The sequence below is a fragment of the Culicoides brevitarsis genome, chromosome 1 (assembly GCF_036172545.1).
Source record: "Culicoides brevitarsis isolate CSIRO-B50_1 chromosome 1, AGI_CSIRO_Cbre_v1, whole genome shotgun sequence".
Classification (NCBI taxonomy): domain Eukaryota; kingdom Metazoa; phylum Arthropoda; class Insecta; order Diptera; family Ceratopogonidae; genus Culicoides; species Culicoides brevitarsis.
Genome location: NC_087085.1, coordinates 20,270,516 through 20,414,694, shown reverse-complemented (window position 1 = coordinate 20,414,694; position 144,179 = coordinate 20,270,516). Strand labels below are relative to the sequence as shown.

General features: G+C 30.4%; 13 protein-coding genes across 17 annotated transcripts; 1 reads left to right on the top strand and 12 right to left on the bottom strand.

Moving 5' to 3' along the window:
- Positions 1-2,859: 2,859 nt before the first annotated feature.
- LOC134837425 (ovochymase-like) lies at positions 2,860-3,609 on the bottom strand. The gene has a single exon (XM_063852800.1). The coding sequence runs from the start codon at positions 3,607-3,609 to the stop codon at positions 2,860-2,862; it is 750 nt and encodes a 249-aa protein (XP_063708870.1).
- Positions 3,610-12,319: 8,710 nt separating this feature from the next.
- LOC134838502 (probable fatty acid-binding protein) lies at positions 12,320-12,826 on the bottom strand. Its single transcript, XM_063854046.1, has one exon. The coding sequence runs from the start codon at positions 12,778-12,780 to the stop codon at positions 12,373-12,375; it is 408 nt and encodes a 135-aa protein (XP_063710116.1). The 5' UTR covers positions 12,781-12,826; the 3' UTR covers positions 12,320-12,372.
- A 1,676-nt stretch (positions 12,827-14,502) lies between these two features.
- Positions 14,503-15,009, bottom strand: LOC134838489 (probable fatty acid-binding protein). Its single transcript, XM_063854031.1, has one exon. It carries the CDS (start codon positions 14,968-14,970, stop codon positions 14,563-14,565), a length of 408 nt encoding a protein of 135 aa, XP_063710101.1. The 5' UTR covers positions 14,971-15,009; the 3' UTR covers positions 14,503-14,562.
- Positions 15,010-21,601: 6,592 nt separating this feature from the next.
- Positions 21,602-28,359, bottom strand: LOC134837423 (protein takeout). The gene is made up of 4 exons (XM_063852798.1): positions 28,275-28,359; positions 23,894-23,986; positions 23,392-23,726; positions 21,602-21,844 (listed from the first exon to the last, which is right to left on the bottom strand). Exons 1-4 carry the CDS (start codon positions 28,357-28,359, stop codon positions 21,602-21,604), a joined length of 756 nt encoding a protein of 251 aa, XP_063708868.1.
- A 2,115-nt stretch (positions 28,360-30,474) lies between these two features.
- On the bottom strand, positions 30,475-32,251 carry LOC134827230 (protein takeout-like). The gene is made up of 4 exons (XM_063839813.1): positions 32,109-32,251; positions 31,809-32,049; positions 31,181-31,314; positions 30,475-31,117 (listed from the first exon to the last, which is right to left on the bottom strand). The coding sequence occupies exons 1-4, from the start codon at positions 32,182-32,184 to the stop codon at positions 30,816-30,818; spliced, it is 753 nt and encodes a 250-aa protein (XP_063695883.1). The 5' UTR covers positions 32,185-32,251; the 3' UTR covers positions 30,475-30,815.
- A 14,457-nt stretch (positions 32,252-46,708) lies between these two features.
- LOC134838169 (dehydrogenase/reductase SDR family member on chromosome X) lies at positions 46,709-50,119 on the bottom strand. Of its 2 annotated transcripts, none has more exons than XM_063853641.1 (7): positions 50,039-50,119; positions 49,154-49,334; positions 48,959-49,066; positions 48,727-48,897; positions 47,489-47,696; positions 47,162-47,360; positions 46,709-47,044 (listed from the first exon to the last, which is right to left on the bottom strand). In XM_063853641.1, exons 2-7 carry the CDS (start codon positions 49,332-49,334, stop codon positions 46,853-46,855), a joined length of 1,059 nt encoding a protein of 352 aa, XP_063709711.1. In that variant the 5' UTR covers positions 50,039-50,119; the 3' UTR covers positions 46,709-46,852. The 2 variants fall into 2 exon arrangements, with proteins under 2 accessions (XP_063709711.1, XP_063709712.1); XM_063853642.1 differs by lacking the exon at positions 50,039-50,119 and adding an exon at positions 49,813-49,832.
- A 1,937-nt stretch (positions 50,120-52,056) lies between these two features.
- On the bottom strand, positions 52,057-102,969 carry LOC134837422 (protein commissureless 2 homolog). The gene is made up of 2 exons (XM_063852796.1): positions 102,669-102,969; positions 52,057-52,772 (listed from the first exon to the last, which is right to left on the bottom strand). The coding sequence occupies exons 1-2, from the start codon at positions 102,967-102,969 to the stop codon at positions 52,150-52,152; spliced, it is 924 nt and encodes a 307-aa protein (XP_063708866.1). The 3' UTR covers positions 52,057-52,149.
- LOC134828040 (nucleosome assembly protein 1-like 1) lies at positions 75,989-77,113 on the bottom strand. Its single transcript, XM_063840986.1, has 3 exons — positions 76,724-77,113; positions 76,303-76,572; positions 75,989-76,177 (listed from the first exon to the last, which is right to left on the bottom strand). Exons 1-3 carry the CDS (start codon positions 77,111-77,113, stop codon positions 75,989-75,991), a joined length of 849 nt encoding a protein of 282 aa, XP_063697056.1.
- A 416-nt stretch (positions 102,970-103,385) lies between the features above and the next one.
- On the bottom strand, positions 103,386-108,567 carry LOC134837421 (spermine oxidase-like). Its single transcript, XM_063852795.1, has 3 exons — positions 108,522-108,567; positions 105,253-106,540; positions 103,386-104,793 (listed from the first exon to the last, which is right to left on the bottom strand). Exons 1-3 carry the CDS (start codon positions 108,565-108,567, stop codon positions 104,499-104,501), a joined length of 1,629 nt encoding a protein of 542 aa, XP_063708865.1. The 3' UTR covers positions 103,386-104,498.
- A 12,201-nt stretch (positions 108,568-120,768) lies between these two features.
- Positions 120,769-124,347, bottom strand: LOC134838297 (calcium channel flower-like). Of its 4 annotated transcripts, XR_010162351.1 has the most exons (8): positions 124,233-124,347; positions 123,539-123,659; positions 123,152-123,359; positions 122,001-122,108; positions 121,560-121,798; positions 121,379-121,490; positions 121,015-121,070; positions 120,769-120,942 (listed from the first exon to the last, which is right to left on the bottom strand). XR_010162351.1 is itself a non-coding variant. In XM_063853815.1 (6 exons), exons 1-6 carry the CDS (start codon positions 124,233-124,235, stop codon positions 120,914-120,916), a joined length of 525 nt encoding a protein of 174 aa, XP_063709885.1. In that variant the 5' UTR covers positions 124,236-124,347; the 3' UTR covers positions 120,769-120,913. The 4 variants fall into 4 exon arrangements, 2 of the variants coding, with proteins under 2 accessions (XP_063709885.1, XP_063709870.1); XR_010162350.1 differs by having other exon boundaries at positions 121,379-121,798; XM_063853815.1 differs by lacking the exons at positions 121,379-121,490; positions 121,560-121,798.
- Positions 124,348-124,467: 120 nt separating this feature from the next.
- LOC134827320 (transcription initiation factor TFIID subunit 5) lies at positions 124,468-126,655 on the top strand. The gene is made up of 2 exons (XM_063839921.1): positions 124,468-124,606; positions 124,664-126,655. Exons 1-2 carry the CDS (start codon positions 124,544-124,546, stop codon positions 126,554-126,556), a joined length of 1,956 nt encoding a protein of 651 aa, XP_063695991.1. The 5' UTR covers positions 124,468-124,543; the 3' UTR covers positions 126,557-126,655.
- An 885-nt stretch (positions 126,656-127,540) lies between these two features.
- On the bottom strand, positions 127,541-135,016 carry LOC134837420 (proteoglycan 4-like). Its single transcript, XM_063852794.1, has 6 exons — positions 132,476-135,016; positions 131,711-132,421; positions 130,725-131,075; positions 130,461-130,668; positions 128,195-128,317; positions 127,541-128,125 (listed from the first exon to the last, which is right to left on the bottom strand). The coding sequence occupies exons 1-6, from the start codon at positions 135,014-135,016 to the stop codon at positions 127,563-127,565; spliced, it is 4,497 nt and encodes a 1,498-aa protein (XP_063708864.1). The 3' UTR covers positions 127,541-127,562.
- A 2,648-nt stretch (positions 135,017-137,664) lies between these two features.
- LOC134827226 (facilitated trehalose transporter Tret1-like) lies at positions 137,665-141,916 on the bottom strand. The gene is made up of 6 exons (XM_063839808.1): positions 141,643-141,916; positions 140,399-140,534; positions 139,984-140,343; positions 139,451-139,931; positions 138,144-138,330; positions 137,665-138,090 (listed from the first exon to the last, which is right to left on the bottom strand). The coding sequence occupies exons 1-6, from the start codon at positions 141,724-141,726 to the stop codon at positions 137,788-137,790; spliced, it is 1,551 nt and encodes a 516-aa protein (XP_063695878.1). The 5' UTR covers positions 141,727-141,916; the 3' UTR covers positions 137,665-137,787.
- Positions 141,917-144,179: the final 2,263 nt, after the last annotated feature.

The window sequence follows — 144,179 nt, the reverse complement described above, 5'->3', positions numbered from 1 at the left end:
AAAAAAAAATTATAATTTTCTTCTTGGTTTTGTGAATCTTATAAATTAAGTAAAACAATTTGAATGAAAAGTCAGGCTGAAGTGAATGTAACTAAATTTTCTGTCCGCAGTTTTAAAGCTACGAGTTTTTTCGACCAAAGCTATAAAACAAATATATTAAGTTAAATAACACTGACACACATGAAAACCACTAGGTCAAAGTATCTCGACAATTCTAGCTTCATTTACTTAATTTAGACTTAATTTACACGACTATACTTAAGTTACATACATAATTTTATAAACTTTTAAATAGACATAGCGATTTTCCCGATTTTTTGAAAAGTCGGGAATCGGGATCGGGATTTTTCAAAAAGTCGGGATCCCGGTCGATTGAATAACACGTTCACTATTTGCCACTTTTTAATAGTTACATACATAATTTTATAAACTTTTTGATCAATTGTATTTTTTCTGGACTCAAAATATAGTCAAATAAGCCTTTTGTGGTTCGATTTTCAGATTTTTTCTAATAACAATAAAGAAATAACCGATTATCTGACAATAACTCTATTTACTGATTATGAAATTATTTACATGAAAAACGCTTAAATAATGTTATTTATTATTAATAAGATATCCTCTATTCTAATAATTTAAAGAAAGTACCAATCTAATAGAAAGAATAGATTTTGAAATTTAAGTATATTTTTATTAAAATCAATTTTATAAGAAAACTTTTTTACTTTTTCAAATTTTGAGTCGAAAATGCTTTCTCAAAATTTTCATCATACTTTTTAGTTTAAAGAAAAATAAATGTATCCAAGCTTACAAAACTAACAATTAAGACTTTAAAATTGGCTTCGTTTTACGACGTTTGAAAAACTTTTTAAAAGAAGAACATTTTAAGAATATAAAAAAAAACACAAAAATTAAAAATAGTATTTGTAGAGCCAAAAATATTTGAAGCATCAATCCAGAAGTAAGCTAAAATTTCTTCCCTTTCGATTCCCGATCCCGACTCATTTTTTGTCGGGAAATCGGGATCGGGAAATAGGCCATTCCCGCCGGGATTTCCCGTCGGGAATTCCCGTACCGCTATGTCTACTTTTAAAGGGACTCTACAAAGGCGCAGATTTTAACAATAAAGGATATCACAATATCTAGCTGATTATTAAACAAGGTACATAGAGTGACTCGGAACGAGCGTGGGTCTCGAATAAATTCCACTGGGTTATTAAAATTTGTTGTTAGACTTAGTGCAAAACGGTTAGAATTGATAGCTAATGGCAAAAAACCGGAAGAGCTTTCAACTGTTCAATTTTTTTTGGCTTCTTTCGAATTTTTCGCTATTTTTTTTAGGTCCGTCGATCTTGTATGAAAATTTTTGAATTATTTATTCGATTTTATAAAAACTCGATATGATGCTCCTTTTTTCATAAAATTTTCTCAGCTTTTCAATTAACTTACTTAAATTTTTTTACTCAACGATTTTAGACTCCATAAGTTACATTTTTTAATATTTTTTCCAAGCGCGCTTCATGTGTCGTTAGCTTCCTCTTGATCGAGGCACTTAATTATAGCGAATTTCGTTCTTTTGTTTGCAAACTAGCAGCAGTCGAAAATCCAGCTCTCACACGACCTGCAGAAGATGGCTAACGTTTGCCGCGCTACAATGGATAATCTGGGACCTCTGAAAAAAAACAATGATTATTTAAAAATTATGAAAAAACTCCTTTTGTTGACGAAACATTATGAAAGCTGAACAAGATGTCTCTCATATTGTCGTTTAAAAAATCTTGAACAATAAAAAAAAATAAAAAAAATAGTTATAAAAATAATAATTAAAATTAAATTAAATCAGTTACAATTAAATTGAATAACTTACTATGAATAAATGTTTTTTAGACTGCCTGTTTTCTGACAATCCCAAAAATTTGTAAGAGATACTTCTAACTTCTTCTAAACTTCAAATGCAAATTGTCTCGGACTCAGACGTGCTAGAAATCTATGTGAAGCCATTTTGGAAACGTATAAGAACCCAGTTTAATAATCAGTTAGAACACATTGATGTTCTGGTTTTCGTGTGTGTCAGTGTAATTAATTTTATTTAAGCTCTAAGTTTTCTCAGTATGATTTCTAAATTCTTGACAAATTGCAAATTTTTCTCATTCAACATTTTTATCCCATAAACATTTTGAAATTAATAAAAATTATTTTTATATTTGTTAGGAACTTTTATTTTGTTCTAGGCATCAAAAATTTCAAAATTTAATTAAAACAAAAGTCTAAATCTCACAATTTTCATTAAAAAACATTTCTCAAGTTTGATGATGGCTACAAAAAAAAAATTAAAACACCCTAAAATTGAATTTTTACACATATTTTTGACCTTTATTAACTATTTTCTTTGACATCAAGTTAAAAAATAATTATTTATTTAAAAAAAATGTTGTTAAATGTATCACTTTTGAATGATTCTTCAGTCCACATTTTCAAAATACAACATTTTCATACATTTTCTCTGTTTTAAATGCATTTTTTGAAGCAACTCCTACACCAGTTGACAAAAATTCAACAAATAAATAATATTTTCCTGCTGAACAAGCAAATTTTTTCCTCCTTCCTCTCCAAATATAACGTTTGAATCAAAGTTTTATTATGTGCCGTTCTCTAATAAATGGAATTAAGCCATATATCATCATCAACATCACAAGTTTCTGCCTGCATTCGCAACTCTTCTAACACACACACAGATCTAATCTAAACACTTTATTATTTTTGTGTCAAATAACTTTAAATAAATTTTGTGCACTGCTTTTCCTCTTCTGCCTACTGGTGACTCCATTTCATTTTATTAAAAATACACATGTATAGTGCTTATTTGGGAGTTTTTGCGACGAGCGTCGAAGTTTGCGTCATATTCACAATTTGTGGTTCGTTAATTCTGATTATTTTTGAAATCCATCCAATGTGCGCGGCAATGCGAGTATTTGTGGCCGGGTATCTAATGTTGCATGAATCGGTTTTTGATGAGATTGCGACGAGGTGTGATGATTTAAGGCCTACAATAGCGTTTCCTGGTGTCTCGATGCATTTTGATGTTGCGATCGATGTGAAATACGTACACAATTGGCGTCCCGTAATTCCTTGAGAAGTATGTAAGGCACAAATTTCGCGTTGTAACGTAATAAGAGGTCTTCTAATGACTCCGAATTTCCACGAAAATCCATTTTTGGCGAGAAATCCCCATCCGAGCATCACTAATTCCTCGTAATCCGATGTGCAATCACTTTCTAGCGCGATGGGATGCACACCTGCAGTGAAAAGTATTGGTGCCCGTGCTTGAAATAACGCCAAATTGCTGTTATCTCGTTGCTCGTGTCCATAAAATTCCGGATGTATAAACACATCATTAATATCGTATCCACCGCCGCCGATAAATAGATTTTCCGTGCCCACAATCGCCATAATATCGGCAGGTAATTGATGATCCGCAACAATCGCCGCAACGCATTCAGCCACGGAGATTATGAAATAGTGTGAAATGAGGCTCCCACTGCAAAAATGGCGATTTGTCTGTTTGAGACGTAGCGACACGAGCCACGGCGGCACGTCATCGTAAAACATTTGATGACCGAATAATGTGGGAATAAAAATTAATTGCAGCACGTGTCCAAAGAGCTTCATGTCCAAAGCAACACTGAAGAAGCGTGAGGTGAAAGAATGCGTTTACAGAATGAAATCGAAAGAAGTCAATGAACGCGCGCGTGTATCGGTATTTTTTGTTGTTCTTGTACTTTTATGACTTTTGTTCAATCAAAAAAAAAACTTGAGACTTGTTAAGAAGAAACTTGAGCAAACCACAATCATCTTTTGAGAAAAAAAATACTTTCTTTTGTCGGCGTCTATGCCCTGGATCAAAATTCTTCATTCTCTCATGGAATGTCTTTGAATATAATTTTCTTCTTTCGAAACAAAAAGAAAGACGAAGAAAACAAAAATGAAAATTCAAGAGACCAAAAAGTTTCAGTAGGAGTCTTTTGTTCGTACAAGTACCTCATTCACTTGTGGAAAAGTACACAAGTTCAATCATATTCAATAAAATAGGTCAAAGCTATCATCATCGTATCCCATAATATGCCCCCTCGTCGTGCTCTTTCATGAATTTTCTTGTCTTGTGCCATGCATCTTTTATTAATTCGAATAAAACACACAAACTGACCACAGAAGAAGTTTAATATAATGTTCCCGTTTCTACTCCCTCGGTATGCTTTGCTCATCATATATTTGCAACTTGGGTGCATCAACTTTTTTGATATGAGAAATAACATTAAAACAACATTACTTTGGTGAAATTTTCAATCTAAAACCCACATTTTTGTGAGTCAAAGGAAAGATGCTCATTGTTAGTTTCCATTTAAATGGTTTTAAAGATCGAGAATTTTGTGATAAATTCTGAATTTAATTTAACTAATTTTATTTATTTATTATTTTTTATTAATTTATTTATTTTTTGTTTTATTTTATATTTTTTTAAAATTCCAGTTTGATTTTTTTTTATTTGTCAAAAAGATAATTTTTATTAATTCTGTTTTTACAAAAATTTATTTTTATTGGAAAAATTTTATTTTTCTTTGTCAAAGTTCAAAAAAAAATTATAAATTTCGAGCTCCGATTAATCAAAAACTTTTAAAACGTTTGAGAATTTTTTTATTATTTTTTTATTCTCAGAATTTTCGAAAAATTGGCTAAAAAATACTTGAGGATTGAGAATTTGCAAACTCTTTTAAAACAAATCGAGCCAATAGTCTAGACCGATTTCTCTGTTTGTATAAAGATAATTTTGATTGCGCTTCTACTCGATGCATAAAATTGGAATCAATATAAATTTTCATTGAAAACATTAATTTTTCATTAAAAATCTCTACAGAAAGCCCCAACATTTTATTATTACAATGCAATTTATTATGCCAAAAATGAATTCGTTTGTTAATAAACTAGTTTAATTGTGAGACTGGATTACTATCCTGATGCCATTATATTCATGTTGTAACTAAATTTTAATTTTATCCTCTTTCTACTTTTGTCTGAAGCTCATTATGTGAATAATTTTGTTGTCCCAACAATAATAATAACAATTTCATAATAAAATAATAATAATAATGGAAAAGTTATTCAAAAAAACTATTTTTGTACTTTTTTACGTCGGTTTGTTGCGTTTATTCAAAGAATTTTAACTCCACACGAAATGGAATTTTAAAAGTTTCACTGTCCATCCGTTAAAATTCAATACAAAAATATCATTTCCACGTATTTTTTTAATGAAAATTTAATCAAAAGTTTTCCCAGAAATGAATAAATATAAAAAGCGATTCTATGAAATTGCGTAATTTCGTCAAATTTCTGTGGCATTATTTGCACATCGCTCTGCATACACAATTATTTTAATTTAACCATGTTCAAAATTATAATTTGTTACAAAAGTCCACTACAAAAGGGTAGTTTGTGGAAGTTTGCAGGGTTTATTGTACATTTTATTCTCTTTCCACACACACCACAAAGTTAAACAATTTCTTTTTTCCATGGCAAAAGTTTCTTTGTACATTAAAAGTTTGTTTGTTGGTCGGTAATAATTTGGATAAACAATGAGGAGAAACTTGATTCTCTTTATTTTTTTTGTTTCGTTTTTCTGTGAGCAGCATAAATATTTTAAGCAATTAACTCTCTTCAGGAAGTAAAAAATTTATTATTTCCCAAATTCCAGAGCAGATTTCGATCGATCTTAAATTTACCATGAAATTATGTAAATACTTCGATAATTATAGCACAACAATATTTTGGTGCAGTTGTATGAATTTAGCTCATAATAAACATTAATTAGTTTTGACAAAGCCATAAAGGTTGTACATTTGATGCCAACAGCAAGATTTTGAATATAGTAGTACTATTATAATAATAAAATCATTCGTTGTTATTGTCGACGTCGTTGCTGGTAATAATTTTCTGGGTTAAAGATGAAGGGTATTCCCAAATTGGTAATCATATTTTCCGTATAATGATGGCAATATTTCACATTCATGCTCCGTAAGCTGCCCACAAAAGGTGAATATTTGATAGTTTTTGGAGCTTTCCTGTGATGTGGTTTTAACGAGTGTCGTAACTCAATTGATTCCGGAGCTAATGCTAGTTTAATTAGGATAAATTGGAAAGCAAGTGATATCCTTTATTCCAATTTATCGCTCCAAGTACACACAACGTTTAACATCATCACCCTGTCTGTCGTTCCGTCGGTGGCATGTCATTCATTATAACACATTCACACAAAAGGAAGACGAAATTTGTCTTAACTTCACTTTCAGTAGATAAACATTAATTATTCATTGATATCATAATTTATATTTCATTCACTTGTAACGCACACGCACACAACGTCATCAACATCTTCACAACTCGGCGGTTTAAAAGTAGTTTAATTCATACTTGGCTTACATGGCGTTTCTTGGAACTCTTATTCGTTTTAATGACTCAAAATATCCCTGTTAGCAGAAAAGCAGGTTACATTTTGACACCCCATTTAATGTAACCGAATGTAACCCCAATGACTATGAAAACTCAATCAATTAATTCAACAATCGCTTAATTCCTTCAAAATTATCCAGAATATCTCCAGTACGTCTATCTTCTTTTCTTTCTGCCACAAAAGTGATATCTCTTCCCTGTAACCGACGACAGGTAACAGCTTCTTGTCTTCCCTCTTGCGTCTCGGCGACCAAAACTTTCCTCGTAAGCCTCCATTTCGCGTTGTCGATCAACCAAATGGTGATTTTGTCCCACTCTTCTGCCTGCGGGAGAACATTGCGAACATTTTCGTGTCCATTAGGATCTGACAATCGCAGTCGATCGACTAAATACTGAACTTCGACGTTCCTGAAGTCGGTAAATGTATCTCTCCGACACGAAGGTTCATTAATTTTATTTAATATAAAATATATAACGCAAAACTCACCTACTTTCATTCCACAGGACATCATCATCACCCAAACAACCATATTATTACACTGAAAACAAATTTAGCAGAAGACAAACACAAGTTATGAAAATGAAATGATGCTGATAAGGAACGATCATCAAGAAGAATCTTTAAAGTTGTTCATTTGCTATTCACAGTTGAAAGAGGAGAAATATTAATTCTGTTAAAACAAATGTCTTACCTGTCATGTCGAATTTCCTTTCATGCAAATGTACACCGACACAGTCGAGGAGAGTGTATCAAAGCAATGCCTCAACGATGGCCAATAAATGCCTCCTGACCTGATTTCAAGTTTTACGATGAAAAGTTAATAGGTATTTTATCGTCACATTTCATCTGAGGAGAGAACAGTATGATGCGTCTTGAGTTGCTTTTAATAATAAATGAAAGTAAATATCATGTTTCATTAAGTTTAATATACCGAGATCGTATCGGGCCGTAAATAAATAAACAAACATGTTGTTGATTCATTTTTTTTTCTCTCTCATGTATAAAATAAAATTTAATTAAAAGTAGCTCATATGCAGCGGTGTTGCAAACTCAGAAGAGATTTTATGTGATAACGAAGAGGAAAAAATAACAATCGTTATTTTGTGATCAAAGAGAATATTTGCTGCCTATTAGGAGGTACTTATTTGTTTGCTTAACGAGCTCACGTGTTATGAACGCATATGAGCCTTTTTCTAGTGGGTGTGTGTGAATTGCATCGTGACATCATGTCCCTTGTTTTTTGGACAAAAATAACGATTTTTCAAGAGATATTTGTCTGTTTTGTATTTTGTATACAAAATGACCTCCGACAGTTGTTGTTGTTGACAAAGATTGATTACTAATGGGAGCCCATTTTTTCTGTTGCTATGTTGTTATTTTTATTTATTTTTGAGGCGGTGAAATATGTTTTTTTCTATTTTTTTATGAAGATCAGTTTTTGACATTTTTGAAAAGTAATTTTAATTTTTTTCCCTTTTATAAATTTTAAATTTAAAAAAAATATCTTAAAGCTTAACTTGGGATTTATAATTAAAATTTTTTTATTAATTAATTTAATTTTTTTTTTATTTTGATAAGAAAATCTCTCTTTACTATGCTTTATTTTCCCATAATAATATAATGTTTAAATTAAAAAAAATTTAATTTAAACTGGGGTAGCTGTTTTTGATAAGAAAATAAAAAACTTAAAAAAATTTTTAAGATAAAAAAAATTGTTCAAAGTATTAAAAAAAATGAAAAATGGACTTACCTGGTAGATTGTTTATTTTTTTCCAAATTATCGATGATTCGTTTTTCTTTCCCATGAAATTTTACTCCAAAATTTATCATCTTATTTTCTTAGCAACGAGACAGTCAGACATCTCATCACCAGTTTATCGATTGAAACCGGAGCCAATATGGCGTCAAAGTCAGCTGCGTTCCTTCACACATGGCAATAACACAAAAAAATATGTAAATAGGACATTTCCCGAGAAAAAGGAGACATCAACATCTTTTCCAGTTCACATATTTTCCATTCTTCATGCAAAAAATAAAAACTAAACGAATTAGACATGAGGGACAGACAAACGAGACAAAAAATCGAGGCCATCGGAAATTGTTTACTTTTCACTTGTATCGTCGCCAATAATAATTTGTTTTTGTCAACAGCAGTAACGAGCGACCACAAAAGAGCATGTAATCGATATCCAATTTGTCGAATTGTTCTAAGACATTGTCGTCGTTTTTGCAACATCATCTCCGTCGTCGTTAATGTCGCCTCCTCCGTCGTTTTGCAATTTGGTTGTAAAATTCGATGGGTAGCCATACATCAATAGCTTGACAAATTAGTTTGGTTGTTAGCCCACAAGCGGATGCCAAACCAGTTGAAAATTACCATAAACATTATTTTACATCATGTCGATTTATTTTGGACGAAACCCCTTTCTTGTTATCGGTTCTTTCATAGCGAAGAGCTTTTATCTCTCTTCTTTCATCTGGCTGAGAATGATGATCCCGATGATAGTCAAAATATTTCAAAATTTATTGTTAATTATCGACTGTGACAAGTTTTCGTCTGGTAGCTACGTGCCAAGTGACCTCAAATTAATTACATCATCAACAAAACCGAATCATCAATAATAAGTGGAAATTTGCATGACATGCAAAATTATTGTGTGTCTGTGTAAGGACTTTTGTGCTGAGCCAAGCTTAACCGTAAGAGACGGCATAAAATTTGTCATGTTGGGAATAAATGTAAAACATTTCCCTTTCTCCCATAAACATTTTCGTATACATCTAGATTTATCTTACTCAATCACGTCGTCTGCTGCTTGCTACTTTTGCCTCTCTGTTGTTGATGTTGATGTTGTTGTTGTTGTGGGAAAATTTAATACAATAATCAATATGCAGATGATTTTGTGTTTGATAGTGTGCCGAAGTAAGGTGACAAGTATATTTGTAACACACAGAAAAGATTACGGTTGAACACTGGAAATTTATTCTAAAGTGGTTTGGCTGTATCGGATCATAATAATAATAATAGTTAAGGTGTTATTGTTAGAAATTGAAAAGCAATGAACTGAACGTTTGAGTTCGAGACATGTCAGTTGTCACGTTTAACAGCTCTTTTTGGGGTTTGTTGTGACTCAATTTGTCACTTTTGAGGGGTTTTAATATCAAAATATTGGAGATTAAACATAACAAAGTTTTCAAAAATTGTTAATTTGTTAAAAATTTAATTAATGATGAAATATTTTTTATAAAGATTTCTGTTCATCAACAAAAACATTAATTCGTGATTTTTAAGAAAATATGCACTGGGTCGAAATATAAAAATGAGCCATGGGAAGAACAAAAAAGTTTTGCATTAGTAAGAAAAATTAAAGTAGAACAATTTTTTAACTATATTGGTTAAAATCTAAGAGTTTCTAGAATTTTTTTCCAATTAAAAAATGTGCACTGGGCCAAACACTCAAAACGTGCTTTAAGGTTTTATGTGAATTAAAAAATGTGGATTAGAAAAATATCAAAGTATGTAGAGCAGTATTTATTTCAAACTACGTTGATTAGGTCTTATGAGCTTCAAGTTTTATTTAAAAAAAAATTAAAAAATGTGCACTGGGTCGAAAATTGAAAATTCAGAATGAAAAGAATTTCTAAATGTCTATTGGGTAAAATTTAAAATTTAACAAAATTTTAAATCATTTTTGTGATAAGTCTTTATAGAGTAAAGAATACTTGCCATTTGAAAGCTGAGAAATGTGCATTGGGACATATGACGTGAAATTCAAATTGAAATTCAACACTCGTTTCAAATTTTGAGGTTCCATTGAATTCATTTCTAGAGAAATCCCCAACTGATAAATTCCAATTGAAATTGACAATTTCCTCAAATTTCAATTCAATCTAACAAGAACAATAAATTCCAAGAGTTTCTAGTGTCACACGTGCATTTGCCCCTTTAAGCTATCAACACCAATCTCTCATCCACTATGACGAAAATTTGTTTTGATTCTATCTTATCATCGATGATATCCCATTGTTTGTCTACTTAATTCAACTATTCTCGTCTTTCTTCTTCATTTTCGCATCGTCTTTTTTCGTTTCTATCTGGTAAAATCCGAAAAATATCTTAACTTGCGAAAAATATATTGACACATTCTGGTTAAATTATATCTGTCGTTCTGCCGAGCTTGTTAAATTTTGCCGAAGGATACAGAAGGATTTAGAGCTGCGTGCTACACATGAAAAGGGATCACGTTGTCATCAAATTTAACAAGATGAAACATCATCATCGGCGTTGTTGTTGTTGATGCCTCTTCTTCTGGTTGCTGCCGTATTTTTGTTATCGTCGGCAATCACTCATAAAATTTTGGGCACATTTTGGGTGTGCCAAAAAAATAACCCTTTCTTTCGATTAGTTTTGCATCGAGTTTAAAAGAGATGAGGAAAAAAATCCTTGCAGCAAACTGTAACTGTGTAAATTTGGGGGACCTTTTTTTCTTCTTCTTCTCCTTTTTTTTTGGCAAAACAACAATATTTTTCCTGTTTAGAATATTTATCTAAGCACATACGGTCAACATTTATTAATGTTGCGTTAATATTATTTCGTTTTCCGTTCTTTTTTTACAACTTTCTTTTTGAATATGCGTTTTTCGGCAGTTTGTCCGAACTTTTAAAAAAATATTGACAATTATAAAAAAAAACACAAATTAACTAAATAAAATTAAATAAATTTAAAATAATAAAAAATTTAAAATAATAAATAAATTTAATTTAATTTTAGGAAGGTAATTTATGATTTTTTAAATTTTTCTTCCTCTAATAATATTTATTAAAAATTATTAATTAAATTAAATTTAAATTTTTTTTTAGAATGTCAATTTTGATAAAAATTTCTATTTTTGCTAAATTCTTATTTTTTTTTATTAAAAAAAAAATAAGAAATGACAAAAAAGAATTCCATTTTTTTTTTTTCGTTAAAACTTAAAATATGTATGACAAAAATGTAAGAAAAAATGAGTAATTTGAACTTGTTAAAATTGAATAATAAATTGAAAAAACTGAAAAATATTATTAAAACTTAAAAATTTATAATTTTTTATAAAAATTATTTATAAAAATAGTTAATTTATTTAAAAAAAAAAAATTATGAATTAAAAATCAAAATTTTTCTAAAAAATTTCAGTAAACATGAAATTGTTCGTATAAAACGAACCAAAATGCGGTCAAGTTTATTTTTCACGACTTCATATTTATCCCATTTCCCAAGCCATCGTCGTCGCATTTTCACACATGCAAGCTATTTTTGAAACGAGGATCGAAAGAAGAGGAAAAAATAAAATAAATTGCGTCATAAGTACTCGTAACGTAATATAAATAAAATTTTAAGAGGCATTCCTCGACAAAAGCTCGCACACTACACGGGAAAGGAAGAGGATGTTCATTATTTGTTTTTATTCAATGGTCCGGAAAACATAAATTATCGAGCTTACAGAATGATGCCTCAATCCTTGGGTGTATGTGTGTGCTTGGGTATCATTTACAGACTCTTTCTCTTTTTCGCTCGGTGTCTTTCCTCGTATATTGAACTATAATAATATTAAGATTATTTTGCTGTTATTTATGGTTTTTGATATCATTAGTTTTGCTCGGATGCCAAGAATAATGTATTAACAAGGGATTGGTCCGTTACTTGCCTGCCTGCTTTTCTGTTTTGTAAAACCAGAGCAAAAAAAAATATTAAATTAATAGACGGAGCAGTGCATTATGATAGCCCAATAAATAAGAAATTGGGTAAGAAGAAGAAAATTTTAACAAACGAAAATTGGGGTTTTGATAAATTTTATTAGAAAACCTCAAAAATACGCCGTAAAAATTAACAAAATTTATTCTTTTACAACTTTGTACCAACGAGTACAAACAATGTCCTTGATTGTCATCGTGGCGACCATTTCGTCTTCTTTGAACTCACGAACAATCGTGGTGGGTTTCTCGCCTTTTTGTTCGTGAATCAAACGATTGTCGCCATCAAAAGTACAGACTGACTTGACTTCACGTCCATCGACGGTTGTTTCGTCGAATTCCTTGCCAGGAGTGAAAGTAATGGTGGTATCCTTGAAGGTGCTCGTGGTGTTCAAGGTGAAGGTTCCGTTGTCGTTCTTCACGAGCTCCACAGTTGGGTAAGTAACGTTTCCGATCTTACGGGTGAAGTATCCAACTCCGAGAGCGTACATGTAATCTTCAAAGTTCTCGGAACGGTCGAGTTTGTATTTCTTTCCTTGCCAAAGAGCCATTTTTTGATTGTTTTTGTTTTGTTTTTTTTTTGTTAGAACTTTACAGTTTGACAACTTTCGATGATTTGATTGAAATTTCGTGAGGTATTTAAATGAAATACTGATGCGTTATCATCTGTATGCGACACATTCACGCGTTCATCGTACATAAATGAACATTTTAATCTCAAATCGTATTCAAATTGAGTATTTTTGTGATAAAAATGTGGTCATTTTGAATAAAAACACAAACAAAGAGTTCAAGGCTGCATGAAGACACAAAGATGACATGAATCGACATTGTCTCTTATGTTGATGACTGTCAATGCGAGTACATGAAAAACCGCATCCGCTGCATTTTATCTCTGTACCGATTCACCGCAGTTATCTAGGGTGATATGAATACATTGTTGTTCGATGGATTTTTTTCCTTTGATTGACAGGCGGTTATGAGATAAAAATCGGTAAAAATGATGAAAAATGTATGCAATCGACATTACAAAAATTGGAAATAAAGACAATAGATGGCGCGGATTAGAAATTATGAAAAGTTTACGGAATAAAGATTTCGAAAATTGTGGTTTTGGAAAAAGATTTTAGTAAAAAAAAGTAAAAAAAAATATTATTTGGTAATTCGATTACAAAGTTTAAAAATAATCAATTTAAAAAATTACAAAAAAAATATATTAAAAAAAAATAAAAATATTGGAAAAATATATAAAAAAAATTGAGAAAAATAAATTATTTTTCTTAAGATTTATTTGATATTTTTTTCTGTTATTTCTCAATTTTTACCTAAATTTATAAAAATATGCAATCAACACTGCAAAAAATTTAAACTTTAAAAAAGTGTGAATTTAAGTTGTAAGAAGTCATAATAAAAAACGACTAAAGGGTCAAAAACTGAGCAATAAATAATCATTAGATAATCTAAAAACGATAAACTTCCTCCCTTCCGTTACAAAAATGACCAAAAAGCAACATTTCGGCCATCAGGTGTTTCCTTACCTTTTTAATTTACTTCTAAAAATAATTTCTTACATTATTTATTTTTCAAGTGTTTTTACGTTTTCTTGCTAAGACGACGCAGAAAAAACCCCAGTAACTTTATGATAAATGTTTTAAATATTTTATTGCCACATATTCTTTTTATCACCCCGAAAAGGCATTTAAAACGCTATAAATCACCCAAAAGATGTGGTTTATTGTAAAAGTTCACTCGCTAACGCGGGTCACTCTCTCTCTCTCGACCGAATTCCATTTTAAATCGAGATGTTCGCATATCCTCTCAAAACATTTGCCAGAGCCTGTTAAAACTTTTTTTTTATTGTTTCGAACATTTGCACAGACAGCCAATAATTTACGGCGCGCTTTGAATGGTGTTGAGATAGAAAAAAAAAGAAACATTAGCGTTATAAAAGATTACCATAAAATGTCATGTTATGTCAGTTATTTCCACGAGCAAAGCCACATAAATCGCGAGCGCTACGGTTTTTATTGTACTTCACTTTTACATAATTTAAGCATTTTGCCAGAAGGTCGCCTAGATACAAATAATGTTCGTAACTGTCAAGTATTTGGAAATTTTTATACGTTTTTTTTTATATCCACCAAATTTATGATGGATCTGTCTTTTTTCCATCCATCGCACTTTTCATTACCTCAGGGAAGTGTGGCAAGAATGCGAATGAAGGACCGATGGATGTAAAGATAAATAAACACGTAAAAAAGTACATTGGTTAAATTTTTATTGAAATTCGTTCAAAATAAAAATTATACACAGATGAGATGAGATCAAAATTTTTACTCGGGAACAACTTTGTACCAACGAGTACAGATAATGTCTTTGATTGTCATCGTGGCAACCATTTCGTCTTCTTTGAACTCACGAACGATCGTGGTGGGTTTCTCGCCTTTTTGTTCGTGAATCAAACGATTGTCGCCATCGAAAGTGCAGACAGACTTGACTTCACGTCCATCGACTGTTGTTTCGTCGAATTCCTTGCCAGGAGTGAAAGTGATCGTGGTATCCTTGAAGGTGCTCGTGGTGTTCAAGGTGAAGGTTCCGTTGTCGTTCTTCACGAGCTCCACAGTTGGGTAAGTAACGTTTCCGATCTTACGGGTGAAGTATCCGACGCCAAGAGCGTACATGTAGTCTTCGAAGTTCTCGGAACGGTCGAGTTTGTATTTCTTTCCTTGCCAGACAGCCATTTTTTGAGATTTTTTTAGTTTGTTTTGTTTTGTTTGTTAGAACAGTTGAACAAGTTGTGATGCATTGAACGGATTTTGAGCCGATATTTATACGGAATTGATCGTCGTTATCGAAAAATCGTTGTGGTTTCAAAATTTCTAAAACTTTTATTTTCATCTATTAATCCACATAATATTACCAAAGAAAAGATAAAAGTCATTTTTGATTGAATTAGAATATCTTTTGTTTAAAAATTGATTTTTCAGCTTCTATATTTTTGTTTTTTAATGAATCTAGCATTTTTTTCTTCCCATCACTATAGATTTCTTTGTTTTATCAAAAAAAAAAATGGCATGAGATTTTTCGATGGTTTTGTGTTAGTTAGACCTAAACAAGTTAAAAAAACCCTAAATTTTAAATTCAAGAATGAGCTTCAGTGTTTTTATGCATTTTTAGTGAGATTGGGTTTGTCAAAGAGATACTCAAAAATCCCCGAATCGCTAAAAAAATGTTTAAAATCTCAAAAGCTCATTCTAGAATTTTGAATTTAGGTTTTTTTGATTACTATTAGGTTTAACTAACTCAGAACCATAAAAATACAATACAATACAATATTTTATTTAAACAGGACTAAAATTTATACAATAATGACATTAATTAAAGGGACTTGATTACTAAATAATCATAACATCTTATAAATAGAACTTAATAAATAGTAGACTTTTTCTTATTTGACGACATTAATTTCATTATTGGACAGACTAACAACTACTTAAACACTAATATCACAGCTACAGAACCATAAAAAAAACCCATACAAATTTTAAAAATTTGAGAACTTCTTCTTCTTCATTTGCCTCATTTACAATTTAACGGTTCTAAAATTAAAAAGTATCCTAAAATATTAAGCTTATCGCTAAAAATAGGGTCGGCGTAATTAATCTTGGTAGGATCTCAATTTTCTTCTGTATAGGCCTCTGTCGTAAATTTCCTCGTTTGTGATGCCATATTTTCGTTGTTTATCTTTCATTTGTCGCATCCAGGTGTTCGGATTAAATTTTTAAATTTTCTCCTGGATCCGCCCTTGTGTAACGACAGATTTTTCATTTAAAAATTAAGTGACTATTATTAATTTTTGGCACTCGTGATGGAACTCATAACACTAGCTTAAAAGCCCAGTAAAACTTTCAATTTTGAATATGAAATTGATATGAAAAAATATTAATATGATATATGCAGTTTGCAAAAATTACACAAAAACATTTAACCTGAAATTCAGAAATTTCTAATTGAAATTAATATGCAGCTTTAACAAAATCTATCCTTCTGAAAAATTTTGTGCAGTTTTTAGATCCGTTAAATCGTAGAGAATTCTTCCTGGTCTTCTTATATCGTGTTTAGAAAATTTTGTCCTCTTTGTAAATATGAGTTTCTGAATTGAATATTTGAACTTTACTTACCTCCGTTTGTTTGGATACCGCAACAAATCCCTCGAATAATACATTCTACATCTAAAAGCCGCGTTTTCCCATTGAGAGCCATCATCAAACGAAACTGCCAACAAAAAGCCTGAATAGAAGAGGATATAAATGAAAATGGATTTAAGCTTGACAAAAGGTGCTAAAAGCTGTTTGCAATTTTTTTTGTTTATTTTTATGTTTTTTTTTTTTTGTACACACTGATTTTCATGGAAAACCCTAGAAGAATAAACTTTTTCGTGCGGTGCCTTTGTGCACTATTTCATTCATTCCGAGCACATTCATTTTTGTATTTAATACTTTTAATCTGTTTTTCGTTGTTTTTTTCCTGTTCAGCACGTAATTTTTATTATATTGTGGTCGTCTGCGCGAGGACAACAACACTGAACGGAACACGTAGAAAACTGTTGGAAATGTTTGGGAAAAACTTTTCCTTCTGCTGGCTTTCAAGTTTTCACAACATACAACAACGCAACGCACCGCGGAAGAAGAGACGGGAAAAAAATAATAAATAAATAAAATATTGTACGAGCCAATAAATTGTTATGAGTGTCCACAGACAACTAACGTCACTAACTGCCGCAATTCAGAAGAGCGCAGCAAAGCGAGGCAGGCTTATTAGAAGAGCCGGCAAGAAAAAAATTGTATGTTCGGAGACATGACAATTTTTTTTAGCTAAATGTTGAATATGGTCGATGTAATAAATCTGTCAGAATGGATTTTGTTTTTAAAAATGAATTTTACACCGGGGACGATTTTTTTGTAAGTCCTTTTTTAGTTGTTTTTTTTTCTAGAATTGTATTCGAAAAATAAAGCGGAGGGTGTTTTATGTACAACAAAGCCTTCAACAAACACAGAAAAAGAACAAAATGACTCGTCTCCATTTCCAGCAATAATAATAGGTGTCTTGTGAATTATTATATTTTTTTTTGTTAACATCAGGAAATGCAGGAAATTGTAAAAACACAAAAAAATGCAAAATATTAACAGAACCCGTTTTAAAAAAAATGTTGAAGATAAGTTAGACGACGGCACAGAAGACACTTGACAGCTATCATGTAAGACGACGTAAGTATGTATCTTCTTGATATTTATATTTATTTACTTAGTCCCTATTCCCAGATTATAGTAGCAAAACGTCGACATTTGTTGTTTTTATTTGTTTGTCTGAAAGTTTCATTTTTTTTTTTTGTATAACGGGGCAATAAAAATAATAGGCTTTTCATCATCATCATCATCGTTTGCGGTATGAAACGGTAGGTTTATAAATAGAACGCGTGAGTGTCAGTAAGTGGAAAATGATTAACCAAATTATTTGTTATTGTTATGAGGTTTTTGTTTTTTCGGTTTTATATTTAGATGCGAGTTTATGGAAGAGGCGATAAATGATGAATGAGTTGCAGAGGCGTAATAACATTAAAAACGTAGGTTAAAATCCTTAAAAGTAATTTTTATTATTATCTCTTGTACTGATTCTAAGAAAAAATAAAAAAAGAAAGATAAAATTAAAAAAAATAATAAAATGAATTAAATAATTTCTTAGAATTTTCGTCAAATGAAAAATTTTAATAATTTTATTTTATAATAAGAAGAACCTGTGTTGACTTCAAAGATTCAGCTACTTTACGATCGGTATTCTCCGCTCATGTACGCTCCTATGTTGAATATGCATCACCTGTTTGGATTCCATACTTGCAATCCTATTCAAGATGTATCGAAAGAGTGCAGCGCAGATTTACCAGGTATGCTTTAGGGAAGACAGTGAATCAAGATCTAATGCCCGAATATGAAACCCGATGCTCTGAACTTGGACTGCAACAACTAGTCATAAGGAGGAAAGTTGCCAGCATGATGACTGCATATGATATCCTGTCGGGCAGATTGAATAATGACTATCTGAAGAATCTGTTTCAGCTGAAGATGAACAGAGAGTCGGCACGCAACACTGAAACCTTCGTCGTTTCTTTTAGGAGAACGAATTACGGGCAACATGAGCCGGTGGCCTGAACAAAATAATTAACTTTTTCTGATTAACAGTTTCACTGGACCTAGAGGGCAATTTTAGTTTTGGAGTCTCGAGGAGCAGATTTAAAGAAATGGCGACTGAACTGGCAACATCTGACGATTGGGCAGATGGCGGAGGTAAGGGGAAAAAATTAATTTGGCTGGCCCAATCGCTGGTGAATTTTTGTTCTTCTTGTATCTTTTTATGTCTTATGTGATGTCATCTGTAACTCAAATCGCATCACCAAACTGGGCCAAAAAAGTAGAACTCCTGAACTCCGAGAATATATTGTACTACCATTTGTCATTTTTGTGATAAAACCAATACGAGAACTTTCCAAAAAATAATTTTGTGGTCGAACTTCAAATGATTTACATTTTTATTGATTTTGAAAACGTAAAAACCAAAAATTTGACCTGAATATTAGAAAAATAAATGACAGTTGGGGTTTTAGATAATCTTATCATATTACCAAAATTACAAAACAAAAGAAAATCAATAAAAATTCAAAAATGAAATTACAAACAAGAATGTCGAAAAAAAGCTATGTACAAAACTATGCTAAGATAAAAACAAATATTGAAGCAAATTCGATATAAAATCACGTAAATTCCTAAGCAAAGTTTTTTCACAATACAATTGCACATAAAATGAACATTAAATCGCTTTAAAAGCATTGACAGATAATTGAATTTTATCTCCAAGAGATAAAAGGTTTAACGTAGACATATGCTATACAAAAAGAAAACTCACTTGAGTAGGTCAGTTTGATAGCATCTCTATTAGATCCCATGTACGCAAATAATGAGGATATCGCTTAAAATCCATTTGATTTTAGATACAACGTCCTCTTTATTTGCATTTTCTCGGAATTTTCTACATATTTGTTTGCCTTTCTTCTCAGACACAAAAGCAGATAAAATCATATTATTTTGTACGATGCGATACACCTGAGATGCCGCTGTTAACTTCATCTTTGCATCTCCTCTCAATTTCACATCAAATAGTCTACGGATAATTCAATAATCAGCTAACATAACAAGAGAGCGAAGCATTCATTCCGATGCGAGGAAAGTTTTCCTCTTCTTGCCAAATCGCATTGCATTACCGTATGTTTATGCATGAATTCTCAAATATTCTTTTCTCTAACAATGTTATCTTGGCAACACAATAAAAAATTCTAGTATTCTCGTGAGCAATGAAAAGGACTTTTTTTAGAGAGCTGCTTTTTTGCAAAATTACTTGCCAACCTCCTACACAATGAGCATTTATTGTATTCATCGCAACAATAACAAGCTTTAGTTTGCCTCTTATAACACCTTTGAAATAAAAATGTTACTGCTCTTTCGTTCATTTTCTCTATTGTTTTGTAAGTTTTTTTTTGTGTCTCTCCTTTTTTTCAACAATTTTCGAATATATAATAACACACCTCCATCCACTCTTTGAGTAGAGTTAAATTTAGTTGAAAAGTTTAAAATTTTCATCAATGACAGAGAAAAAAACTTTTCTTGTGCAGACAAAAGCTGTCTAAGTCATTCCAATTCGCACACAAGCTACAGGGGTAACTTACAGGTACAAATTACTCACAAAAGTTTTGATTTTGTACGAAATTGAATTTTACAAAATGAAAGTTTGAGAGTGACATGTTGACCAGCAAAGTCCAATTTGGGTTAGGAAAAAATATCAAAAAAGTTTGCTTGACATTTTACTCAGAAGCAGATTCAGTTGTTGTCCACAAAAAATGCAAATTTGTTTCAAAGTTAGTTGAACTTCAATTATTATAATCCTAAATTCAGGCAAAATTGTATCCAGCTCATAAACATGACCGCTGATAAGATTCATAAAGGATATAAAAAAAGTTGTTCATTGTAAAAAAAATATTATGCTTTATAAAATGAAAATTTTGCGATTTACTGCTGCTGAATTAATAAATTTGCTGAAGTGCTGAATTAATAAATTCGCTGAAGTGCTGAATTTGCTGAAATCGATAAATTTGCTGAACTGCTTAGTTATAAATTTGCAGAAATAAATTTGCTGAATTTAGAAATTCGCTGAATTAATAATTTTGCTGAATTTAGAAATTCGCTGAATTGATAAATCTGCTGAATTGATAAATCTGCTGAATTGGTAAATTCCTGAAAAGGTGAATTAATAAATTATTAATTTTCTAAAATTAAAAATTTGCTGACAAGTTAAATCTGTAAAGTGATGAATTGACAGATTTGTGAAATCCTGAATTGAAATTTTTTTACTTATTTTGATTTTCGAAACTTTAATTTTCCACAATTTATGATATTATAAAATAAAATAAAGAAACGAGAGACAAAACAAATGTGTGGAAGTTAACAAAAAAAGATTCTTTTGTATTTTTTATTTCATTTGTGCCCGAAATAAAAAGTACATTTTTTAGACTGAAATATGAAAACACCGAGCAGGAGGCAACTAGAAGACCCGAGAAATATATATTTCATCTCGTTATTGTTATATATTTTTTTTGTATGTTCACAGATGGCAAACAATGAATGGACTGTAAATAATACAATTTTTCTTTCACTTTGCCGCACATAAGGTCGGTTTGTGGCACAGCTCGTGCACATTAAACAAGATTAAAAGTTGAATTGAAAATTATTCCATTGTCGCAGAATATCAAATGATGCCTCATTTCTTCGTTTTGTCAATGATGAGACATTACTTAACACCATCATCCGTTGCGGAGGAGGACAATCGTCGAAAATTTTAATGACATTTTCATATTTTTCGGCAAGATAAAGTTTTAATGGGAAGTAACAAAAATAAATTGAGAATGAGCAAATTCTTTTGTAATTAAGCAGCACTTAATCTGCTTACGTTGACTTGAATGACTTCCTGTTCAAATTAATATCGTTAATACGAAAATGGGATTTTTTTTACATTTATTGACTTTATTTCTCACTTAATCATCTCCTAATACTTCTTACGTAACTTAATAACTATTGATTAAAACTTTTACATTTAATTCGAAACACAAAGAGATTTTTTGTCCTTGTACCTTGTGCTCTCTTTGATAATTTTTATAAATATTGCAAATAATCCGTGCCTTTCTTCTTATTATATTAATTAATAAAGCTACAATATAACATAACAACTCTTAAAAAAATAATTAACAAAAACTAATCACGGTGTCGCATATCACAACAACCACAACTTCAATGGCATTTTGTTGAATAATTTGTTCCAAAGTACGGTGAAAATTGCCTCGAGTCCGTGTTCCAAGTCGGTTTTCAGTTCGGCCAATACGTCGTGCGCGTTCTGATTCAAAAACATATTCAGCGAGGCAGAGAGTACCTTGTTGCCGTTGAACAAATTGTCCAAATGAATTCGTAGGCCACCAACAATGAATGTCACTCGCATTTCATCGATGTGAATTGCTTCCTGTTGAATAAATTTTGGAGGCGAAAATTAAAATAAATCAATACAATTTTGCATTGTTTCGCTGTGGAGTGAAAATAGATAAATTTTAAAACTTTTGAGATTAAAAATTTTTTCTAAGTTCTAAAATTTCATCTAAAGTTGAAAGCTCCTAACACTAAAAAGTATATCATAAGTCTTTAAAATTTTATAATTGCATTTTTTTATATTTTTTCAGGCTAAAATGGAAAAACATATAAAAATGAGCCACAAATAAGGATCTCAAACAGACACAATTCTATTAGGCATAAAAGAGTAGACTATTATAACGAAATGACTGTGATAAGTGATGTTAATGAAAGTGATAAAATTGAAAAGTTTAACAGAAAAGACAAAATAATAATATGAAGTGGTGATTAAAAAAGTATAAAAATGGTGATAAAAATTAGATACAATTATGAATCAAATTAATTAAAATAAGCCAAATAATCTTGCAATATCATCAAAAACGATGGAAAATTGTATGCAACGTATTTTCATAGAAAAATATCAAAGAACGTAAATTATTTTTTTTTTGGAACGACTTTAGATTGCTTATTAGGAAAATTTTGTAGAAAAAAAATCAAATCAAATTAGTCAACAATTGATTGTCCAACATTCGAACGAACAACACAAAAAGTCCAGTCAAAAGAAAATTTAAACATAAAAATTAATTAGAAGAAATCCAACTAAACAAAAATCCACTGCAGAAGGAGCTACGAAACGATTGATTATATTCTTTGGGACTATCACCTGCTGATATGCGACCTGGCATCCGAACTACAACAAACAGGAATCGACAAAAATACCCCCATACGTGACATTTTAGGATGAAGGAAGTTCGATGCCCTCCCGATAATCGCCAACTTTTTGAAGGTGAATCGGAAAATATATAAATGTCGTCCCTAAAAATTTTATTTGACCCTGTATCCCCTAAGCGATAGGTCAAATTGATTTTTTGAAAAAAAATAATCCAACTAAAGTTTCTCAAACTAGGAGCTCGTCTTTAACAAATTTAAACGCTCTGGAAGACTCTAAAAAAGATACCAAGTGAAAGCTTTGCAATTTTTTCTTAAAACTTCAAAATTCATCCATTTTGAATCAACAGCGTTCCACTGTTCGTATTCCAAAATATTTTGACTGCATGTGTGTATTAATGTAAATATCAATTAAAATATGTGTATTTTCCTGTGGTAATGGTCATTTATAATTCACACATGCAATTTCATTAAATATTGAAAGAGAGAAAAAGCAAATTTCGGAATAGATTTTAAGCTGAAATTTGCCAAAATCAAAAGATGAACATTTTCATAAGCGTCTTTCTCTTCAATTAAAAGCTTAAAAGTTATTTACAATAAAATGTTTGTTGAAAAATAATTTCCTAACTAAAAATTGAAAAATTTAACGCATTTAAGAAATCTCTAACTACTCAATAATTAACGCAAGAAATGCACATTCAAATCATGTTAAATAACTAATGTCACTAATCGAAATTGCTGTCGCTTGTACTAAATTATGCAACGAATTCTCACCTCTGGTAAATTTTGCAAAGTAAATTTCGTAACGACTCGCGTCTTGACATTCTTGAGTGTCATCGCGACATCACCACTTCCCACAATGGGCAAGAGCAGGATTTGTCCCTTGAGATTGTACTGTGCATTGATCCGCAATCGTGGAATGTCCAAATCGAATTCCAGCACTTTCTTCTCCATATCTAGGTTGGCACGACGTACTGTGGTATTCGATGGTCCATGTACGATCAAATTTTGAAAACCACCTTGCAAGTTGAGGCTACCGGAACCACGAGATACACTTACTTTATCGATGTGCAGTGGCTCGAAATGCGGCACACCAATCTCGGGAATGCCTAAATTAGAAATAATTAATTATTGTGTTCTAATGGGAGGAAAGAAGGAAGTCAAGCGTGAGTTAATTTAATTTACTAAGCAACTCTCTCTGAGATGACACGCAATTTTGTGACATTTATTCATGTTACTCGATAAATTAATTAATAACGACGCGATGGTAATTTACCTTTCGCCAAGTAAGGGAACGTATGTTCGAACAGTTTCTTGAAGCAATTGTCCGCATTCGGGTCCATACGGTTGCACGTTAGAAGCCATTCAGCTGGAAAAGAAAATTAGAGAAAAAAATCCAAAGTTTAGTATACACGAGACGCATGGGAACGGAGGTAATAAAGTCATGTGAAAACAATATGCTCGCATCACAGTTAATCAAGCGAAAAGGGAAAGATTTATGTAATTAATTAAGCAGAAGAATATTATTATCCGGCACGCACGACGAGTTATGATTAACGTGTCGTGTGAGCAACATTTTGTCTACGATTTCACTGGAACGCAGTCACTGGAAACAATCAATCATCTACAAATGTCTCGTTGGCTTGTACGTTTTGTAGGAGGCAGAGTGAATGAATAAGTTTCGGACTTATTTGATATTTATGGCGGAGGTTAATGATGTTAAAAGAGGCAAATTTCTCACATTATGTGGTGGAGATGGAGGTGTCTGGTAAGTATCTTTTTTTCTTTAATGTTTTTAAAGTTTCAGAGTTTCACACCGAGGAGGTTCACCTCTTGCCAGATTATCTGAAAGTTAACATGTCACATGTCGGCGAAGTTCAGCCTTACTCATTGAGGAGCAATAACCAACTACGATCATCACAAAATCTTCAAATAAATTCAGTTTTTTACATAGAAGCATCACTTTTCAACGAATTGACTAAAAACTGTGATACTAGTGTATTGACATTGACTCAATTTAAAAAGAAAGCCAAAGACTATGTGATTAAAAACGTTAAAATGAAGTAAAATAGCCCTAAAACATAATCAATGAATCGAAAATTCGAATCGAAACTCATCAAAGACGTCTAAAGAAAATTGCCTGCTAAATGTTTTGAACTTTTTAACATAATGTATGCGAAGTCACACGAAAGATATTCATCTCACTTACGTGAGAACATTGAGATTAATATAACATGTTTCTCTTTAGGTATCTTATCCGTAAAACTTTGTGACCTCTGCGACGAAACTAAAATAAAAACTAATTAACTGCGTTAAATTTTTCAATTTTTAGTTAGGAAACTAACGTCATTTTATTTTATTTAATTTCTTAAACATCGCATGAGAAAAATAACAAACAGTTTACTCAAGATCAACAAACTTGCGTAAATTGACAAAAATATCGCAAAACAACATTGTCAACAAACATTCCTTTTTTTGTTTTTGAACCATCACCTGTTCCAATCACATGATGACAATGACCTTTATGTATCCATTCTACATAACTGTCCTTGTCTGTTTCTCAAGAAAAAATTCCATTCGAAAGTCAATGTCAAGAAATATTCTCTTCACTCAAAAATTCATTAAATTTTTTTACGTCATTACTTCGTCGTACTGAGCGCAAAATTCATAAAGTAATAATTTCTCCTTTTTGAAGGTATTTCATCTCTTAAAAATTTACATAAAATTCCATGATGCATCGAAGGTTGTAACAATAAAATATTCAGCAACTGACCTTCATTTATATCTTTTCTTCATTGTTAACTTTTTAATTTTTTCTTTGTAACGATAGTCATAATAATAAGAAGAATGTTGGTGCACAGTTTGCTAAATTGCATTTTTTGTGGTCTCAGCAATTTGTTTAACATAAAAAACGAAGCAAAATTTAAATTTTGTTGAAATTCTTCTAGAAGTAAATATTAAGAGCGGTTCATTGAAGCAAAAAATGTTTTTTTTTATTTAAAAATTTTTTTGCTCGTTTATTATGAGACTTTAACTGCAATGAACCTGTCGCCCCGATGAAAAATTATACGAGAATTACAAAAATCTGCGCAATTAAACATAAAAATTTCAGGGACATAAATGATGATGCTGGTTAAGGTAATGAATGAATGTAATTTTTCTCGTTGTTGTGTCCTGTTCCGTTGTTATTTTTTTAAATTTATCTCGCCCACGTTGCAGTGCAGCATAAATTTAAATGGGTGTCAGTGGTGAATTTTATTGTTTGGCCAGGTGTTGATATGACTTTTGCATTGTGCGAACGCCTGGTTTCGCGTCAAATTAAATCCAATTTACGCACGTACCTCCGCGAAGGATGTAAACATCGTTCGTACTTCAAAGTAATTTCATGCGAATTTCCTCTTTTTTCGCTCCCCATGCTCCAATTCATGTGTGTGTGTGTAACAATTTTTTACTTTATCATCCATCATCATTTATGCATGCACGCACTCCTTACAACTTTTTAACTCGGCTTCTTTATTATGATCGTACACGTTCATTGTATATATCTAATTACATCATCATCTTGTTCACCGCATGAATAAGTTTTAATTTGTTTTATATGTTCGCGCGCGTCTCACACCTTTTCGCTGCGCCGTGGATGGCGGGCGTAGTACTTGACATGACACGAAAAAGGCAGAGGAACCGACAGTTTTGAGAGAGGAAATCAACAAAAAAAACCGCCTTTTCATTACACGAAACGGATTATGTGATGATGATGATTATTATTTTTATTTTTTTTTTGTGTGTGCGAAAGAAAGTATTTATGAAAATATTTTTTGGAATAAGATGTTGTTTGTTATTGATGCTGCTGATTAAAATTAAATTGAGCAAAAGTGAGATGGCAGAAATTAGGGAACAACAAAAAATAATTGTTGTCGTTATGGAAATTAATGGAAATTTTGTTGGTGACTCATGTTGTTGTCAAGATATTTTTTTACAAAAGATTTAAAGAAATGTTAATTTTAATCTTATGGAAAAATATTTTCAAGGAATTTCAAATATTTTACGGATAGAAATTCTTTAGATGATTTTTGCAACTTTGAATTTTTTTTAAAAATAAGTTGTGAACCAATTATTTATTAAAATAAATAATTTTTAAATTAATTTTTTTTATGATTTTAAAAAAAATATTTTTCACAAAAAAATACTGAAAGAAATTAAAAATTTTAATAAAAAATTTTCTAAAATTTTATTTCTTCGATTTAAAAAAAAATATTTCTTCCATCTTCTAATTTTCTTAGAAAAATTCATTCAAAACATTTCTCGAGAATCAATTCAACCAACAATTTTTACCTTGTTTGTCAATATCACGCAATCTTCACCTTTCGACCTTTTACTTTTTCCTTCCAAGACAAGAAAAACCAACAAGTCCCCTATTAACTAGTCTTCTTTATACACTTTTCCAACACAAACAACACCAATCTTGATATCATTTTTCTCGTGCTCCGGTGAACCTTTTGCTACAACTCTATTTAGGCCTTTAATATTATAAATAACCTTTTGTTGAACTTCAAAGCATCCTCACATAAATATTTTCTTGCACTGAACATACACAACATTTTTTTTTTGCTATGTTCGAGAATCTTCACTTTTTTCCACTTTTATTTTCTTTTTTATGTGGGTGAAGTACAAACAACAACAACAACAACAAACAAGTGCATCTCCTTCACATGAGGGAAAAAAGGAACCTTAGCAACCATCTCTATTTATTATTTTTTATACACGAAGGTTTAGATTTAACTCGCTCGCAACATAACTTCACAACATATTTACGTTTAATGTCAGCTATTAAACATGTGATGCTGCTGGAAAAAAAAGAAAAATGAGGTTGGTGCGATTGGGAAATGTGTTTTAGTTTCCAGTTATTTTTTTAATTTTCAATATTTTCAGGTTTTTGAAGGAAAATTAGTGAAAAAAGTAAAAAAAAAAATATCAGTACAAAAATTTTGATTTTTTTTAATTTTTTCAAGTTAATTGTGAAAACTTATTATTTTTTAAAACTTATTAAAAGTTTTTATCAGTCGTGAAAAAGTGCGGAAACCTGGGACCCTCGTTTCCGAGAAATTTACAAAAATCATAGAGAAATTTCAAATTCTTAAGAAAAAAAAATTGGGAAAATTTACAATATAAAAATTAAATCAGATTCTTAAAAAATTTATAAAATTGACTTCATTTAAGTTTTTTTTTTGATTACTTTGGGGTAAAAAATTGAAAAACTAATTTTAGGAAATGAGTTTGGATCCTGGGAAAAAAATAAAACTAACGTTGAATGAAAAAAATATTAAATTTAATTTTTTTAAATTCCTATGGAGAAATTTTTTCAAACTATTAAATGACTTACAAAATCTTGTACAATTCATAAAAAAAATATTTCAAAATTTTTTAAAAAAATTTAAATAATTAAAAAATTTTAAATTCTTATAAATTTTTTATCCATTAAAATTTCTACAATTTTTGAACCAAAGATTGATATTGGTTGATTTAAGTATTTTTTGTTTTTTTTTTTTTTTTTTTTTTTTAAAAAATTAAAATTTCATAAATCTAAGTTTTCATCCTTTTTGTAACATGAAACACTTTTCCCCATTGCCTCAACCTCAAAAGAAAAATATTTTTCTTACGTCTTTCCTGCAGCTGTGGTGCATCTTTATTACATAACGCAACATTTGCAACGGCGAGAAACGAAAGAAGATATTTTGTAATCATCTTGAGCGTATATGTTGATGATGTTGTGCGACTTCAATTGACAAACAAACTGATTAACTGATAAATAAATTTCTCAATTCCTATATTTTTCTCTATTAATAACGAGTCGTTCAATTACTTCGTCGTCGTTGTGTAATTTACATAAGTAATTTTTTTTTTCCTTTTTTTTATCCAATTATTTTTCTTTCCCAATAAACTCGTGCGCGCGACTTGTGCAACGACGATAAAAACTTATTTCAATATTTTTCTTAGAATTTTCTCGTCTCGCGATAATTAAAAGCAAATTTCATTAAAGTTTTAACGCACTTTTGACGTTGTTGCATAAGAAAATAAAAAACGAGTCGCACACGAGATAGAGAGAGAAATAACTCGCAATAATAATTTTTGCTGCTTGCGCCAGCGACCGACTTAACACTGCAAGATCTCGTTTAATACTGACCATTACTTGCGTCAAAAATTCACATATATGGTCGCAACATAAACGCAGCTCATTTCGCGCGGATGATAACCTGAAACCGAAAAAAAAACTCGAATTGGCATTACATTCCATGTTTACTTTTTTTTGTACGCGCGCGACTTAAGTAACCGAATAATGAAAACATGAAGGAAAAAAAATGATGTGTTGATGTCGGTTATTAGTCATCCGCACGGCACAACAACATTCACCGGTAAGTACACTCAATCTTGGCAATCACTCTGCTGCGTACTCTGTGATGTTTTTGCCATTTTCAGTGAAAGTGTTACAAAATCTCGAAACATGTGAGCACGAAAATATCAACAAGTGTCTTGACACTGGACGTGGACGTGCAACGACAGGTAAACATTGTACGTACGACGTTGTGAGATATTAAATAACATCTTACATCATTTGAGTGTTTTTTTTTTGCTGCATACACGATAACATATGATCGGAGTCGCGTGAATGAAGTTTGCATGCGAGGCGAGTGCAATTATACGCGTGCGAAACACATATTTATGTTAAGTGAGCTTTTAAGTCGTTTAACGTTGGCGAGGAGTGGGGAGGAACTTATTCAGCGTTTAGATGAGTTTAAATTTTGACTTCGAATCGGTTGTTGGGGTGAATGAAACTTTTAGGATGGAACAAATTTTGTTATTTTTTCAAGTTTTTAAAATTTTTATTTGGAAAAATTCTAAAATTTCTTAAAATTTGAAAATATTTTTATCTAATTTCGAATTCGTAAAAATATAAAAATTTAAAAAATTACAAAATTTTAAATAATACAATTTTTTTTTAAATTGTGTGAATTATAGTTTAAAATATTTAAAGAATTGAAAATTAAATGAAATAATTTTCAAAGTTTAATAAATTTTAAAAGCTCTTTAAATAAAAATTTTTGAAACACGAAAAATTAATAAAATTAAAAATAAAATCAAATTTCTTTAATTCATGAAAAATTAGTTCATATTCCTTCCTATTTTCAAATACTTCGACCAAAAAAATAATGAAAGTTTCCTCAAAAGTTAGTTTAATTATGAAACTAAGAAATAATTCCATTAAAGTTTAAATGAAAAAAATTTTAAATTTTTTTATTGCCAAATAATTGTTTCCAAAAAAATGTTCTGAAATTTCTAATATTTTCAAAAAAAAAATTTTCTTTTAAAAGAAGTTTGGTGAATTTAAAAATTTTTTTTAGAAAATTTTAAAATCAAAATGGATTTTACCTCGGATTTTACAAAATAATTTAATATTATTCAAAAATTTCCAAAATTCAAAAAAATCTGTAAATTAAAAAAAATCATAAAAAAATCTTTTTGACTCTCTTTTAAAATATCTTTTAAATAAAAAAAAATCATGAAAATTTTTATTTAAAAATATCAAAAAATAATTTAAAAAAATAAAACTTTCCAATTAAAATTTTAAATTATATTTAAATTTTTTTCTACATTTTTTAAGATTTTTTATTTTTAATGACTTTCTTTAAGTTATTTTTCCAAAATTAAAATTAAAGTAACCACAAGTAAGACAAAAATCGTAAAATTACCTCAATTTTTCATCTAAAAAAAGAACAAATAAATCCAAAGAAACACATTTTCTCTCTCAGTATAGTATACAATTCCATTTATTTTTTCATAATTTCTTTTTTTTCTCACATTTATTTAACTTAACTTCACAGTATTTTATCATAATTATCATATCATACACTAAAAAAAGTTCCTAAATTTACATAGAAAAAGTTTCTTCACTTAAATTTATTTGCTTGGCAATAAAATATTTCATATACAAAATAATAATAAGAAAAAAGGGTCTTTCTAATTTTAATTTAAGCTTCTTTGTAACGAAAAAAAAAACTTTCCCCTTCCGCATTTTTTCGACCGTTTTCCTCAGAACAACAAAAAAATAATATTAAATTTCCTCAAAAAATAAAATTAAAAACCCAGGAAGGAAGCACTTCTTAAAAAGTAAGGTAATTAAAGTAAAATGTCACACGCGGGATCTACGGGAACAGCACCGATTCCGGGTACTTTGACATAATCTTCGAACCGACTTTCTTGAAATGCTTCGAGAGGGCCTTCTCGATGAGCGGAATGATTTCTTTGCTCAGAACGTCAAAGTTGCGGTTGATGGTTTCGTTGACGACATCGCCCAAGACACGATCGCCCCCAAAGAGGTTGTCAAGTTGGATTTTGCCGTTCTTGATGCGGATTTTGATGTCGATTTTCTTCGGGACCATGTACGTTTGGCCATCGGAGCCTGTGATGCGTTCGTTGCGGACACGGACTTGAGCTTGAGCGTTGCCTATTTGGAGGAAATTTCGATAGAAATTGATTTGGGAATAAAAAAAAATTTAAGGTTACTTACTGAAATTGCCGCTAAAGTGCCCACTGCCTTTCACGGGGATCAAGAGAATTCTTCCGTCGATGTCGTATGTTCCTTCGGCAGCAAGTTGAGGTAATTCAAGATCGAAATTATATTTTTTGCCATATTCGACGACACTGTAAAAATAAGAATTTGTTAAAAAATTAATCGAAAAATTTGTTTTTAATAATTTTCAGTGTCACAATTTTTGACTTGATTTAAACTATTTTTTTTGAATTTTTAATGAAAATAAATTATTTAAATTAATTTAATTATTGAAATAAATTATTTCCATTTAATTTTAAAAAAAATTATTTAAAAAAAAATTTATTTTATTTTTAAAAATTTAAAATAAATTAAAATGACAAAAAATTATTATGAAGAATAAAACTAATTATTTAAAAAAATTAAAATAAATTAAACAAATAAAAAATATTAAAAATTAAATAAAATGACGAAAAATTATTTTAAATAAAATAAATTTAATTTTTAAATAAGAAATATTAAAAATTAAATTAAAATGACGAAAAATAATTTTAAAAAATTTAAAAAAAAATTATTTTATCAAAAATTAATAAATTTGTCATCAAAAAAATATTTTATATAAAAAAATAATTAAAAAAATTCTTACTCTAATTTTTTCAGAACAAAGTTCGATGGTCCGTATGCCTTCACTGCACGCGCTGTGATACTGACACCTTGTCCAGGCACACTTTCCGCCACAATAAGATCCCCAATAAGAATTGGCTCAATTGGAGGAATGTCTAATTCTTTGATGCCCCGAGTCAAGTAAGGCCGCAATCCTTCGACAGACCGTTTCATGCACTGCACCAATTGTGGATCGTTTTTGTGACAAACGTGGATATAATTCGCTGTAAAAAATGAGGTGATAAAAATTTTGAAGGCAACAAATTTCAGGACAATGACTTACGTAAATTGTACTGAGCACACACTGAGCCAAGTAACAGCATGGCAACGCTGCTAAACAAAACTGTTCTGCTGTTCATGATGATGATGCAAAAATGTTATCCGTCTTTTTATCTCTTCTTCGCTTGTTTTTGTCTCTCTCGCTGTGTTCGGATGACCACACAAAATTAATTCTTCGGGTGAACTGGAAAATTTGGTGAAAAATTGCAACTAATTAGTTAATGTTGTTTTTTGGTCCAACGTCGTTTGGGGACATAATTAATTATCTTTTTCGTCTCCACGAGAACTTTGAACACGAAAAAAAACCACAAAAACCGCACATGCATCGAAAAACAGGCTTTTCAGTGTCGTGCACTTGCACTTCTTGCTCATAAATGGCATCTAACACACTTTCAAAGACCAGATAAAAAATAATTGCATAGTGCACAGTCACGATCTAGCATGAATAGCTGACCCCCATAAACGGCAAAGTAATTCTTGCGCTTGATTTTGAAAATGCGGCAAAATACATGCGAGTGGCGTTAACATAATTTCTAGATAAAACCGGTTGTTCCGCGACGTTGCATGCGACAATTGACAAAGACGCGTTTCAGCGGCGACACAATGTCTGTCTATCCCTTTACTCTACAGACGAAAAAAAAAATTAAATAAAACAATGACCTTTTTTTGGGGTTTTTTGAAAAATTTCGATATTTTTTGTGAATCATCAAAAATCGCAATAAAGCGATTTTTAGTGATTTTTGCGAACAAAAAAAAATAAATCTTTTGAACCCAAAAAAGTTGTCAACCTTGTAAGATTTAATTCTTACATAATAATATATAATATTATAAAGATTTAAGCAAAGTCACAGCAAAGACAAATCTGCATAGGTAATGTTCCAATCAAGCACACGTCATGTGTCATGTCATGTCATTCACTCGAAAATTTTAATGCAAATCGGATACAGAGTGGCGCAAAAACAATTAATCTCTAAAGAGCACTTAGAGCATAGAAAGTTTGTTCTAAAAGTAACTTTTGGTGTGATTTTGTGAGAAAAAGTACAAATTTTGAATGGTTTTCCATTAAAATTGATTGATTTTGGTTTTAATATTTTTTTTTTAATTTTAAAAAATTAAATATTTTTATTTTTTAGTGAGAAAAAAATTTAAGTAAAAAAATTAAGTTAATTTTTCTCCATAAAATATAGATAAAATTTTTTTTATCGTTTTTCGATTCAATAAATCATAAGAAAATAAAAATTAGAAGCACAAAGCTTGAAAAATTTTTTTTCGTATTTATTAAAACAAAAAATAAATTTTAAATTTTTCGTTCTAATCTGAACTTGATCAATAAAATTAAAGACATTTTTAATAAAAATCAAAAAAAAATTATACCTATAAATTTTTATTTTTTATATTAATTTAATATAATTTAATGTTTTATTTAAAAATTTTATAATTTTAACATAATTTTATAATTTTATAATAAAATAAAATATTTAATTTTTGAACATATCTGGTAAAATTGATTCCTAATTTTTTTTTCCTAATTGATAACTAAAAATTAAAAAAAAATAAAATTTCTTTAAATAATTAAAGTTTTTTTTAAGAAATATTTATCAGGAAAAAAAATTATTAAAAAATTTAAAAAAAAATCATTTTTTTAATTTAAAATAATATTTCAAAAGAAATTGAAAAAAATTATAAAAATTGACAAAAAAAAATTATTTAATTTAAAAAATCAAAAATAATAATGATACAATTTTCTCACAAAATCCTACGGAGAAATGCCATCATCTAATCTAAATCATAGATTTGCATATTTTATTGTATTAGCAATCAATTCCAGTCCATTAAAAAGTTATAGAAATTCATTTAATATTTATTACTGACATCTGCCAAACACCACATCGCAGCTAAATGCCGCACATCGACGGCAGTAAAGGAACAAAGTTATTTAATTAAACTGATTTTATATTATTTTATTTTAATTGCCTGGACTTTTTTCCCATTAAAATTTACAACACACACGGTACGTGCCAAATAATATTGAAAAAGCATCGTCAAGCAAACAAGACACTAAATTTAAATATTTGACACCTAATTTACCCACTTTCCAAGCAATACACATCTTTTCCAAAACCGCAAATGTATCACGTTGCATATGAGATCGAGCGACAGGCGCGCATACAATGCATTATTTACAACATTATTGCACATTTTAGGCAAAAATACACCGAAAACATGCATAAATTTCCACCGGAATTTTATTAGTGAATGGAACTGCATTAATTATTATCGGAACATGGGAACGCGCGGTAACAAAACCAAAAAGACCACACATGGAAAATTTTGTCATTTTTTGGGGGTGTCCAATGTACAAGTGGCTGGTTATTAATTACACTTTTTTTTTGTTCGCGTGCGGTCTGAACTCTCACTGTGTCGCTTGCCATTTATTTATATTTTTTTTACGAGAAAAAAAAACTGATTGGCATGAATAAAAACCAATTATAATTAATATTTTATGATTATTATTATTTATAATAACTATTAATAATAATAATAAGGCCCATAATAAGCGATTTATTTATTTTATTCATAAAAAACGCTTTTTAAAGAGTATTATACCCGACACGCATTCAATTCTAATTAGATGTGATTAACACACGTTAAACATTTTTAAATGCCATTCGATACGATTTTCGTGAAAAACGAGGCGTTTCCACTCGGATGTCAATTTTTATGCGATAAAAAAATCTGAAACCGTGAATAATTGTGACATGTCAGTGAAAAATCATAAATCATCCATGTGTCAATTATTTATGGATCACTTTTTTTTAATTTTTTTTCTCGCATTTAATAATAAAATAATTATTATTATGACTTTTTTCGGTAAATAACATTGTTGCAAAAAAAAAATATAAATAAATAAATTGTAGTGAAATGTGTCAACTTTTGCCCTTCCACAAAAAAAAACGGTTGAATTTTTTGACATAATGACTACTTTACTATGAAAAAAAAATAAATGCGAAACTCGTTGCACTTTCCACAAAATCTCGTTTTGTGTGTCACTAAATACACATTTTTAAGCATTTTTTGTTACATTTTGTAAAAAAAAGTGTAGTGGAAAAAAAGTTTCGCACTCTTGATTACTTTACGACGCGTAAAAAAATTAAAATGATTTATTTTTATTTAAAAATCTGCCAATTTTTATGCTGCGATGATTTTTAAGTGACATTTAATTACATTTTTTTACTGATTTTTTTTTATAAATATTTGTTAACGAAGAAAAATGCGCTTTAAACGAGTGTTTACCGGCCGGTGATTCATAAAACCAGTTTTTTCTTTTTTTTTCAATTATGGTTTGATATTTTTTTTTATCTTCTTGTAAAAAACCTTTTGAGTCGTTAAAAAATAAATTGTAGTTTTACAACATTCCTCACTTTTGCTTTTATTTACAGTTTCGTTTTCAGATTAACATAATTTATTTTTTCGTGATGTACTGGTCTGATATACACACACATTTAAAAGTTCTTTTTTTTTTAAATAAACAAATTAAGAATTTTGAAGGGAAAATACGATTTTATTTTTATACAAAAAAAAATAATTTTAAACCTTTTGATTTTTAAATTTTACTAAAAAAATTTAAGGGAAAATACGTTTTTTTATTTTTTTTTTTTTTTTTTTTTTTTTAAAAACTTTTTTTTTTTTTTTTTTTTTTTTAAAATAATTAATTTTTAATAAAAAAAAAAATATAAAAAAAAAATTTCAAACTTAATTTAAAATATATTTTTTTTATTTTAATTAAAATTTCTTTAAAAAATATCAAAAAATGCGCTTTTTCCCAAATTTCGGTCACAAAAACTTTAAAATTTAATCTTCTTCTTCGTTTTTTGCTCATTTAAAAAATTTACGTCATACAAAAACTTTTCCATAAAAAAAACTTGCCTCGCTGACTTACTTCCTTAATTGCTGAAATGAACTTGAAATTGTGAATAAAAAAATAAATATTCGTTCGGAATGCAGTTTAAAATTTATAAATTCAAAACAAAAAAAAATGTGAGTGGAAATAAAATTCGAAGAACTTTCCAGAGGTAAAAATCCATTAAAAAGATTAAATTAACAACAACAAAAATATAAAAAGCGACGCAAAAAAAGGGATGATTTGCACAAAAAAAATATCAGAAAAACAATATTCATTGCGTCATCTTGGCTACAAAATATTTATCCACAATTTTTTGTATTATATGTGATACTTATGCTAATGTGGCGCTATAAAAGAATTTTTACGAATAAATATATGTTAGAATATGAATTTAAATCAAATAAAAAAAATCTCCATTGTGCAGGTTGCTTAGAATAATGGGCTTCACAAGATTTACGATTATTGTGCATAAAATGCTTGTTCGTATTTTTCATATTTTTATGATGATTATTATTATTTATTTTATTTTTTTAGATGAAAATATCATTTGCGTTTGAATGGAAGTCGCAAGTCACTTTCGATTAATTTTGTACGCGCCACATGATTTATTTTCATTTTGACTTGAATAGTGGCGCGAGGATCATCAGCGTTTGTCCTAATGTCTTCTTTTAGTTCAACCGCATGGGCAAGTAATTAATCATTTGTGTCGTGGTGGGGACGCATGGTGTTTTGTTGTAAATTGAAAATATTTTTAATTATGGCTTTAGCGCATTTTTCATATTTATGAATTTTTAAAAGACAATTTTAATTATTATTTTTGCAATAATTTTTTTCTAATTTTAATTTAATTTATTTTTTTTTAATTTTTTAATTATTTTTTTTTATTTTAAAAAAATTGTTAATTTTTGTTTTATATGATTTTATTTCTTCTTCCTGCCTTTAATCAATTTTGTTATTTTATGTTTTTGTTTTATTTATATTTTTTTTTATTTTTTGTTTGTTCAAATCAAATAATTTACAAAAATTTAAAAAAAATTAGTGTAGCTCAAAAAATCACTGTATTCAATAAAATTAATTTTTTATCTCAACTTTAATTTTAATTCTAATTAAATGCGATTGAATTTAATAAATAAAAAATATTTTTATATTTTTTTTCTTAATTTGAGTTATCTTTTAATTCTATAAAATTAAATATTTTACTAATTTTTATTAATGAAATTTTTATTAATATTAAATATTTTTTATTTTAAAAATTGAGGATATATTTCATTTTTTTTTAAATTTTAATTGAATTTAAGTTAGGTATTTAAATTAAAATTTTACATTTTTTAAAATTATTTTTAAATTATTTTATATGAAACTTTTTCACGGACAGGCTTTAAAGAAAAATAAAAATAGTTTTTGAAATTTCCTCAGTAAAAACAACGAATCACTTCTTAATTAAGGTAAAATGTAATTAACGCCGTGTGTGTGTGTGGAAAATTCAAACAATTTTCATTTTGCAAATTCTTGGTTAATTACCACCACTTCAACTTCACTCACTCACTTGAAGTTCGATCGCTGGCACATATGGAAATGTGCAAGAAACCAATCAACAGCTAATAATTAATTGCAGTAACGGCCAATTTATCACTGCTGCTGGTGCACTGGATGTGTGTCAAGTATTTCATCGATAGCCATATGATGTTAAAACAAATCAATCATTTTAATGGACAACATTACACACATGAACATTGCACTTGAATGCAATGCAAAGAAATATGCGTGTGTACGTTATTATTACTTCTTTGATCTTGTTTGCTTCTATTTCAATCAAGCACAAAATATTTTAATGTTACGACCTCAACACAATTATTTTTTTTTATATATATTTAGCAAAAACACCACACAAAAACTTGCAAAACTCACAGATGTGCACCATTGTGTGTGTTTTTTGTGTGTTTGCATTTTTTTTTTGTTCGATCGTTCAGGGGAAACAGGACGACCAACAATGAATTTGATACTTTTTTGGCTGCTGTTACATTTGTGGTTTTTTTTTTCGGTACGTAATTCGTACACAGACACATACAATGATTGATGTTAAGCTTTTTTATGCATCACACACACAAAAAAGAGGCTAAAAATTTAAAGTGCAGCTGCAACCATCATCAACATATTATTTAGATGATTGCCAAGAGTGGGAGAGAGAGTGTTCGGATGGCCTGCTGATGATATGTAAAAATATGCATTATACTTGGATGAGCGCAAACACTCATCGCAACGAGAAACGAGAAACCACATGTGAGAACAAAATACATGGAAAATTGGTTTCTAATGCATTTTACATTTTTTTTTTCATTCTCTGTGAAGTGTTTCGTGAAGTGTTTGGTCCATGCATTAGCAATTGCATGAAAATGACATACACAGGAAAAAAATGTAAAATAGCAGTACATTTTAAATTGAATTTTCAAAAAAAAAAAAATCAATTGAAACTTGTGACAATTCAATTATTTAGCTGTTTGTCCAGACTTTTTCTGCGTATTTAATTTATTTATTTTTTTGTAGCTTTAAATTTTTTTAGGAGAATTTTCTCGAATTCATCAAAATTCAAAAAATAAAAAACAACTCGACATTCATTAGTTATGCTTGAGTAAACAAATTGAAATAAAATTTAAAACTCGCTTTTGGTGGTTTAAATTTCTTTTTGCTCTGTTACACATCGAACCACAGTCTTAGTGGGAAAATTAAAATAATTTAATTTAAATTAATTAACACGGACCAATTGTTTATTCTCTTTTATTTTTATCAAAATTAAATTGTTGTGATGAAAAATGTTTTTTTTAATTAAAATTCATGAAATTCTAAGTTATTTTTGAGGAATTATTTAAAATATTTTTAACAGACAGGATTTTTTTTGTTAATTTTTTTTTTAATAATTTTTCATTAAAATATTTTTTATCGAATTAAATTTAATTTTTCACGAATAAAAAAAAATAATTTTCTAATTTATTAAAATATTCTTCTTAGAATTAATTCTTAATTTTTTCATGAGAATCCGTTTAAAATTTTAATAACAATAATTTATTTCGACTCCCATTCAACTACTGTCCACAAATAACAAAAAAAATAAATTATCATCCTTTTTCAGCTCATTTTCATACAATAACCGAAAATTCACTTGTCAATAATGATAATAATAATTTTTATTTTGTAAAACTGTTGTGTTGAGTCAGTGACTGCGAAAAACGAGAATATTTTTCGTGAAAAATAATTTAATTTTATTATGATAATTCCCGTTATCATATCATTCATACAATAAAAAGCTTGTACAAAGGCATGCAATTATGAAATAATTTTCACTATTATGACAATTTTTTTATCATATTATTTTTTTTATATATATTTTTTCGCTGTTATTTTATTTTTTTTAAAAATTTTTCATTCATCCATGAAAATCGCAAACTAAACGATTTATTCGCACAATTTATCGGTCCTTTTTTGAATTTATAAGCGAAACGTGGAGAATAAAAAAATAATTTTTTTATTTCATATTTAATATGCACAAAAGAATTGCAGTTTTTATTTTGTCCTCAACAAGTGAATATTATTAATAATAATTTTATCTTTTTTTAAATAATTTTTTTTTTCAATTTTAACACAAAACTCACTTTATAAAAAAAATAAATAAATAAAAAAATCTCACTGTATTTTTATTTTTTAAGACTTGTTTAAAGCACGACGATTAAAAATCGACTGAGTGTTGAAATCTCAAAACATAAAACTTTATATACAAAGACAAGGGCAACAACGAAACGATATGCAAAAATATTATTTATACACAAAAAAAACTAGTAAATATATATATATTGGTCAAATTTAAAAGGAGATTTGTTGTTAAACATTTGTTGTTGTCATCTTCTTCTTTATTTTTCTTAATTTTTTATGTATTTATTAATAAATACTTTTAGAATGGAAAGAAACTTAGAACAGGTTAAGCGAGAATTTTAGTCGATTTTTAGCGTTTCTAAGAAAGGAATCAAGTTGTTTTCGACAGTTTTGCGTGTTTTTTAATAAAGAATTATTAAAATTGGCGCCTCAGAGTTTTGCTTCATTTTTCTTGATTTTTTTATAAATTGCTCTTAATAAAAAAAAATAAATATTTAATAAATTAAAAAAAATTACTAACGTCATTCATTGAATAACAAAAAAAAAAAAAAAAAATAAAATTTTAAGGAGTGCATAATACGAACTAATCCAAAACAAACAACGATTGACGTCAATGAAGAATTTTCGGGAAAAACACGAAGCAATATAGTACAAAGTCCTGCGTTAAACAAAAATTTGTCACCGAAACCGAATATAAATAAATTCTGAAGTCACGTTTGTTTATTCTTTTTATAAAAATATTTTTTTATCTCATACTTTTATGTCTTCTTCTTCACTTCTCCTTTCTATTTCCACTTTATTGTTTTTTTTTCTTATGACATTTATCACTAATGATGATAAAACGAGAGTTAAGATATAATAAAAATATATTTATAAAAAAAAATTGGACAAACTAGTTTTTAAAATTTTTTGCTGATCAACCGAAAATTACAAAATTTTTGTTTTCAGACATGTTTGACCAGAAAAAAGAGTCAAAAAACTAGACTCCAAACTGCATGTTTTGCATTCAAATCGGTTCAGCACTACGACTTAACGTGCTCGTATGGGGAGATACAGAAAAGTATAAACTTTTTTTTTCAAAAAAAAAAAAAAGATGATGATATGATACTATTTTTGTTTGCTTCTCTTATTTCTCTGGCATGGCATCCCCCTTGTGCTAGCCGTTTGCCAGAGAGAGAAGATACACGAAGAAACACAAAATTCGATTGCCGGTTTAGCTGGTTTGGTTGCATGAATTTAAATCTGTTAAAAAGTTCATGACGTCTGATGTTTATGATACTTGTTTCTTTTTTTATTTCTGTTTTGTCTGAAAGAAAAAGTTGCCTAGAATCGAACGAACTTTGTTCATCAAGATTTTTTTCGTTCCGTAAATTCGATATTTTTTTCAATTAGTAAATTACTTTATTTTAATTTAATTAAAAATCAAATAAAAACCACGTTATATCTTCGGGGTACATTTTTTGTTTTGTTTCCTGTCCGATGCAAGTTACAAAAAAATTATTTGAATCGGAAAAACTTTTTGTAACGAAAATAGTTTAAAAAGGTTTTTTTTATTTGTGTTCAATTGGAGGAAGATAACCGACCGATAGATATAATAAAACGCACATGTTCCACCGAAAATTTAATTAAAATAAAATTTGGATCGTAGTGAGTTGTCCTGTGATGCAGATGATACTCGATGTGATTTAAATCTTTCAATTTCGGTTGAAAGCGATTTTTTGTTTTATTTTTTTTTTAATTTCTATAAAATAAGGTCTATATGATTTTTTTAGAATTTATGTAAAAAAAATAGAAACTCACCATAAAAGAATTTCAAATTTTCACCATTTAATAAAACTCACCATAAGTAATTTTTCAATACTTCTCAAATTATTTTCTGGTTTTAAATCAAAACATTTTAAAGTGTTTGAAAGCCAAAATATCCTTTTAATTGAAAAATAGGTATTCATTTTTTTCACAACAAATTAAGTTTTTCAAATTTTCACCACATTTCGAAATTCACCTCAGATGATTTTGTGCACAAATTTTATCTTAAAATCTATTTTTATTTAGTTTAAATTTTATAAAATTCAAAAATAAATTAAAACCTCAACTTATATAAAAAAAATAAGTTTTTAAATTGGATTAAAAAATATTCACCACTTTTCAAATTTTCACCTCAATTTAATTAAACAACGTGATAAGTTTTTTTTCTTCAAATTTTACTTACTTTTAATTTTTAAATCACTTTTTTAAATGTTTTTACAGTTTTTTAAAAATATTTTTATCATTTTTCCAAGAAAATAATTTTTAAAAAATTTTAAAAGATTGTTTACCTTAATTAAAATTTTCACCACTTTGCAAAAACTTACCTCAAATTACGTTGTCCCAATTTTGTCTATAATTTAGTGTCAATTGACGTCCAAAAGTCCATTCCTGACCTACATTCTCATGACTTTTCGCATTATTTTCAGTAAATACGAAAATAATAATCATCGAAACCGCAAACAATTTCCAAATGTACACAAACTCATCCGCATTCACAAAAATACATTGTGTATCCAAATGCAAACAAAGGAATATAATTCTATTTAACTTTGTTAGGCGCCTACATTTATGGATGAGTTTGGATACAAATATTTTCCATTCGCCGTATTTGTTTATGATTTTTAAAAAAGTAAACAGATAAGCCGTCGTCGATGTCGTCAGCAGCGTGTTACCTTTGCTCGTTGGCAATTCGTCGGTGCCTCGGATAATCCATGCGAGACAGAGGCAGAAAAAAAACATATTTTTCCTCAATGATATTTATTTAATACTCGCCAGAACAATGCATGGCAATTTTATTGCGGTTCTACACAATAATATTTTATTTTGTGTCCTCTTGTCGAATGTGCTTTGTGTTGTGTGAGGCAGTGGGCAAGCATGGCTTGGCATTCATTGTAAAGATAAATAATAATAATAAAAGTCCACATTTTGGTTTAAGCAAGAATTTTTCGCATAGAAACACAGAGCGCAAAAGGAAAAGCAGCTAGGAAAACACAATGAAATGTTATTTAGCTTTATTTTATGCTTTTATACATTTTTTGTGCTCTTTTGTAATAGTTTTCTATGTTCGACAACGAGAACGATTGGACAGGCACAGAAGTCAAACAATAATATTATATTTCTCGAATGTGATGCAAGGAACTATTGCGATGCCGACCAGCAGTAATAACAATACGGAACGAAAAACCACATAAAATTGGACGTAATGTAAGAAAGCTTCGTTTTTTTTTGTGTAAATATATGAAAATGTGGAAAACTACCATCCACACAGATGATGATTGTTCCGAACTCTCGATGATGTTTATTTATGGACGAAACATGAATCGAATATCAAAGTGGCATCAAATTTAACCGAAAAACACGAGACTTTGTCGCTGAATTCACTTGAAAATACTCGGAACAAAACTATGCAATGAACATCACTTGAAAAGCTTTCGCGATGCGAACGACTGGTTAATTCAAAAAAAATTATTCAAAGAGGATTTTTGAGCTATTTGCGATCTATCACTGCCAATCAATAACAATGAAAATGCAGTCTCTTGATAAAATAAATTTTGTAATTGAAAAAGATTATTCTTCAAAAGAGAGCAAGGAATGAAAAAATGTCGAACGTCGGACATAAATAAAAAAGTTAAACAGAACGGCGTCGAGTTGTCTAGCACTATCATTTATTTTATGGAGGAAAATGACACAGAGGCGACACACTTAAAAGATCAGATTTGTTGATAAGGTGACCGATTGTCTTCAGGCGAAAAATTCTTACCCAAAGGGGAAATTTGAGAATTTTTTTGAGCCCTTAAGATTTAAAATTAGGTAAGGTTTATTAAATTTTTTTAGTTTTTTTATGAGGTATTTAATTTAAAAAAAATCAAGGATGCAAAACTTATGACCTAAACTGAAATTTAATCAAAGGAATATTTAGACTAAGTTAACTTTTGTGACTAAAGCTTAAGTCAAAAGTCAATGTTTTTTGAAATTTCGACCAAATTTTGAAAAGAAAAATTATTTTTTTGAAAATTTTGGTAAATTAAGTCCATTAATTTGAATTAAATCAAACGACGAAACAAACAAACGAGTCAAAGTGACTTTTATTTAAAAATGTTTTTGACTTAATAAGTTAAAAAAATATTAAATTGAGTAAATTTAATGGTTTGTTCGAAAAAAATCGATCTCCACAGTAGATTTTCCTGAAAATAAAATAAATTGAAATTATTCCCCATAACAATTCCCTTCCAATTACTTTTTATTTAATTTCTTGGTATCGATCAAATTTGACAGACATTTCGATTTTAAACATTAGTTCCTTCTCTGTTACCGGTCCACTTGTTACTCTCGAGTAAAAGTTTATTAGTTGATGTGTGACTGCGTCATAGGTAAAAATAAATTGCTGGACACTGTTTTCATTGATTTTTGTGATTTTGTATTCCTCCATGTCCTGAAGTAGTAATCGATCGACATCTCCAGTGCAATACTTTCGTTTCGCATTCATTATAAATTGAACTTTTCCAGAAAATTTTTGATATTTTATATGAAAAAGACATTTTCCTCCTTCCATTTCTAATTCGAACATCCCACGTCCGACAGGATTCAAGTAAGACATTTTGTGTTCGAAAGCAGCAATTATATCACGTTTTAATTGTAATGACTTTCGGGTTTCTTTTGGTGAGAAATATTCTCTGGATTCCGTGATTGAAACGGGTAAAAGTAATGATGCAATATCTAATTGATCTTTGCCTTTCAAGACTTTGACGTTTTTTAATTGGAGAGATTTTCGAGACTCTGATTTACGTAAATGGATTTCGGCTTGCACATGTTTGACCTTTTGATGGGCGATGATAGTTTGCTCTTCCAACTTGTAAATTGTGTCAGTTTCTTTTGAATTTTCTAAAGTTTTGTCGAAGTTTTTAATATTGAAAGCGTAAGTTAATGAGAAATTAATTAAAATTATGAGGAAGTTCATCTTGATCGATTGAAATTATGAAAGAGACTGATAATCATTTAATTACAATTAATAGTTTTGCTAATAGAGAATTTGAGAATGAGTGAGAGATCAGATAGATAGTACTCTCGATTGATTGCCGCGGAAAATAAAATAATGCGCATTAAATAGTTTTAAAAAATAAACAAATCTTATTGTGTGGAATATTATCGCAGAAAAGGTTGAATGACTCTTCGGTTGAATAATGAACATTCTTAAGATAGTGATGTCAAGCTTAGATTTTCGATTGAAACTCAAAAGGATCCAATCTGCTATCCGGTTTTGATTTTGACTCAAGACGTTTCAAAAAAAACACCAATATCAATAAAAGAGAACAATAAAGAGATTGAAGAACATAAATATCAGAAAAAATAGACATAGAAGGTAAAATAGTAATTTCAAGTGTACGTCACGAAGCTTCCGTATCCGTGCGCCAAAATACTGTCGGTCCATTGCCTCTTGAACACATCAGGAGTACCATCTAAGATGTTGCATCCTCCAAAAAGATTGTTGTAAAGGCGCATTGTTCGTGGCATGACATTGTTGAATGCGCAATTAATGGAGTGGTGACGTATTCCGAATAATGACATGTTCCGTACATTGAATGGGTTTTGGCGAAAGACCAGTGCATTTCTAGCAAAAGTATCGAGAATGCCGTTCACGGCTTTATATAGAAACATGCCATCATGAATCACACGTCTAAAAGCAAAGGGTCGCATACCTAAAACCTCAAGTCGTCGATCGTAGCGAAGACCCATTTCCCGGCGTTTATTAAAGTAGCTTTCGACTCCTCAGTATGAAGTGAAATTCCTCAAAATTCAAAGGTGTCAGCCTTATAATCTCCATCTCTAAGTCATAAGTTTTTGTAGTTTTGTATGTCACACTATCATTGCTAGGTACTTCTAATGAAATTGCTCTTATATTAAGATATTTCTAGACATCTGTCTTCCAATAGTATGCTTATAGGCTTTGTTTTGTATTACATGCATCTCTTTGTAAACGTTCTCGTTAGACATCATTAACACTCAAATATACAAGAGACAGTAATCTAAATACATGAAGGATAATTCACATTTAACATCAAATCAAATTCTAGCCGTAAGATATTGCAGAGAATGAGAAATAATACAGAGATCATCCCTTGTTTAGAAAATGTCCTTAACAAACTGAATTTTGTCTAAAATTCTCATAATTTTTTCTTTATAAATTATCTTTAATTTTATCATCTTTATGATATTTTTCATTCAAAAAAATTAGACCCGATTTTCCTTGTTTTTGCAAATGACTTTAACAAAATGTTCTCCAAAGGATTTTTTAAATTTATATTGTACTTTTAAAAGCGATATTCTATAAATTTTGATTGATTTTCAAATTTTTAAGGATATTCAATAAAATTCTTATTCCTATGCTTTTGGTTCAAATTCAGATTTTTAATTTTTTTTTTTACTCGTTTTTTTTTTTGTTTGAAAATGAGGCACAAAAAACAAATAAAGAGTTTCCTTTGAATCTTACATTAAAAAATTAATTCTACTTACCAAGAATCCTCAAATTAATATCAGGCCACCGTACAATCACTCCAAATACGAAACGACAACTAAAGATAATAATAAAATAGCGAACAAAAAATTTATCTTGCAAAGTGTATGGTTAGAAATAACGACTCTGCACACAACTACTACAATGATAATAATAAATTTTTATTTATTTTCACTTTTCTATTTGACTTATTTTTACTTTTTACTCCTCTCGTCTTTTTCTTCTTCTTCTACTTTGGAGATAAATTCCAGCAACACTTTAGCAAAAAATAGTTTACTAGTCTTGTTTCGTCTCGATGTTGCAAGGAACGAACGACGAGGAAAAAAATCGGAAATAACTATTTTTGTTATAAAATATATTTAATAGGTTATATCTACAAATAACTTTTAAGACAACCTGTCAATTTATTTTATTTTCCGAATCAGTTTCTATTTATTATGTTTGATACGGTAACGACGATTGCCATTCGAACGTTTTCCTTGCTTCGAACGATGAACGGGAGATATTGCAGGAATTCGATGGGGAAATTAAATTGTTTATTTATATATCAAAGTTTCATTTTATTTCTATAAAAAAAGAACTAAAAAAAAGAAAAATCGAAGTAATGGAAAGAAACACCTAACTTTTGTGGAAGAATTTTAATCCAAACTCCCGTGCGACTTTAAATTCCTCCAAAGTCCTTAATTCGCAACAATTCGCAAGAAAGATTAAATAACCTTTCGCATCGTGCCGGATCCTTTACGCCATTTTTCTGTGGGAACGGCAGGCAGTTGCTGTAATACCCACCGCCTCTGCCTTCGAGTTTGGGATGAATTGCAGCATAAACCACCGTACGGGATCCTTGTTCGGGTGTCTAAATGATAAATTATATTTTAATTTATATCTTCTAGCAACTCATTATTATCATCATCATCATCATTCATTTTACGTGGCTGCAGTGTAAACATGGAAGAGAAAATGCAGTACGAACCTTGAAAAAGAACGCTCTGAACCACGGAATGGCACTCATGCCAGTGATGTTAAACAAGTCGGTATTCACGACGCCCGGATGCACGGCATAGCTGTGTACGTGCGCGCCACTTTCCTTCAGCTTCGCTTCCAGATGACGCGAGAAGAACATTTGAGCAAGTTTACTTTGCGAATAGGCATCAGCTGGGTAATATGACTTTCTGGATGCGTTTTTGTTTTTGTTGTCATAAAAATAGAAGAAAAACCGTTCGTTATAATTAATCATCAACAACGTGTCGTTGTCGTTGCAAGCAAAAAAGCTTCAAACGACGATGTAAAATTCACTCACTCTGAATTAATGTCGCTCCACTTAATTTCTCCCAACTGGTAAACACACGAGCTGACGTTTACAATGCGAGCACAACACTTTTCCGTGCCGGCTGCCTTCAGTTGCGGCAACAATAAATGTGTCAAGAGGAAGTGACCCAAATAATTTACCGCTAGTTGTGACTCGAAGCCATCTTCGGTGCGCTTCAACGGGACATTCATGATGCCAGCTGCAAAAAAAAAACGAGCAGAAACAAAAACATTGTAGTGCAATTTATGGTTGAAAGGCATTTTTTCTATTTAAATTTTTTCTTTTGTATTTGTGTAGATTTTTTTTATTGTGAAAAAATGAACGGAAAAGAAATATGGGATAAGGCTTGCATTCAGAACAAGAATCCAATACAATGTTAATTAAAAAAAAAATAGAAAAAAAAATTCATGGGTGACAATCTCGGTAACTAGAGCGCTTTTGTCAAAAAAAATATTTAAATTTTTAATTAAAAATTTAAATTTTTTAAATAAAAAATTAATAAAATTAAATTAAATTAATTATTTAATATAATTATTTTAATAAAAAATTAAATAATTAAACTTTTTTTAAGGTAATTAATTTTTTTAGAAAGTAAATTAAATATTTATTAAATAAAAAAATAATTTATTAATTTTTTTTTTATAAAAATGTTTAAATAATCTGGAAAAATGATTTTTTAAATTGAAAATTTTTTTCTCTAAAATGAAATTTTTTTCAAAAATTCGAAATTAAAAAATTTTAATTTGATATAATATTTTTTTTAGTCTTTAATATAAAATTGACATGAATATTCAATTTTAAACTTTGTAAATATAAAAAAATTAGAGTAAACTTTTGATTTTTTGGACCCATTTTGATTTGAAAAAATTTTTGACATTGGGCTTCATTTAAAAATTTTTATTGCAGCCATAAATACGGGCAATTTTTATGAAAAATAATAAAATTTTGAGAAAAAAATTCATTAAAATGCCTGCCTTTCTCTTTTTTTTCCAAGTGCCTTGAAGATTCCATCTCACTTTGCTTGAAACAAAAGGCAATAAATCTCAGAATCTTCAAATTCGAGGCAATTACTCAAGTGATGAATGTCGTATGTGACACAAACACACACACTCACATACAAGAAAATATTTTAATTAAAAACTTTTTTACTTCACATTTGTTTTTCCCTCCGTGCAAATGCAAAGTTTTTCCATAAATATTAAATTCACATATCACAGCGAGTCACTCACCATTGTTGATCAAAATATGAATTTTCGTAAACTTTTCCTGCACTTTTGCTGCAAATTGGCGCACCGACGACATTGAGCCCACATCCAAACGCTCATAATGCACCTTATTGTGTTTGCTTTCATCGATGAGTTTTTCAACGGCAGATTTTGCTTGCACGGGATCACGAACACCTGCGGTAATTTTTTCACGTGAGACAGGAAAAATTATTCAAAAGCAATTTGGTGATCTTACCAACGATAACTGTCATGTCACAATCCACTAATTTCTTGACGACATACAATCCAAGCCCACGATTTCCACCTGTGATGATCGCTACTTTGTCTGGTTGCGAGTACAGAGCTATTTGAACAGCAAATTTTCGCATTTAAGTTCAATATTTACTCGAGCTTTGTCGTTGCATGTCAAATAAATGATCACTTAACTCACCTATTTTGTTGCGATGTTTCAAGCCGATGTCTACGCCGCAACCTTTTATGCCTCCAATGATGAATTTGATCTCCGTTTTGAACTGAGGCCATGTTTTGGGGAGTTCTTCAGACGTTCGCATGAAATACAGGAGCGCCAAAGTGGCTACCAAGCCAGCAACGAGGAAGAAAAATACCATCATCTGTTGTAATAATGAATTTTAGTGGAATTTTTTATCTGACTTCAGGTGATATGACTTAATTTGTTACACGAGACACTTTCAAATCATTAACATATATATTTTTGGCAAATTCCGAAACACGACGCGGTAACGGTATGACAAATGAAATGATACTGAAACGCTTTCTGCTTGTGTTATTACATCAAAAGTTACGTCGTTCGTGTTCGTCGTTGAAAATACCGTGCGTGAGTAATCAAAAGAAATTCGAATGAAGGTCAAGCTCACGCTAATTCACTGCTATTACCAAATATTTATATTTCTAATATATTAACAAGACACGAGATGAATGGTCCAAAACCGGATTTTTTTTTATATATTTCGGAAATTCGAATAAATTAATCGGAACTTAATACGTGAGTAAATCTTGTACGTATTAACATGCACCGATGCGTCTGGTTTAAGTCTTTAAGAACGATAAAGACGTAAATTATTATCTCACCACAACGAAAAAAAAACAAGTCAATGTTCTTGAAATTGATTTTCAAGGCCAAATTATGAACTTTCTTTTCATGAATTTATCGAAATTTTTGTTTGTATCAGCAATTTTACTATTGCGCCACGTAATAAGTTGAATTTTTATTGAAATAGAGAATAACACGTCTTTGTAATGATTGAATTTCATCTAAAAGTTATGTAAAAGTTTTTTCTTATGCGATTTTACTCACTTTTTATTTATAAAACTCAATTTACGACACAAAAAATAAAATAAAAGCAATTCACGTGAAAAAAAGAAATTTAAAACTGTTTACTTATCAATTTCATTCGTCGCATAAGGCGTCGTTCATTTACTGTGAAACTTTTGACCCCCCTAGAATTTGTCTAGTGATAAAAGAAACAATTCAGTTTTCAAGTAATAGATTTTCAGAAAAATAATTTAGACTTATTTTGGGCCGGCAAATCTACCATTCACCTGATTATTAAACCTATAAGCTACTCAACATCCATTTTGCAGCTCTTCTTTGCTTCCATTAGTCTAATTCTGGTTCTCAAGATATCCTCTAAATATGTTCTATTCTCTTACTATCTATTACATTTGAGTCTAATAGTACTTTTTTTGCCATGGACTTTACATATTTAGGCTTCATAAACATTCGATTTATTTAGCATAAAAAAACAATAAACTATCATCTTCATCGTATAAAGTTTTGTCGATACACCATATTCTCTATTAGAGCGGATTGGAGCCAGATTTTTGTTAAAGTAATCGGTCTTAGAATGTATTTTCTAAAATTAAATTAACTTTTGTTAAAACTGTTTTTATTCATTCTGATGTATTTCTCCTTGATTTCTCCTGCGACTCTTCTTGATTAATTGGCATTACTAATGAATGTTCTTGCGGCGCGTATTATTACTATATTTTTTAATTTTCCTTAAAAATTACAACGGCACAGTTACAATTCGTCATTAACCTCTACCTCTCTATTTGCGATTCTTATATTGTATATACCTTTTTAAAGACAAGATTTTTGAGTTCCATTTTTCATATTACCCGTTTTAAAACAGATAGAGTACGCCTAAATAACCACGTTTCTTCTACATTTAAGGTATTCCCCCTCCGTGAGAGTACATCGTTAACTTGTTGAACTTGATCCCTCTCCTCACTTTAGTTTTGGACATGGTGAATGGATGACCCCTTAACTTATCAATTTCATTCGTCTCATAATGCATCTGAACTTGAATTAGCAAAGTTGCGAAATTGATAAACGCTCTGGTGGTAAATAGCTGAACTAAGTGAATTTGGGTATTTTCTGTACGAAAAACAGTATTGGTAGCTAGATTTTAAGGGTTGTTCAGAGAATCATAACGAAAGTTTCTTTACCATAAAATAAAAAAACACTTAACTTTTGCTCGTTAGCTAGAGTGTTGAATGGTAGAAAAAATCAAAACTATTTTGTTATGTTATTTTTGTTTGACTCCTGTTGAATCAAATCGATAAATTTCCGTTAAAATATCGACTTATCGTTTTCAAGAGGAGTATGAAAATGAGAAATACTTTTAAAATTCCAAAACTCAAAAAGACGTTATTTTCGTTATTTATTAAAAAGTAAAAGTAGATGAAGAAGGATTCCTAAAATTATTGGTGTAGTTGAGAGCAGCTTTTAAGAGTCCAGTCAATTAAACGCGAGCTATGTATTCTTTAAACTTTAATTTAATCCAAATTTAATCAAATACTTACAAATTTCACTTCAAAAAAATTAGAAAAATTTTTAAAAAATAAAACAACTTTTTGATTAATTTTTCAAGAAAATACAATTTATTAATATATCTTTGCACCAAAAAAAAATCTCACAAGATGAAATCCTCATTCTTATTAAATTTTATGTCTTTTAACTCTCATAGTATATTTAGTGTATCAATAAATTAGCTTACAATTATTATTCATTTATTTATTTATTTTTATTAATATTTTTAAACATCTTCCATATAATTTAATTTAATTAATATTTTTTCATTCTTTTTATTTATTTTTTACTTTTTAAGGCTCAGGCACTTAATAGCATTTATTGAAGTGGAGATGGCTGGATGGGTGCTGAATTTGAGAGAAAAAACAGAAGATTTTTCTTGCCTTGAGCAGAATTCTTTTTTAATACTCTTGTAAGTATTTTTTTTTATAGAGGGAGCTAATATTCATTAAGATTTATCACATTTTTATTATCCATTTTTCTTAAAATCTACAGTGATATATTTTACAGAATTTTTTTTCCTAAAAATTTACATTTAATATTTAAAGATTTTCCACAAATTCTTAGCTAAAACTAGATTTTTGGAATGTTTTTTAGCGATGAATTTCACACAAATTACTCAACGAATTCGCCTTAATCTTCATGTTGCTGCTAATAATTTGCAGTTTTCGATCTTTACTAATTTCTGGTGTCAAAATATCGTTATTGTAATGACTGTAAATGGGTTTTTGCGACACCACTTCAGTCAACAAAGATTTTTCCTCCGTAGTTGTGGTTGTTGTTGTATTTGTTGATGACGGAAAATTAATGATAAAACTCTCGCCGTTACTCAGGATATGACTAGGTGGCAAATCAGTGATTGGTTCCATGGTGTAAGTGGGTTTCGCAGGAATGCATTTCTCATGATGTGCCGATTTTTGTGGTAAAATGACGGAAACTTCGTAGCTGGGAGCTGATGTTGCCGTATCTTCGGGCGCTTGGTAATTGGTGATGTCGGATTTTTCGAGGTTGTCGTTGAAATTGAAAAGTTTCGTGAGAGATGGACGTTTTTGGGAGTTTACACTCGATTTGTGATTCAGCTTTGACTTCATTTGTTCCAAGGCGTCATCGTAGCTTGGAAGGCCAGAAACAAGAGTGTAACTGGGCAAGGAATCGTGATCAGATTCGTAAATTGTGACGTTGTTGACGGCGCTAGCAGATGCACGAGCAAGAGAAACTGCAAAAAAGAAGAAAAAAGTTTGGTAAGTAATTAAAATTTATAAAATTTCTTCAAAGAATCCTTGAAAAAAAAAATCGTGGGAACCCAAAAGTGACAAAGTACGAACAACTGAACATGAAAAAAAATTCTCATGCATGTTAAGTCCCTTAAATTTTAAAAGTCAAGTTCAAAAAAATTATTTTTATTTTCAAAACAAATCAAAACAAACAAAAAATTTGTATCGAATGTGACACATGACTTGTTGAGAGTTTAAAGTCGAGAAAAGGGAAAAAGGATGCAAACACATGTGTGACAAAAATTTGCGGAAACCCCTAGAAGCCGACACCAAAGTCAATATTTTTGGTCCTTTTTCATTAATTTACTAAACAACCTCAAGAAAAAATTTAAAAAAAGTAATTATAAGAGTCATCCCAGAAATATTTCATCATTATTGAGATATTCCTTTAATGCTCATGGTTATTTTTATTGATATAATTACAGTGTCTACGACAAGGTAACCAACAAAATTTCTCAGAAATATTAAATTTTTTCCATAATGCCTTCCATATAGACGAAAATATTTCTTAACGACTTCAAAGAGGCGTTATAATTAATGTACCGAATCGTGGGTCCTTCATCATCAAAGTTGTTTCCCTCTTTCTTCGGGTAAAAATTAAGTAAAATACAAGAAAAAGTAATAATTAACGTTTATTACAAAAAATTTGAACTTTTAGGGAGAAATCGTGATTGATTTCCACCACATACAAACACACAATGGACCAAAGATCGATCCGTTTATGGAAAAAGTCATTACAGTTGAACTTCCCTCCCGATCGAACAATGTAAAATCCCACATGATTACACTTGTCAGGAAAATCAAATCAACGAATTTATCCTTTTTGTAATTTTTTTCTTTCTTTCATTTTAGAAGCTTCCCCATCAACTCATACCTATACACAAAAAGAATACAACAAAGATGAAAAAGCGAAATTACAATGCAATTTAAATGAAAATATTATCCACACAGACATATGGCACAGTGATACAACCCCCGCAACAAAAGTCAAGTTGGTAGTAGGCAATAATGGTGTGACGAATGGTCCCTTCTGTTTTAGCGAGGTGATCCGAAATTACATTTATTATTATGATGCGGAATGATTTGAAAGTTGGATGAGTCACTGCTGCCGGCGGAATTTTCTTCTCGATTGTTGAAACGTCCTTATCGAGATCGAGATACGGGAAATGAGAATTGTTTTAAATTTGATTTTCATTAGATGACGAAATTTCCTCCTTAAAAAGGGGTGAAGATGCTTACTTTTTAATGAATGCACTTAGAAGTAACGAAGAAGAAAAATAAATTTATATTTAAGAAGCGAGACTTGATGGCACTTTGAAAGAAAAACAAAAGTCTATTTTACGACGATGATGAGTTTATCTAGTGCCGTTGCACCAGTCGAAAAATTTCTGGCAAGAGATTATCTCGTATGCATGGATTTGGTACAGATGTGACTTGTTGTGAAAAGTGACAGCGACACAAATTATGAGTGCATGTAACGATAACAAACGGAATTTTATGATTTTGGAATGTCAAGTCGCGGATTTGACAATGATTCAGAGACATTTTAATGCTGAGATTTTAAAATAAACTGAATTTGGTAAGTCTTCTTTTTAATCTCTTAGCTTTATTTTAGGTAAAGAATCAACCAGATTGTATAATATCGAACTGCAAATAGCCAGAACTCATTTTTTTTATAAGGGAGCAAGTGAGTTTAACAAGATGAGTGCTGCGATTGAGTTGTCAAGTGACTTTCGCGTCGCCAAAGACCAAATCAAGGAGTATTTTAAATGCCAGTATTCGCTAAGATAAAGTCGCGAGTGAAAAAATCTAATATCATGCTGTAAGGATGGACCAAGATAACAAGTAACAAGTACAAAAGAAAGATATGAAGCTACTTTTAGCATTTTTAGCTTCTGGTGCACTTTGGCTGTTTATCGTTTTATTATTTCTCGTTTCAAAAATTAAAAATGAGGCCATCAAATTATGGGAAGCTTCTTCTAACCTATGACATCTAAAAAGCCACCAATGCAATGAGAATTCTGTACAATTTTTTCTACCAAAAATCAGCTCTCGATATCAAAACAAAGAATTCTGCTATACAAAATTAATTTCAGACCAATTTTCTGTCATCAAAGCCTCGAGTCCATGAAAAACATAAATATTTTCCAAAACAAAATGCTGAGGATGGTTTGACTAGGCTTACTCAAAAATTATCTGATGACTCACCAAAATTTCTAATGGAGATTCTCCCCTTTTCACGCATCATAGCCACCTGAAAAGACGTCCATCAATCTTCAAATGAAACTGCATTAAAATTCACGTCTTTTGTCCTCTTTTTTTCTTTCATTTCCCACCCAATCAAGCACCTTATCAATAGGCAAAAGTAAATAACGATTAAGAACAATTTCGACAAAGGAGGAAATCAATCTCTCAAAGTGCAAATCTTGATTAAATATTTATTTTATCTCAGAGAAATACGATGGAAAATGCATTAAAAATGACTTGCAAACACTTGAGCCTCTTTATAGTCACAAAAAATAATCGTTACACGCGTAACCTTCCCCAAACACAAAAACGTACAATCGGCGAGAGAACATTTATTATAGGTGTAATAAAATAAAGTATTCCAATTGTGAGTCAGTAGCGAGTGAGGGGGAGACAATTGTACCTACTGTTCAACTATTTTCTGATGCATTAAATAGATTCACCGATTTTCTTTTTTTTTCATTTCATCTCATTTTTGTTTATTGGAGAATCGTTACATTGTTACGTACTAACACGGGGGTTATCATTACCCCAAAGGAATTGAATTTTTATTACGTTTTACGTGCAAAAAAGTAATGAAAATTTTCATCAAATCCAAGAGAGTCCCCTTTGGAATGATTTCGGGGATATTTGTGCAAATCCCCAGCTCATCGTTTTTCTTGAGCAGGCAATCATTTATCTTCAATTCAGGTCGGGGAACCCCTTTTTATGATCCAATCAACTCGTACTTGCTCAATATTTTTTTTTTTTGCAAGCTACCCTAACACAAATTTTCTTCGACTTTTGTTTGGGGGGTGGTGGTAAGCGCGATAACTACTTTCATTATTACAGAATTTTCTAAGCCAATGCAATGCGACAATATGGGGCGACAAAAATCCCTCATAATAACACGGATTATGTATTCAAATGATATCGTTTTGTCTTTTTTTGTTTTTTAATTTCACATGCAATTAAATGTCGTCATCTAATAAATTATTTTGGAGCTGTTTAGAATAATAAATGACAATTTCATTTGAGAGAAATGCGTCATCAGAATCATCTTTGGCTGGTATCTGGCTTGCATTTGAAATTTTCCATGATTGTCTCTTTCTTCCAAGGACGCTCTTTGTCACTCAAATTGGCAGAAAATTTAATTTTCTTCGAAATTAGGAGTTCGTTGACTTCTCGTGCTCGACTACAAAGTACTTCATTGTCATCCCAGTGCAAAAATGTCAGTTGCGGAAGATATTCTAGAATTTTTTCCACTTCCAGATCTTTTAAGTTATTGGCATAAAGATAAATAAACCTCAAATTTTTACATTTTCGTACAAGTTCTGGCTGGAACTCCATTAAATTATTTCGATCCAGATGCAGATACGTCAATCTCTTCAAATAATCGAATAAATTTGCATTCAACCTCGTTAGACGATTCATATTAACATCAAGATTTTCCAAATTCCTCAGGTGCTGAAAGGTATTCGGATGAAAATTTGCAATCCTATTCGACTCTAAGGACAATATTTGCAAATTTTCACATTCGTAGAAGGCATTTTGCCGCACTTCTTCAATCCTCAAGTCACGCATTATCAAAATTTCCACACTTGTAGTGAATTTGTGACAAATGGCGTTCGTTACAATCGGCATGACGCTCCTTTGGAAAGCAATAAATTTCACAAGTGATGCCTTCGTGGGTTGATCAAGCTCTGGATGCCACTCCACAAGAGGCAAAGTTATTGTTAAATTTTCAAAAGTGCATTTGTAGTCATTTTCTAGAGTGCACAAAAAGGTTGGAATGTCACCTTTTGAATAATTCAAAATTGAAATTAAAATTAATAATATTTTTAGCATTTTTGCGTGTTTTTAATTGAGATTCTGAATGAATACTGAAGTGAAATGGCGATAACCTTTAATTAGAAGAGCAATTTAAGGCAGTGACGGATCTAGAATGAATTTCAAGGGATCTAAAAAATTTTTAATATGATAACTTTAATCAATGAAATTTTTAAAAATCTTCAGATTCAATAAAAAAAAAATATTTTTAGCGCAACTGGTCAAACTATGACGTCAACTCTAAGCCAAAGAGGAAGAAGAGAGAAAGTCTCATTTCGTAAACCGGATTAAACCTTCCCCCATAAATCACGAAAATATTAAGAGAGACAAACATAAACAACATATTTTTGTCCGGGACTAAATCTTCCAAGAAAACAAAAATAATATTGAGTGTGGTTTTGTCTAACTTTCTCACATTTCGACTGAAAAAGAAAACAAATAAGTGTCGTGGAGTGATGTGTGACAAGTATAAGAGAGTGTGAACTTCTTCAAGGGTGAGTCTTTTTTGTGTTTATTTTTGGCAATATGGGAAAAATATTTGTGTTTGGGAGAAAAGAAAAACAGTAGCAAATCAAACTAAATAACAATTAAAAAGGACGACTTCATAAAAGACTTTTTGAAAGGAACCCTCTTCTTCAATTCAATACGACAAAAAAAAATCGTAAACGTCTTATCTCCCATCACTTAATTGGATTTACTGAGTGTTATTACAAAGTTTATTGCTGAATCGAGATTTCATTTCACGTGAACGACTCTCCGGGATAATAATTATCTCCACTGATTGCTTTCATTGTTTGAATATGTCTCAATAGAAAATCCCAAAAGTTCCACATGATTAGCCACGACAAACGCAAGGAAACCTTGCATGTGGTGTCTTGAACTCGCATTCACCGGTGCGAAGGAAAAAAAATCAATTTCTGAACCAAGAAATTGAAACATAAGACATTTTCGTAGATTTTTAACGCCATATTAACGTCAAGCAACAACCCCGTGAAACAACAACGACGTAACAAGCATGTGAGTCATGTTCGTAAGGAACTTAATTGAAATGTCACATCTTTTTTAGATTTTTTTTTTGTGTTACCTTAGACGTTGTCTGTGTCGCTCGATACAATGTAAAAATTGAAGAAGACAAACAAAAAACTATCAGACACTTTCTTTCGGTACGGACATGTGTGTTCACAATGGAAGAAAGAACGAACGAACGAAGGTTTGAGTCATTTCACTTGCTTGAATAAACAGAAAATTTTTAGCGTAACTTGATATGAATTGATATTTAATACGTTCCTAGGGGTTTTTTCTTTATTTTTTGTCTTTTCTTCAAATAAATGGAGGAAGAGACAGAAAATAAAAATAAATAAATAATAAGACCTGTGCGAAGAAAATATAATTTTTGAGTGCATTTTACGTCGATGGCACAAATAATCGTAAATTTTTAATATGGAACGGATGTTTAGGGTACTTCAATGTTTTTTGATTACTTTCTCTGAATGAAAAATATTTTTTAAACAAAAGAGAATTTTTTAAAAAAATATTTTTTTATGATTTTTTTTTATTTAAAAAATTAAAATAAAATTAAAAATAAAATAAATTGTTAATTAAAATTAATATGATTTAAATAATTTTTCAAATATATTTTTTATATTTTTTAATAATTTTTTTAAAATAAATTTTTAAATTTTTTAAATAAAATAATAATTTTTTTTTTTAAATAAAAAAATAATTTTTTTATATTTTTTAAAATAAATTTTTTGATATTTTTTAAAATAAATTTTTAAATATTTTTTTTTTTAAAATAAATTTTAAATATTTTTTTAAATTTAAATATTTAAAATAAATTTTTAATAAATAAATAAATTTTAAGTATTTTTTTAAAATAAATTTTAAATATTTTTTTAAAATAAATTTTAAATTTTTTTAATTTTAATAAATTTTAATATTTTTTTTAAATAAATTTTTAATATTTTTTAAAATATTTTTTTTAGTATTTTTAAATAAAATTTTTAATATTTTTTTTAAATAATTTTTTAACATAAAAATATTTTTTAATAAAAGTTAACTAAGCAAAAATATTTTATTTTTTAAAATTAACTTTTAAAAAATGTTCGCTCTACTAAAAATTTCCTTTAAAAAAAATTTAAATGAAGATATTCAATTTTTCGTTTAAACAAATAAAATGTGTAAAAAATCAAAATGATGATTGAATGTCACTTTGCTTCATTTCATGCTGACATGCAACGAATGTATCTAGAAGTGGAAACAGATTGTCATAGCAGAGACAAAATACAACAAAAGAAAACATTTTTCCTGTTGCGACTTGCGAAGAAAATATAAATTTCGAGATAATTACTGGCATCGTTGTAATCCCCATAATTAAAACCGGTAATGAAGTAGAAAAAAAGAAAGAAAACATTTCCCTGATGATGTAGTTGTGTGTATTTGTGGCGCGCATGGTGAATGGAAATATATGCAACGAGACCTTTTTACAACAAATTAAATTGTGTACCGCTCTCGTCAACTGATTTATGTCAACTTTAATTATCATTTTTTATCTAATTTTGTTTTTCTTTCTCTTTTGTAGGAATTATTGAGAAGAAAATGACGATGAGGGACTTTTTAATGAGAGACACCTGAAACGCAGTCATTAAAAGAAATTCCAAAGAAATAAATCAATATTTGTTAAAAGGGAACATTTTTCGGAAGAAAACTTCTGGGCGACACTTGCAAGAATGCAATCGAAGTAAATATTAATGAAAAAATCCCCTTTTGTGCCTCCTTTCATGTTGTGTAAATATTAGCATTTTTTGTGTATCATATTTTTTCTTTACCCACTTTAACGCCACACTTTATTTCGTTAAATAGAGAACACTTTCGGAATATTAAATGAACGTGCGAAAGTCCCCCCTACCGTTTTTCTTTCCTTCATTGGCCAACGAAAACAGCGGTGAATCATTTTATTACACATCACATTTTCTGCACCAACTGCATGCGATTGCATGACATTCCTTTTTATAACATTTTACGACGACGTGTCGTCTTGCCCCCTAAATTGTATCAATCATTTACGCATCTCTTGGTTTTTTTTCCCTCATTTTCGGGAGACACACATGCACCGTGTGACGTGATCGGGAATTTTTATGTTCGAAAATTGCTCATTCGATGCTGCGAAAAGACTTTAAAAAATCTAATTTCACGAATTTATGGAGCGTATTCCATCAAAATCATGTCAAAATATTTTTTAATGTCACCTACGCAAGAAAATATGACAAAAGAAAGAGAAAAAGAGAGATTATCGTGGATTATTGAGGTAGGTTAAACATGCTTTTTATGCGGAACCATGCTGTTTTATTACCCATTATACTCTTTTTCTTTGCATAAATTTATATTTTTTTGTCTATTTTTAGCCAAAATTCCTGAAATCCAATTTTTTGACGAATATCGAGGAAATGTCTCCAGTCACATGTCCAAATTTCATCCTTAAATCCCTAATATCGGGACAAAAAATAATCAAAAATCCCGAATTCGTCACAGTTGGAAATTACATTGGTGCAGGTTCACCTTTTCTTATGAAAAAAAAAAACAAAACCAGCCTTTTTGTAATACTAACAAAACAAGTGAATGGAACAAAATCTTTAAATCCCACACATAAATAATAAAAAAAATATTTTTAATATAAATCGAGATGCACCGAAGGTAATAGTTTCAGATTTTTATCTATAAAAAAAAACATTTTTTTTATTTTACGGGATGAATGTGGAAGAACATAAAAAAAACTCATCAATAATAAATTTTTTAAAAAAATTTCTAGACATTAACGAGTTTGTCTATATTTATGAAATAAAAAAAAAGAATAAAAATCATAATAGAAGAAAGTGACGAATATTACGAAAGAATAATAAGCGAAGAAAGAACCCTAAATGCGTTCCTATTAATTTTTGATGATTGAGTGCATTAATCGTTGTCTCTTATTACATTTTTTGTGTTTTTTCTTTCATTTTTTTGTTTGAAGCAAAAGTTATTTCAAAATCAAACAAATTAACGAGCGATATTAAGCAAGCGAGTAAGCGGCGATGCTGGGACCGCCTATGGCTCGATTATACGCAACAATATGCATTGTTTCTTAGAAGAATGACATCTCCAACAGGGTGTTTTATTTTACTGAACATTCAAAAAATTGAAGAAAAAAACGAAAAAAAACGTTCACAATCAATTTACAAGAAATAACAGTCTCTCGTTTGTCTGTAAACTTTTTATTTATTAATTTGTTTGAAAAGTAAATAAATAAACATGTTGTTACTTTGTTCTTTTGTTGGTATGGTTTTTTTTCTTTGACATGGCGCTAATTCGCAGTCAATTAGAGGATTTCTTGGAGAGTAGCCAGAAGAATATTAGATTGACACCTTCTAATAATTTTTTTTCTGTATGGAATTTTTGGCAAGTTACGCATATTTTTATGCCTTAAATGTCGTAAAAACTCCCACAGATGACGTTTTGTATTGTTTGGGATAAAGAAGTAATAAATATTTGATGGAACAATAACATTTTTTTTAACAAATACTGTCTATAAAAGTGTATTTTTGTTCGCACAAAGTATACTCGATGACGTAAAAATAGGTAATTCTGCTAAAAAAATTTATATTCAACATTTTTTCTTCATTTTTAAAAATTTTAATTTAAGTTAAATTTTTTTTTTATTCTAAAAATAATTTTGAAAAGTCTCAAAACCATCTGAAAAAAAATTGAATATAAAAAAAATTAACTAAGTTTTTACGTTAAAAAAATAAAAAAATTGTTTTAATAAAAAAAATAAATTGAAAATAAATTTTTTAAAAAAATATTTAAAAAAAAAATTAAAATAAATTTAAAAAATAATTAAAAATGTTAATTAAAAATTTTTATTTTTTTTCATCAATTTTTTAGATCATTTTTTTTATTTTTTTTTTTTTGAATTGTTTAAAATATTTTTATTTTTTAACAAACTTTAAGAAAAATATTTTAAAATTTTCTCTTTAAATAAATTCAATTTTTAATAAATTAAATCTTTTTAAACATTTAAATTTTCAAATTTTCTAAAAAGACAAAATTGAAAAAATATTAAAATTAACCTCAAAAGTCTAAAAATCTCCCAATTTTTTACCGAAAAGTAATTTTTGCGTCCCTTGAGCATCTTTCATATCGAAAAAAAGTTGTCAATACCCAACTTCCGATAAATTTTTCTCACAACAAAAGACATCTCGATTGCGTAAAAGTTACAACCAAAACACATGTTATCAGTTCACTTTTTAAATATTTGATGCACACAACAACATAAATATAAAATATTTGTTTGTTTCATATCCGATTCCACGATAAAATAGTTGAAACAAATGTCCTAAGGGAACATTAAGATTGATTGACTATAACACTCGTTGACAGCTTTGTTACGTATACATTTTACATCGTTGCATGGATGTAAATAACAAAACGAGATAAAACATGGAAATAAATGAGAATTTAAATGGTAAACAGAACGAGATAGCAGTTTCTCGTTTCTTTTGTCAGAATATTACAAGATTTTAAATTGAAAATTGCATCCTTTTTTTAAAAAAAGACACAAAAGAGCCGATGCAACTATTTATCAAGCAATTATGAACTCCATCAAATCCTTTTTATCCGTTGTTTAAACAGGAAATTGTTGCGCAAATATTGGCATGAAAGCTTATTGAACATTTTTTAAGTAGTTAGGTAGTTGCAACTTGTCTTGATGTTCATGTTCACTCGGTGCAATGAGGAGAAATAATTTTTTATTTGATTAAATATCTGGAATCTGCCGAGTTGTGTCTTTGAAAAGAGTAGTAATAACCATTATCATCATCATCTTCGTGAACAATGTTAGAGATAGTGCTCCGAGGTGTGAAAAAAGTTAAATTTAACTCATCAAGAATTTTTTCTTAATAAAAATCGCTTCAAAAGAGCTAAATTAAAGTTTTGGAACCTTTTTGAGCTTTACTTATGCTCTTTTGATTCAAATTTCAAATTGAAAGTTCATATCCTAAAATTATGCAATGAGCTCAATTATTCATTATTGGCTCCTTTGAGGTATGCAATCAACATCGAACATAAAAATTTCTGTTTTTCACAGTTTTTCACTTTCATTTTCGGATTTTTTTAGTGCAAAAACCTTTTGAATACAAATTAAAACATTTTACAAAAAATCTTTTCAAAAATTTGTTTACAAAAATTAAGTTAATGCGTTACAAAATATGTATGGATTTCAAAATTCAATATGGCGCCAATTTGAGTCAAACAAAGTACTTTAAAAAAACAGTTTTGAATTAAAATTTGTTTAATTTTTAAGAAATTTTGTTCTTTTTAAAAATTTTAAAAAACTTTTATGAACTCCTAGAAGAGTAAAATAAATCCACTTTCTTACCACGAGACATATAAGGGATAGATAAATACACTTATTTCTTACAATATTACGAAGATTATCATTATATTTACACTGCAAAAGTTTACAAACAGTTCTAATAAAGTAACAATGATGATGGCAAGAAATCCGACTCGGCCAGGAAGATGAATGGATGGGAATTTGAGCAATTGTCTCTTTTTTCCTATATTGAAAATATTTTATATTGTTAACTGGATGAAATTTATATTAAATTGAGAGAAGAAGAAAAAAATATTTGAGATAACGCACACATAAATTGTTGATACAAAAGACGAAGAAAAATTACAACCAGCATCAAATGGCACATTACTTTAATCTTTAATTCTTTCGGGTGAATTTAAAATAAAATTTATAATGATCACAATTAAATTGGAGAAAAAAAGATTTTTTTTGTCGATTTATGATAACGACACAATTAAATGACTCATTCAATAAATAATAATGGAGTTGCAACCAATTTATTAAACTATCATCACATTTTTTTTCGTGTTCGACGTTTAATTTTATTTCATTTTTCAATGAAAGTTATCAATGTGTGGTTTTAATTTTGTTTCATGAGGGCAACTTTTTTTTTGTAAATTTGATGCATGTTCAAGTTTTAATTAAAATTCGTCACTTGAAAATTTTTATGAGTGAATAAGGGTTGTCTATATTTTCACGAACATTCAAAATTTTTCAAAAATTAAAATAAAATAAAAATTTTTAATGTCCGTCCGATAAAAAAAATTCTCGCTTAGAGATAAATTTATGAGAATAAACAGGTGTTGATTGTTGACGTTATTTTTTCACATAATTAAAATATTTTTTTTATTTTTAGTGCATTTTTATTGATTAGATAAATAATTATTGCGAGTTTCTACATTTTTAGTGTGCATATTTGTGCTTTGACGTTTAAAAATTTTTAAAAAAATTTGTTAGTTTTAATTAAAATTTAAATAAATTAAATTTCATGCAAATTTAATTATTGAATTTAAAATTAAATTTATTTAATTTAATTTAAATTTGCATGATTTTTTAAAGCGAATTTAATTATTTTAATGTTAAAATAATTTTTAATTTTTTTTTTAAATTTAATAAATTTTAATTTAATAAATTAATTTAATTTAATTTAATTTTAATTAATTTAAATTTTTAAAATCGAAATATATGCTCAAAAATTTCAATTTTATCAAAATTTTCGATAATTTTTAAAAATTTAATTTTTTTTTCTAAAAATTAATTTTTAAATAATTAATTTTATTTATATTTCAGAACAACATCTCGCATAACCAGCAAATTCGAGTAACTTAATTGACAAATTGCACCATATCTTTCCAGAGTTACACTATGAAATCCACCAGCGGTAAATCCTCCTTGAATCCTATCGGAATTCAATAAAATCAAGAACATTTTCTGATGTCTTACTTCCAATTCGTACCATGGCATGTCATAAATTGCTTCTTGCACATTTTCGAATTTTTCCAAAATTTTCTCGTTAATGTAGCAGCACAGCAAAAAGACAAGTCCGATTAAATTTACGCCGATTGCAAAGACATATTTCTCCTTCAAAATGATAAAAATCAATCCAGAGAGCAAAAAAGTTCCAAAAGTCGCAATTTCGAGAACTAAGAAAACATCGCGAAACGTTCGATTGACAGATGACACGACCGAGCTGACATCACAAATCATGTCCGTGAGAAGTTTCATGCACTCAACGGGGCTGACGATTAAGTCGTTTACCATTTTTTGCACAACATCGCACAAGAGATCCAAAAAAGCGAAAATATGCAAAATTACGCAGAGAAAATGGCCGAAAAAATAAATGAAAAGTGATGCTGTTAGCACTGTGAATAAAGTTTGAGCTCCAACGGTGGTCCAGAAAGCCAGCGGGGTCTGTTGATTCGCAAAAGGCAAATACAAAGGAATTGGCAACGTATAACGAGCGATGATTTTTTCGGGTAAACAAAAACTTATGACCGTAATTCCGATGGAAACACCAGCGGCATCAAAATACGTCAGTTTCCACAACCATTTTAAGGCTTTTAAAGTCCTTCGGCGCAACGAGCTCTTCCAAACTTCAATGTCCTCAAAGTACTTTCCCTCGATGTCGTACAAATCAGCACACCAATTAACGGCATTCTCAATTTTACCCGCACTATGGATGACTCCAACAAATATGATGCTAGTGTCCATTCCAAGGGTCCCACAAAAAATGACATAAATTAGTCCTTTTTCCGTCACAATGAGAGTTGAGACCACTAAAATCGCCAACACAATTATGAGCAAAGGAAATTTTAGTGCCAAACATCTTTCAACTCTCGATAAAGATGAAATTCTCTTGGTTTTCCACAATTTTAAAAGAGCAGAAATCCCGGAATTGGCACTGAACTCCTGGAGAAGCTCATTAATCGCGTGGAAAGATATTTTCTTTTTTAATTTTATCATTTTCAATCACTTTTTAATGGTAAACTGATGAAGAACTTGACGAGTTGTTGCATTTTTATAGAGTGACAGGTAATTAAATTGGAAAAACAGTCGCAATTAATTGATATTGTAGATTTAAATTATTTACAGGATTTTTCAGGACATTTTTTATTGATCCACAGATGTTGAGTTGGCGTCAATTATTTACTTGACGGCGATAATTTTTCGCATTTTTAATTCATTTTGTTGTAATTTAGTCGGATAAGTCTTTTTTTTTTCTTTTTTTAGCTCTACAAAACAAAAATATCCAAAATAATTTTTCTAGATTAGAATTTGTTTTATTCATTAAAATATTTTATTTTTTTAATAATCCTAAATTAATATTTTTTTTATTATTTTTTTTTAATAATTATTTTAATTTTTTTATTTATTTTTTTTTCTCATATTTAGACTTTTTTAGATTAAGAATTTTTTTAAGATTAAAATATGCTGAAAAATTAATAAAAATATGAATTTCTATATGAATTTATTACCCTCAACTAAAAAATGTGAAAACTCACAATAATTATTTATCTAATCAATAAAAATGCAGTTAAAATTGAAAAATAATAATAATTAGGTATGTATTGAACACCTGTTCAATATCATAAAATTGTCTCATAAAATTATTAAAAAAATCAAGAAAAACTAAAATATCAGCAAAAAAGATCTTATTTTATTTGGATTTTCTGTCACACATTTTTTAATATTTTTTAATTAAATTAAATTTAATTTGATTTTATTGAAATTTAAAAATTATTGATTATTAAAAATTTAATTAAATTAAAAATAATTAAAAAAAAATAAATAAAAAAATAATTTAAAGAATAAATACCTAAATAAATTTAAATTTTCATAGAATTATTTTTTTAAAATTAAATAACTTTTTATTTATTTTTAATTAAATTTTAATTAATTTAAAATTATTTTTTTTAAATTAAATGAATTTTTATAAAAAAAAATAAAAATGCGCAAATCCAAAATTTTATTTTCATCATTTTCAGACGAGTTCATGTCAAAGTAGCTGTTATGTTATATTAAATTTTTTTCAAAGGATCACTTGAACCATAGAACATCACTTTTCGGTAAGCAAATTAAATTTACTAACAAAAATCTTGTTTCATCACCACAGACTTGTCGTACATCGAAAAAAGACAAATAAAGACAATGCTCTCTAAAATTATGATGTTGACATTATCTGACGTTAAAAATCTTTTTAAAATCATTTATCATCGTTTTATGTCGTACCCAAAGTAGGTATCTCTCGTTCGTTAATATGCATGCATGCAAATGATGACGGTTCATTAACCGGATGATTGAAAAACAAAAGATGAGTTTCCGGTTTTTTTTTTCGTCAATTGCACAAAAAAATGGGGTTTTATGACGAAAGATGGACCAACTTCTTTTCGAGTTCATTACCACACGACGACGACGACAACGAGAAAAGTGAGTCATGCATCAAAATCTGCCACTTGTGACCGTCAAATATCACTTTCGTCATCAGTTTTGCGCGCTGAATGGCTGTCATGCATGTCTCCTGACATGAATTTGCTGCGACAATATTGACAATGCACAGCGAATAATTATGATAATTAGTGTTTCATGATCTAGTGGAAGGTGAGCTAAAGACGTTCTTCTATGTAAGTACAGAAAATTCCCCAATAACTGGTTTGAACGATAAAAATAGTGTGTAGCTGGTGTTATTTGTTATTCTTCTTTGCACAAACAACAACAAACGGTAAAATTATTACAAGTCAAGTACTTGCCAGCGAAGAAAGATACATGTAAAAATGTAAGAAGATGATCAGTATTTGCTGGACTTCGAACGAGAACGGTAGAAAAAAATTTTAGACTCGAAAAAATTTGTGACTTCTAATTAAATTAAGAGAGAAACTCTAATGTGGCGAGTAAACAGCAGTATTTTTGTCATTTTTTTGGCATGCTCGTTAGAAGTGAGCGCTTTGAGGTGTTACAAGTGTAACCAAACTGAGATATTTACACGGAAATGTGTGATCGACAGTGCTGACGAGGTCGAATGTGCCGAGGGAGAAGTTTGTTCTTACGGTAGAACTGTCAAAGGTGAGCTTTTTCATCGATTTTCCTTCAAAATTTTCATAATTTTCAATTTTAAATATTTTTAAAAGGTGAAAACCTCCCAGATCTCATCGGATGTGAACGGAAAGAAAGCTGCGATGCCGATTCTGCCACTGGATGTAAGACCTGCGACACGAATTTGTGCAATATTTTCGCAAGAAACGTCGTTGCCTTTGAAAATCGCATTGAAATCACGAAATTGCCTTCGGGAGAGACGATCATCAAGGAAGAACATTCCGCGCCAACGATTAATCAGCCCGTTGCTGTTCCCCTGCCTGTGACACAACCCATCAACAATCAATTTCCGTTCCAATTTCCCTTTTTCCAGTTACCGAACTTTGGTTTCAATAATTACGGCTTCACCGGAGGCTTTAACAGACCTCAACAAGGAGGATTTCCGCACGAAAATTTCTTCAAACCACCATTTTTTGTCTCGCAATCGTCTCAGGTGCATCCCCCAACGCAGTCAATGACGCAAAATTACCCGCCATACGCTCCCTTCTTCAGTTTTGCTCCTTTTGGAATGCCCCAAGCACGTCCCCCATACGTTCATGAGCCACAAGTGTTCCCGCGACCACAACCAGAAACCATTCCCGTTGCTCAAAATGAACTCCCGCAACGTCCTTTGGTGATAATTACTCCTCCGCGAGAAGAAAATGAAATTTTCGTTAAGCCAATTGAACCTGAAGTGCCAGAAAAAGTTGAAACCACGACTGAACAACCCACAACTCTCAAGCCACCGTCTTTGGCGACGTCAATTTTGCAACAATTCTCTTCAAATCCCGCAGATCCGAACAGAACGCCATCGATTAGTGATTTAGTGTTGAATTTGGGAGCTTCAACGACGAAACCGACTGAAAAACCTGCCGAAATAACGACAAAACAACCACTTGACGTTCCGGTAACCATCCCAGAGATCATTGAAAACACCGAAAATCCAGAAATAACTGAACTTCCAACAAATAAAGACTTTATTGCGTTACAAACGGATGCCACAACAACTGCCAAGTCACTCGAAACCACAACTTTGGACTCAAAAACGGAAATTTCATCAACAACTTCGTCGCCGATAATCGCTAGGGCAGCTGAAGAAGACGAAGATGACGACAACGACGTGAACCCAAGCAAAAATGAACCCGAAAATCTCCGTTTTGACATCAGACGCGAAGATGAAAAGCTGGAAGAAGTAAAATTTCCGGAAACTTTTTACTTTGAGACTCAATCCGGGGACATTTCGTTCGAATCTGCACCTCAAGAGTCCGCTGAAATGCCCGTTTTTAGTAAATTACGCTAAATTATTGTGAATAAAATCATCAAAAATAATAATTTTGACCTTTTTGATCCGCTGCTATCAGTTTTTGTTTCGCTTCTCTCTTTTTCTCTCATCGCACGTCATGGATTTGCGACGACTCACGTTGCGGTAAGCCCGCAAAACTGTGAAATCCCCATCGCGAGTGTGTTTCTTGTACGTAACAGAAGAAGACAAAACAGGTTATTGCAAAGAATTCGATTCTAAAGAAATTGTGGATCGTGTTTTTTGCTGTATTTACAAACAATCGCACAAAAGTGTATAAAGTCTGTTCACCTCTTGCACGGACATCTCATTCGTTGTTCTCTAAGTGACTTGATTAGACGTGATTTTAATCAAAATAATTAAAAATCTAAAAAAATTCCAATTAAAATTAAAATTTTAAAGATGAGTGAAAAAATTTTTGTTGCATTTTTGGCATTTTTTGCCGTTTTGACGATCGTTGCTGCCTTTCCTGGCCAAATAAATCAAGGACAAGCGCGTGGATGGGGAGGTCATCATCACTCGCATGACGGAAAATCCGACGAAGGACATTGGGGACATCATCATCAGCATCACGGAGGCAATTGGCATCACAATCACGGCGATGGGCATTATGGAGGATGGCATCATCATCATGACGAGACCAATAAAGGAGGAGATTGGGGTCATCATCATGGACCAGCTCCTCAACAAGGCACCGAAAATCATCACCAACCACTTCCATCGCATGAGAAGCCCGCAAACGTTCCGGTTCAGGAACCACAAAGGCCGTTAATTCCCGCAAATGGACCTGAAACGAACATTGAACAAACAATCGCCGAAGTTTTTCCCACAAATCGCGTTGATGATGTAGAAAATCTTAGACCCGTTGTGGATGTGCGAGTGGAAAGTCCTTCGCCGAGCCGGCCAGCAGGAGTGCCGTCCATTAGTGATGCTGTGTTAACGGGAGATTATTCGAAAATTAACTAATATTTGATGAAATTTTTTGTTCAATGAAAAAAAAATCGCCGGCGGTTACTTTACTTTATTTGATGTTATGAATGAATTCAAACATTGACGCAATAAAATGTTTAATCGATTGCATAACGACTCATCTCCAATTTGATGAATGAATGAGCGCGAAACCGTGTGTTGGTGAATTTAAAAATTTATTTATTTAAAAAAAATTAACTTGAGCGCATTTATTCATTTTTAATTTAAATTTAAATTAAAAAATATTTAAAATAAATTAAAAATAAAATATTAAAAAAATTATTTAATTTTTTTAAAATTTTCCAAAATAAAAAAAAATAAAAAAAGAAATATAAAAAATTCAAAAATTGTTTAAAGAAAATTTTTTAGTAATTTTTTTCTCAATTAAAATTTATTTTTTTAAATAAATAATTTTTCTGTTATTAAAATTAAAAAATATTTAAAATAAATTGAAAAAAAAATATTAAAAAAATTATTTAAATTTTTTAAAATTTTCGAAATTAAAAAAAAAATAAAAAAAATATAAAAAATTCAAAAATTGTTTGAAGAAAATTTTTTAGTAAGTTTTTTCTCAATTAAAATTTATTTTTTTAAATAAATAATTTTTCTGGAAATTTCTTAAAACTAAAAATTTTTTATGAAAATGAATTAAATAATAAAATTAATTAAAATATTTTTTTCTTATTAAAAACTGATTTTAAAATATTTATGATAATTTGACAATATTTTTTTTATTTAAAATTAATTATTTTAAGAATTTTTTTTTTGTGAAAATATGATTTATTTTTATTTATTCTTTTTTTCAATTTTCTACCATATGAAAATTATTAATTTACTTTTAATTAATTTTTTTTTTCAATTTTGAATTTTTTTTTTGTATTTTTTTTAACGGACAAAAACATGAAAAAATATCTTTTTTTAAACATAAAAAATCAAAATTCACTTAATAAAAATAGATTGATTCACCGGCAAAAATCATGATTTTGCATAAATTTTCACCATGCATCGTTTATTGCCGTTTTATCTTTTTTTTCTATTACTCATCACATTGGTATCCATCCAAAAAAAAATCACCACGGGACATTTCTACGCGATAAAAACTGGTGCAATCAAGTTCAAGGTTGCTCAACAAAATTCCAACTAAATTAATGGCTCTTTAATTTTTAATTATCCTCCATGTTTTTCGATAAATTTGTGTTAGTAAGTCCCAAACTGCGTTCATTTAAATAAAATTCTTGCTAAAAAAAATCTTTCCGGTTTTTCATCGAACTCATCCAATTTATGGCAAAACCAGTTGCTTTATATTTTTATTAAAAATAAAAATAGTCACCGCCGAAATATTCACTTTATTATATTCTAATATTGCGATATACATTTATACTACAACATAATTTGAATTTTTCGTCAGTCGGATCTCGTAATTCGGTGCGTGCGGAACGTCTTTTACAAGCCACACAAAAAATTTAAATTAAAATTTAATAAAAACCTGATTTTTTTTTGGTCATATCAATACGTGACACACACGACACGTGCAGAAATGCGTGCAATGAAGCAACTAACGACACTTTTGTGTCTATTTCTGATAGTTGGAGTAACTTTTGGGAGTCCCGTGAAACGCAAGCCATGGCGACCGTCGAATCCGCGCGGCAGCCGCAACAAGGAGGCGTCATCGTCGGATGACATAACAACGCCAAAAACAGTCGAAACAGGTAAATTTTTATATAATAATCGACCTTTCAAGGCCGTACGTTTTATTTGACTTTATTTTTTGTTTATTTTGTAAAAATATTTTTAGAGACAAGACAACAAGTGAATGTTAATGATGCAATTAGTACGACAACGACCTCAACCACCACGACAACGACCGAGGCTCCTAAGGATGTAATTACGAACGCTCCTGATTTGGCCAAAGAAGTGCCTTCACCGAAAACGGAGATACTTGAAACACCTGGTGATGCTTCGGATCAACCCAAACAAGCAATTGAATTAATTAAAAATGCCGAAATAGCAACGACGACGACAAGTATTTCGATGAATGGAGATGTCAAACCAGTTGATGAAAAAAAATCCGATGATGTTGAGTCGAAGGCGAAAATTGTTGTGACCGATAGTAAACCTGCCGTTGGTGCTGACGTAAGAAGCGAGGCAATGTCAACAGGAACTACAACGACTACCGTTACACAAACAACTGAAATTCCTGAGAAATTGACCTCCGAGGCGACAACTGGAGCAGTTTCGAGTACCGTGGAGACATCGACGATGGAAAAAACGAGCTCGGAAGTTGTTGTCACAGAATCTTCAAGCACGGTTCCAGCCTTGGAAGCATCAACAACTGAAAAAATGAGCGTTGAAGTCACGGAAACGACTGAAAAAGCAACTTCTGAGGCTCCGAGTTCAACATCGACGACGGAAAAATCAAGTTCTGAAGCTGCAGAATCCTTCACAACACAAAATTTACCAGAAACAACGGAAAATACGTTAAAAGAAACGGATGTCTTGAGTTTTGAAAAGCTCGCTCATTTGATTCGAACTGATACAGTCGAGGAAGAAAAGCCTGAAATGCCAAAAGTTGAAGTTACAAACGTTGAAGTCGATCATAAAATCTCACGTCGTGCCGTGGGAACCCAAGAAGAGCCCACAACTGAGCGAGTTTTTGTCGTTGGAGCTCAAATTTATACAACTGAGGAGCCCTTTGCCGAGAAAAAACCGTCGCGTGTTCCTGCTGCATCTCCGAGAAGTCTTTCAAGTGAAACAGGTGGATTTTTTTCGAGATTAGCGGAAAATTTAGCATCAGGCGTCATGAATTTATTTTTGCCCAGCAAAATTGATAAAATTGTCGTTTCTGAAATGGTTTCCGTGTCAAAAGTGGTGAAAAATGGAATTCCCGTGGAAGCGAAGGATGTTGTGATTAAGAAGCCGGTACAGTTACAAACAACTCCACATGCGATTGTGACTGAAGGAACGACTGAAGGTCTTGCTACGAGCTCTGTGGCGAGTTCTGAAGCCACAACAGAAGGTGTAAGTGCTTCAACAAGCCCCGCAACGACTCCAGAGGCCACAACTGAGGCTTTTACTGTTTCAACAAGTGCTGAAATGATTTCTGAAGCGACAACTGAGGCTGTGACGACTTCAAAAAGCCTTGAAATGACCTCAGAAGCATCTACTGAAGCTGAAACCGTTTCAAATACGGAACAAAGTTCAATGGAAACTGAAAAAATGACCGAAAAATCAGTAGATTTCACAACTTTTGCTTCAGAAACAACGACAGAAGGTCAAGAAATGACAACTTTTGGACTCACAGAGGAAGAAGTGACATCCAAAAACGAAGAATTACGATCTTCGAATCTTTTGAATGAAGAAATGACGACTTTGGAAGCTTCTGTCGAGACAACAACCGTAAGTGATGAACGAACAACCGCTGTAAAAGAAGAAACAACCGAAAAAGCGACTGTTACATCAACTCCTTATGAAAAAACTTTCTCTCCTGAAGCTACAACGACAAGTACCGAAAAAGAATTTTTACTAACTTCGACTGAATCTGCCCTCTTTGAGACCACCACAGAGGAAAATGATTCAGAAAATGAAGTTTTAACGACAGAAACTTTCCTTTCAACGGATTCCACGACTTTTCCAACGACCACAGAATTTTCCACTGAAAAACCTGTCAAAGAAAAGGACGCAAAAAAGGCATTTTCAGGTAAAAACAAGAATTTGAAGCACTTTCCAGACTACATTCCCGTAAAAGTCATTAAGGAAAATAAACAAAACAGCAGAATTTTCTTCCTGCGAAAAATTGAACCGAAATCCGTCACTGAAGCGACTTTACCTGGACAAACAACGGAAAATTTCGCCACCACAACTGAGACATCAACACCCTGGCCTACCGAAACAACGGAAAAAACTGTCATTGTAACGGCAGTTACGGTTCCAGTTCATCTCAGAGCAAAATATTTGGGTACAACGACGGAATCTTACACAGAAGCTCCCACTACGGAAGATGTTTCCAAAGAAAATGAAGTCACGTTGGCTCCGACGACGACAATTTTCAAAGAAGAGCTCGGAAAAGTCATTGACGACAACATTGAATCGATCGTGAAGAAAATTGAGGAAAAATATCAAGCAAAAAATCCGGTTGACACTCAAAAATATCCCGTTCCGTTGAAAAGTAACGAGCTCCGTGACGAAATTATCAAAGCTCACAAGGCTTTGAGACTCTTGCAACGTCCAGTTGTCACCGAAGAAGTCGAAACTCGTAGTTTGGATCCCGTGAAAGAATATGTTTTGATCACCAAACAAGTTGAAAAAATCCCGTCCTCGTCGGAATTGAGAAAATCCAAAGAAACCTCGTCTGAAGAAACAACAAAAACTCCACTGCTCGTGCAAAATTTCAAAGAAATTCTCGATAAAACCGTCAAAAAGGTCGATTCAATAGTGCAAGATTTCAAACAAACCACAAGTACAAGTACATGGGCAACGACAAATTACGAAGATGTCGATCTCGACAGCATCGTGACCGAAAATCCCACGGAAGTCATTGTGGAAATTCCGATTCCGAGCGATTTGCCGTACGAAAGTCCGCCGATCAATGAAGAGTTTGGACGATTTTTCAGCCATTTTAATTAAATTTTAAGGAAAAATAAATCTTTTTGCCAAATCAGAAGACATCAAAGCTCTTACAGTAGTCATAAGTTGCGGACGACGACATAAAATGTTAACTTTATTTTGTTAACGTTTACATTTATTATTATGTAAAAAAAAATGTAGAAGTAAATCTTATTTTAAATTGTACTTTGTTTTATGATTTCTTTTGTCTGATACATACGAAGTTGTGATAAATTCATGTCTCACACAACTCGGAAAATCCAAGAAAATTATTTTTCACCATTTTGAGGGTTTTTAATTTTAATCAAGTTTTTATTTTAATTAAAAGATTTTTAATCCAAAATATTTTTTAAAAAAAATCTTTTAAAAAATATTAAGGCAATATTATTATTTATTTATTTATTTTTCTTTGTAATTTTGACCCAATTTTCATTCACTTTTCTTTTATTTTGAGTTAAAATTTAATTTTAATTTAAAAGATTTTTAATCAAAAATTTTCAAAAAAAATTAGGAAGATATTTGATTGGGTGATTTTAATTTCTATTTATTTTTTTTTTTAATTCAAAACTTTTTTATTTGTGTTTAAATAATTTTTTTTATTTATTTTTCGTTAAAAATCTTGATTTGATGGAATTTTTTCATCTTTAATTTTTCTTATTACTCTCGAAAAATTAAAAAAAAACTGTTGAATAATTTTTTTGAAGTTTTTTTTAGAAAATTATGATTTTTTTTAGAAAATTTGGTTAAATTTTCATTTTAAATTTTTTTTTTTTTGTTCAAAGTTCGAAAATATGAAAATATTTTAAAATTTTCTCGAACTTCGAAACATGAAAATCCCACATAAAACGCACAAAGTCATAAAAATGATTACTTTGGGTTTCCACTCTCATAAAATTTGTCTGTTAGCTTTGTTTTTTTTTGTGCAAAAAAGAAGCATAAATGTATTGCCATACAATTTAAACTGTAATCACGCTCTATTTAGCAATTTTTAAATTTATGAGTCTCTCTGGTGTATAAAAGACGTGTTCATATGTGTGGTAGGCGAAAAGATAGACAACTTTACGACTTAACTTAATATTTTCCAAATTATGGGTCATAAAAGGAAAAATGAAATGTGGGACGATGTCCGATGACCTTTTCCCGGGATTTTTTCTTAGGATTCGTTGAATAATTTTTTCATGATTGATGATGATGCTTACCTAGAAAGAAAAAAAAAGAAAAATAGAAAATTAGATTTTTGCCGAAATTTATTTCATTTTATGCAAAAATTGTTAGTCATCAAGTTCTAAGTCGTCTGGAATTTCTTCAAAAGGATTGGAATAAATCATTGTGAGACTTTCCATGCGAGCGTCATCTGGATCAACGTCGCCCTTGACTTCGCCAGTAAAGAATAAAACAGCGCGCGGAATGACACAGTCTTTTAAATAATGTCCGATTTGAAAATCTGCTTGGATTTGAGGCTTCAAAAAATATTTTTCTTTAAAAATTTTTCATGATTTGAGAAAATTTCGCTTACATTTGACTCATCAGAACGTGATTTTTTGTGAGTCGAATGAAAGAAATTAAAAAAAGATTCAACTTTTACTTGAAATTCCTTCTCGCCGTTATCTTGCATGCGCTCCATTTGAACGGTAACATTTTTACCGGGCTTCCAATGAATTTTCGTGCCCTTTGAGTGAATAATCACAGGACCGTCAAACGACAAAGGGTCACCTTCGTCAGGAGAACATCGCAAAAAATATTCTTTGGTTAAAATTTCGTTCGTAAAATATTCGTTTGGAGCAAAATGGAACTCCAGAACAAACGAAAGTGGTTGCGGATAAGTTTTTGTCTTGTATTTTATGTCATACAAGTGCTGAAAATGCAAGCAAAATCTTAAAAATTTAAATTTCTCTGCAATCTTGAAGTCTATATGTCATTTTTTCTTTAAAATTTTAAACTTAAAAAATTTTAAAGATTGACAATCATCACTTTTGATACTAATTTTGAGTCCCAAATCAACTCACTTTCAACACTGGCTCATCCCATTCCTTCACCAAACCTCCCGGAACTCGTTTCAACACAATTAACCAAAAATCTGGAATTCCTTCGTGATTTTCTTCCTCATCATCAACTGAAGTCAATCCATTCACAACTTCACTTCTCTCTTTAAAAATTTTATCATGTTCGATCTGAAACTGCTTTTCCAACTCTAAAACCTTTTCATGAAATTTCGCATCTAATTCCACTGTTTGCAACTGCAACTTCTTCAAATACTGAATTTTTGGTATCAATTCGGGCGTCAAACCACCTGGCAAATTGAGAACTGATTCAGTTGCATGCGGCAACAACGAATAATCCACCGAGGGATATCGAGGTCTTTCATTCCTCGTGTATTCGGTGATATCATCATCCATTTTTTTTTTGTAGAAAATTTTATTTTATTGACTAGAATTTGGAACGTCACAATTTCAATGCTATTATGATCGAACGACCACATTTTGAGGCTAAATAATGTGAAATATGACAATCATTAAAATGCAGACGATGACAACGAATTCGCATGAAAAATCGTTTATAAAGCATTTTAAACTTAATTTTCCGAAAGAATTATTACCCACAATTTTTTGTCGTTCGTATAGAAAAAAAAATGTTCCATGCACCATTGGGGAATATTTAGTCCTTTTAACAGAGACAAATTTTTGTGAATAAAACCGGGATATAAAACAGGAACATATTTTCTTCGTGCATGCTTTTTAAAATTTATGATTATTAGTCAAAGTGTCCCCTTTAGACTCGCAACGTTGTTATTATGGAGTAATAATGCAGACGCACACAGTAATAAAGGATAGCTTTACCAAATTGGGCAATATTTCTTATTTACATGGCAGATCACTCCAAAATTATTTATCTGCATAAATTATTATTATTTTTTATGGGAAATTTTAAACTTTTATTTTTATCTTAGAATTTTTTTTGAATAATCACAGAAGCAAAAGAAATCTTCTTTATTTGCATAAAAATGTATTTACTCTCCGGAAGACAAAAATTTTAAATCAAATTAAACAAAACAGTATTCAATAAAATGGACGACGACCAAAAAACGATCGTATTTCATGTCATCTTTTGTCTGGACAACACACAGCATTCATGCTTCTTATTTATGCAAACACATGATTTTTGTATTTAATGGGCTTAAATTATGTATTTTATATCGGATTTTAACGACACAAGAAGTCTTTTATTCATAAAAATCATAATGGCATTAGTGTACTGTGACAACTTTATGTCTCGCAACCGAAAAATTTTTTAGAAAAATTATATTATAAACCGTATCGGGCATTCTCATAGGAAATGTTCTGCTGTTTCTTCTGCATAAAAGTTAAATCTTAATTCAGCTGATTCCTTGTCTCCCTTAACTATTAGGGTTATTATTAGGATTATATTACTATTATTAATTATATTAGGAATATTCGATTATTTGTTGTTCTAATTGTGCTTGCCCATCTCTCAAACTTCAGTCATTCCAGGACTAAAACTCTAATTTGTAAAATCAAATAATCTTATATCCACTCTTCCAATTTTTGTGTAATGAATCTTTACTTTGAAGGTAAGCCAATTGTTTCTATTTAATGGACTTTCCGTCTTTATGATGTCTCTTAACCTGGAAAAATTCGTTTCTAAGTCATAGCCTAATTTCATTCATTTTATACTCAATTATATCTTCCTGTTGCGCTGCACATAGCTTCAATCCTTCATCTTGTAGTACGGACGATTGCTCTCTGAACATTTTAAAATTTGATCACTTACCATGCCATGCTCGGATTTAATATCGTCATGGCTTGACCATCTAGAATCTAGATCCTGTTACATTACGCCAGCCGCCACGAAAAGATTTTCATACTAGAAGCTCAATTTGAGTTTTCAATTTTTATTATTGACCTTTGCGTCTAAGATTGCTTCTTCCTTTTTTGTTGAAAAAAAATTTAGCAGTACATATGCTATAAATTTTAACTAAAAAGCTCAAAAACTGCATGAAATCTAGAATATAGAATATCGTGTTAACTCGCCAGATTTCTTCAAGTTGCGAAACACAAATTCTTCACAATGTTCTGTCCAGCGTGAATGACGCCGCATTAATATCCGATGAATGTAGAATAGGTGTAGAGTTTCACGTGAAATGGAGACACGACTATTCTTTTGTTTCCTTTCGATTTACTCCTATCCTCCTAAAAAGTTGTAAGAAATGCAAGGTCTCCACAACAAAAGCAACGTCGTTCGACTATTTAAAGAAAAAGTGTTGATATATGATCTCTTTTAATGATAATTAATGTCCAGTAGATATTTTATGAGATCAGTCGTTGTCGTGATGCGATGCGATTCGAAGAGAATCTTAAGGGGGAGATAATGAGACGAGACAACGTGAACGGATGAATTTGACGTATTATCACAAATACTGATCTGAAGTGATATGCCATCAAGAAATCTTACAAGGATGACTAACCGCAGCCAGCAACAATGCAAAAGTAATAATAATAGTAATCTGAGGGGAGGGGAGTTTCAATGCAATGTTAACATCTTGTGCGAATAGTAATCATTAATTTCTCTTTTTTATTGTGATTATTATTATGATGGGTACTTTTGACAATGCGGTTCAACACACATGTGTCGAAGACATTTGTTGGATTCTTTATTCAATAAAGTGGTGGATAGATTACCACTGTTTATTTGGGGAGAATTGTGTTTTGATTGTTAAGCAATCCCCCTTCTTTGAACATTTGGAGCTGAAATTAATCATTTTCTTTTATCAAAGAACTTTTGTGAGAAATGGGAAAATACAGAATGTCTTAAAAGAAATTTTCGGTAAAAATTTGTTGAAAAACTTCAGGGTTGCCAAAAAATTCTAAAAAAAAATTTAAAATACTCCAGAAATATGAATAAAAGATTAAAATAATAATTTTGCTTGAAATAATCAAAAAATTATTGGAATTCTAAGGAAAAATAAATAATAATTTAGAAAATTTTTGGCAACCCTGGAATAAAGTTTTTTACAAATTTTTTGTATAGAATTTAATATATTTTATTTAAAAAAATTCTTTAGATAAAAATAAATATTTAATTTGGAGATTTTGAAAATTTTTTCAATATTTAAAAAAGTTTTCAAAGTTAGGGTTGCCAAAAATTCTTAAAAATTTTAAAATACTCCAAAAATATGAATAAAAGATTTTTTTGCACAAAAAATTTTTTTCTAAGGAAAAATAAATAATTTAGAAAATTTTTGGCAACCCTGGAATAAAGCTTTTTACCAATTTCTTTTAATAGAATTTTATATACCTTATGTAAAAAAAATCTTTAGATAAAAATAAATATTTAATTCGGAGATTTTGATAATTTTTTCAATAATTAAAAAAGTTTTGAAAGTCAGGGTTGCCAAATATCTTATAAATTTGACCTTTTGAAATCTAAATTTTTAAACTTTTTGTAAACACAGTATTGCCAATTATAATTTTTTCTCTTTCTTCGTTAGTTTCTCTGCAATTGTAAGCTAATTTCTAAGAACGCGTATCATTAAATTGTCATCTCCCTTTTTCATTTAAACACATGCTTGATTGCACTAACGTCCCAATACATGACAAAAACGTAATAAACGAGATCAAAAATCCAATATTAATGGAGTGTGTAATAATTTTACTCTCCTCTATTATACTCTTTTTTCTGCATTATTCCATTCTTTTGCTTGTTTATTTATATTTCATCCGATTATGAATGATGCACCTTTTCCCCCATTGCTATTTTGATCACATATCAACACAAATTAAGAAAAACATATTTTATATTCACAGTTGGATTATTATTACTAAAGACATGTCTTCGCTATTGTGTGTTTGCAAATGCATTTCTTGCTGGCTGGCAACCATTATTCACTGCGAATTGGAAGTTGGAGTGTTGTAAGTAATCCTCCGGTTCGCATTAATATCTTTGTATTGGAAAATACATATATTTTCGGCATAAAAGCCGGGAAAATTTTCTGCATGAAAAGCGAAAATTTTGTTACCCCAAAAGAACACCTTCTGGAAGCATCATAACGTGGCATTAGTTTAATATTTTCTCGTTACCTCGCACAAAAATGCACCCTCATTTTTTTTTCTTCGGTGATCCTAAGATGGTAATTTTGTCGCCTCGTACCACAACAGATGCACGAATAAAAATTCACGTTCTTGTTATACACGAATAATAATAAAATATGATTGTCTCTCGAACCGCAAGAAAAATAATAATATCGCACGCATTTGGGACGCCGAACGTTGGATGACGACAAAAATAGGTCGTTTTTCAGCAAGGTAACTCCAAATCGAATGCGATAAAATATTTTGACACGATCCTTAACTGGATAAACCTTATCCGGCGTATCATAAAAAAAAATCGAGCGGTGGTAATCGTTTATGAATATTAAACGACATGCGTCTTCATTTTTTTTCTCTTGAGCAAAAAAAAAGTCTTCACGAGACGTTCAAACACAAATAATAATAAAAAATACGAAAGAAAAATGTTGATGATGATAGAGTGCTCTAAGCAAGAAAAATACTTTAAAAAAAGGAATATCGTAAAAAAATATGCAAAAAATTTCCTTTTTTTCTCCTCGGCATGGAATCAAGCATGGAATAGAATTAAATTGGAATCTGCTCACGCATGGATAGAAAAAAAGAGAAAAAAATTTGAGATAATGTCGGGTAATTTATATGATCCAAGAAGATCCAAGAAAGGAACATTATATTAAAATTAAGACATGCGAGTGCGGTGCAAACGGAAGTCATGAAGAAAATTTCTCATAAAAATTTGTGGAAAACCATTTCAGGAATTTTCTTTCATCTTCAGTAAATTTTTTTTCTTGGGTTCAAGACTTTCTCAAGACAGAATTATTTCGAAAAAAAACTTAAATAATGCGATTATTGGTTGTTGAACATTTTGTTCTTATAAATAATCCACTTGAAAAAAAGGGAAAAAAAACAAACAAACAGACAATAAAAAAATATTTAAAAAAAGGGGAAACCCCCAAAAAATTCTTTACTGTTTTTTTTAATAATTTATCTCAAGTGGTGTCTGTTTCTGTGTAATGTGTGGACAAAGAGTTTTGTTTGTTTTTCCCCATTAAAAGGCAAGGCAATTTTCGCAGCTGTATACATTTAAATGGGATTGTAAAGTACATATCTGTACGGAAAATTGCCTTTTTTCTTCAATTCAAAGCAATTCGCAGAACAAAATGCAATCAAATTTATGTTGGAATGTTTTTGTATTGCGATGCGTATTTACTTAGGGTAGGACTGAATGTTTGCGCGGAGGGGTCATTGCCCTGATTTTATCTTGTTGCCAAGTCTTCGAAAAAATTTAATATAATAATCTATGTTTGTGTTATTATTATTTTGTTAATCAAAAATGATAAGGATATGAACCCTTTTTGCCTTGGAGATTCTAAAAAATATCCAACAGAGAGATTATAATGTGAAAAATTTCGCGGAACATATTTTTATTTATTTTATAAAAAAAATACTTTTGATGTTTTTTTTTATTACTTTAGCAAAATTTTCGTTCAAGATTTCAAAAATTTTTTAAGTTAATTTAAATTTTTTAATTTAATTTATTTTTTTTAATTAAATTTAATTTTTAATTAAAAATTAAAAAAATTAACTTTTTAATTTAAAATTTTTTTAATTATTTTTTAAAATTAACATTAATGCTATACCTAAGTATTAAAAAATTCTTTAAAAAAATTAATTTAATTGTAAAAAAAAATAACAATTTTAAAGGATTTTTTTAATTAAAAAAAAAATATTTTCTAATTTTATAAAAAAATTTTTTTTTTATATTTTAAATTTTTTAATTAAATTTAACTTTTATTTATTTTGAAATTTTCCTAAATACCAAAAAAAATATTAAATTAAAACAAAATAAATCTTTACGATTTTATTAAATATTTATGATACTTTAAGTTAAAAAATTAAAATATCAAAAAATAAAATTAAATTAGAAAATATTTTTTTTTTAATAATTTAAATAGATTTTTTGATGCAATTAAATTCGATTTTTTTGATTAAAAAATCCATTAAAATTATTAGTTTTTTTTACAATTAAATTTAAACAAAAATTTTATGTTTTTAATTTTTTTTTAATAACTTTTTTTATTTTTTCACGGATAGACAAAATCCCGCATTCATCCCGAATCAAAACTTTCTTTGAAATGCGGTAAAAACTTTATTCCTGTATCATTAGATGTTATCTTCTTTCTTCTCTTCTAACAGAACAAACTCTAACTAGACAACTCATAAAAAAATGTTCGAGTCACTTAGCAACTGCTGCTGCTGCACACGCCATCGAACGAAAGTTTATCGATTCCAAATACGAGATAAACCACGACTAATTGGCGTTTTTATGTGTGTTCCAGAGTTTTTAATTCTTTAAAAATGTTAATATTTTATCTTGATTTTAAAGCATGAAGCATGACAGCAGCACCTTTCATATTCAATTTTTTAACAAGAAAACATTAAAGAGAATGTTTTGTCGGATAATCATCATCATGACAACATACACACACACGAAACTTCTAATTAAAATTCAATTTTCAAGAAAAAAAAACGAGGGAGTCACTCTTCTTTAATGCTCTAGTTTGGTCTTTAATTTGTTATTTTTTGTGTATTCAAAACATCAATCGATTACTTGCTGCGTCATAATCGATTCTGTTTGAGCTGAAATTGGGAGAAAACGAAGAAAAATCGAGGCAATCAAGAAAAAAAATGTATAAATATTACATAAGCTTAGCTTGATAACATATCGCTCGTAGTCTTTCGATAAGCCAGAAAATTGCTTGTCTGAGTTTGTGGTTGTTGTTCGCAACTTTGGGATGCGATGCAGGATGGAACGAGAGATTAGTCAGCCAGTCATGGAATTTAATGGCAAAAAATTGATTTCTCTGCCACCCGAAGGAGGAAAGTATCAATTTATCACAAAAATATGTGAGAATGTTACATAAGTTAGTGCCATGTATCACCTTTGACGGATTAATTTGTCTTCGGAAAGTATCAGAAATCCATTAAGGAACGATGATTGAAGGGAATTTAGTTGTCACAAAAACCCAAATATACAAATCAAAAGTAGGACACGAAGTAAACAAGGGTGCAAACAAGGTGTCAATTACACGAAAATGAATAATAACGATCATTACAAGATAATCATAATGCATTCTCGTTCCAAATTACCGTGTTAATGTCGCAACAAGGTACTTTGAAAATTTCGCATGTTAACTTTAAAATTACATGCCATGCAAATATGGATGGGAAAATAGGCGAAAACCCCTTTTTTGACAAAATAATACTCTTATTATTATTTCTTCCAATGTTTTTTTGTCGGTGTATGGAACGCCTTCAATAATAATGCCGCATGTCAGACTTTGGATATGGAAGCAACAAATATTCACAAAAATTTTATAAATAATATACGTAATATGAGCGAACAAAACAAATACACCTGGCTTACGGCAAATGTCACGTTTATAAAGCCATGAGATGTCTAGCAACTGAGAGACGTGTATTTGAAGGTATTTGGGTCTTTTTAAGTTTTTGTTTTGTTTTGTTTGAAAACATGAGAGAGAGAGAAGAGTAATACGATCACTTTTCCTTTTTAAGGCATTTTTTTTTGTAAGCAAACAACGTTCGATGATGAAGAAGGTAGGTAGGTTTCGTACGAGGGATATAAATGGGAAACCATTGATATTTTTATGATTATAGAATTTGACACAGAATGTAATGGTATGGCATTATTTGCATGTTAAGGGGCGCTTTTATATGGTCAGAGATGTTGAAAGGATTTTTTTAGTTTCGAGGAGTTTTCAAAAAATTTTTATTAATTTAACGAAAATTTTAAAATATTAAAAAATTTTAAATCCATAAATTTTAGACAAAATCTACTAAAATATTTAAAAGAAAAAAAATTATGAAAAAAATAAAAATCTATTTTTTTTAAATAATTTTATATAATTTAATTATGTGTATTTTAATTGAATTTATTTAAATTTTAATTTTAAATATTTTTTTTAAATTTAAAAAAAAAACATAAGGAAAAGCACAATTAATGAAAGTGAATAAAAAAATTTAAAAATTTTATTTAAAATAAAAATCAAAAAAAAATTAAAACAAATTTCATATAATTATAAAATGCCATCAATTTTTATTTATTTTTTTTTTTTTATTTAATATTATTTTATTTTTTTTAATAATTTAATTTATTTTTTATTGATTTTAGTTTATATAGTTTTTTTTATTTTATTTTTTAAATCCAAAATAGGATTTAAATTAATATTTTCTTAGAGCCTCACAAAAAAAAGTAAAAAATATTTCAATTTCAGGACCTGTTTAAACTACATAACCATACAAGACCAACAACAACAACATCAAGCTGAACAAACAATATCTACATTATAATACCATTTTATTCACAATATAGCGCACACCATATCATATTCACATATTTCTCTTGTACCGCATGCTTGGCACAGTAACTGGCAGAGAAAAAAAATATTTTTTTAAAGGATTATATATTCAAATAAATGCACAGAGAGCCACAGAAGCACAAGTTTGGAATATGCATGGGAATTTAATGGTGTGTCAATGTTGATCAGAAAAGAATAGTAAAAAAAATAATGCTGTGAATATTTTATTTTTTTATATTATTTTTTTTTTGCGTATTATTGAGTTTTGTTTAGATTACATTTAAATCCGATTGTTACTCGTTTTTTATCCTCAATCCAATAAAATACCGAGAATTATTATCAACCTTTCCCAAGGAAAAATTTCTTCCGCAATTCCATGTGGCGAAATTAATTATCGTTCGCCAACTCAACTTAAAGAAGAATTAATTTCATCCAACTGTCATTTATCTCCCGTCACAGTTACAAATGTAAGTCACGCAAAGTGGTTCGAAAGTCAACAATTTGCTCTAACAGTAGCGAGTTGATATCACGTCGTTTATTAAAAGAATACCTTTTCTAATTAATTTTTTTTCTTGCTGCCAGAAGTATTTTCTAATTGTTATCTATTTATTTTATTTTACGTTTGTTCAGCATGCGATGAGAGAAGCATTCGTAATTGAGTTGCAAGTAGCAGTTTAGTTAAGATGATGACGATGGAAAAAGTACGAGGAGAAATGTAAGTAATTAAAATTATTATTACTTTTAGAATTTTTTTTACCGCATTTCACAGAAAAAATGTGGTTATACTAAAAGTAAAGAATTAAAAAAAATCTAGAAAATTTCATAAGTATTTTTTTCTATTAAAAAATTACGAAAGACATCAAAATTTATTATAAACAAAAAATGTGGTAATGCGGTAATATTTGAAAAAAAAAATGCGGTTATGCCAAGGAAAAAATTGAAAAGTCCAGAAAAATTTCTAATTTACTTAGATTTTAAGTTTCTTGACTAATAAGAGGTTTCAAAAAACTTTAAAATCAGAAAATAAGCAAAAAATGTGGTAATGCGGTAATGTGGTAATGTTTGAAAAAAATCTGTTTATTTTATATCAAGAAAAACCCAGAAAATGTTTTGAATTTATTTTATTTGACTATTTGATTAAAATGTTGGACTAATTATTAGTTTCGAAAATTTTGAACAGCATCGAAACCAAAAATCTGGTAATACGGTTACGTTTTGAAACTGTGGTTATATCTTGAAATTTTTAAAAGAAATCCTTAAAAATTAGAAGTTTTCTATGAAAATGTTGATGAAAAATTCAGAAATTTTAAAAAATTTAATTTCCAACAAAAAAGTGGAAATGCGGTAATATTTTTCGTCATTCAACAAACCGACAAAAATTTCTTAAAATCTTCCTTCTTAATCTATTTATGATTAGTTGTAGCAATAACAGCAAAATCTTCCTTGGATTTGCCCTGGATTTGGATTGTTGATGTTATCTACAAGTAATTACGGAATATTTACAGTTCAACCATCTACTCTTCATTGAAGATCCAATTAAGCAACTTCTAACGCTGTACCTCGCATTGGAATTGGACACATTGAAAGCATTTTACAATAAAATGCAGTTGCAACATCACGCAAAAGTTACTGTTTGGGAAAAATAAACAATTTCAACATAATCCTGACATGACATATTGTATTGGCAGACAAACTAAAGTCGCTTCGTAAATGTCAGTATTTTTTATTTTTGTGTTATTTTGCATTTTGCCTTGCAACTTGCAAGTTTTCATACCGGGAACCGCTGCAATTCGAATGATTTTTAAATGTTTTTTTCGGTAGAAATCATCATTCGAGTCACAGTCCTTCGAAACACAAAAATTAACTTGAACTGCATTCACTTTTAAATTCACATTACATAAGCCGCACCACACTTGCTGCTCCTCGTAAACGCAGTTAGAATTCGTATGTATGAATGATAATTCCAAATGGCAAGTTGGACCTTATTCAATGTATGTGCTTTCGAAATATCGCATCAAAATGCAGGGAACATCTGCTTTTGTCCATTCCAAATGCACACGCGTGATCGTTGTATGAATATCGTTGTCGTTTGATGCCCAGCCCGCGATTATGTTACATTTGGCCTTTTTAAAAGTTTTTTCATGTTACGATTTTTTGTGTTGTTATGTAGATATTTTTTTTTTTTCGTTAGAAGAAGGATTTAGTATCACAAAGTTGATCACCGAAACTTTTTTTTTCGTGTAGATGTAAATTGCAGCTCGCGCAATGAATATGAAATAATACGAAAAAAATGCAGAGAGCAATAAATTCGAGCTTTCAACAACGTACAGAAACCGCAATTAGGTGTGGTTCGGCAGATCAGAGATCCAGTAAGAGACGTAATTGCTGCAATGTGATGATTATTGTGATGGAATTCGGCTTTTCTGTCATCATGATATTTTTGAATGCACCTTCATTGATTATTTTTTTTTCGCATTTTGAAGATTTTGTCTCTAAAAAATACGTTTTCAGGTATTTTATGTCTTTTTTATTAAATAAAATAAATTATTTTACTAGAAAAAAAATAATATTTATTTTAAAATAATTTTAATTTATTTTTTATTAAATTTTTTATTTTATTTTTTTATTAAAAAAATTTTTAAATTTAATTTTTTTTTTTATTTTAAAAAATATTTTATTAAAAAAAAAATTAAATTAATTTAATTTTTTTATTATAATTTTAAGTAACCTACTTTTTGAAATTTATTTCTTTTAAATTAATTAAAAACGAAAATTTAAAAAAAAATTATCTCAAATCTAAAAAATTCTATATAAAAAAAAATAAAAATTATAATTAAATAAAAATAATTAAAAAAAAATTAATAAAAAAAAATTGATTAATTTTAGGGCTTTTATTTTAGACCCTGAGGGTCTAAAAAAAAGGCCCAAATTTCCCACTGGGAAATTAATAAAAAATTGATTAATTTTTACTTTTTTTTTTCATTTAAAAAAACTCCCGAAAAAGTCTTTATTAAAAAAAAATAAATAAAAAATATTAAAAATACGATTAATGTTTAAATTTCACATCATATTCCACATTTACAATTCTTTAAAATTTCTTGAATTGGTCACACCCGAAAATATCTCAAAATAATTGCCCTTTTGGCATTTCATATTTTTCAAAAGATATTTATTGAGCAATCGTTCGTACCTGCTAAACAATTGAAAAAGAAATAATATTAAAATAAACATCTTGATAAGTGTGCAGACATCATTAAAAATTATGCCTTTGAGGAAGATGATTTCCTTTCGCAACTCGTTTCAATTGGAACAAAAGTGCATCGTGTGCAATTTTCTGCCCATTTCTGAATTTCTGCAGAAAAGGTTAAACTCTCATCGTATTTTATTTCATTGATGAGGCTTTTGCTGATTAATGCCAAAGATAACGCCAAATCCCTTTTCTTGTTTTCGTTGAAAAATAAAATAAAAAAAAATAAATCTGGGCCAAAAAAAAATTCGGTGCATGAAATGTGCATTCAAGAACATCGAGAACAAGTAAAAAGGAAGACAATGCACTTTTTTTCATGTTTTATTCAAACTTTTTTGTGTGTATGTCTATTAGGTAGACCAAAATTGTACATCATTGAACATATGTTGTGGCGCGTCACATATTTTTTTTTTTCGAACAACTGTCTTCACTTTTGTTCCTTTTTCTGGTTCTGTTTCGTTTTTATTATTATTAACCTTTTGTTGGTCATTTTTTTCGGAGGACCTTCAAAATTTTTCGGTTGAATAACTCAATCTGTGACTTTCTTCGTTTTTTTCAATAAAAATAAGGCAAAAAAAATCAATCCTTACAACTTTTGAATTGAAAAACTAGAAAAAAAGTGCATCGTCGTCACACTTTCTTCAAGTGTCCTAGTTCTTTTTTTTTGTTATTTTATGAGGCCATTAAAACAATTTTCAGGTAAAACTTGTACGTGTCGTGTCAGTGCAAGATTAAGACCAATTGATATAAAACAAGGTGAGATATTGAGGAACATGTGTAAAATATTTGAACAGACACGGAATAGAAGTGAAAAAGGATGTCTGGAAGTCTCTTGATTTATGGATTTGATCTACTTTTTATCCTTTCAGAAATGAAAAAAAAAATTTCCTTCATCGATTTAACAATTTATCGATGAGAGTGAAGAAGGGGCAAAGAGCAAATTCAGCACGTTTTGTAGATTATTATTAATGTAACGATGAACAGCACATTTACTGTGTGCAAACTCGTTTAGAGAAAAGGCGAGACGAGACCTAATCTTCGATGCGACGGATTAAATATGCGTTATAGCGTATCGATTGTTGTAGTTTCAGGTCTCGTGTTTCGGGTACGAGACAAAAATTATTAAAATTATGTGTGTTTGGGATCGTTAGAGGGCACACGTGGTAATAATTGGTCGGACTTGTGATCAATACGTGCAAGTTTTATTAATTAGTGACATTTAAAGGCGATGAAGAAACGTTCAAAATAATATTTGACTAAATTTTTAAAAAATAATTAAATAAAAAATTATATAAAATTTAAAAAATATTTTTTATAAATTTAAATTTTTTCATTAAAAAATATTTTATTTTATTTATTTTTTTTTTAATTTATTTAAATAATTTTCTTTTATTTATTTATTTATCTGCATTAAATAATTAAAAGTGGATTATTGGAAATGTTTGTTAAAAATAAAAATAATTTTTGAAAAATTAGATAATTGACAATTTTTTTTTTTTCTAATAAAATTTATTTCAAAAAATAAAATAAAAAAATAATTAAATTAAATTATAATTTTAAATTTATTTTTAATTGAATTTAATTTAATTATTTTTTAATTTTATTTTTTGAAATAGATTTAATTAAAATTAAAAAAAAATCAATTATCTAATTTTTTGTCAATCAATTTTTCAAAAATTATTTTTAATTTTAGCAAACATTTCCAATAATCCACTTTTAATTAACAATTTATGATCTCTCCACTAATTAATCTATTAAAAAATTAAATATTCTCGTTGTGGTTTTCGTCGCATTTCATATATGGAAATTTTCTAAACAACATTTAACACCATCACACTAAATTTGCGACACGCGCTGCGGCGATAAATATCGAAAACACTGCAGGCTGTTCAAATAAACAAACTGACACTTGTTCAATTTTTCACAACGGAATAAAAAAAAACGGAAATTAATTAATATTCAAAACTGCTCCTGAAACAATTTTTAATGTTGTTTCAATAATAAAAACAAATGAATTTCGCTCCTTAAATGTCGCTCGAGCAATAAATTACAAAAGTAGCAATCATTAGTGCTGCTTCTGAAACGGAAGGCAACGGAGAGAAAATATGCAAAAATTCTGTTTTTATTTTAGAGCCGACGACTGACGCGACGACAATATTCACACAGCGTGAAATCCAGTAAAAAAATTGTTTGTTTTTCTTTCCTTCCCCATGCAGTTTCTCTGCTTTATCTCGTCTTTCTGGGTCACAGGACGTTCAATGATTTAAACAATAATAAACTTTAAAGTTTGTTTTTTCAAACATTTGTGCCTGGCATTTGTTACGTAACGTGTTTGTCTTTGTGAAATTGTCTAGACATTGTTTGCTTGACCAAAAAAAAAATCCCGGAAAAGATTTCCTTTTAGCGAGGTTCTAAAAGGGTTAATTACCACAAAAAAAAACCAGAGACAATTGTTCAAGTTCAAGTGTGTGGAAAAGCCGCAGATGCTTTGATGTAACGATGCGCCGACCATTTATCAACACAAACATCGTCATAATTTATATGTTACATAACGCATTTTATGACGTTTTTAAAAGCATAAAAAAATGAAAGATGTGGTAAAAGTGTAGCATCGTTAAACCACACGTTCGTTCGAATGTTCTAATGGATTTTATTTTGTGGTGTGTGTGGCATGGATGGCGCGACGACGAATGTCGATCGACGGTTATTGTGGAAGGTAAGGGAAATCCGTATCATTTTATCTGGATGCTGCATGACGATGGAAAGATACCGTCCACTTTCGTCAGTCCATTAATTTTTATGATAACACAAGTATTTTTCACTTGCAGCTTTGCCAGATTTGGAAATTTTTTGATGAAGAGACGATGCACAATGCACTATGTCATGAATCACCTCATAAACATTTCCTTCCTCGCACAAAACTTTTTCTGGTAAGTTTAACATGCCCAGTGGATTAAAAGGAGATTAATTTTACCCTAGGCATGGTAAGATTGGTTTTGCACTTTTTGCACGACATTTCATTGAATATTATCAACTAAGTATGTCTTGTTTTGGTCCAACTTGTGCTATTGGACATGAAGATTTTAGCTTTCTACATTAAAATATCTTCTTCGTATTGGTGTAAATATGTTAAATTAAAATTTAAACTTTAGTTCATTTTATCAATACAACAAAATGAAACGAGTAGTAACACCATCGACTGACCTAACAAGGTCCTGAACGATATACCCTGCCAGATCATTTACGTTGTTTCTTTAATTTGGATCTTGATGGTTGAAGGAAGAATGAAATTAAATTTGATATTTTAAGAAAAAACTGTTTAGAAGTTTTTCGACCGACGAAAAAAGGCTTCCAAGAAGTACACAAACCGCCTTATTACAACTCTGCTCAAGATAGAGCAGACTAACCAACAAATATCTGCACCGCATCGATGACAGTACTGACGGACCTCTCTGTTATTGACCTATGGAAGAATCCTTTGGAAGTGGCAAAATTTTTGGGACTCGAATCGGAAGAGTCAACTGCTTGACTTACCGCTACAACAACAACAACCATCGACTGACACAAGAGAATTTTTAGATAACATGAAAATGTATGTGAAATCCAATTTTTCGTCGCACTAAATGACAAAACAAAGAACATAGAACTTAACGAAAAAAGCTGATTCGTCAATATCATCTGTAAAAGAAAAAGTGCTTAAAGTAAAGTAATTGAAGTATTTTTTATGCCTCAAATCCTCAAAATTCATCTCCTCTCGTACCACTGAGCCCATAGATAACGCGTTATGGAGTGCTTGATGTGAATACCTTCTCCAACATAAAATATCTTAATGTAAACATTTACTTTACAAATTTGTGCCTTTTATTACCCCCTTTTAAAATTTCATGTGCATTGGATGCACTTTATTTATAACGAAAAAAAAACAACATAGAGACTGCTTAAAAATGCTCTAAAAAATCAGAATGAAGATAAAAAAAAACTTACGTTCTGATAATATTTTGAAAGCGCTACATCTTCATCATTTACGACTTTTTTATTAAGTTTTTCCTTCTAAAAATAGTCAAACAAACACACGACAACTCTTTGATGCACCTTCATTTGTGAAAGAAGAAGAAAAGTTACTTTCGGATATTATATTACAATTTATTAAAATGCACCAAATTTATGTCTTCCTTCTGTCGATTTTATGTGACATCTGTGGAAATCTTGCACTTGCTTCGAAAATCTTTTGACATCTCTTGATTAAAAAAAAGACAAAGCGACCCTTTTAAAATTTAAGTCAGGTTTTTTCTTCGAATCCCTTAGGGAAATAGACGCCACACTTTATCTCATTACTTAACCTTTTTTTTCGATTTTTTATAAGAAATCGTTTTTTGTTGATGACTCATCCCCATCCTCAGAACGTTTTTTTTCTACAAATTAAATTTATCATCAATTTACTTGTTTTTTTAAATGATTTTTCATATGTGCCGTTGCCTATTAAATTTTAATGGCGCTTTAATGGAGTATGACACTGAACACAATTAAATTTCTTTCTTTGTTTTCGATTATTATTATTTGGATGATTTTTTATAACATTTTTCATAAAGTGTCAGTTGCATTGTTCACTCATACAATAAAACTTTGACCCATTTTTGATCGGTATGGATTAAAGACGGTCAAATTCGTTATGAAACATTAAATTTAATCAAAAAGTAGATAAAAAAAGGTTATAACTGAAAATATCTGGTGGTCGCTGGTTTAAAAAATGCATCACGTGTGTATAAAACTGGAATTAATAGATCAAAAATCATTAAAAATAAAACAAAAAATATAAAAGAATGAGTGATGATGGGTCGTATGTATGAAAATAAATTATAATTAAAAGCTTGTCTGACACAATCAGATGGAAATATTTATCTACACACGCCTTACAATTTAATTTGGATTGACATGTTTCAGTGTTTTATTGTGATAATGTACATTAAAATTATTTTTTATTTCATTTTTAGTGCATTTTGATGTGGGAACGGGCCTTTTTTGGATTTATGTCTTTTGGAATTTGATATCTTAATTAAATTCAAGCTTTTATTTTAACAAAAAAATATTTAATTTAAAATATTTGAGAAAATTTTTACTAAAAATGCACTTTTATCTCTCAATAACTACAAAATTTGCTAAAATTCATAAAAAACCACTTTCCATATGACAACTTTTTGCACCGCAAATATGTCTACTATACAGTTACTACTCTAGTAATGAAGTAGCCAACAGAATTAATCTCTCGAGTACGCACACACGAGTAACACATTACATAAATAGATTTTAATTATGATTGCTAGACAAGTTATTTATTTAAAAAAAAAACAGCAAAAAAACACAAGCCGCAGCGATAAATTTTCTGCGAGCAACGTGATCTTGACTTTTGGATCAAGGTTCATGCTTGACCCGAATCTCACGTGCCTTTTCGAAAGCTATGTCTCACCAAGCCCCTTAAGAGTATTTTACTAATGTAATTAAAAAATGTTGAATTTTTCATCAACTTTTTTGAAGTAGGTTGTTGAGACAAAGTTTTGTCATAAAATTCCGTACAAAACAAACCACATCGCCTCAAAAATTGTAAAATTTTTAGAGTAAAAATAACTTTTTCTATGAGAGCGCACATTATATTAAAAATATGACATTTCCACCTTTATGGTTCGTTAATTCATTACGTCCCTCATTAAGAGTTGTGTTTTTTCCATCGTCAAAAGCACAGAGAGAAAAAAAAAACTTTTTTGCACTGTATAGAAAAATTCCTTGTCGACAACACCAACCACGAAAGTTAAATAGTTTGAGAGCGTGTAAACTTCATCCATTCCACGAATGAACAAAAGCAGAGAGGATCCTGTGGCTTTTCTACACTTTTCATTATGTCGGTACATTTTCGCAGCACGATCCGTAAATTAAGCGGCAGCGGCACAGAAATATTGCAATTAACACTTTTATATTTACAACTTTTGCAAAATGCGAAACAACTTTTTAATTATATTTCATTTGGAAAAAATGCTTTAGCGCGATGCGATAATGAGATGATGATTTTTTTTTCGCTTAAATTTTTTGATTAATGTGTTTTTTTGCGAGTGTAGGTCATGTCAGTTGGATATTTGGTTAATTGACATGTCGTATAGCAGCTACGTGGAGGGTTGCGAGCGTTTAATTAGAGCGCGTTGACAACTTTTGGGTTTAATTTGATTTTTGTGGATTTAATTTGTTTTTTTTTTAATGAAAATTAAAATTTTAAAGGAGGTTTACAATTTTTGAGATAAATTTTTAATCAAAAATCTGCTTTAAAAATTTATTTCTAGGCAGAAAAAAATTTACCCTAAATTTTTATCTTAAAGTGCATTCGAGTTGCATTCTAATAACAAAGAGCAACAACCCTAACTTTCATATGGCAGAAAATTACCGAAAAACAATCGACTTTAATGCAACTTTTCGATAATTGGAAAATAAACAAGATTCTTATTTATTTTATTTTATTTGCCAACAAAACAAACGCTCGCAATGGAAAAAGTTCTCCATTAAATATTAAACAAGTAAAAGGACGAGTCACGCAAAAAAACAACAAATAAGAAACGAAACATATCCCGAAATTAAATTGTAACTTTTGTTGTTGCGAATAACATTTGTGCCAATTTCTTGCATAAAACACTTGTTCGCAACACGAAAACTAAATAAAATAGATTGATTCTGAAGCATTACAACTGCACTCCAACTGCACACGAAATATTGTAAAAATTAAATAAATAAAATATATGGAAAAATAATTATGTTTACACAAAAGATTTGTCAATTATTTGATTAAATTTGCCGAAATTGTACATTTATCGGGCAAAATTGGCACTGTACGATGCATTTTAAATCGCACTGCATTAAATTCTAGGGCAAGGATAATGATTATTATCATTTATTGTTGTTTGCACGGCACGATAGCGGTCCATTTTGTACATATGCTCGCAATCTTTTCATCGGCGATGTCACAATGCTATTAAATAAAGAGCACAAACACACACATGTCTCGTGTCTCTCGAGTGATTTATCCGGATAGTTTTTAAAAACTTTTGCCAAATGTTTCATTTTCGATGTTCAATGTAAAGGGCGAGCAAGGGTTCGGTTGAAGGACACAATGCCGACTATTTCCGGAAATAGTTTATCAAAAGTTGTCCATTTAACAACTCAATTAACAAATTTACTTTATTTTTATGTTTCCTAAAAATACCAGTATCTCAACATTTTTACCCAGATTTTATTGGCACTTTTATGATATTTCGAGTTCGTGTTAGACGTTTTTTCTTTCTTGTTTGAGCGCTTGCAACGTGCTTCCATCACAAGAACGTGACTTGTTGTGTGTACTTTCTGCTTAAATTTTAATCGAAACACCCATCGTTGATGTTCATCTTGTTCATTGTTCATGTACTCACTCATTGATTTCGAGTAAACAGAGCAATGAAGCATATTTAATGGAAAAAAAGGGTTAATTGTTGTGTTAACAATCATTTATTGTAACAGTCCTTTGATACTTTTTGTGTGGGCTTTTAAGTCGCAGAGTGACTCACTTACTCAATTAAATGGCGTGACAAAGGATCTCGTGTAATAATTGTCACCCCATTATGAATGAAAACCCCTTTTTAAATGGAAATTTAATACGCGTTTGATTGATAAGGAATTTAGTGTGTCGCCACCATGATGCATGATTTTAAAAGCAATGACTCCCTTGCAGGGCTTCAATTTATAATTAAATCTCTATTTTACCGGTGTTTACAGTCACGAATTTAAAATTTGAAAATTGACGTGAGATACATGACTTGAGCGCATTTTGATTCTAAATGTTCTAAAGAAACTTTTCGTTATTAATAAGTTCTGTTTTTCACAAATTTTATATTGAATTCAGCTTTCTTAATTAATACCAAAATCTGCTCTTTTTCTAGAAATCATAAAATTTAAACTTTGAAGTAATTTTTTACTAAAATTTCATTTAATATCCAAATCCTGGTTGTAAAATGTTCATCCGAATTTTATAATCATAGACTATTCTCTCAGTTTATCTTACTTGCTCAATTTACATCGACCACTAATAATTGCTTAAAGAGGTACTTCGTCAATTTTCTTCTGATGCTGATGAAATCTGCTGAACATATTTAGTCTAGTATTTCCGATGTACTTTCATTATATTAACATGGCACTACTTGATCAATTGATTCTGTTCCTTCGGATCACGTCCTTTTTGTGAAAAAAGAGTAAGGTCAATGTTGTGATTGGCTTTAAAATAGCACGACGGAAAAAAAATTAGTTAAGCAATACTAAGTTATTTTTTCGAAGCTGTTTTGATCTTCCTTGACCAAACTATTACGAATGGAATATGCATAAAATATTTTAATGGAATATTTTTAAACTTATTTTTGGAAGCTTTACTTTTTGTAAGACTTCAGATTTTTTTATATAATGACTTTTTTGATAATAAACATTCTATTAGAAAAAAAATATTTATCAAATGACAGACAGACATAAAAAAAACTGCAGAAAATCAAATTTACTTTCAAAACTCCCAAAAATATTCTTAAGAAGTCACATTTTGCATTCATTTGCTTTTCAATAGATGATTGGTTTTCAAAACATGCGTTCGAAGGTCTCGTGTAATACAAATTGTTCGATCATTGAATCTTGCTTTATAGTTATTATTATGAAAATTAATTAACTTTTGTGAATTCATGGAAGTATCGTGATTGACGCTTAAAGGTCGACGAGTTTGGCTGAACTTTACATTGTTTGAGGTTAAAGATGCTGGGAACGTCAAGAGTTTCATTGCGGAATGGACTTTCACCTCGTTATAACACAAAAAATATGTAGGGCCCTCCCTCGTTGCACCTAAAAATGTTGTAAAAATGGCATCTTTACCTCCACTCATAACAATAACGGGGCACACAATGCTACGAATTCGTGCTTTTATGTTCGTCATAATGATTAGCCGAGAAGATTATGTGTCATTCGTGTGCAGCACATGATTATTGCTGTAATAAAAGCGGGCGAGTGCATTGAAAGTGTGATGATGTGACATTTTTTTCTGTAAAAGTTTTCTTCACATAGAAGAGAGAAATTGGTCAAAAGTGAAGATGTTAATGAAATTGTTATTCTCTGAAATGAAGAAACATCAAATAAAGAGATGACTCGACTGAAAACGAAAGTTTAACAAGACACCACAATGGGTCAATAGAAATGTCGAACGAATGTCGAAAGTTGAGAAATGAATTACTTGCAGTTTTCTTGCCTGCCTATTTTTTTCATTTTTCAATTCAATTGTTAAACAACTTCGTTAAAAAAGAGACGATTTTTTTATTATTTTCAGTTTTAATGGACAGAAGTAGGTCAAACTCGAACAATTTTTCTCTAATATTGTGAAAATAGACTCGTACAAAGACGACAAGCAATTTTTGCAAAGTATTTTTATGAAAGTTTTACAACACTTTTGCTTCTCTTCATCTGTTCACTGTACAAACATTCCCCAAAGAGCGCTTGAGAAAGAAGAAAAATCTGTGCGAGCGAAGAATGCATCACAAAATAAATAAAAATTTATCCACGACAAAGCAGCATGTGAATAGTACTCTTATCAGCTGTAAAAAAGGAGTGAATCACCTCTAGAAGTAAAATATAAATAAAATTTATCTCTTGTAAGTGTGTGTGCTCAACGATATGAACGACAACGCGAGACGAGAAAAAGAAAGAAAAAGCAAATAAAAAATGCCATCAAACGCATTTGCTTAACCTCAATGACTCTGACATTTACAATCTCCGATATGGTCAACCTTAACATTGAATGGTTACTGAGTTTTTTGTGTCAATAGCGTTTTATTTTGCAAAACCACAAAACATGGACACATAGGTTACGTTTGAATTACCGAAAAGGCAATTTCCAAATTTTTAACGGTCATTTTTTGAATTGACATTTACAAATTTTCTGACAAAAATTTAAAGTCATGAAGACATTTTTCATTCATAAATTTTAAATTTGTTCATAAAATGTCATTTTCTCTTCTTACTTGAAGAATATTGCACCAGAGACACAATTTTCGTCTCATAAAATATTCAAAATTGTCAAGTTTTTCATATTGCACGAGTAAATTTGTAAAAGTATAAATAAATAACACGTTGCAACGACCTGAGATGCAAATGATTGATTATTGCCGTTCAAACAGCCTCTATAACGCAGCATTTACAATAAAGACTTAATAACAGCTTTTTGCATGCATTTATCTACAGTTTATCGCCATGTCGTGTTATTGAATGTTGCACATTATAATATCAATTGAACCGTAATTGCTTGTTTATCCGAACATTTGGAGGGGATTCCCATGGACGACATTGCTGCTGCTACTGCTGCACAAAAGCCTTATAAGGTTTTCGCACTGCCATAAAACTGCGTGAATAATTAATAAATTTCCTCCTTGAAGGAACCTTGTTGTTGTCTAGCTGTTGACGGAATAAAGCCGCAAAGCCTTGAACTTCGTTACAAATTTTAATTACACTCGATTGTCTTCGCTGTTGTTGACAAGCAGAAAAGTTGTAAAAATTTTCCACGACTAGTTCGCGGGAGTCGCATGAATGGACGTCAATCGTTTTTATATTTATTCTAATTTCTAAAGAATAAATAAAATATCCATCATTCATTTCTTATTTTGCGGGACTAATTATCACGTTTGTATTATTTTTGTAATAAGGCCTTTACAAGTTTTTGTTTCTATTTTTGATGTTATTGTTGTGCTGGTCTCCATCTTGCGATGATTTGAATCAATTGATATATTTTCTAACTTTGTCATTTTTTTCATGCATTAATATCACTTTTTACATATTTTTCTAGTTCTTTCTTAAATTTACTCATTTCAGTATCTGTTTTCACTTTTCTTGCCATTTCATTAAAGAGCAATGCCCCTTTGTATAAAAATTATAAAAATCTATCTAATTATCTAATTATAAGATCTATCTCCAGATCCTTAGGGCCTTATTTTCAGACCCAAGGCCAGCCCATGGCTTTAAATACAGAACCTTATGGGGTAGTTATTTGAAAATTTCTTTGAAGGTCAAATAAAGGACGAATTTTCTCTTTTGTTTTAGAAAAATTCGTCTTTGAAAAACGAAAAAAACTCTTGATTGTGATTCATTAAAGCTTTAAAAAACTTTGAACTCTCTTCAGTTTCTGCAGTTTAAACCTAAATTTAGAAAAAAAAATCGAAACATAGAATTGACATTATCTAAAATTGTAATGACCTAATTTTTTTTAAATAAATAACGTAATTTAAAACTTTGTCATTTACGTACGATCTCTCTCGATTACCTTCATTAAAACTCATGACAATAATTAATATTTATCACAACTGTTTCGCGTGAAATGTAAATTGCACAAAAAATGTTTACTTAGTTCGTATTTCATTATCATAAATGTTCTAAATAAATTGAACATTGTCGTAGCTCCTCTTAAATTACACACAATAAAACCAATAAATAATACTTGACTCGTACGTTATTGCGAACCCATTAAAAAGAATGCGAAAGTAAGATCAAGCGGGTTAATTAATGACAAAACATCGACATCTTTTTTTTTTAAGAATTAACTTGAAGTGAACAAATATTTGCGTCCGCTTAAAGTGGGTCTTTGTGCGTCAATCCATTAAAAATAAAAAAAAGAGTTTCGACCTTGCCGAGCCAAAGTCAAAAGGAAATTTGGCACTAGTAACCTATTGAAATTGTTTAGTAATTTTACGTGGAAATTGCCAATAAAAGGATGTTCACAAGCGACCAAATTTATGAACAAACAAAAAACATTGTAATTTGCAACAGCAACACACAAACCGCATTGCAACAAATTCCTAATAACAATGCATGAAAATATTCACTATGATGTGAAATGTTGGGAAAATGTCGCTTCTTGTTGTTTTGAAAAAAAGGGCAAACGTGTAACTTTTGATTTTTTGTAAAATTCAATTTTTATTGAATTTTACAAAAAATAAAAGTTACACGTTTAGACCCTTTTTTATCAAGTAGAAGCGAAATTTCATAACAAATTGCATCATTTCTCACTTTTCTGTTTTTTACTAAACGTCAAAGATGCCAAATTGATGCACACAATAAAACAATGAATTGCCGTTAAGTAACACAAAAAAAAACGCGAAATGTTTATTCGAAAAATATAATACGAACAATTTATTTTCCTCATATAAATACAATTCATGCTGGAAACGATCGATCGATGTCTGATTAGATCAATGTCATGTACATAAGTGAATTGAATTCAATGATGTAACTTTTAAATGAGTTACAGTTGTTTAGCTGTTTATTTATGTTTCTAGATAGAAAATATTCTTCCGTGATTGTTCTATATATGGCAAACACTTAGACGCGTTATAACATTGATTGATTATGTTTCAAAAATAATCCTTTATAGCGTTCGTACTAACGGTGCGAGAGATAAGATTTTGCGTATGAGGAAGGTGACAATGAACTTGATAAGACAAGACACGTTTTTTTCTGATGAAATTCCGCCAAAAAAAAATCTTATCAATAAAAGGTTTTTTTTGTAAATTTTCGAAGACGACTAAAAATTTAATTAATACTTTCATGGGTGTGTCTTGCCTTGGAAATCAATTTGTGACGTAATTGTCCTCCTTTTGTTTTATGATTTTGCGACTTTCAATCTAAATATTAATTAATATTGACGTGATTGTGCCACAACAAAAAAAAATTTATAGTCCATCAGGCGCCCGTACATTCATCGCGTACCGCAACCTATGATAAGATTTTTTTTATGATTATTAATAAATTGTTTATTAATTTACTGGTCGTTTACTTTTTGGACAACAAACAAGTAATAAAAATCTGTGCTTTGTGGAAAATTTTTGTGTCTCGCATTTTTTTTTTATTTGGCAACCCTGGATGACATTTTTTTTTTTGAGAAAAAAATTAAAGGTTTTTTTGTTTGGGTTTTAAAAATAGAGACCTTTAACATTCATAGAAACTTTTTCAAAATTTTATTTATTTTTTTTTATTAAAATAAAAAATTATTTTCAATAAAATAAAATTAAGAAAAAATTTCTAAGAATTTTAGAGGACACCATTTTTAAAAGTCCAAAAAAATTTGAAAATTTGCCCCTGATTTTTTTTTACCTTGAGGGCTTAAAAAGCCAAGTTTTCATACTAGGTTAGGTAGCTCTATAGATAAATAGCAAAAATAGGAGCTCAAATTAACTAAAAATTAATTTTAAATACAGGGTTGCCATTTTTTTTTATTTTAATTTAACTTTTTTTAATTCTAAGAAATTTTACAAAAAATAAAAAGTTTTTTTATTTTAGGAAATTTTAATTTTTTAATCAAGAATGTTTGAATTTTGATTATGTTTGAAACCATATTTAATTATTTTTGGCTTTTTCCAAACTTTAATTTTAATTAATTAATATTTTTCTAAAAAATTCATATTATTATTTTAGAAAATTTTTCTAAGAGTTTTAGAAGACACTATTTAAAAAAAATTGTAAATTTGCCCCTGAATTTTTTTTTTTTTGACCTTCAGGGCTTAAAAATAAATAATAAATCCCAAAAATAGGAGCTCAAATTAACTTTTGATACAGGGTTGCCAATTTTTTTATTTATTTCAATTTTATTTTGTTTTTATTTTAGGATATTTTAATTTTTTAATCAAATTTATGTTCCAAAACCATATTTAATTATTTTGGGATTTTTACAAACTTCGATTTTGATTAATTTATATTTTTATAAAAAATTCCTATTTTCGCAAATTTTTCAATTAGCGAATTATAAATTTCTCACAATTTCAAAAAGACGCAAATATAGTCAAGAATGACGTCGAATCGCGTCGTCAAACGTTATCACTTATTGTAGTCTACTCCTCTATTTACTACGATATCAGATCGATATCTCATTTTACGCAAATCACGCACATATTCCATACTAAAAACGTATAGATTCAAATGCAAAAGAAAGATAAGAATTTTTAATTGATTTATGTGTCGATGTCGTCGTCGTTCGTATTTAGTTGATTGTTCGATGTGTCGCTCGCTGGAAAACAATGCAATACAAAACAACAAATAAATAAATTAAAATGAATTGAATTGTCTTTCCAAACGTCTCCATATCGCATTCAGTAATTCATTTAATGATAATAAAATTTATCACGATATCGATTTCTTCTTGAAGCAAAAAAAAAATTTTTCCGCTTACCACTTCGTTTCCACTGTCTGAATTTATGGTACAACAAACAGGAGCACAGGCAAAAAACAATCGACAGGATAAACAGCACCAGCACAAGTGTGATCCAAACTTCGTTCATAAAACGCTCATATTCGATATCGCTCATCGTCTTGCTGCGATTACTAAAAAGGTCTTTCACGAGACGATTACTGCCATAAGTGTCAGCGCTGTGAAGCTGACTGAAGAGCAGGGAATAATTGTTGGTCTTGATTAAACTGTCCAAATCGATGCTGGACGGAATCTCAAAGGTGATTCGCGATTCGGTATCCATGTTCATAATTTATTTTATTTTATTTTATTTTTTTTAATTTAAATATTAAATTTTATTTAATTTTTGCAGTAAAATTTTATTATTTTAATTTAATATTATTTTTATTCATTCACATAATTTATTTTATTTATTTACGTAATTTTTGGATAATTTTATTATTTGTTTATTTATTACTTTCACACTCCAATTTGATATTTTTATTGTATTTATGCATCAATCAGCAGTTTATGACGGTTCAAATTAATCCAATTAAATTAATTATTGTAGTTTTTATTTTATTTAAAATTTATTATCGATCAAACTGCATTTATTTAATTCATCAAATTTTTAAATTTTAATATTTTTTGAATATTTAATTTAATTTTTTTTAAATTTTATTTTCTTTAAAATTTATTATTATAACAATACGTCACTTTGATATGCACGAAAAAAAATTAATTGTTATTTAAATAATTTATGATTTTTTTTATATTTTTAATTTCTCGGCAATTATTTATTTTTTTTTCTCGTAAATTTTATTCCAGAGTGAAGCAACAACGTTCTGTTGCACCGGCATCAACGACGTCTGTTCGACTACTGATTGTTTGTAACATCGTCTGTGCTGTTATTTTCAAAACAAAACGATAAGTTTCATTCATCGTTCTGGCGTTCTGTAGCTGTGCGGCGCCCATACAACGTGTAGAAGGGAAAAAACGATATTTTCGTGCAACACGTTCATTCATTCACGCACGACAAAAATGAACAGAATAAAATTTCTCATGAATGAAATTTCGTTTGTACGAATCCATCGTTGAAATCTTTCGTCTTCTCGCGATGTACAAGGGGACTCTTCGTGGTAAAAATATATCGCTGGAGGGTAATTTGTCTATTGAATGTTTTTTTTTCTGTGTGTGCACTTGAAAATATCTGTCTTCGAATGAAATCGCATATAAGCGAAAATTAATCAGCTGTTAATAACGCGACGGCATGCACTTGAGCTTATTTATTAGATTTAATCGTCGTCATCGTCGTATATGGGAATGTTTGCATAATAATATTGAATGTTATAACTGGAGGTAATATTTGGCGAGTATTTCATGCGTGCGATATTATCGTGAGCGCGTGCAATTTAAAGCACCGTACCGAGTAAATATTTGTGATAATTGAATAGAGATAATGTTCTAACATCATATAAAATAGGAAGTTGGCAAAATTTGTTTTAAATTAAATAGTTAGGCTTTTTGTGTGGTGCATTGTCGGCGAAATTATTTAATTTTGAAGTTTGGCGGTAGTTAAGAGAGGGAAATTTTAATGAAATTTTTGGTTGAACGCATTTTGAGTTAATTTAATCTTGCATTTTTCATCTTTTTTGACCGTTTTCAGTGGAAATGAAAATAAAAATGATACAAAAACCCGGAAAAATAAAGACATTTCTGTCAGAAAAATGACAAATGATCAACTGCCATCTGCGTAATGGTAACGGAAAATTTACATAATCGACATTAAAGTGCTCTCAAGTGAGACCTAATCGGTGATAAGGTGTTGAGGCCTTAATTAGTTTGTGTCACGTAACGACTCTTATATGCTAGAATGACATTAGCTTGGGATTCTCCACTGTAGTAGGCACCATGTGCGCAGGAAAAATAATGTTCACTAACACCTTCGCCGGCAAAGAGTAACAAAGGCTTTCCGTGTTCCATGAAATAATTTGATGAGCTGGTGCCCCAAGTGTCAAAGAAGGTAAGAGGACGCGCGAGATCATCTCCAGTGAGGCCCTTGGAATCACAATTCACGGAAGCGTAGCTGTAACTACCGAGTGTGAGGGGATTGTTGTGCCAACGGGAACTATAAAAAATTTAATTTAAAAAAAATAAATCCAAAAAATAAAATTAATTAATTAAATTAAATTTCAAAAAAAAACAGAAATTCAAAAAAAAAATAATTTTTTTTTAAACTATCCTAATCCAAAAAATAATTTTTTAAAAATTATTGAAAACATATTTGTGTCCAAAAATTAAATTTAAAAAAAACATTTTTATTTAAAAAAACTAAATTTAAAAAAAATAATAAAAAAAATAAAAATTTTTAAGAAATTTAATAAAAAAAAAATTAAAAAAATTAATTCCAAAAAAAATAATTTTAAAAAAATAATTCAAAAAAAATTTATTCCACAAATGTAATAAAAAAATTAAATTAAAAAAAAACAAAAAAAAAATATTTTAAATATTAAAAGAATGAATGAAAAAAATTGTATTTGTAAAATTAATTCTTAAAAATAATTAATTAATTTTAAAAAAAACTTACACATAATATCGCTTTGGATACGGAAAACGTCTCTTTGTGAATTTACAAATATATCCAACGAGCTCATCAATAATTTCCTTATCCGAAAGTTTTTCCATCTCAACTGTGCCTTGTTGCCCAACCCATCCAAGGAACATATTTTTGCCAGAAATGACTTTATCGAAGCCCGTCATGTAACGAATCCAAGATTTTTCCTCATAATCTTCATTTTCACGATAGACAAACTGAAGTCCTTCCTCGTCACGCCAAAAGTTGTACTCGTATTGCAGGAAAATTTTCGTGATTGCTCCAAAGCCAAGACATTCAATGGCTTCTTTATGATTTAAAGGTAATTTTGGCTCAAACATCGTTTCGTGATGACGTTTCAAAACTCCCAAAGAAAAAGTCACAATTACATGATTTGCCAAATAAAATGAGCCATCAGCGGTTTTCACAAGAACTTGCTTATTTTCGTCACCGAGAAAATTTTTCGAATTCGAACTTGATTTTTGTTCAATTCCCCAGTAAATTTTCTCAACTAATTTATTGTATTCGATTTTTTCGGGACCAATTTCCTCCGCAAGTAAATGCATAACTTCAGCAAAGCCGTTTCTGAAGTTGATATGTTCCCAACTATCTTGAATCAACCAAAAGCGACCAAATTCTTTGGCGGAGATTTTTTTGAAGTCATTCGCTGCCCAATCGATGGCTAGAAAACGTTTATGCCAATCTAAAATTTGGCGCGCAACAACTCGGTCACGTGGTTTGAGTCTTCGAATTTTTATTTCAAACTCGGAATCCAAGAATTCGTTCAGCGAATCTGGATAATTTCGATAAATGTGTGATTGATTTGCAAATTTGTTCACATCTTCAAGAATTTCTCCGACAAAATCATAAACCATATCGACAAAGTTGTCGTTCATTCTCACATGATCATCTCTCAAAAACACTCCAAGCCCTTCGTCACTCTCCAAATCTGTTAAAAGTCCCTTTTCTTCGGCATAATCGTGTAATGGATTCGCTACTGCATGTAACCATTGAGCTCCAGCACTGATTTCAACAAGTTCCGTTTCCTCTGGATCGACATTTGTCATGAAATCATTTTTTATACGTCCTCCGGGAATGTTGTTAGCTTCGAGAATCAAGAAATCTATCGTTGGATCGTGATTTTTTATTGTTCGAGCAGCTGCTAAACCTGCAGCTCCTGCACCTAATATCAGGATATCGACTTCGCGAGTGGATTCTGGACAACAATCCGATGGCTCAAAGGATTTAAAACAAATGGGATAAACTAATACGAAGGTATGTACTAATAAAAGCAAAAATAGACTGTTTCTCGTCATAATTCTGATTGACTACTGAAAAAGCTAAATTTTTGCATGGTCAGAAAATAGATATTTTTATCTAAATTTTTTGTCACATGTTTGGTCATACGTGACGCCACGCGCTTTAAAATTTTTTAAACACAGATAAAATTTTTTAAACTGTACAGAAATTCATCCTCACTAATTATCAAAAAACCCAAAGTGATGCCACCGAATAATGAAAAATTTATTTGAATTAGCGAAAGGCGATTTTCAAATTTTTAACGGTAATTTTTCAAATTCAAAATGTACACATTTTCAAGTAATTTATAATTTTTAACAAAAAATTTTCAATTTTTAAAATAAAGTTTATTTTAAAATTAAATTAAAAATTCTTAAATTTCTTTTAAAAAATTGACCAAAATTTGAAAATCGCTCTTTTCCTAATTCAAATTTACGAAAAATCAAAAATCTTTTGCATGAAAAATTATTTTTAAATCTTTTGACTTCTAACTTTAATTTCTTCCCTTCCTGACAGAATTGAAGTGGAGAAAAATTAATCGAAATTTTCCCACAGATAACAAACCACCAACACAATTCCTCACGCTATCATCCCGGAGGTAAACCACCTTCTAACCACATTTTATTGGTAATTGCATGCATCATTAACAATTATTGTTCACACGACATAATACACCTTGTACCTCACCACCAATAACGCAACAACTCACTTCCATATCCTGTCTCTCGTGCGTCGCACACATCACACGGGGGTGAATTAAGTCCGATTCCGGTTCACTCTCATATAAGTATGATTTATAACATGTATACGTGTGAACTGTTTATGACTAAGTAATCAGTCAGAACATTTCGAACAGTTAAACGTCATCCGCGTGACCAAACTATAATTATGTCGTTGGTGGGAAAGCAAATTAAAATAAAAAGCGTATCACTCATAACTTTAATGCCTCAACTAATTGCAAAAGTGTACAACAATCAAAAACTAGGTTAATGCAGAAAGAGTCCATTAGACATTTTTTCGATAGATTACTTATTGCGTGACCAACTTATTGGGATTTGAATTTTTAATCAGAGTTTAAAAAGCACGAAATCTCCCTTGAAATGCCTTGATTACTCAATTCACAAGCAACCGAATAATCTATTTGACTTCCATAATATTTATAGACCTCACTAATCGTATGTTAATGTGTTTTATTACCATTTTACCTTTTGGGCTTTTATATTTTTTTAAAAAACACAATGGAAGAACACGAAACAATAACAATCATACGCATATCATTTGTACTGCAACGGTCAAACATATGTTAAAGAGGTATTTAGTCAAATAACGAGCACCCGTAGAAAGTCCTGTGGAACGAAAAGAGGTAAAATTCGTCCCTGGAATATCAAGTTGATGATATTAATAAAGGATATGAAAATTGTTTTTGGATTACAAAGAATAGGTACGTGAATGATGACAGGAGTCACTCATTATACTATAGGACACTAAAGGATGATATTAGATTTTTTCACTCGCAGATTATACTGTCATAGTAGGGTTTCTAAAAGATCTCAAACTATAATTTTTTCACTCGCAACTTTATCTTAGCAAATACTGGCATTTGACGTACTCCTTGATTTGGTCTTTGGCGAGGCGCAAGTCACTTGACAACTCAATCACAACACTGATCTTGTTGAACTCACTCGCTCTCTTATAAAAAATGAGTTCTGGCTATTTGCAGTTCAGTATTTTGGCAGACGGAGAAAATTAGAAGCTTTTGCTTAGTAGTTAGTTTTTGGCATTCACATTGGCTCATTGTGTCAGTAGTGTCACTTCAGTATGTATTTATTCCCAAGAAGTGACAGAAAGTCTACGACTTTCCTTTCATAAGTCTTCATTAAGTTGTTGGCTAATTTTCCTTGGGTTGAAAGGAACCTAAAACAATAAGAATTTAAAATTTCAACTTAAATATTAGTTAAACTCACCTAATTTTAGTCCACAAGGAGCATCCATCCAGAACACCAAAGGCATGACTAACTATTATTGCGTTCCTCGTAGTTTTTTCCTCGAACGCCATTACTTAGATAAAGGCTCGAACTAATTGCACACGACAGCATTGTAAACAACTACGAGGGTAACAACATCAGGGAAGTAAAAAAACATTGAAACATATGTCCAGACCTTTTTATGTTCTCGCTCCTTCTCATTTCGAAAGGATTAGAACAATAAATAAACAAATAAAAATTAAACACAAAAAATTTATGCAACTTCACGATCCATATTTTTACGTTTTTTGGTTTCCCTTTGCGTGAATTGTGTGGCATTATGTTTAAAGATAGGAGTAAAGTGATGTTTAAGTGCTTCACATTACTCTACTATTATATTTTTATTTGTTCAGAACAAAAAAAAATGTAACACAAGAGACTTTTTTTATTATGACTGCGTGTCATTTTTATTTTCTTTTTTTATTCTGAATGATGACAGACAGACGATTCGATCTTAATCGGGCATTAGTACCTCATTTCAGCTCAGACACTTGAGGCTTCTTAGGTGAATGCACTTTTGACATTTCCGACAGAAACAGACAAAAAGCCACATCCTCAATTTGAATGTGCAAAAACACTTTTCTTATGAGCAATTGAAAATTTTCATAATCCTCACCCATCCACAAATTAATTACTCAAAGTGGTTTTTGTATCGTACCCGACTTTTAAATGACTTACGTTTGTGTACCGTGTGCGATGCAAACAAGGAAAACACTTGTAACATTTTATAATCCCCCTCTCTTTAAACGGTTGTTGTCTTTTTATTGTTATTTGCATGTGTCTCGTGCGATTATGCCTTAACTGTCTGTGGAAGACCCATGTACACGAGACACTTACGATGCAATACAATTGCCCATATATCTTCCGTGTCATTTAAAATTTTAACTTTCAAACAAAAATTTATCATACCGGTTTGCGGAAAATGGAGAAGAAAAGTGGTGGTTTCGATATTCATTTTTCGGTTTTAGGGTGGCGTGAGTTTTATGCAATTTATTTAAAAATATTGCTTTGGGAAATCAAACAAAATGAATTTAATTCAATTAATTTAAGAAAATTTTTAATCATTTTTGGAAATTCTTATAGAATTTTGAAAACTTCTCACTTGGAAGTTAAATTTGAAATTAATTTATTAAAAAAAAAAATAAAAATAGAAAATGGGGGTAACATCCCTCCCCAAAAAAGCAAATTGCATACTTTTAGGAGTTTGATATTTTTTTCAAATTTATCAAGGGGGGAAATCAATAAAAAAATCTTTTTGTCCATTTTCGGGTCTTTTTGTAATTTTTAGTACATTTTAAGCTGAAAAAGGGGAGGGAAGGGAAGTGAACCCTATGCCTCAAAAATATTAAAGACTTTCCTCCTATGATCCTATTGCTGAATACTTACCACTCATATTTCATTTTTCTCCTGTTCACAATACAAGACAATCGGACCCACATTTCCATCTTTTCTTAAAATATGAATTTCCTTCTGTCTTCTTCCACAATGGAGGAATGAGGGTTGAATTCACTTGCCCTTTTTAAATAATTGCATTCCTTTTGATTCCTCCTTCGTTTCATAAAAACAGGTTTAAATTCGTTCTTGACTTGCCGCCTTCCTGCTCAACAAAATTATTAAACTCACCCCCATGTGTACGTTGGCATTGCACAAATTATTCCCACGAGACGCAAACAACCTACAACAACAAAAGAGTTTCCGAGATAACAGCAAATATTCTGGTTCGAGCGCAAAACGTGAGTTATCTCGATATTTTCCACAACAATTGACACACCAAATGCAGAGTTACCTACACAAATAATACAATTTTAATCACAATTCGTAGGACACAAAATATTTATATTTTATTTGCAAACGCATTCGAAACTAATCAGTTACATTAATGCGTGCAAACATTTCAGTCCGTACCGGGAGTTTAATCACGTTCGAGCATTACTAAAATATTATCATTATACAAGAACCAAAAAGGGCATATTTTGATTGAAAATTGAATTACAATCGTATGTGAATGCAATTTCTGTCAACCTACCGTGAAATCATCAATTTTCGATATTAAATCGTCTACCTCGTTACAAATTTCATGTGTACCAGAGTGCGGTTGTGCATGCAATTCTAATATTAAATTTTGGTCTCATCAATAAATAATTTGGTTTATCTCGCTGCGATGTAGGAAATATATTCCGGGGACACGAGTGATGAGAAACGCCTATCAGATTTTAACATATTTTAACAGTGAATAGTGCGCGTTTATCCGAAATGTGGGTGATTGCTCATTTCTGATGCACTTTACTGTTGATTTTGGGGTAAAATCGATTTCAACATGAACGTGAGCGATAACGATAATTTCGGCCAAAAATTTATTTATGAATTATTATTTGTATGAAATTGGCTTTTGTTGAAGTGGGTCATGAACTGCTTTCAGTATTATTAATAATAATTTCGGGGAATGAAATTGTACTTTATAAATATGATGAAATTTAAGCTGCTAAGCGATGAAAAGTTTGTCAATTATGGAATTAGCATCTGTTTTAATCTGCAACTAAATGCATTTAAAGCTAATTTTCATTTGAATTTGTCCCCAATTTGTTCTAAAATGTTTCTAATTAGCTTCAAAATTAAATTTTAATTGAAAATAAATTTTTGGGGGTGACATCCCTCCCCATAATGTGTGACAAATTGCATACTTTTGGGCACTTTTGTTCATCAAATTTAATTTTTTAACTAAAAAATCTAATTTTACTTATTTTTAATGCTCAATAATTCATAAAAGTCAAAAAATGCGATTTACGTTCGTATCTCACCACAATAAGATTAATATCAGCTAATAAATCATACTTTACCAAAAAATATTTCTTCCACACCTCATTCAAACCTTTTCTTTCCAACCACTAATTAACAATTATTAACATAAAATATCTTAACAACGGTCTTAATGAAGCTGAACTGCACATACGTCACTTTCTAAACATCTGTCTTGCCATAAAAATCTTCTTCGAGAAAGACATAAATCACGAAAAAATGAAGAAAATATTTCCATGGGCGTTACATGGCACTGGCGCTATAAAAAATTAATTAAGCAACAAAAAAACATTGCTACTAACTTGCATATTGTTGCATTCAAAGACATTTCTGGTCTACCGCATACGAAAAAAATGAACCAAAAATTCCTTGTAATAAAAGAAAAAAATAAAAAATTCTAATAAATTGCCTTCAAAGCGGAGATAAATCATGATCATCTATCTTTGACCCAAAGACCTCGATTTTTTTTTACAACATTTGAATGTTTTACACAACCGCACAGCGACATCGACTCAAATTTGTTTGAAAAGACATTCGGTGTTGGATTCCGTTTGATTGTCGGCTCGACTCAAAAATTCGTTCTGCTTTATTGAGTTTCACTTTTCTCTCCTACGTTTTCGATACTTTTGTGTTCATTTTTATCGTTTTTGTCCATCTTTTGCAACAAAGTAACGACTAACAACAAATAAATAAATAAACACAAATCCCTCTACACCTCGAAGCCTGGGATTGAAAATGATATATTATTATATAATTTTCAAACACAAAAGACAAAAAAAAAAGTACCGAAGACGAAAGAAGAAAAGGTAGCACAAAAATTAACAATAGTTACACTTGAAGTATTTTGGGTTTAGGTAAACTACCAATTGATGAATGTTGATTAATATGCTTTAATTTTTAACAACAAAACAAAATTGCATTTTATTGCTTTTGTGAGAGTGCCTTAAAAGCTTTGTGCTCCGTTTAAAGACGAATATTTACAAAAGTAAATTGATTGGAAACGTGCTAGGTTTTTGGGTCCAGTAATTTTGCATATTGTTAAACGAAATGAAAGAAAAGAAGAAGAAGAACAGCATGAATCAATCTGTATACAATTTTGTGAATACGATGAAAAGACACACAGATAAAAATCAATTTCTTGAACAGTATGCAAAAGAAGGATCATGTTACTTCGATTCAATGAATGTCCTTGGTGTCCCAAATCTTGTCGAATTTTGTACGGATTACGAAAACGAAGCGAGCAGCATTTTTTTATAGATTTTTTTTTTCAATTTTGGGAGAGGAAACAAAAATTTGTTTCAACATGCATTTACGAGCATACTTCCTAGATTGATATCCAAGACTTTTTACAGTTACTCAGAATGTAGATATACGAAATGTACGAGGAATTACAACATAAAGGATACAATTTCGATTTTTCTGGGTATTTGTGTGGCATATTGATGACTATATGTTATTTGATACTCGAAACATTTTTTGGTCTTTAAAGGAATGATTGATACTGATAAGAATGTTTTAAAGGACGTTAATGAAACATTTGGTGATGTTAGAGAAGATTTGAAAACAACAAACTATTTGTGGTAAAAAATTTCTAAAAATAAAGAAATTTTCAGCAAATTCATCTTATTGGATGATGTTTGACTCATTTAGATTTACGTATATTTTCGAAGATACGCTTACCAGATAGCAGAAGAAAGTTCCCGTTTAGACATAGTTTAATGCTCAGAACATCCGCTCGGTGAGTAAAAAACTCTGGTTCGATTCTAGATGCTTATGTCAAGAATTTTTTGACATCTCGCGATTTTGAAAGATTGATAAGGTTGAATGAGTTGATGACTTCTTTCTTCGTAACCTGTTTCATAACCTGTTTCGTAACCGTGCTGACACTTTTTAAGAAAGAAAAGATTTCTTTCAGTGAGAAGTCTCTAAATTCTTCACGATCCATAATACCATTCGTGCTTCCTAAAAGCAAAATTCTTTTGTGTTCCAAAGAAGGACAATCGCATAAAATGTTCTCTGCTGTTTCTTCTGCTGAGTGATAGATTCTGCAATCTGTTGAATTCCTATAACCCATTCTACTCATTAATTTATTCAATCTAGCATGTCCAGTTAGGAAAGCAACTATGACTCAAGGAACGTGTTTGATTTCAGATAGCAGGCTGTTCTAGGTTTTAAGCCCTATATTTTTTGCATCTTCTTTTCTCAGAAGATTTTAAATCTGAAAAGCAAAAATATTTCTTACCTAAAACATTCCATTGAAAAAACTTCTGTTTTGCTTCCATCTCTTCTGCTCCCGTCGAGACTTCCATCGATGCATTTCTAATCAAATTACGTAAATGAATCATAAATATTCTCTTACCCTTTTTCCGGTTAATCATCAAAGAAACTTTCTTGTTCGCTCACTACCTGTTTTAAAAATTAAAATTTCATGCTTCAAAAACAAAAAATCTTTAAATTACACAAGTCCATAAATTTTGAGCTGCATAGAATTTCTTCTTTCTTACCTAATTTGAACGTCTGACATCTGTTAATATGTTTTTTTTTCTTCTAAATCCTAAAATTAAACAAACAATCTTTTCAAGGTCGTAAAGTAGCAGATTTTATATTGAGTAAAAATTTTCTTACCTTCTTCCACACAAAATAACTTACCGAAATTGATGATGATAATAATAGGAACTAATATATTTAGAATTGAATTAAAAAAGGAAGGGACGGAAGTTGATACAATTGAAACTTGTACAAAAAGTTGTTTCGTAGCAAATTGGTCCGATACTAGTTTAATACAATTATCGACATTATTATAGTCCCTTGTTAAAGTTAAAGATATTGAACTTTGTTTCCTTTTTGTGTTTTTTTTTCTATCGTCTGCTTTTTAAAATATTTATTGGTAGGACGTCGAAGTTGCGTTTAAATTGTTCTTTTATGAGCAGAATAATTGAATTTAAAATATTTTCGATTAAATACTGGGTGATTTATGGATGATCAAAGTAATGTGAAGGGAATTCCTACCTAAGAATGACAAAAAATCAACAAAAAGGTGACAAATGTTTGCTTTTGCTTACTTTTCAAAACTTTTTTTTTTTGAGGTAAGAAGAAAAGAAAACAGGAAATGATTTTTTCTTCGTCCAGAGAGAATAAGACATGATTTGAGATTTTAATGAAAATCTATTGTTATTACACGAAATTCGCATTAATTAAGCTTATCCACACGAAAAAAAAATTAAAAAAATGAAAAGTTTTTTTTTAATAAATTTCGGATTAAAGTTGACTCCCTTTACATTTCACGCAACTGTCATCCCCCTCCTTTTTAAACAAAATGCTATCATTTTCTAAATACCTCCGCTCTGTTCTAACATCAAAGCATTGCCAATCCATTTAACGCTTTGTCTGCGCTAAATTTTGCCGAAATTACCTTAAAATAAATAACGTTACTACAATCGTCCGCCCCAATAAACCACCTACGAGCAAAAAAAAAGACTCCTCTGTGCTTTTTGTAACGACGACATAGTATTTAATCTAATTTTGACTTTTACCATCAAAACGACATCCTTTTTGAAATTGAATTCAACTCAGCACCGAGTAGGGTAAATTCACGAAAAAAAAAGTGAATTGAAATTGTTTCGCTATTGTTACAGAATTTTATGTAATTTCCATTGTATTTGTGTCTTGTCATGCAATTTTACGTTCATCATTATGTTATTTTGTGTCACATTTTTCCGGATGACAATAAAACTGTGTTTGTCGTGGATGTGGGTGGATAACTCAATCGAGCAAAAGTGAGGTATTTATTGATTTTTGGCTCAAAGTCAAGCGAAAAAAGAGCAAACACTGTAAAAGTGCGATAAGACAAAAGTGAGAATTTTGCAGGCGAAAGTAAGATGATGAAGGGTGAATAACATCAACGTGATGACATTCGCACAACAAACACGGAAATAACTCATCTTTTGTCGTCTGTTCACCTTTTGCAACGTTTTTGCACGAGATGATTCATTCACATCATTCATTTCTTATCATTTGCCGTTGATTATCAGTGGATTACAAATATTTACCACACTCAGAAAGTTACTACTGGCACGGTCATGTCTAAGGAAGTAAGAAAACGTCTGATAAATTATTTACTTACCTGACTTTGGGACACAAACTTGCGAAACTATTTTCGTACATCGTTGAGATAAATTTCATTCTGTCATATTTGGAGTGTTTTATGTCATCCTAAAGTTCAAAAGTAGTAAAAATTTTACTTTAAAATGCTAATTTATGGTCAACAGGTGGACCCGTATACTTCGTTCCACCCGTTGACATATTTTTTCTTTCAAAATTCGGAATCAGCCCTCAAAAGTATGCAATCAATGTAATTTTTAATTGTAATCCTTCTCATAGATATATTTGACAACCTGCAAAAAACTTGAAAATATTTCGTGACGCAGAATTTGAGTTAAGGCATTTCAAAGTTTAGGTACATGAATTTAATAAAAAAAACTTGAAGAATATTCATAGCTTAAATTTACTTTTAAAAGCTGAAATAACTTCTCAAGTTCTGAATATCAATCAAAAAAGTTAAAGTCACCTCATTTTAAACCACAGTACATAAGGAAATGTCGTCAAGAATGTATGTCAACAACAATCTAGATGAGGACTTTCCTTTGAAGATGACTAAAATATTAAAACACGTATAAAATATTAATCAAGTCAAACACGAGACTCAAGATGACTACTTACAAAGAGGAATTTTATCAACTTACAAATATTTAGTCAGAGAGTCTATTTGCAATTTGCAACCGTGACTCATGATAACAATGAAATAAGTAGACACTAAATGAGCTTTGTTCTGATAAAACATTAAAATTATTGCCAATTAAATAATAAATTATACCAGAAATATAATTGCGAAGCCAGATAAACTTAAAAATTTGTCAAATTTTATCGGCATGCAATTTGTAATTAATGCAAAATTGTGAGCGACTTTTATAATGATTTAAATAATTGTCGCATAAAATTGCATTTATTTATCAAATTTCAATAAATTACATTTGAATTAATGATGATAATGGGACATTAGGTTGAAACAAGTGGATTTTTTTTCATTAGGATTTTAATTAAATTTCGATTTTTTTAAGTTATTTAATTTTAAAAATTAATTAATTTTATAACAATTTTAAATTAATTATTATAATTTTAAAATTTTTCTGAAAGTCCCTATTTTTAACAAAATATTTAATGTGAAACATTTTTCCTAATTGCATCAACCTAATGAAAATGAATTTTTATTTTAATTTATAAAACAGGCTTTCGGGGCTTCTATAAGCCTCAATTTTCATGTAAAAGTAACATTTTTAATAATAATAAGTTTTTTTTTCTTTAATTCCGTAAATTATTAACGCACAGAAGTAAATTCCATAAATAATTCCTATGGTTTATAATCAGGAACGCGTGCATTAAAGCGGTAAATAATTCCACACAAAAGAAGAAAAATAGAAATGAATAACAATAAAAAATTCTGTTGCAGGACCTATGTGATGTACAAAGCAAATAATAGCAGAAAAAATGAAATTATTTCTAGGGTTTTGTATAAATTACACATTGAAAAACTCCTCCACCCTCACACATAGACACACACTTGGGCAATATATTGTAAACCATTAATAATAGAAAACTTTTGAAATTCATTGCGAATAAAAGCGAGTGATGTTCATTCATTTATTGGTGATGTAATATCGTTTTGTAGCGCAACACAATCAAATAAATGTTTCGAGAAAACGTTTCAAGGGGAATCTCTCCGAATTTCCTCCACTTGGTTCTGTTAAATAATAAAAAGTGAATTCCTTTTCATTCCTGTTTTTCCCGTTCTCTCTCTCTCTCGATTTGCATAATGTAATGTAATGTTAAATCACGTGCAATACCGTCGACGCTCGTACACAGCGAAGAAGAGGGTGTAAAGTACACAACTAATGCAATTTGGAGATTTTAAGTAAATAATAGGGGTAACTTCCCGGCAACATTCATTTTTTGGCAACGTAACGCACTTGCTGCTTCGCAGAGCAAAAAACCGAGGCGAGTAGATCATTATTCAAAGTGTGTACACAGAAGTCTATAATCATGATCTTTATCGTTAAAACAAACATTCACAATAAAAAGCGAGCGAACGGTGATGTAGAAGCATTTTGTGCCTACATATGTTTTTACACGACGTGCACTTGCTTTGTCTTGCGTAAATTTTAAATACAAATAGACGGAAAAGGTTTAAATTAAATGACGATGGTACAGGGGAGTTTATTTGAAAGGAGATTTTAAAGATTTTCGTTTTGAAACGAACGAAGAATTAAAGTGCATTTTGGTCATTTTTATATTCTGTACAAATTTTTTTATTCTTTTTAGGTGACAATAATCTACATAATTTATTTTTCAGAATTTAAATGCAAAATAGAAAACGTTTATTTGACTGTTTCTTTTTGTTGTTTCTCACAATTCCTCGGTATTTAATAAGCGACATCGAATGAACTCATTGTTATCATAAATTGATTAAGAACCTCGAAAAGATAGAGTTTAGTCACACGAGATGTTATGATGTCCTATATACTTCCAGACCACTTGGTTGATTGGCTTTTGTGTCTCGTTATTATTGTACGGATGTTATACAAATTCTTGTAATACAAAGCAGAGTAGGCTTTCAAACACATTCAGTCATGTTTAAATTTTCATAGCGGTCTATACTTACTGACTTTCGTGGAATCTACAATTTTAGAATTATGTGCCTTAATCATTTTAGGTTGGATTGAAAAAACCATTTCTTTCCTTTGTCTTTAAAATAATTTATCTTACCTTATTTATTGTTGATTTTTACTTTTCTTATTTAATGTTCGATTTAGAACTGTAATCTTTCTTGTTTTCTTGTCAATATTCATTAAAAATATCTTTACTCAATTAAATATATCTTTTTTAAATGTAATGTAAACGATAAAAATGTTTGTGTTACTTACCGATTTGAGAGTTTTATTTAATTTTTTAACAATATTTATAAAAATATTCTATTTTCCCAAGAATTCAATCTAAAATTGAAATAATTTCACAATTCATCCACAGACAGACATCAAACATTGAAAAATCCATTTTTCTTTGTAATGCGTGTTGAAAAAAATAAGAATAAACGTCAGCAGGAAATATTATTAATAAACGGAAAATGTTATATTTGGACCATTTATCAACTTGTCTAATCAACTTTGAATTAAAATTTAATCCTAATGTTGTTCATTTTATATTTAATTTTTTCTTCAGTAAAACCAAACTCGTTTCACAGATTTTCTGAATTTTTATTTATTTTATTATTTATTATCTTTATTCCGTTTTTATTTAATTTATTTATCTTTTTAACATAATTTCTTCATATTTTGGATTTTTTCAACACAATACTTTTGTTTTTTTGAATAATGTTTATAAACACAGATGATAATAACTTTTTTTCTTTTCTTTAAACTAAAGCTGCTTTATTGTTATAATGTTATTTCTTTTTTTTAAGTTTCGTGTATATAACATATTGTATTATATTTATCGGTAAATATTTTATTTCATCCTAACATTTGCAATTATTTATTTTTCTAAAAACGTACGTATGTTTAATGTATATTAATATTATATGCAACAATGATGCCAATTTATGTATATTTTTTATAACCGTTTATATTATTATGTTTTTTAATGTTTTATCTTATATATGATGAGCAAATAATTCGCTTTCTTAATTTATTTTATCCAATTAATTAATTGCACTTTTTATGTGCAGGCCAAAACAGAAAAAGCACTCGGCAAACAATTAAACACAACTTAATGTTAAAAATTATCATTTTTTCAACGATATGTATGTTATCTAATATAATTTAAGATTTCTGTCCTGCAGTGATTGATTTTTTTTTCTTCATTAGCGTAACGATCACATTTATTAGTCCACTGTTCTAATAGAAGCAGGTACTTCTTGTTCGAATTCGAAACAATTAATTTTTAATAACATTTACTTCGACATAAAGTACAGAAAAGAAGTTAATAATTAATTAGCAAAGTCACAATATTTATAAGTTATATATAATATTTTAGGATGACAGGAAAAAGTTACATTCATAAAATTCGCAAATCGTATGTATTTGTATGTTTTAGTACCTGTTACAGTATGTATATAATGTTATGTTATAAAAAAATAATAAATATAAATCATATAGAAATTGTATGAAGCCGTTTTTGTTGCAGTTTAAAAGTTAAATCAAAGAAAAATAATAAATTTATATAATAAAATACTTACTGTTTGTGTGTCATGATGGCATGTTTTTCAGTCTGTCTGTCTGTGGAGTGTTTATTTCGTATGATTATAGTTTATAGTAAACGTATAATAATAGAGTGGATGGGTGTTTTGTATGTTTTTTGTTGTAAAATACGCCTCGCTAGCTACTAAAGTGTTTCGTCCGAAAATATGAAGTTGTACATAAATATACTTTTTTTTCTTCTACACATTTATAGCGATGAAAGTTATTGTTCATATATATTCATTCTTTATTTATTTATTTATTATTACTTTTTTTAATTGTTATTTTTTGTTTATTTTTTTTTTTATTTACTGTTTTAATTTATATTTTTTATCATTATAATTATTATAACTATTTATTCACTAAATTTCTCTTGCTTAACTTTTAAACACTGCTTTATTTATTTAAATATTGTTGTATATGTTTTACTTGTTTTGTTTTTTGAAATGAGTTTCTATATTAATTTCGCATTCAATAGTCTCTTATAACATACCCAGAAAATGTTCCGGCAGTAAATGTAATGACACATCTACAAAAATTGATTTAATTGATTTTTTCACTTTTTTTTAGTAGATTTTATAATTATTTATGTTAATTTTTGGAATAATATTTTAAATTATATATATTTGTATAATTTTTTAAAGGCTTTAATACAATTTAATAACTTTAATACACTTGAAGACAGCTGTTTAATTAAAAAATAAATCTATGAATAATTTTTAAAAATTTCAAATTTTTAATAAAATTTAATTTTTGAACGTTTTTAAGGTAATTTTATTGTTAAATAACAATTTTTATCCTTAAAAATGTAAAAAATAGATTTTATTAAATTTATAACTTTTAAAATTATTTTATAGAATTATTTTTTACAGTCTGTTCATTTTATCTATTAATTAATTAATTACATCAATCTCCTAATGTTCATTGATTAATATTACAACAAAAGAAAAAAAAACTTTAATACAGTCAATCATTGTCTTAAGTTTTAAACAGTTCAATTTCGGAATATCTCCATGCATTTTTACAACAGTTGTTAATGGCTGTTCTCGTAAAAAAATATAATAATAACTTTTAATCACATTTTTTCAACAAAAAAATCTAAATCTTGAAAAAAATATATATTTAAAGAATTTTGAATGTATTATAGATCACTTTTCCATTTCATGTCTCTTAAAATTAACTAATAGTAAATTACAAAGAGGTGAAAAATTATAACTGGTCAAGAATTATCCGGAGCCCATGACGAAACTACACGTTGCTGTCGAATCCGGGAGCTCCTGAAACAGCCATTGGTTGCGCATTTTGAACCAAATTTGATTTTATATTTGATGGAATAGGTTTATTATTACCGTTCGGGGCTTGTTGTTGCGTATTCGCACGTTGAGCCATTTCCTCACGTGATGCCCTGAAAAAAATTAAAATCGTTAGTTTTCGGTAAAAAATATTTTTTTTATTAAAAATAAATGTTACGTTGTGCGAATCTACGAAAAAAAAATCACCTACGAAAATTATTTGTTAGAAAAATACTAAAAATAATGTTAATTCACATGCAAATTGATGATACAAAATATATCTATAAACGACATGAATGTGCATGAAAGTGCCTGGTTATGGTAATCAAATGCCATAAAAAAAATAAAATCGATGCTAATACAAAAGCTAAACAATTCATACGGGACTGTTTAATAAATTTAGTGTAAAAAAAATATTTGCCTTTGTTCTTTCGCGTTCGCATGATGTCGAAGATCCGAAAAGTCTCCAAGTAAATGATTGATCGTTGTAAGTAAATAATTGTCTTTCACCTAAATGTGCCTTTTTTTAAACGCTAAAATCAATTTTTAATTGGAATCTTAATTTTTTTCTGGCAATGCGTTGGAATGAGATTCTTAAATACTTCTAGGAATGTCGTTTTTTCTTGATATGAAGGTGGATGTTGCTTTATGGTTTAATCGTTTTGTTTGGTATGTGTAGGAATGTGTGAGTGAATTTTATTTAGACGATTAATTAACTTAAGGACGCCAGACATCCGGATCTTCCATTAAAGTGGAATGCTGATCTGTTGAGGGTTGCATTCCTCCAGTTGGTGACATAGCATTTGGTGAGGCAACGGCAGCCATATCAGCACGTGATCCCCTTTTAAATTTTTTTTTTGGTATTTTTTTTTGTACAGATTTAACGAAGATTTATCGAATGAAAAGTAAAAATGGAAAAAATGAGAGATAAAAATGATTGAGAGTTAGTCACCACTTCACTTCAGTTTTTTTTTAGTTACAAAAGTTATGATTAATTTTTAAGTTTAGGAGTTAAAAGTTATTATTAAAAATTTTATACTCACTTCTTTCCAAGTCCAATCATGCCATAGAGAACACCGCATCCGAAAACGAGACCACAAGCGAATATACTTGCCAAGCCGGGACAGATGAAGACGGGAACGCAGGCGAGACTAAAAAAATAAATGTTTTTTAAAAAAATTAGGTTTTAGTTATTTTTTATCGAAAAATAAATAATAATACGTAAAATGCTCTAGAGTTGTATTTCCATTTTTTATTTAGAATATTTTAGAGATTCTATCGCAAAATAGAGAAAAATTTAAATTTTTGCACATTTTTGAAGGAAAAAAATGTAAATTAAATTAAATTAAATTTTTGGGAATATTCTAAAAGAATTTTCCAAAATAAAGTAAGGCCGCTCCAAATGAAACTCAATCGTTTTGTCCAAAATTTTTGAAATAAAAATGGGGGGGCAAAAAAATAAAAAATTTTAAATACTATTTTTCATACAAAATGCCAAATTTTTAAAAAAATTTTGATCGTTAATCAATATTATTGTTATTTTGAGTTTTTTACATTGATATTTGTATATTAAAATTGATTTAAATACATTTTAATTAAAATTGAAAAAAAATGAATATCATAAAAATAACTGTCAAAATTGTTTTTGAAAAAAAAAATTCATTAATTTTTTTGAAAATTATTTCTTAAAGAAAATTTTATGTCGAAATACGATTTTGAATACAAAAATTACTAAAAATTGAAAAAATTTCTATAAATTTTGTTGAAAAATTATGAAAATACACCAAAAATCGGTAATTTTTGATAAAATTTTTAATTTTTTTTTATTTTGCCCCATTGGATTTTCGAATTTAAAATGGAGCATCGGACAAAACTATTGAGTTTCATTTGGAGCGGCCTAAATGATTAAAATGTTTTCAAATTTATATAAAAAAATTTATGAAAAAAATTAGTTTTTTATTTTATTTTTTTTTTAAAATGTACAAAAAATTTTTAATCAAATTTTTTTTTAAATATTAAATTTTTAAATGGAAAAATTTAAATGGAAATAAAACCAAAATTTTCTAAAACAAATCTTACTATACTACTACAAAACTACAACATACTACAAAAAATCTTAAAAAATTTTTTTATCTAAATTTCGCATCAAGATATTTTCAGTCTGTGTAAATATCAAAATATCATGTATACTTACGCGCAATACGCCGCAGCACGATTCCACAAAGGTCGCGAATCAACTTTGCTCGACACCACTTGCACGTAGTCAATAAACATGCAGCAGAACGGTGCCTCGACACCCATCACCAAAAACCCTAGAATAATTTGCAGGATGCCGGAGACGAGGCAACTGACATTGGCGAACAATATACTAATACAGTTGTACAGCCCAAACAAAATACAGACTGAAAATAGAGACAAAAAATCGATTAGTGATGCGTCGTCGTTATCTTATCGTCTAAGGAGCAATAAAAAACAGCTGAATATCGATCGATGTAACACAATAATAATTAATTATTACTCGTTCTACATGACAGAGTCCGAAGTTAATCAGAACATTACCGGTAGAAAAAATTACACTTACAGAATGCTCCAATAATTCCGATAACGCGGGCGCCGTATTTGATGTACCACGGAGCCGCCGCATCGTTGGGATCTTCGTTTGGTCGTGCCATTAACGAGGTGAACTTTTCAGCTATGCCAGCCTAAAAAAACGCAATTAAATCATGAATAAATTGTTGCGAAAGGTGCCACGGTGGGCGACGCATTGCAAGAAAGGCGCGTTCGTTGACGTGTAGGCCGTTTTCTTGCAAAACGTAAAAAAAACATATTTTGAGCGATTATTCGATGAATCACGACCGATAAAACCTTAAATCTGCCCGAAAAATCTAAATCGCGAATCAATAAACGGAAATGTTATCACTAACGTAGGCACGAGACACACATACACGTACAGTGGAAAAACTTTTTCTTTTCTCTGGGAAGACATTTTCCAAAGTACACGTCGTACGTGTGTAAGAAAATCTTTGAACTTGAATGAAATCTCGTAAATTCAATTCTTTGTTTCCTTTGTAACACTTGAAAAATTCATTTTGTGCATTGAAATTCCGGATTTTGTTACATTTCCTGATTACAAAGCAATTTTTCAGGAATTGACGACCCGAAAAATGATTCGTATGCAAAATTTTCGCCTAACACACTTTCAAGTTTTGGCAGGAAATTAACATGAAATCGGCACTCAAAATATGTTTGTCGCGTGGAAGACACTGGATTCTCACCATTTTACTGTTTTTTGTATAATTAGCTGCTCTAATTCAGTCTGAAACTAACTCGCAAAGGTCCAGAGATTTTTTTTCTGTATTTTGTGTTTTTACTTTATGATTTTATCACTTTCATTCGTCTCAAACGCCAATTTCTTCGATTTATCACTTTCATTCGTCTCAAATTGTGACAGGTACTGTGTTCCGACGGAAAAATCTCAGGAAGTGGTTTTCTTAAACGAAATACGGCAAAAAAGTTTGTTTACGTTTGATTTTCGTGAATTTCTCGTCAAAAAAAATTAAATTTCTCACAATTTTAAACCGCAAAAATGACTGCTAATAAGACAGACTTGCTCGCTGTCTTGCAAGTTCTCAAAAGATACAATTTAAAGGTAATTTTTGACATTTTTTCTCAATTTTAAATCATTTTCATGCTCTTTGCATTTCAGGGCACCGAAGAACTCTTGAAAAAAGAAGCAAATCTCGATGAAACAAGCACGCCACAAATCGCCAACGAAGAAGTCACAAGTGTTCTCGCCGCCTACAAGAGCGAAGGCGACCCCAATGTCTACGAAAACTCCTATTTAGAGCTCCGTAAATTCGTGGAAGAGTCTCTCGACATTTACCGCTACGAGTTATCGATGATTTTGTATCCCGTACTTGTTCACATGTACATCGAGTTGCTTTACAACGGGCACGAGGACCAAGCGGCGCAATTAATGGCGAAATTCGGACCGGAACAGGAATATTACTACCAGGACGACCTGAAAAAACTCGCAATGGTGACACGAAAAGATCAGATTTCGGGAAATGATTTGACGGAAACTTTCAAATCGAACGATTTCGTTATCCGGATCTCGCGAGATACGTTGTCGTTGCTGAAAAGACATTTGCATGAGAGAAAAGCCTCGGTTATTATGAATATCGTGAATGAACATTTGTATTTCGACTTGTATGAAGGCGTTGCACGAAACCGGCAGCAATGCGATGCCACAGCTGGCTCGATGATGGGCGAGGCGAAACGTCAGGATAACAAAGTTAAAGTTTATTATGGATTACTGAAGGAACCTGACCTGCAAACGGTGCAAGTAACGGCGCCCATTGAGGAAGATGACGATTTGGATGCAGATGACAAGCCAAAAAAGAAGAAACCGAAAAAAGATCCACTTTTTTCGAAGAAAAGCAAGTCAGATCCGAATGCGCCGCCAATAGATCGCATTCCGTTGCCCGAATTGAGGGATGTGGACAAGCTGGAAAAGCTTAAAGCGTTGAAAGAAGCTTCGAAACGTGTGGCTTTAGGTCCCGATAGTCTCCCGTCGGTCTGTTTTTACACGCTGATGAATGCCGCATATACCGTTACTTGCGCGGAGATCTCTGAGGACTCGAGTCTCGTTGCTATTGGCTTTTCGGACTCGTTAATCAAAGTTTTTTCCTTGACTCCGGGTAAATTGAGAGAATTAAAGGCAGCAGATGCGCTAAAAGAAATCGATCGTGATGCCGATGACATTCTCGTTCGGATGATGGATGACAAAAAACCCGCAGAAACCACGAGAACTTTCACCGGACACGCAGGTCCCATTTATCGGTGCAATTTCGCACCCGATCGAACCCTCATGCTTTCATGCTCGGAAGACTGTACGATCCGTTTGTGGTCTCTGCATACCTGGACTTGCCTCGTTGTGTACAAGGGACATCAATATCCCGTCTGGGACGTGCGTTTTTCGCCTCACGGACATTATTTCGTAAGCGCTTCACATGATAGAACAGCTCGACTTTGGGCAACGGACAATCACCAGCCACTTCGAATCTTTGTGGGACACTTGGCTGACGTCGATTGTTGCATTTTCCATCCAAATTCGAATTACGTGGCAACCGGATCGAGTGACAGAACAGTCAGGTTATGGGATGTCGTCTCGGGAAATCATTGTCGCTTGATGACAGGCCACAAAGCGCAAATAAATACTTTGTGTTTCTCGAATTGTGGCAAATTTTTGGCCTCCGGATCGGCAGATAAGCGAGTTTTGTTGTGGGATTTGGCTCATGGACACTTGATTGCAGCGTTAACGGGTCACACATCGTCAATTACGAGCATTTGCTTCAGTCGGGATGGAACTGTGCTGACATCTGCTTCCCTGGATTGCTCCTTGAAGTTGTGGGATTTTACGAAATTGTGCGAAGATATCAGCGGGGAGAATATAAATGTGTCCCATAATCCGGATGTCAAGTCGGGCGAGCCTTATTTACTTAGAACGTTCCCAACGAAAGCCTCGCCGATCATAACGTTGCATTTTACGAGGAAAAATTTACTGCTGGCGATTGGAATGTTGGAGTATGCTCAATAAAAAAAAAAGATTTTTTTGTAATTTTTTTTTATTAGAACAAATAAAAACGAAAAACATGTCAAAAAAGCTTGAGTCCCTAAGTAGTGAATGAAAGTTTTTTTTAGAAGTAACACAAATAACTGAACTGACTTATACGTAAAATTATTTTTAAATAAAAGTGAATGAAAAATGAAAGAAACACAAAAATAAGGCTCAAAGTGCATTGAATCATTTTGACAGTCAAATTTTTTTTGGCATTTTTTGAATTTATTTTTGATAAAATTTAAATTTTTGCAAATTTTTTGAAGATAAAACTCATATTTTGTTAAAATTTGTTTTTAAAAAAACTTATTTTCTTTTTAAAAATGAAGATTTTTAAGAAAATTTGACTTTTGTCATTTTGACAGCTGTCAAATTTTCATTATTTCAAATTTTTTGATAAAATTTAAATTATTGAAAAATTCTTAAACATTTGAATTGAATTCATTTGAAATTTATTTTTAAAAAATCCTTAATTCCTTAAAAATTTAAATTTTTATCAAAATTTGACTTTTGTCATTTTGACAGCTGTCAAAATTTTCAATAATAACAATTTTTGAGGGTTTTAAAAATATTTTAAAATTTATATTCTTACTAAAATTGACATAAAAGACTTTAAAATCCTTATGAAAAGTTGAATTCTGTCACTTTGACACCTGTCAAAATTTAAAAAAAAATCTCATATTTTTAAGGTTTTTTTAAAGTTTTTGTATTAAATTTCAATTAAATTTGTTATGAAAAACCTTTAAATTACTTAAAAAATGATTTGTATTTAAAAATTTGACATTTTTTATTTTGACAGCTGTCAATTTTTTTTTCTAAAATATCAATTTTTTAAGTTTTTAAGGTGATTTATGAATTTTCAATTAAAATTAATTCGAATTTTATCTTCAAAATGTTGAAAATTTAAATTTCTCCAAATATATCGTCCAAAAATTGAACTATCAAAATAATTCTATGCACGATAATCAATTTCAAACGATGCACATCACTTCACAATGAACCACCAAAAGTTCTTAAACACCATCGACGCGCATTCCTCCGACACGAAATTCCTTTCGGGCTTTCTCGAACCATACGGATTCCTCGCCGGCGATTGCAGCACTTCAAAGTTGTAATCCACATCCTTGCTGTCCTCCATAAACACCTCAAAGTCCAACGGCGACTCGTATTCCGTATATGACGTCACAACAATCGGACATTTTTGCTCGACGGCAGCGCGAATCGTGAACGACCACTTGTCATAATGCGATCCCTTGGAGTGATGGAACGTCGGATTGAAGAAACAAATGATGTCGGGCTTGGAATAGGCGGACGAACTGCAATACTCATTGTACAACGTCTTGCAATGGAAATCAAATTTGACGGCGCGACAATCTTTGCGACATTTTCGACACGGACGAATTCTGCTGATGATGTCTAGCGGTAAATTTTCCGTGTTGAGCTCTGATCCGACAAAAACGACGCGTAACTCGTTCACTTGCGGCATCAAATGCAGCATGAAGGTCTCGAATTTGTCCAAGGTGTCGCCCTCGAATTGGAGTTCAGCACCTAAAATGATAAAAAATTAGGTAAAAATTCAAAAAAAAATTTTTTTTAATTTTAGGTGCAATTTCTTACCAACTAAATGCAATGTGAAGACCTCTCCTAACGGTTTTTTAGTTCTTTGATAGGCGCCAAGTGCTGTTAACGGTATGGTTGCAATTTGTGTCATTGTTGCAAAAATTGTGTCGTCTTTCAGTGCTATACAGTGGGGAAGAAAAACGTGATTATGGTGCAAAAGTGCTCTAATTAACATGTGTATGACAACATGTCTTCTGATATTCCTTGTCCCGCATTAATATTTCTCTACTCTAGTCACCAAAACTACTCAAAGTCAAGCGTCTACTAAAAATTTCTAAAGAAAAATCCAAAAACCAAACAACTAACTACGAGAAAAATCGACTAAACTCTTCACTTTACAACGAAAAAATAGTAATTTTTAAAAATCCACGGCTGAATTTCCTCCGAGATGAAATTTCTTTCAGGCTTTTGCGAGGCAAATGGATTTCTGGCAGGTAAATGAACCATTTTTACGTTATCTGCAATTTCCAACAACTTTTCCAGGTCCATCGGGGCTTCGTATTCCGTATAACTCGTCACCAGAATCGGGCAGCATTGATTCACGGCAGCACGAATCGTTTCGGGCCACGTATCGCTCGTGCCAACACCCGTCGAACGATACAAACCCGGATTGAAGAAACAAATCAAATCTGGTTTCTTGAAAGATGAGGACCGGCAGTAGTCGTGATACAGCGAAAGTGATTGAAAGTCAAATTTAACGGCACGACACGCTTGACGGCATTTCGAACACGGGCGAATACGACTGAGAACATCCAATGGCAGTCCTTCGACATTCAGTTCGGCGCCGGTGAACACGACATGCAGCTCGTTGACCGTCGGCAGCAAATGCAACATGAACGATTCGAATTTTTCCAGCGTGTCACATTCAAAAGAAAACTCCGCTCCTAAGTTTTTCCTCAAATTATTATTTAAATCCTGCAAAAAATGGGAAAAACTTACCAATCAAGTGGATGGTAAACACTTCCGGCAACGCTTGTTCTGACAATTGATACGCATACAATGCCGTTAACGGGACTGTCGCGATTTGCGTCATTGTAGCATACGTACAATCGTCTCTCAAAGCTAAAGATTTGTTTTTGTAAGTTCAAGAATTGTTTGATTTTTTTTTTGTTAAATTTTGAAAATTTTGTTTAGAAGAAAGAGAAAATCAAAAAAATTAATTAAAAATTTGTCAAGTGAAAATTCTAAATTCTACAAAAATCCAAAAATAAAAGACAAAAACAATTATTTACAGTAGGTTGATGACATAAATTTACAAAAAAGAAAAAATGCTTGAAAAACAAGTGTTTGGAGTCTCAAAAGGGACAAAGCATGTGATTTCTATTCTACCAATCAAAATTTTCTTTTCTACAATTAAAAGCTTATAAAACGTGAAAATTTATTGCAAGCACGTAAATTTAATTTAAAAATTAAAAAAAAGTCAAAAAAATATGTTTTTTGACAAAAAAATAATTTTATTTAAAAAATAATCAATTTAATTTTTTAAATGGACTTTATAAATTTTAAAAAAAAATTATATTTAAATTAAAAATACAAAAAAATAAAATATAAGAAAAATTACATTTGAAATTTATTTAATTAGTTTTTATTTTTATTTTATTCATATTTTTTGAATTTTTAATAAATTAATTTAATTTTAAAAATTCAAAAATAAATTTTAAAAATATTTTAAATAATTTTAATTAAATAAATAAAAATTTAATTTAATAAATGAAAAGAATCAAAAATAAATTAAAAACTAAGAAAAAATTTCCTACTTTTATTTATTTATTTTATTTTTTATTATTTGTATTTATTTATTTTTTTATTTTATTTTATTTTATTTATTTATTTTTTTTTTTTTGAAAAAAATTAATAAATTCAAAATATTTTTTTTGTAAAATTATTTTTTAAAAATATTACGTGCTTGCTCTATTAATGAAAAATTTTGTGTTAATGTTTTACTTACATAAAAAAATAAATTTACCTTATTTATTTTTTGTTTGATCGATGGATATATTTGCAATGATGCTGATTGCGATTGATTATGCGCTAATTTTATTTACAATTTTTGGGTCTTAATATTAAATATTGCGAATATTTATAAATGATGACGCACGAGAGGAGGAACGAAAAAAATATATAAAAAGGAAATGGAGTTAGCAATCTTTTTCCATTTTTTTATGTACACAAGGAATATCAGGAGCATTGTCATTGAATTTGTTAACAATTTTGTTGACATATTTTCAAAGCACATGTCAAGGGGGTGTTAAAAGGCACAAACCTGTCGAATTCTTAAAGAGCATTTTGAAGACTTCGTCCATGGTCGCGGGAATTTCCGTGGGCTTCGAAAGTATCCGATTCGGTAAAATTGGTTCGATGCGACCATGAAGCTTCTGTCGCAGCAACAGTTTGTAGTACAACGTGTAGAAGGCGCACCATTTTTTGTGTGAATCGGGCAAGTGGGAGGGTTTCGCTTCGCAGTAAGATACCTACCGAAAAATATAAAAATTAATTTTTTGATGGATTGAAAGGAAAAAAAACTCACATGTCGACATTCTTTGCAAACAGTCAACAACTCTGGTCTCCATTCCCGACAAATTGGATCGCTACATAGCCGTGGAAAGAGGAGGATTTCCCGCTCATACGGCTGCAATTGTCGTCCCAGCGCTTGCTCACACATGTGTAACGTGTAAACGCGTAAGCTACGGAAGTCATCAAATGTTAATTTCTGCGCAAAATTATATAGATGCTCGCCACGCGTTTTTGCAATTTTCTCTATTTCCACACAAAGCGGCTTGTGGTTCGGCTCGTCCGCTAATAAATGCTCTTCTTTGCAGTAATTTACCATTAAACACTTTTTGCATGTGACAGATTCGCGTAAAATATTTTTGCAATGCTAAAATTATAAAAAAAAATGTTTTTATCAATTTTATTTTAAAACATAAAAAAATTATTCTATTATTTAAAAATTATTTTAATTAAAAATAATTGAATAAATAAAAGAAACATTACTTTAAATTTTTTTTTCTTAAATTTTATGAAAATTGAAATAAAAAAAAATAAGGACATTCGTACCATTAAATTTATCGAAAAATTGTTTTTAAAAGATTTAACAAAAATTATTTTAATTACAGAAATTCGATTAATCTGTTCGATAAAAATAAATTTAAAAATTTTTAATTTTTAAAAATTTAAGAAATAAAAATTAATTACAAAATATTATTTTTAAAAATTCAAATTTTAAAATTTTTAATGAAAAAAAATTTAAGAAATTTAGAATTTCTCAATTTCTTTCAAGGTATTTAATTTAATTTTGTGGAAATAATTTTTAAATTAATGTTTAAAAATCAATTTTTAGCCAAATTTAAAAAAAATAATTTTTAAACAAATTTTTAAATAAATTATGAAATGAAAAATAATTTTCAATTTAATTTTTAAGAAATAATTTTTCAAATAATTTTGAAAAAATAATTTTTAATTTAATTTAAAAAATTATTCGAGTTATGAAAAAAAATCAATTTAAACACTTACTTGACAAATCGTCGCCATAAAAATCGGCCTTGGTGCATATTTGAACTCCACATACTCTTCACCCTCTTCATCCTCATCCTCTAGATCGAAATCGTCATCAGACTCGTCAGATCCAGCTGCAACTTCCTTCTTGTCCAACGGAGGCCTTGCCAAGGATTTCAACAAGTCCAACGAGTTCATGAGTTGCGACGGTTTTCCACCCAATTCCGCGAGTTTGTCATCAATTTCGTTCTTGACATCTTTCGCCGTTTCCGGATTGTCCATCTTGTTAAGGATCGTTTTTAGTTGGTCGTCAGTTAGAAAAGCGCTCAAATCGAATTCGGGCGTTACTTTTTTCGGGAGGGGTTTTTCATTGTGCGCAAATGCCTTGCGGAGGATGTTGTGGATGTCTTTGGTTTTGTTGCTGCCGGATTGGTTGTCGGCGGGTTTTGGCGTCGGTGTCGTGGATTGTGACGTCGGCGTTACTTTGGGCTTTGGCTTGGGAGGAGAAGCTGCGACGGGAGATGATGCTGAACTTTTTTGCGGTGGCGGAGATGATTTTGACTGATTATTGTTACTACTATTAGGATGATTGGTACTATTATTAGCGAGATTATTGTTATTACTATCTTGATTATTCTTAGAATTAGCTCTATTTTTAAGCAGTTCAGTAAATGCGTCCAATAACTTATTGATTCCCTGGCTTTTGTTCTCCTCCGGCCTGGAATTAGACTGAAATTTTATATTTATTTTGGAAACAAAGGGAAGTGGCGTCGTTTTTCTTACCGTAGCGGCAGCGGGAGTTGCAGCTGGACCTGTTTTCTTCGGGGCAGCGGGCGTTTGTTTCGGCACGGCACCCTTTGGAGGCGACTTGGGTTTCACATTTTCGGGCTTGGGGGCGATTTTGGGTTTATTTTGCGCCGGAGCAGGTGTCTTTTTGGGACTTGGGGGCTGAGCTTGTTGCTGTGGCGCAGCGGCAGGCACCGTTTTTGGCGGTGACGAACGTGTTCCGGCTACTTTCGAGGGCGAGACAGACTTTTGCGTTTGGACTTTGGGAGGAGCGCGGGCAGGCGACGATGCTGGGGACGATACCGTTCGTTGTAGACTCTCAGGTTTGCCTTTTTGTTGTGCTTTCGCGACTACACTCGGATCTTTGGGGGGCACTTGCGGTTTTTGGTTGGCATTTGGGGTCGGGGATTTTTCTTTTCCGGGCGATTTTGCTCCATTTTTAACAGATTGTGCAAAATCGCCGCTTAACGCGTTTTTTGGACCGGTATCATTTTTTTGTTTTTTGTTGCCGTTGCTTGCTTTTCCATTCGTTTCACCTTTTTTCGAGTCCGTGCTTGCCGTCGATTTCGTATCCGATTTGTCTTTTGCGGGGAGATTGTTATTCGTTTCCGTTGTGGGCGTTGTGGGTTTGTCATCTTTCAAGGCATCAGCTAACAAGGCTTTGTCCGCGACTGGCTTGTCTTTCGATGCTTCGACTTTTTGTTCGGGAGCCTTTGCGATTACGGGTTCAGCAACTTTTACGGGAAGGACAGGAGCTTCTGTGGCTACCGGAACGTCAATAATGTGCTTTTTTGGAACAGGAACGACTTCTTTGGGAGGAACTGGAACAACTTCTTTGGGGGGAACGGGAACGACGTCTTTTTTGGGGGCGACAGCTACAGCTTTTGAGTTATCTACGGGCTTGGGAGCTTCTTGTGGCTTTGGTTGTTCCGCGGGTTTGGGTTGTTCAGGCTTCTTTTCTTCTACTTTTGGCTTTGGTTGTTCTTTGGGTGGCGATTTTTTCTGTTCTTTTGGAGTTTGAGGCTTAGATTCTTCCTTTTTTGTCTCTTTTGGAGGCGATTTCTTTTGTTCCGCTGGCTTGGCTTCAACTTTTGGCGTTTCTGGCTTCTTTTCCTCGGGTTTTGGGGCTTCTGGTTTCTTTTCTACGGGCTTTTCGACAGGTTTTGGGGCTTCAGGTTTCTTTTCTACGGGTTTTGGGGCTTCCTGTTTCTTTTCCGCTGGCTTCTCAACAGGTTTTGGGGCATCAGGTTTCTTTTCTACGGGTTTTGGAGCTTCCTGTTTCTTTTCCACTGGCTTTGGGGCTTCAGGTTTCTTTTCCGCTGGCTTTTCTACCGGTTTTGGAGCTTCTTGTTTCTTTTCCGCTGGCTTTTCAACAGGTTTTGTAGCTTCAGCTTTCTTTTCCGCGGGTTTTTCCACAGGTTTCTCCTCAACTTTCTTCACAACTTCGGGAGTTTTTGGTGGTTGTGGCTTTGGTTCTTCTTTTTTCACCTCCGTTTTAGGCTTTTCTGGCTCAGGAGCCTTTGCTGGAGGAGTATCGACCTTCTTTTGTTCTTGTGGCTTCACTTCAGCGGGCTTTTCTTGCTTCTTTTCCTCTTTGGGAGCTTGTTGTGGCTTTTGTTCCTTCTTTGGTTCAGGAGCTTTTTCTTGTTTTTGTGATTTTTCACTTATTTTGCGCTCTTTTTGTTGCTTTTGCTCTGCTGGTTTCTGTTCTTGCGGCTTTTGTGCAGGTTTTTCCTCCTTTTGAGACTTTTCGCTCACTTTGCGTTCCTTTTGTTGAGGCTTTTCTTGTGGCTTTTGCTCAACTTTCTCTTGAGGCTTTGGCTCAGCTGGCTTTTCTTGGGGCTTTTGAGGAGCTGGAGCGGCTTTTTCGGATTTTTCACTCACTTTACGTTCTTTTTTCTCCTGCTGTTGAGGTTTTTGTTGCGCAGGCTTCTCTTCTTTTTGCGATTTTTCACTTACTTTACGTTCTTTTTTGGTTTCTTGTGGTTTTTGTTCCACTGGCTTTTCAGCGGGCTTCTCATTTGAGACTTTTTTCTCGTCAAGTTGTTGCGCGATTTTCTCGACAGACGCTGCCAAGTTATTTAACTCGGTTTCCGCCGTTGTTTGTTGCTTGCCAAATGGAATACGTGGCTTCTTGGGCTTTTTGGGGCCCTTTTTCACGACAATTTTCTCGCCATTTTCATCGATGATCGTTCGTGTCTTGTTACGCTTGCGTTTCTTTTTTGCTTTTTCGCCATTTGGAGGAGTTTGTTGCCCATTTTCGGGTTTCTTTTCGGCCTCAGCACCTTCCGTGGCGGGCTTCTTCTTTCTGCGGTTGCGTTTTTTCTTCAACGTACCTTCAGCGGATGCAGCACCTTCGACAGGCTTTTCGGCAGTTGGAGCTTTTGGTGTCTCAGCAGCGGGTTTTTCAACTTTTGGAGCGACTTCGACGGGTTTTTGGGGAGTCGGGAGGGGTTTTTGGACATCGGCTGCTGTTGTTGCGGCACTTTCTGTGGCAGCGGCGCCATCAGAAGTTTTTCCCTTGTTTTTCTTTCCCATCTAAATATTTCACAATTTTATTTATTTATTTTTTGTTATTTTTTTTAGGTGACAAAAAACATTCGATTGTACAGAAAAAAAATATTTGATGAAAAATTTCAAGGCTGATATTTTTTCTAGTCGTAAATTTGAAAGAAAATTTTCTGTTTCTGTTCAACAAATAAAGGTCAATGTCCGAAAATTCAACACGCATACACCAGAAAAAAAATATTTTCACGATCGCAGTTTTTCAAGAGTGAGTTCAATTTCTCACTTTCTCTTTCGTGAAAATTTATGTTGAGAGAATTTTCTCTAAGAGAATTCATTAAAAAAAATAGTTCAAAGGTTCAAAAGTTGAACACATTAAATTTTGCATCACCAAAAAAAATTCGCCACTTGCCAAAAATTGTATCAATCATCAAAATTTTCCCAAATATTACGCAAATTAAATATTTTCACGAAGAAAAAAAAAACAGACAACAAAATATCTTGTTTTTTTGAAAAACATTCAACGCCAGCCAGCAGCACGTCATAACTTTTGTTTTTATTTCATTTTTATTATTTTTAGTCTTGGCTCGTTTGAAATGTTTGTATTTTTTTCGTACTTACATGAAAATTATTGCAATTTTAATAGTTTTTCTTTAGATTTTTTATTTCCTTCATTTTTGATTTGAATTTTTATGTTCTTTTCCTGTTTAAAAAGGGTCATGAATTTTTTTGCGAAAAACAGAGGCTTGAGCTCGACCCTTTGCTCAAGACCTCCAAAAAGCGACTGAATTGCCAAAAATTTAGTTCATTAAATTTTTTTATGATCAAGGTCGATTTTGAAAATTATTAATCAATAAAAGTTCTCAATGAATGAACATCCGTTCCAGTTCGACGAACTTTTGAGTTTATTGTGAAAAGTTTGTGTTTCGCATTAGAAAATTTTTTGTTTGAAACACGTGAAATAGGAATAACGGTTGTTCATTCAGTGTTGCCAAAATTCAAGGTCTGAAACAAAAGTCAAGATTCACAAAAGAATATAAGCAATTTTCAGATTAATTTGATAAAAAAATAATTTAATCAAAAATTCTATGAAATATTTGAAAAAAAAAATTTAAAACTTGCTCTGCATCTTCAAATTTATAAAATAATTTAAAAGACTTAGATTTTTTTTTCTAATTTGACTTGAAATTGCAATCGGTTGAAGAATACCTCACGATTTATGAAGTTTAGCAAATTTATTTTGAACTAATTTAAATTTACATCAAAATTTTCGTAAATTGATTGAATTTTTAAGATTTTTGGCAACCCTGGATTATTATCACAAAATTTTTAATCTGATTTGACTCAAATCGAGATTAACTAAAGAATCTCTTAAAATTTATTATTTTTAGAAGGTTTATATAAGAAATACATAAATTCTAATACAATTCGTACATTAAATAAATTTTTGAGCAACACTGGAATTAAATTTTTACCTGATTTGATTCTTAATTTCAAATAAATAATTTAAAAAATCACAAAAAATATTGAAATTTTTAGCAGCAAAATTATGTTTGAATTACCTATCTCGTGAATTTTTCGAATTTATGAAATTTTTGGCAACCCTGTATGTCAATTCTAATCATATTTGCCTCTCGCGTATTTTTAAAAAAATATTTTTAGCTGCGAAACATCAATTTTTCACACTTTTCTCAAAGAAAAAAAATCAAATATTTATTAAACATCAAAGTAAAACAAAAAATTCCAAGATCTCGATTCAAACAAAAATTTTCCATTCAACCACGAATCGCGTCATTTCCGTAAGAAAAAATACTAAAAATTCCCATATTTCATCTCAAATTAATCGCTTTCTGTCTACTTGCTCCTCCCGCTTGGACAAAGACGTGTAAAAGTCGTGTGGCGGCGGCGGCACAAGCGACAACAATCATGATTCACGAGCTGTGTCATGTGTCAAATAAACAACTCCAACATATGCGCAATGATGTCCAATGTGAAGCTATTTTTAACACACTTCTAAGTCTGTTGAAGTCTTTAATGCACTGAACAACTGAAATAAAATTAAAATATTTCTCGAATTGTACGACGACGGTGAAAAACGTGGAGATTAGTCATTAAGTCGTCGTTATGTTGCATTCACTGGCAATGAAATCATTTTTCATAAACATTATTTTTTTTTCCTAAACATTTGTTCGGACAATGTGCTTTCATTTCGTTTTTTTGAATTTTTTACACGCAAGATTCGAATAAATCACCAAAGTGATAATTTTAGCCTCTTTTGTTTGTTGGATTGTGATGTTCTGTGGCGATTATTTATAGATTATATAACGGGAGTGTGTGCGTGCAAATTAAATTTTTTACTTGAAATTTTTCTTGAAAATTTGATTTTTTGTACAATTGTCGTTTTTTGTCGATTTTCACTATTTTTCTTACATTTTTCTTTGATTTTTCGATTATTTTTCACTTTTTTATTGTTTTTCAATGCTTTTATCGCGACTTTTTCTTTCTTTCGCAGGTAGATGTACAGAAGAAATTTTCTGTAGACACGACACACGAGGCGCTAGAATATTCTTTCTTTCGATTTTCCGACTTACTTCATCCACGATCCACCAAGAGCGACTGGCGAGATGAGAAATATGCTGGTTTCACCTCGCTTCGTCGTGTATTTTTAGAACGTTTTGGTGAGAAAAATGAAAACGGCATTAAGTTGTAAGTGTTTTTTATGGCATTTTATTTGTCCGATTCGTTTAAGACATATCGGCAGCTCGAGAGACGTCGCACGAGAGAGCGGTTTTTATTTATTTACATCACTCGCCGCCGCCATCACCTTCGACATCGGCATCTTTTTTGTTGCCATCGTCATCGCCTGACATGCCTTTGTTCGTGTAGCCGCCGCCACCTTCCTCGCCTTCGAGATATGCGATTGGTGTGGCGTGCGCCAAGTTCATGCTTGCCTTGCGACTGAAGCGACGCGATAAACGCCGGATGAATTTGTTCGCGATGCTGTCGAGATCCTCGCCTTTTGTTTCGGGCACGAGGAAAATGACGAAAAAGACACCGAGGGCGCAGAAAATGGAATACATCCAAAAGGTGCCGGCGGTTGTGATTAACTAAAAGAGAGATTTTTTGAATGAAATGAGAAAAAATTGCGTAAAATTCTTACATCTGCCACGGGATGATAACTGACGATCACTAAAAACATGATGAGGAGATTCAGGGAGCCAGCTAACGAGCTGAGGACACTTCTTTGTTTGACGGGGAACAATTCTCCCATCAAGAGGAAAGGAATGGTGCCGAAACCGATGGAAAATCCGATCATAAATATGATGAGACTTATTAATGGAAGGTATCTAAAATATAAAAAATTAAATTATAAGGATTTTGATTAAAACTATTAAGAAAATTAAATTTTTTTTAAGAATTTTGATTAAAATTGATTTTTTTGAACTTAAAAATTGATTTTTTAAAGAAAGTTTTCTCTTCATATATCTCAAAAATAATAAAATTTATTTTTTTTTTTCAAATTTTTGACCATAAATTACTTTTTTATTGTTATTAGGCGAATAAATTTAATATATCCATTTTTTGTCTCCCCCCCCCTCGGATTTTGTCGAAAAAATTCAGGGGGAAAAATAAAAATTAAATATAAAATACAAATATTTTTGACATATTTTGAAATTTTTATATTAAAAAATCATGAAAAATTACTGTTTATGGTAAAATTATACAAAAAACTAAAGAAAATTGCTTAATTACGACATTTTCTATTGAAATGTTTTTTTGAAAGTCACGTGACCAAAATTATTTATTTCAAAATTTTTAATTTGGGAGGTTTTGTTGATTTTTCTTTACTTTTAAGTTCAAATTTTAAAATAATATAAACTAAAATTAAATAAATGTTAAGAATCAACGTTTAACGTCTAAAAACGTTAAAAAATTACAAAAAAAAAATTTAAAAATATTTTTTTTTTGTTTCCCCATCCCTTCCCCTCGAGAAAATCCTCATGGGACAAAAAATGAAAATATGTATTAAATTTATTCGCCTTAATAAATCGTGGTTAAAAAAATTTTCTGATCCTCAAAAATTTTTTAAATATTTTTTATTTATTTTTTAATTAAGTTAAATATTAGTTTTTTTGACATTTTCAAGAAATTGACAAGAAATTTTTTCACAAAAAAAATTAAATATTTTTTTTAAATTTTTATAAAAATTTTTAAAAAATTTAAATTTTTGTGAAACATTTTTTTTTTTTAGAAAATTTGAAGAATTTTATTAAGCGAAAAAAAATTTTTTTTTTCTAAACTTTTTAGCAAAAATAATAATTTTCCACTGAAATTGTATATTTTGAAGAAAAATTGAATGTTTTTTTAATTTTTAAGCAAAATTTATGATCAAGAGTCACAAAAATTAAAAAAAAATAAATTTTGCTCAAAAATCTTTAATTTTTCAAAAAAAAAGTAAGTTCTTACCCAAAACTGGTAATTCCGTTATCTTTCAAATGAAACGCAATGCCCATCGAACACATGCTACCACTCATGATTATCGCCGAAAGTACCAACAATGGCTTTCTTCCTGCCTTATCAACAACGAACAATGCCGAAAAATTGCTCAACAACTGCACCGCTCCTACGATAATCGTCGCATAATACGAATTTAGTGTACTTCCCGCTGCTCTGAAGATCTCCACGGTGAAGAACACAACGGCATCGATACCACTGACTTGCTGAATAATCAACAATCCCAGCCCAATCCCAAGCGGCATGAGACACGCTCGACTGAAAAGCGCCTTGTACGAGATAAATTTGTCTTTGGACACTTCTGTCGGTTGTTCCAACGAAAATCCCGACAAATGGAGCCAATCACACGATTGTTTTGCCTCGTCGAAACGATTTTTGGTCTTCAACCAAGCTGGGGATTTTGGCATGAAACAAGTGGCAAAGAAAAGAAATGCTGAAAAAAATATTTTTTTAATTTTTCGTTTGAAAATTGAACTTTTTCTTACATGAAATGACACTACAGACCCACGCAAGTAACTTCCAGTCCAGAAAAGTGCCCATCGTGTAAGTAACTAAGATCCCAAAGGACATTGCCAGGCCCGGAAATGATCCAATCACCCCACGAATTGCTGGATCGCTGCATTCCGAGACATAAACAGACACCGCAGGCAGTGCCAAACCCGCGCAAAATCCCATCAAATAACGTCCAGCGACGATTTGTTGCCAAAATTCCGCTGTAGCAACAAGAACCCATGAAATAACCCACAACGGAGATGTGATCATCACAGTATACTTTCGTCCAATTTTATGCATAAGTGGTGCCGAAACGAGACTTCCCAGAAATGCGCCAAAAGGTGGAATGGAACCTTAAAAAAAATCAAAAAAATAAAAATTCATGACAAAAAAAAATTGAAAACTTACTTGCCCACGACACGATATTCTGGTTCGGCAAGAGCCCAGGATTCAAATCTTGCATTGAAGGCATTGCGGGAGCCGAATAGCCGCGTACCATGCCGATGCAAAAGTATCCCAAGGACACTGCCATCGATAGCATCGTCTAGCGTGCATTCCAGAGACAGAGAAAAAAGATGAAATCTGATTAAAATTGTACGGTCGAGTGAAATTGTTAAGCGAACACAGATGTTCAGCTGACGCTTTTTATGAATTACGCGAATTACTTTTGTCAGTTTAACGTGCTTATTATTAATAATTTAATGTAATGAGGATCACGTGTGGCAGGCACGCAATGCGATGCAAAAGCTTTGACAGTGATGACAGATTTTCTTGAATTTAAGTACGGAATGTTTCTTTAAATGTACAATTTTGTGACTATTTGTTCAGATGTCTCACGATCATTGAAAAACAAAATATTTAAGATAAAAAAAAAAGTTTGTGATAAAAAAAAATTTAACTTTATCGCATTTTACCTAAAATAATAATTTTAATTAATTTAATTATAAAATTTATATTTTTTCATTAATTTGCTTTAATTTTTTTTTAATATCTCTAACATTTTTTTAAAATAAATTTTAACTTTTTTTAATATTTTAAAAATTAAACAAATATTTTATCGGCCAAAAATTATTTAAAAAAAATAATTTTGATTTTATTTTAATTTAATAATTAGGTATAAAATTAAACAAAGTAATATTTATAAGTCCTAAATAATATTATTTCTCGCTTAAAAATCTTCTTAATTCAAAATAAGAAAATAATTTAATTAAAAATTTAATTTTAATTGATATAATTTTTTTCCTATTTTATAATTCATTTTTTTTTAATTTTAACTAATTTTTTGCCCTTTAAAATATGTTAAAATAAATTATTAAATTAAATATTTCATCATAATTAAATTTTCATCATAAAATTATTATAATAATTATCCCTTTAAATTATTTTACATTAAAATTTTTTCAGTTTTTTTACATTTTTTTATTGAATTGAATATTTACTAAATTTAGAATTTTTTTATTGAACAACATAATATTTGTTTAGCCCTGAATAAAAAATATGTCTGCCTTCTGAGTTCTTTTTCAATTTTTTTTTCTTTAAATATATTTAAACTACAATAAATTAAATTTGCATGAAAAAAACGTCAATTTACGATGCACAAAATTTAAATAAGCGATAAAAAGAGATAATTATGTATTTATGAAGTCACTAACCTGTTTTAAAGCTGCTTTTGATATATTATGCCATTTTTTGTTTGGAGCGGTTGTTGTTGCCTCTTCTTTTGTGTTTGAGACCATTTTTCAGTGATTTTAAGTAAAAATTGTTTTTTTCAAAATTTTTTTGTTTGGGTTTCAAATTTTCGTTTGAACCATTTTTGATTGTTTTTTACATGAAAAAAAAAACACAATTGGAAGCCTTGTTGATAAATATTTAAATCAACTGTTGAAATAGGTCAAAGCTTTTTTTCAAAGCTTTTTTTTATCATCCGGTTTGTTTGACGAGCGAAATACGACTGAACTTTACGATGCCTGAAGAGTTTTGTTGAGTAAGGTCTAGTTCATGAATAATTGTAAATTGCAATACAATGGAAGCTTTTCACGCGATTTGATGGCAACGAACTTATTTAACGTACGGAATTGATTTAATATTTTCAAAAGAATATAAAATTTGCAAAAAAAAAAAAATTTGAATTAAATAATAAAAAAAATATATTTTTAGTTTTAAAATTCTAAATCAAATGTGAGTATTTATTTGTTGCGGTTAGCTATAATACTTTTCAATTTTTCAATGAATTGTTGTTTCTTACTGCATGTCTGAAATTTAACTGAGTATTGTTCTTTTTTAGCTATTTTTGAGAAAACCTTTATCCGTTCCTTAATTTTGGCACTATCTTTAAACATCATTATTTCGTACGGCAAGGTCCAAATTATAGAATCAAAAATTTCTTCATTCTAAATTGAAGAAAAAAAAATAATATTTATTTTTGAAGAAAAGGTGAAAGGGTCTGGAGTCGAAGTCTTAGCTTACATCCGCATCATTTTTAACCGAAAGACACAAAATCGCATTTTCCATCAGAAAAATTTTTTGTCTTTGCATGTCTTTTTCCATTTCAAGTGTGTCCGAGTACAGAATATATCCTAAGATGCTGACATTGATCTTTAGATAAAAAAAAAATTACTTAAAAAAAGCCTATAGCCGCTCCAAATAAAGCTAAAAAATATGTATTTTTGAAAACTTTTTAAAAAATTTCAAAAACGATCATTTTTTTAATTTTTATTTAGAGCGGAAAGAAAGAAAAACAATCGAACATACCGACTTTGAAGATTTCGAATATATTTTGTAATTATCAGTAACAAATTTCTCAAAACGACTCATCTCTACGAAATTTTTTGTGACACTTAGTGCAATCTCAGTTTTAACCTGATTCTTATCTTTTGGATTAGCGTACATCATGACCTTAGTCAGACTCTCAAAGAGCCTTGTGTATTTTCGCAGCTGATTAAAAGGCATTTCAATAAAATTTTTCAAGTCTTGCAACACCAACTGATCATAAAGATCCAAATCTAGTCCCGGTTTATTTTCTGCAGTGATGTAGTAATAGTTCAGAATTTCATACGCCGATGGCCCTGTGATCGCATATTTTTTGTACAGATCGATGAAGACGGGATCCTGAAATGAGGTTATGTTTAAAATAAAAAAAAAATTAAAATTTTTAAGCTTACCTGTAAGCACTTTTCAAACAAATTGTAGACGTAAATGATATCTTTGCCATTTTTTTGCAGCACGGGAAGAATGTTATTTTTGTGATATTTCAAAATTCCATTTAAAACGGTGATAAATTCATGAAGGTTGTTAATTTTGTAGCTTAAAGGGACATTTTCAATGTAGCCTTTTTCATGAATCGTCAGAAGTAGAATAAAATGCTTCTCGATATTCCAAAAGGTCTGCAGATATATTTCATAGTCCCTGAAAAGAAAAGTGAAAAAATTAATTTAAAATAAGATGCTCATTTTGTCAGAAAGAAAATTTAATTATTTTTGAAAAATGACTTCTAAAATATTTTGATTTTTGGAAAAGGCTAAAAACTTACGATGTTTTTACTTTAGGCGAATTTTTCACGCTTAAATACCACGTTGCATCTTCCGAAGCATATGAATCATCTATAAAAAAAATCCCAATACAAGTAAAAATAAGAAATTATTGAAAAAAAAAACAGCTAACAAATTGAACTGAGCCGCTTGCCTATTGAAGAATTGCTACAAAGACTGTCTTTACGTGATGTCTGATACGAAAGCTTCTCTTGGTTTGTGACTCTTAAAGAATTTGAACCCCCTACATTGCGTCTGAATATGGGCTGGGTATTGCGTGATAAAAAGTTTGGAGTGTTAATAAAACGCAAATGAGCCCCTAGAAAAAAATACATTAATGGCGCCATCCATTTACGAAAATTATTAAAGAAAAAAAAGGGACATTTTTTGAATTCCCAAAAGCTTTGTCCATTCCCCCTATAATCGGAAACCGTCATCAATCGGAATTATAAAGACCTTATCCCCTAATTTACGACGTGCTTTGAAATTTTCAGTAACATACAACCCCCCCCCCCCTTTTAATTTAATTAGAAAAATTGTTAAAAATTTAAGCTCAAATTTATATGGATTTTTAAAAAAATTATGAAAAAAAATTGTGCATGTTTACTCAGTAAGTTAAAAAACAGATCAAAAAAGTTTAAAGCGCTTAAATATTACTGACA

What these genes read in the sequence shown, in the direction of transcription:
- LOC134837425 (XM_063852800.1), bottom strand. Translation starts at nt 3,609, where the DNA reads ATGTTTTACGATGACGTGCCGCCGTGGCTCGTGTCGCTACGTCTCAAA.
- LOC134838502 (XM_063854046.1), bottom strand. Translation starts at nt 12,780, where the DNA reads ATGGCTCTTTGGCAAGGAAAGAAATACAAACTCGACCGTTCCGAGAAC.
- LOC134838489 (XM_063854031.1), bottom strand. Translation starts at nt 14,970, where the DNA reads ATGGCTGTCTGGCAAGGAAAGAAATACAAACTCGACCGTTCCGAGAAC.
- LOC134837423 (XM_063852798.1), bottom strand. Translation starts at nt 28,359, where the DNA reads ATGATTACAAAATATCTTCTTTCGTTTCTCGCCGTTGCAAATGTTGCG. An exon ending in ACCACAGCTGCAGGAAAGAC is followed by an intron (nt 23,987 to 28,274) that starts GTAAGAAAAATA and finishes TTTCTTTTCCAG; the next exon opens with CTGAATGGCTTCTAACGTGC. An exon ending in GTTCCCTTACTTGGCGAAAG is followed by an intron (nt 23,727 to 23,893) that starts GTAAATTACCAT and finishes TTTCTAATTTAG; the next exon opens with GCATTCCCGAGATTGGTGTG.
- LOC134827230 (XM_063839813.1), bottom strand. Translation starts at nt 32,184, where the DNA reads ATGAACAGCAGAACAGTTTTGTTTAGCAGCGTTGCCATGCTGTTACTT. An exon ending in GTGTGCTCAGTACAATTTAC is followed by an intron (nt 32,050 to 32,108) that starts GTAAGTCATTGT and finishes CATTTTTTACAG; the next exon opens with CGAATTATATCCACGTTTGT. An exon ending in GCACTTTAGCGGCAATTTCA is followed by an intron (nt 31,118 to 31,180) that starts GTAAGTAACCTT and finishes TCCTCCAAATAG; the next exon opens with GCAACGCTCAAGCTCAAGTC.
- LOC134838169 (XM_063853641.1), bottom strand. Translation starts at nt 49,334, where the DNA reads ATGATGGTATTTTTCTTCCTCGTTGCTGGCTTGGTAGCCACTTTGGCG. An exon ending in TGACATGACAGTTATCGTTG is followed by an intron (nt 48,898 to 48,958) that starts GTAAGATCACCA and finishes AAATTACCGCAG; the next exon opens with GTGTTCGTGATCCCGTGCAA. An exon ending in TGGAGCGACATTAATTCAGA is followed by an intron (nt 47,361 to 47,488) that starts GTGAGTGAATTT and finishes AAACGCATCCAG; the next exon opens with AAAGTCATATTACCCAGCTG.
- LOC134828040 (XM_063840986.1), bottom strand. Translation starts at nt 77,113, where the DNA reads ATGGATGATGATATCACCGAATACACGAGGAATGAAAGACCTCGATAT. An exon ending in GGGATGAGCCAGTGTTGAAA is followed by an intron (nt 76,573 to 76,723) that starts GTGAGTTGATTT and finishes TTGCATTTTCAG; the next exon opens with CACTTGTATGACATAAAATA. An exon ending in ACGGCGAGAAGGAATTTCAA is followed by an intron (nt 76,178 to 76,302) that starts GTAAAAGTTGAA and finishes TATTTTTTGAAG; the next exon opens with CCTCAAATCCAAGCAGATTT.
- LOC134837422 (XM_063852796.1), bottom strand. Translation starts at nt 102,969, where the DNA reads ATGGATACCGAATCGCGAATCACCTTTGAGATTCCGTCCAGCATCGAT. An exon ending in CAGACAGTGGAAACGAAGTG is followed by an intron (nt 52,773 to 102,668) that starts GTAAGCGGAAAA and finishes TCTTTTTTGCAG; the next exon opens with TTTCTCTTGCTCGTGCATCT.
- LOC134837421 (XM_063852795.1), bottom strand. Translation starts at nt 108,567, where the DNA reads ATGCCTTTGGTGTTCTGGATGGATGCTCCTTGTGGACTAAAATTAG. An exon ending in TCCTTGTGGACTAAAATTAG is followed by an intron (nt 106,541 to 108,521) that starts GTGAGTTTAACT and finishes TGCTTTTATTAG; the next exon opens with TACATACCTTCGTATTAGTT. An exon ending in TATCCAAAGCGATATTATGT is followed by an intron (nt 104,794 to 105,252) that starts GTAAGTTTTTTT and finishes AATTTTTTATAG; the next exon opens with TTCCCGTTGGCACAACAATC.
- LOC134838297 (XM_063853800.1), bottom strand. An exon ending in CGGAATTATTGGAGCATTCT is followed by an intron (nt 123,360 to 123,538) that starts GTAAGTGTAATT and finishes CTCTATTTTCAG; the next exon opens with TCTGTATTTTGTTTGGGCTG. An exon ending in ATGATTGGACTTGGAAAGAA is followed by an intron (nt 121,071 to 122,000) that starts GTGAGTATAAAA and finishes AATTTTTTTCAG; the next exon opens with GGCATCACGTGAGGAAATGG.
- LOC134827320 (XM_063839921.1), top strand. Translation starts at nt 124,544, where the DNA reads ATGACTGCTAATAAGACAGACTTGCTCGCTGTCTTGCAAGTTCTCAAA. An exon ending in TCAAAAGATACAATTTAAAG is followed by an intron (nt 124,607 to 124,663) that starts GTAATTTTTGAC and finishes TTTGCATTTCAG; the next exon opens with GGCACCGAAGAACTCTTGAA.
- LOC134837420 (XM_063852794.1), bottom strand. Translation starts at nt 135,016, where the DNA reads ATGGGAAAGAAAAACAAGGGAAAAACTTCTGATGGCGCCGCTGCCACA. An exon ending in CAACTCCCGCTGCCGCTACG is followed by an intron (nt 132,422 to 132,475) that starts GTAAGAAAAACG and finishes ATAAAATTTCAG; the next exon opens with TCTAATTCCAGGCCGGAGGA. An exon ending in CTTCACATTGCATTTAGTTG is followed by an intron (nt 128,126 to 128,194) that starts GTAAGAAATTGC and finishes TTATCATTTTAG; the next exon opens with GTGCTGAACTCCAATTCGAG.
- LOC134827226 (XM_063839808.1), bottom strand. Translation starts at nt 141,726, where the DNA reads ATGGTCTCAAACACAAAAGAAGAGGCAACAACAACCGCTCCAAACAAA. An exon ending in CAAAAGCAGCTTTAAAACAG is followed by an intron (nt 140,535 to 141,642) that starts GTTAGTGACTTC and finishes AATGCACGCTAG; the next exon opens with ACGATGCTATCGATGGCAGT. An exon ending in AACGGAATTACCAGTTTTGG is followed by an intron (nt 138,331 to 139,450) that starts GTAAGAACTTAC and finishes TTTATATTTTAG; the next exon opens with ATACCTTCCATTAATAAGTC.